At 46.7% G+C, this 144,179-nt stretch overlaps 1 protein-coding gene, 1 long non-coding RNA gene and 2 pseudogenes across 10 annotated transcripts; 1 reads left to right on the plus strand and 3 right to left on the minus strand.

Moving 5' to 3' along the window:
* Nucleotides 1-5,420: 5,420 nt before the first annotated feature.
* Nucleotides 5,421-6,044, minus strand: LOC310657709 (large ribosomal subunit protein eL18-like; annotated as a pseudogene). Its single transcript has one exon. The product of its transcript is annotated as a large ribosomal subunit protein eL18-like (transcript).
* Nucleotides 6,045-11,572: 5,528 nt separating this feature from the next.
* RNF24 (ring finger protein 24) lies at nucleotides 11,573-89,060 on the minus strand. Of its 7 annotated transcripts, XM_083398820.1 has the most exons (7): nucleotides 88,920-89,018; nucleotides 42,773-42,901; nucleotides 24,575-24,724; nucleotides 18,774-18,816; nucleotides 18,084-18,125; nucleotides 15,262-15,341; nucleotides 11,573-13,905 (listed from the first exon to the last, which is right to left on the minus strand). In XM_083398820.1, exons 2-7 carry the CDS (start codon nucleotides 42,847-42,849, stop codon nucleotides 13,764-13,766), a joined length of 534 nt encoding a protein of 177 aa, XP_083254946.1. In that variant the 5' UTR covers nucleotides 42,850-42,901; nucleotides 88,920-89,018; the 3' UTR covers nucleotides 11,573-13,763. The 7 variants fall into 7 exon arrangements, with proteins under 7 accessions (XP_083254946.1, XP_083254950.1, XP_083254945.1 ...); XM_083398824.1 differs by lacking the exon at nucleotides 42,773-42,901 and having other exon boundaries at nucleotides 88,920-89,060; XM_083398819.1 differs by lacking the exons at nucleotides 42,773-42,901; nucleotides 88,920-89,018 and adding an exon at nucleotides 75,469-75,809.
* Nucleotides 82,988-83,751, minus strand: LOC310657466 (transmembrane protein 106C-like; annotated as a pseudogene). The gene has a single exon. The product of its transcript is annotated as a transmembrane protein 106C-like (transcript).
* Nucleotides 89,061-120,488: 31,428 nt separating the features above from the next.
* On the plus strand, nucleotides 120,489-140,861 carry LOC310657807. The gene is made up of 3 exons (XR_014501955.1): nucleotides 120,489-121,136; nucleotides 133,000-133,090; nucleotides 139,956-140,861. It is a non-coding gene; the product is annotated as an uncharacterized lncRNA (long non-coding RNA).
* The last annotated feature ends 3,318 nt before the right edge of the window (nucleotides 140,862-144,179 follow it).

Below are 144,179 nucleotides of genomic sequence, written 5' to 3' on the forward strand. Positions count from 1 at the left end.
TTCCATGTGACAGCCCTTGAGATATTTGAAGACGGCTATCATAGCTTCTCTCAGCTACAAATCCACATTTTACCAGCTTCTCTTTATTATTATACATTTTTATTGATTTTTTTAACATCTCAGTTCCAACAGTCATACAACATATCTTCTCATACAATGTTTTAGACTTCCGTCAACACCTCTGATGATTTTCCGTTTTTTATCACTTCTTCTGCATTTCTTAATTTCTATATTGCATTTAATTGTCCATAACTAATAATTATTTTCATAGTCTTTCTTGTAATATTTCAGATAATCCACCTTACAAAACTTCTTGCAGCCCTACTAGCGTAATCTGTTCATCACATTTTACCAGCTTCTCAAGAATATCATGGGGGTACTTTGGCAGTATCGTACTGCTTTAAAGACATGGCGTTCCCTCATGAGAATCCTGGGAACTGCAAGGGTGCCCTATTATACTCATGAAGCTAAAATTCCCAGGGTTCCCTGGGTAGAGGGATTAATGATTAAACTGCTCTGAGAGAGGAGCAGGGGTCTCTTAACAACTCTCAGCAGTTTTCCTTTTTGTTTTGTTTTTTTACATAATTTTATTAATCTAGATTTTCAAGATAGCCTACAAAAGAGAACCATAGAACAGATAAAAAACATCAGAAACAAAAGCAACAGTAAAAATACAAAAAGCAGTAGATATAAAATCAGTTAAAATCCTGGGCCACCTTACTGTTTTTGAGAATGTCTTAAGACGTGGCTCTGCAGGCAACCCAGTCCGGTGGCAGCTTATAAATAATAGTAATTATCATTAAGAAAACCTAGAGAGTGGCAGGGATATTTAGAGGACCTCTGGTGCCAGACTTAAGAAACAGGTTCTTTTTTAAATGAAAAGAAAGATAAGGTGTTGATTTTTGTGTGTTGTGTGGGTTTTTTTTATAGCTTTTGTGTTGTGTGGAAAATACTAATAAAATTTATTAAAAAAAGAAAAAGAAAAGAAAGATAACATTTTCAATGAATATACCATATTTTTTGCTCTATAAGACTCACTTTCCCCCTCCTAAAAAGTAAGGGGAAATGTGTGCGCATCTTATGGAGCGAATGCAGGCTGCGCAGCTATCTCAGAAGCCAGAGCAGCAAGAGGGATTGCTGCTTTCACTGCGCAGCGATCCCTCTTGCTGTTCTGCCTTCTGAGATTCAGAATATTTTTTTTCTTGTTTTCCTCCTCCAAAAACTAGGTGCGTCTTGTGGTCTGGTGTGTCTTATAGAGCGAAAAATACGGTATGTCCCCTTCACAGATACCTCTGTGATGGCATTAAAATATCCTGTTCTTCAATAAAATGGAAACCAGAATGTATCATTTTGGGGGATGCCCTTAATTAGTCTCCAATGGTACATCAGCACTGTTAATAAACTACAGTTCCCAGGATTCCTCAGAGGGAAGCCATGACTGTTTATAAAGTGGTATAGATTTATGGATTTGTAACTGGCTGACTGACTGGTTCCTCTTCATCCTGGAGAAGAGTGACTAGTGGGGTGCCACAGGGTTCTGTCTTGGGCACGGTCTTATTCAACATCTTTATCAACGACTTGGATGATGGACTCAAGGGTATCCTGATCAAATTTGCAGATGACACCAAACTGGGAGGGGTGGCTAACACCCCAGAGGACAGGATCACACTTCAAAATGACCTTGACAGATTAGAGAACTGGGCCAAAACAAACAAGATGAATTTTAACAGGGAGAAATGTAAAGTATTGCACTTGGGCAAAAAAAATGAGAGGCACAAATACAAGATGGGTGACACCTGGCTTGAGAGCAGTACATGTGAAAAGGATCTAGGAGTCTTGGTTGACCACAAACTTGACATGAGGCAACAGTGTGACGCGGCAGCTAAAAAAGCCAATGCAATTCTGGGCTGCATCAATAGGAGTATAGCATCTAGATCAAGGGAAGTAATAGTGCCACTGTATTCTGCTCTGGTCAGACCTCACCTGGAGTACTGTATCCAGTTCTGGACACCACAGTTCAAGAAGGACACTGACAAACTGGAACGTGTCCAGAGGAGGGCAACCAAAATGGTCAAAGGCCTGGAAAAGATGCCTTATGAGGAACGGCTAAGAGAGCTGGGCATGTTTAGCCTGGAGAAGAGGAGGTTAAGGGGTGATATGATAGCCATGTTCAAATATATAAAAGGATGTCACATAGAGGAGGGAGAAAGGTTGTTTTCTGCTGCTCCAGAGAAGCGGACGCGGAGCAATGGATCCAAACTACAAGAAAGAAGATTCCACCTAAACATTAGGAAGAACTTCCTGACAGTAAGAGCTGTTTGACAGTGGAATTTGCTGCCAAGGAGTGTGGTGGAGTCTCCTTTGGAGGTCTTTAAGCAGAGGCTTGACAACCATATGTCAGGAGTGCTCTGATGGTGTTTCCTGCTTGGCAGGGGGTTGGACTCGATGGCCCTTGTGGTCTCTTCCAACTCTATGATTCTATGATTCTATTCCATTTCCCCAGGGCAAAAAAACACTAGAGCAGCTGGGCCTGAGGTGGTGACAGTCCTGGCAAATGCCCAGCTCAGTTCTCTTCCCCGATTCATTTGGCAAATGAAATAAAAATGAATTATCTCTGTATGGATGGTTAAAAACACCCTTTTCGAAAGAGCTGGGGTCTTGAGAGAAGTCAGCCGTCCTACCGCGGCGATACATTTCTGGCAAACGCGAAGTGGGTCAAGGGGAGCTTAAGCGCTTAAATGACTTTGTTCCCCATGTTTTGTCATTAGTAAATAGTGCATCCCATTTGAAGAGAGCAATTATTGAAGAAGGAGGGCAGTTGATTGGTGGGAGAGGGCTGGGTAGAGCATTAGAAAAATGTGGGGATGTGGGAAGAAAGAGTGTTGCATTTTGGCTGGAAACTCCCGGGGGGGGGGGGGAGGGTTGGAGATATGGGGAGGGAAGTGATCTGGCACAAGGAAAGGGTAGAATCATAGAATTGTAGAGCTGGAAGGGACAGGTTATCTAGTCCAGCCCTCTGCAGTACACAGCAGACTCTTTTATACTGAAGGACAATGGTGACTTTTTAAATACAGCCATACCTCGGGTTGAAGTAGCTTTGGGTTGAGCGTTTTCAGGGTACGCTCCGTGGCAACCCGGAAGTAACAGAACGCGTTACTTCCGGGTTTCGCCACTCGCGCATGCGCAGACGCTCAAAATGACATCATGCATGCGCGGAAGCAGCGAATCACGGCATGCGTAGACACGGGTTGCATTTGCTTCAGGATGCAAACAGGGCTCCGGAACGAATCTCATTCGCATCTAGAGGTACCACTGTACAGTCATACCTCATGTTACGTTTGCTTCATGTTACGTTCTTTACATCCTGCGGCGACCCGGAAGTACCGGAAAGGGTTACTTCCAGGTTTCGCCGCTCAGGCATGTGCAGACGCGCAAAATGACGTCACGTGCATGCACAGAAGTGGCGAATCGCCACCCGCGTGCGTAGATATGCCGCTGTGGGTTGTGCTCTTTTCATGTTGCGAACAGGCCTCCGGAACGGATCCCGTTCGCAACCAGAGGTACCACTGTATTTAACACACCAGCCCCATACCTCATAATGTCTTAGGGTAGATGAGAGCTGAAAAGGCAGCATTCAGAAGCAGCCTACTGTGTCCAGTTCTGGGCATGCCAATTTAAGAAGGATGTTGACAAGCTGGAAGGTGTGCAGAGGAGGGTGACCAAGATGATCAGGGGTCTGGAAACCAAGCCTTATGAGGAACAGTTGAAGGAGCTGGGGATGTTTGGCCTGGGAAAGTGAAGACAGAGGAGATGTGATAGCCATCTTTAAATATCTCGAGGCCTGTCACGTGGAAGGTGGAGCAAGCTTGTTTTCTCTCGCTCTTGGTAGGTAGGCACCTGAACCAAAGGCTTCCAAGGTACAAGAAAGGAGATTCCGACTTAACATCTTGAATACTTTTCTGGCAGTGGGAGCTGTTTGACTGTGGAATGGACTCTCTTGGGAGATGGTGAATTGTTCTTCCTTGGAGGTTTTTAAGCAGAGGTTGGACGGCTCTCTGTCATGATCTAGTTGATATTCCCGCGTTGTAGGGGGTTGGACTAGATTCCCCTGGGGATTACTTTGAACCCTACAATTCTATGATTCTTTTTTTAAAAAAAATAAATTTTATTAAGAATTTCAACATAACAAATTATCAAAACATATCATCTTCATCCCCCCATTCTTTCCCTCCCCAAGAAGAACCCCCCCAAGACTTCCCTCAGCTCCTCTCTCCGATTTTTCAACACATGTTATTCTCTGCATATTGTAAACTTGTAAAGATCCTTATCTGTCTATTATGTTAACAATCAATCAATTTGTGCCAAGGAGTCCAATTCATTTTGTTGTTTTTTTAAGTAGTTTGTAAAAAGTTCCCATTCTTCTTTAAAGTCACATTTGTCTTTGTCTCACAGTTTGTATGTCAATTTCACCAATTCTGCATAATCCATCAATTTCTCTTGCCGCAGAAAGAAAGAAAAAAAACCCCACAGTTCTATGATTCTAACAAAGGTGTACCTTTTGGACCAATTAGGTAACACGCTTCAGAAACATGGTTTAAAGAGAGAATGTTTTCAAAGCTGGGCTTTTGCTGACAAAGGCTCACTCTGCATGGTTTGCAGGGGATGTGGTCCTATCTTTTGAAACCTGTTCAAAAAAACCCCCGATGAGGCTTGTTTAAAAATCGGCCAGCATGTGCTCACCTGTCACGGGGGTGGCAAGAGAAAGCCATTCCTTTCAAAGCTTTGCTTGTTACTCATCGGAGTCACTGGAGGGCAGCACAGATCCACCCAATAACACTTGCTGAGAAAAAAGGCCTTCGCTGCGGTTCTTTTCGAAAAGAGCATGCGAAAGTGACGAATGCAGCCTTCAACGTGAATTGAGGAGTGATGCCTGGCAATGGAACCACCTTCTCATTTATTTATATTTATTTTATTAAGGTTATCTATAGACCTCTGTGTGGGACGCGGGTGGCGCTGTGGGTAAAACCTCAGCGCCTAGGACTTGCCGATCGCATGGTCGGCGGTTCGAATCCCAGCGGCGGGGTGCGCTCCCATCGTTCGGTCCCAGCGCCTGCCAACCTAGCAGTTTGAAAGCACCCCCGGGTGCAAGTAGATAAATAGGGACCGCTTACCAGCGGGAAGGTAAACGGCATTCCGTGTGCTGCGCTGGCTCGCCAGATGCAGCTTGTCACACTGGCCACGTGACCCGGAAGTGTCTGCGGACAGCGCTGGCTCCCGGCCTATAGAGTGAGATGAGCGCACAACCCTAGAGTCTGGCAAGACTGGCCCGTACAGGCAGGGGTACCTTTACCTTTTAATAGACCGCTGTTCTGGCGAGACGGTGGTCCAAAATGTGGTTGATTGCTTCAAAGTTTTAGCAAATTGAATCCAGCGCATCACAGCCTTCAAATATTTCAAGACCCAATCTAGTTTTTGTAGCCTCGACTGGCACGGCAACCTCGAGCCCGCTCAAACTTGCGGCCCATGGATCTGATGTATGGCTTAGTGTGGCTGTGTGAGGTTCCAGGGGCCTTGCCGAAATGCCTGTAAACTTCGCGAGCCTTCCTGGGTCCAGGAAGTTCCTTGGCCCTTGGAGGCAGCCATGGCCAACTGGTCAAAAGTCATGATCTGGCCATCAGCTTTCAGGATGTGGGTATGGGCTCCTCGGGTCATGCTCAGGGCACAAACCTTAAGTTTGGGGATTTCCTGGATGTGAACATCATCAGTCGCTGTACCCACCACAACACCAGTTATGTTCTGCTGCCCTGGGAGCTTCATCTTACGGATCATGCGGGAAACTGTCAGCGGAGGCCTGTTGGTGCGGCTCATAAAGAGCCGTTTCAGAATCACCTTGTTGAATTTTGCATTGGTCTGTTGAGCAAGAAATCTGTAGAGCTTGACCAGGAGGCGAATAAGAGCCAGATATCCTGACTCTTAGGCTCTTTGCGTCAAGCTTTCCGGTCCTTGTTGTGGCATATGTCGACTCCCATGGCAGCACCAGCGGTGCCTGGAAAAAACATGTTTCAAAGTTTTGTCACTGGGTGTGTGGCAGACTCACTGAATGGGGTAGCTGAGTGTCACGGACTGGTAGGATCAGAGGGAGGAACCAGCTGGCGAACCCCCAGGGAAGAAGGCTCAGAGCCCGGGGTGGAGGTGGGACAACAAGGAGTCGTCAAAGGGAGAAGACTCAGAGGAGGTGTCAGAAGCTGAAGAGGCAACAGGGCTTAGTGAGCTGGGAGAGTCTGTGGCAGAAAGAAGTCCAGAATTGGAGGCAGAAGCTGAATCAGGAGAGGAGGAATGCCCAGAGGCAGAGATGAGTCTGGCTGGTGAAGAAGTCCGGAGGTCTTCTCCTCCTGACAAGCTCTCCTCCCCCTGGTCAAAGGCCTGGAAACGATGCCTTATGAGGAACGGCTAAGGGAGCTGGGCATGTTTAGCCTGGAGAAGAGGAGGTTAAGGGGGTGATATGATAGCCATGTTCAAATATATAAAAGGATGTCACATACAGGAGGGAGAAAGGTTGTTTTCTGCTGCTCCAGACAAGCGGACACGGAGCAATGGATCCAAACTACAAGAAAGAAGATTCCACCTAAACATTAGGAAGAACTTCCTGACAGTGGGAGCTGTTCGACAGTGGAATTTGCTGCCAAGGAGTGTGGTGGAGTCTCCTTCTTTGGAGGTCTTCAAGCAGAGGCTTGACAACCATATGTCAGGAGTGCTCTGATGGTGTTTCCTGCTTGGCAGGGGGTTGGACTCGATGGCCCTTGTGGTCTATTCCAACTCTGTGATTCTATGTTTCTATGGTCTCCCAGAACCACCAGCAGAGGCCTAAAATGGGCAGAGGAGAGATTGCCTGTACACAAGCGCAGTCTCAGATTGCTTGGGGGGAAATCCTGGAGACAAGGCGCCTTGCACAGCCGTGGGAAGGCAGGGACCTTCTGTCTTGGCCACTGATTCTAGCAGGGATGAGTTGCTGTGCTCAGGAGGCCTGACACTCAACCAAGTCTGTGCAGATTGTGATTTTGCTAATAAAGAGTTAACTCCAACTTGTGTGGTGTGATTTACTGCTGGCTCGCTCCTGACACTGAGTTTGCACATCAGTCTTCTCACTTTTGGAAAACTGGAAGACCCAGGAGGACAGCAGCTGATGTCTACCTACCCAGAAGTGCAACTGATCAGCTCTTTGAGGAGGCAAAGGCAGCCTTTGTGCTGGGAACCTTTTTATGTAGGAACAGGTTTCGCTGATAAGACAAAATAAACGACTCTGGGTTTTTTAAAAAAACCAAACAAGCACCGATAAGGCTGGGAATACCTGCTGAAAACATCAGGCCTCTCTCACCTGGTTCTGCTCACTCTGCCCGTTGAGAACTGCAAAGGCTGTCTCTAGAAAACTGGTGCGGGTTAGGAGCAGAAGAAGAGCTTTCTGGGTCAGGTCCAATGCCATCTTGTTGAGCATCCTGTTCTCACTGTGGCCACCCAGATGCTTGCGCAAGCTGGACCCGAGCACAAGAGCTGTGAGAGGCTGGTGTAGAGTCATACCCAGTGAGCACCATGGGCGAGCGGAGATTTTAACCCTGGTCTCCCAGGTCCTATTCCAACACTGCAGCCACTGTGCCACACTGGCTGTAAACACTGGAATAGCGACTCACATTGGAAAAGCAACTTTTAAAAGGCTGGTGTGCGGAAAAGCCAGAGAAGCACAGTATTCAGAGAAAACAAAGCACGCATCCCTTGGGCCTGCTAGTCTTCCCCAAAGTGTTGTTACAAGACATAAGAAATTGCCAAGGGGCCTTTTGTTTTTGTGTGTGGAACACACAGGAGGTTTCCTGCAGAGAGAGAGAGAGAGAGAGAGAGAGAGAGAGAGAGAGAGAGAGAGAGAGAGGAGAGGCTGACATTACCTTCTAGGTGGTTCTGATCTTAGGGTGATTTCAGAAGAGGACTTACCCTTTCAAGGAGGTTGCTGAGATAGATCACAAATGGGTCATGGGCAGTGTTTGTTTTTAAATTTGCTAAATTTCCCTTAGAAATGGTCAATCTGGATTTAATGGTGGAGGGGCGGGGAACAGGCGGGTATTAGGGATGGGGCGTAATTTGATTCCGTTTGCATTTAAAGGCAAAACCACCTAATTTGCACTTTCTGAAACAATATGAGAACTGAGATGTAGCCATCCTTTGAAATTTACACTTCTCTTAATTTTGGGAATGCAGCATCACAAACAACTAACCAACTGTCTGACAAAAAATTACATATGATCGGGACAAGTATACAGTGGTACCTCGGGTTAATAACTTAATTCGTTCTGGAGGTCTGTTCTTAACCTGAGGTACCACCTTACCTAATGGGGCCTCCCACTGCCGTCGCACGGCCGCCACGCGATTTCTGTTCTCATCCTGAAGCAAAGTTCTTAACCCGAGTTACTATTTCTGGGTTAGCGGAGTCTGTAACCTGAAGTGTCTGTAACCCGAGGTACCACTGTACATAAAAATGAATACATTAGTGAAAACAGCACTTGTAATGCATTTGATTATAATCACATGCCTAAAAAATTTGTGCTATTAGGAGAAAGTCACGCCAAAATATTGGTGAGTTTTTATTAGGTTTTTAATTTTTTTATTGTTATTAACAAAAACCCTGCAAATTGCACAAATGTTGCATTATTTATAAACTGTTTAAATGGTTTCAGAATATTGTACTTCTGTTTTTTGTTTTAAAATTGTCCATCTGGTGCTCTGGGCTCCTTTGAGGAGGAAGGGTGGAGTATATATATTCAGTAAATAAATAAATATTGCAAAATATACACGTTTTAATGCATACTTTCCCCCAGCAAGGCCAAACACAGCAGCTTTTCTTTAAAATATGCAGCACCACAAAAAAAGATACGCTGCACTTTCCGGGGACAGATTTCCCGTATCTGTGCCTCGCATGCACCACATTTATTTGTTTTTAAAATCTCTGTTTGAGCACCTGCAGCGAACAGCTCTCGCTGCCAACCACATTTGGCACCCGTCGGATATTCTGGAAGGTGGCCAGGTACCTGGCAGACTCCCCCTCCAGCTTGTTCATGATGTACCCAGCTAGCATCACGCTTGAGCTGCTGTCACCCGCAGCCAAGAGCTGCTTTCTATCAATGCTCAGCTGACAGACCCTGAACAGTGGGAGCGGTGCATTAGCAAAAGATCAAACGCAGCTCAGGAAAGGGGAACCCAAATGCCCAAGCAACGAGGGAGAAGCAGCTGCCGTTTGTCTCCCCCTTGCCACCTGGGGATGCTGTCTGCAGTTCTCAACCCAGTTCAAAAGAAGCATCTTGGACTTGGAAAAGCTTCAGGGGAAAAAAAGGCAAACGACATGATCAATGGGATGGAGCAACTCACTTCTTAGGCAAGTTTGCAGGGGCTTTTGTGTTTAGGTGAGTGAGAGGAGACACGATAAAGGGGTATAAAATTACCAAAAAGTGTGCATGTGTGCAGAGAGGAATTCTGTCTGCCTTGCAACAGTAGAAATTGAGAACGTCCAAGAAGCTGAATGATGGAAGATCTGGGAGATGCAAAAGAATTGTATGCACACTGAGCATCATTAAACTATGGACTTTACTATTGCAAGGGGGAAGTGATGGCCACCAATTTGGGTGGCTTTGAAAGAGGATGAGATACATAAATGGCTCCAAGCTGCAATGTGACAAAGCTTGACAGTATCTTAAAAAGCAGAGACATCACCTTGCCAACAAAGGTCCGCATAGTTAAAGCTATGGTTTCCCCAGTAGTGATGTATGGAAGTGAGAGCTGGACCATAAAGAAGGCTGATCGCGGAAGAATTGATGCTTTTGAATTATGGTGCTGGAGGAGACTCTTGAGAGTCCCATGGACTGCAAGAAGATCAAACCGATCCATTCTGAAGGAAATCAGCCCTGAGTGCTCACTGGAAGGACAGATCCTGAAGCTGAGGCTCCAATACTTTGGCCACCTCCTGAGAAGAGAAGACTCCCTGGAAAAGACCCTGATGTTAGGAAAGATGGAGGGCACAAGGAGAAGGGGACGACAGAGGGCGAGATGGTTGGATAGTGTTCTCAAAGCTACCAGCATGAGTTTGACCAAACTGCGGGAGGCAGTGGAAGACAGGCGTGCCTGGCATGCTCTGGTCCATGGGGTCATGAAGAGTCGGACACGACTAAACGACAAACAAAGCTGGAATGTCTTTGTTCTCCCATTTACTGTGGTGAAGATGCTGTTGCACTCGGGTTCTGCCAGGGTCATCTGATTGGCCTCTGCAAGAACAGGATGCTGGGGGTGTTTGTGAGAATATCGGTTGTTGCAGCACTTGTTTCAGAAGACACTTCACAGAAGTAATAGATGTGCAGACCTACATAAATTCACGGGTGTGTTTTGTGCATGGAGCTTTATGTTCCATCTGTATCGCCTTCATAGTTTCTCTCTCTCTCTCTCTCTCTCTCTCTCTCTCTCTCTCTCTCACACACACACACACACACACAAATGTGCAATGGACTGGTTGGATGCAAAGTAGTGGGGGGAGGAAACAGCTGGGGAACCCCAAAGAGAAGAAAGCTCAGAGCCCAGGGGTTGGTGGTGAGACGACAATGAGTGGTCAGAGGCAGAGGACTGGGAAGAGGAGGTGTTGAAAACTGAAGAGGTAACAGGGCTTAGTGAGCGGGGAGAGTCTGTGGCAGACAGAAGTCCAGAATCAGAGGCAGAAGCAGAAGGAGAGGAAGGCCCAGAGGCAGTGATGAGTCCGGCTGGTGCAGAGTCATGGGTGTCTCCCTCTCCTGCTGTGAACATCTCCCCCACCCAATGTCTCACAGAACCAGAAGAGGCATGAAAAGAGCGGAGGAGAGGTTGGCTGCACACAGGCACAGTCTCTGATTGTTTGCGAAAAACCCTGGAGAGGAGGGGACGTAGACGGCCGTGGGGAGGTGGGGATTTTCAGCCTCGGCAATTGACCCACGGGGCAAGACCTACCGGGGATGAAGTGCTCTGCTCATTAGGCCTGACAGTCATCCAAGTCTCTGCAGATCGTATTCTTGCAAATGAAAAGTTAAGTCCCAACTTTCATGGTGTGATTTACTGCCTGCTCACTCCTGGCAATGGGCAAACATTTATGGTAATGTTGCCTACTGCATCCCTTCCCACCAAACGTATACTCCGCTCCTGCAATAAGCTCTTTTTCAAAACTTCCAGGCAGCTAAGAATGTTCATAAACATTCCACGGCTCCTTGGCGAACTCATTTCAATATACTGAAACCAGAGTTCTTACAGAAAAGAGCTATGGGGGTTTGTGAAAACTGCAATCTGCATGTGTTCTCCTCAGGTTTCCTCTATCCCATTTGTTGTTGCTGAATTTGTTTTTTCCAAAGTAAAACAGCAAACACTTTCCCCCCTCAGTGTCTTAGGATGCCCTGTGCTCTGCCCCCTTAGTGGCTCTGCAACCATAGTTCAGATTATCCCTTAAGAGATTACCCAAAGCTGGCTTTGACTTTCCAAATGGATATATAGATAAGCAGCCACAGATTCCACCACTCGGCTGTTATTTCCAAAATCTGCCTTTATTTACAGTTCAAGTCAAATCACATGCAAACGTTCCCCTCCCCCCACCCTCCCCGCATTTAAGAATAGCGATTAGCAAAAAAGATGCATTAGAATTTTAAAATAGCAATTAAATATACAAAAATATAGTTTACAAAATAAAAACCCAGCATGTTTTCTTTGTGTCTTTTCTCTTTAAAAAAAAAAAAAATTCTGCTGCAGAATTTTATTTATTTATTTTAGTGTACAAATGTCTCCTCCAGGAGGACTTCTAAGGTTCATAAACTCTCTCTCGAGTCACACGCTATTTACAAAAAGAAGACCGCGTCAGGTGGGGCAGGAAGAGATCAGGCTGAACCCGGATGGACGAAAACAGTAAAAGGCTACTGAAAGTCATGCCATACTAAGAACCGGCTATTGGAAATTTGCCCCTATTATGGAAGGACCGGGAAGAACAGTCTGTGCCATTTTATGTTATTTTTAGCAAAAAGGGAACCTCACGCTGTACAACGTAATACTGCAAAATCCCTTCCCTGTGTCTTTTGAACAACTGCGGACACAGAAACAAAACACACTGCCCAAAAGGGGGTTTGGGGATAGCATCCTGCCTCCTTAGCAGACCCCGAAATAATCTGCGCAGGTAATCTTGGAAATGGACCTCTCCACCGTCAGAACTTTCTCGGGCCAGAAATTTGCTTAAAAAAATATATATATGTATATTTCACAAATCAATAATGGAACATGAATTGGACTCCAACCTGCACTGACAGGTTATCTAGTGGAACCCAAAACAATTACTTTTAACAAATCCAATGAATTTTCTATGTTTGGGTACATCGAACTATATTCACTCGGTGCCTTAGCGGTTGACAAAGTTTAGATTTGGGCTGATGGAATTGAAACACCGGTTGGAAAACGGAGACTCATCAATGGCTACTGGCCATGATGGGAGACCCTGTGGGTCGAGAGGCAGGAGGCCCTCTAAGGCTCCCCAGTTGCTCGTGAATGGCAATGGGAGAGAGGCTTATCACCCTTACGGATCCCCAGAGGCTTCTGGGGGGGGGGGGCTGCTGTGGGACACTGGAAGCTGAACTAGAAGGGTCTTTGGTCTGATCTAGCAGGCCTCTTTTTCAGATGATTCCCCACCCCGCCAAAAGTCTGCGCTCAACTCTATGCAAAGCTGCTAAGAAGCTTGCAGAGTCCAGGGTTCATAATAGTTGTCATTTCTATTTTGAATTCCAATCGGGTCTAGCTTCTGCGCAGGCCCTTCTGCACTCAAACCCGGTTAAAAATGGGATTTGCCACATTGTGGGATTTAAAAAAGGGACGCCCTCCCCGTTGCCAAATCCAAAAGGCTGCTAAGCTGCCTCCTCTGTGGGATGCTGGCTTTTCCTTGGCTTCAGAGTTGTCCATTAACGTGGCAGGAATCTGCGTGGTTTGCTCCCCCCCCCCGCCTCCCTCCCGGGGCACTTAAGGAATCATTTTCTGAGGCAGGAATCAAGCCAGTGTGGATCTCAAGCGCCTAGCAGGACCCTGGTGGACATTAGCCTGACTGGTAACCAAATAATCTTCTGTGCGTCACCGCTAGGCCTCTAGGCACCCACTCTTCCTTTGGAGAGCTGGGCTCTGCTCTCGCTCTCCGTCCCACAGCGTACGAGAGAGTCACACGGACTGCTGCTGCGGATCGTTCTGCAAACAGGCCGGGCCCTTGCCTTGTTCTGTTCTGGAAGCCACAGGCAATTCGGTATGAGGTAACCACTGAGCGGCAGAATCTCAGGGCACGGTTCCCATTCCACCCGCAGAAAAAGGGCCACGCGGGGTCTCTTCGATCCTGAGGCGCAAAGGGTGCGCCTCACATCCCTCTCTCCGGCACATGTGCATCTCAGTCCAAAAGCAGGCGCCGGACCTGCGCGTGTCCTTCGTAAAGTGCTCTTACGGAAAGAAAAAGGGGGTCAGAAGGAAGAAAGGAAAAGGCCGAGCCCGTTATGGCCTCTTCTCGTCGCTCCGGCGGTGGTCTCGGCGCTGAGGGTGTTTCTGCGGCCCAAGCACCTTCCCCCTCCTTCAAGTGTGTCCTGGCAGCTCCTCGCGAGGTGGAAGAAGCCCCGGCGAAGACCCCGAGGCCGTAAGCAGCAGGTTCAGAGAGCGGGACGTCTCTGGGCGGCAGGCTGCGCCCCAGAGAGGCTCGCGGTGAGCTATACGATGTTGGCCGCCCCTGGGAGGGGCTCTTGGGGGAGTCCGTGGGCATCCGGCTTGCTGTGGAGTTGTGCCAGCTGCAGGACGGCCATGTTGCAGAGCGGGCAGACTTTGCGCACCTCCAACCATTTGATGAGGCACCTGTGGCGGGGAAAGAAAGCAGCCCCTTCAGTATAGGCAGACTTCAAGCTAGGAATATAGCAGAATAGAACAGAATAGAATTTATTATTTATACTCCACCCATCTGGCTGGGTTTCCCCAGCCACACTGGGCGGCTTCCAACAGAGTATTAAAATACAGTGGCCTGTTAAACATTAAAAGCTTCCCTAAACAGGGCTGCCTTCAGATGTCTTCTAAAAGTCTGGTAGTTGTTTTTCTCTTTGACATCTGGTGGGAGGGCGTTCCACAGGGCGGGTGCCACCACCGAGAAGGCCCTCTGCCTGGTTCCCTGTGACTTGGCTTCTCTCAGTGAAGGAACCGTCAGAAGGCCCTCGGAGCTGGACCTCAGAGTCCGGGCTGAATGATGGGGGTGGAGACGCTCCTTCAGATATACTGGACTGAGGCCATTTAGTGCTTTCAACATACTGTTTGGAAACGTACTGGGAGCCAATGTAGTAACCCAAATAAAGCAGTGGTTTTCTACCAGTATGCCACAGCAACCTGGGGTGCCATGAATGATGGTCAGGGGTGCTGCGGGCAACACTGGTCTCCGTCCCTCTTTCCTTCCCTCCCTCCTCTGATGCCCTCTCGCATTTCTGCCTCCCAAAGGCTTCTGGGGCTGTTTGTTGCAGCAGCCCTGGCTGCAAGCGCCCTAGGCGAATGGTGCCTCTGGGGCTGGGCAGGGGGTGTTGGTTGCCAGGAGCTGAGGTGCCCTCAGAGTAGGCAAGCAAGCGGACACGGGAGTCGAGCCTGCCAGTCTGCCAGCCCTTGCTGTTGGTAATGGACAGACAAGTCCCAGGGCCCTGTGGGGCAGTGTGAAGAGGCTCTTCTCTTTGGGGGCAGCTCAGAGACCAGGGATGGTAGCAGTGGCTGCCCAGAGGACTCCCAAGGAGAGGGTAGAGGAGAGGAGGCTGAGGAAACACTCCACAAGGGCAAAGATCTTTTTTGGTAAGTTGCTTTGTGTTGCCTGTGGCAAAAAGAAAAACCCTAATATATTTAATAATCACAAACCCACCCCGCTTGCATTTGAAACTGCCTTATACTGCATCGGACTGCCAGCCTCTTGGCTCAGTTGTCTTTCTTTCTGAGCTCTGGCACCCGCAATGCTTTGGACTGGCGTTGCCAGGGAAAGGAGCCTGGCACTTTCCGCAGGCAGCGCTGACGGGGCCTGGCTCTGTTTATCGTACATGACAAGGGATGCGCCTAATGGATCTGCAGGGATGCTCCCTTCGGCCGCTCCCCCAAAATTTACAGGCTGCCCGCAGCCCCAGGGGTTTCCAAGAGAGGCCAGAGGCCTTTGCAAACATTTCTCCCCGAACCCTTTTTCTGCGCACTTACTTTCTGTGGAAGGCGTGTTTGCACGGGCAGATTCCCAGCTCATCTTTGGGCTTGAACTCCTCCAAACAAACAGCACAGATCTGAAAGGAGAGGGTGGGAGGGAAAGGAACAAGGGGAGGAAGAAGAAAGGTCAGTTAGACGGCAGGGAAAAGAAGTATTTTGCATTCAGAACCATGGAGTTGGAAGGGACCTGAGGATCTAGTCCAAGCCCCTGCAATGGTAATCCAGCCAGATGGGTGGGGAATAATAATAATAATAATAATAATAATAATAATAATAATAATTCAAATTCCTGCACTGCAGGGGGTTGGATTAGATGATCCTCAAAGTACTTTCCAGCTCTACAATTTGATGATTCTAACCTTGGCATTATCAGCAGCACACTCTGGCCAACTGAGCTATCCAGGGATAACAACAACAACAACAACAACAAATTTTATTTATTCCCTGCTCTCCCCGGCCACAGCTGGGCTCAGGGCGGCTAACACAAATAAAATCACAGTAAAAACATAAGGGGGGGGGACACAAAAAGCAAACAAAACGAATTTAAAATACAGGTTAAAACGCGATTTAAAATGCAGCCTCATTTTAAAAGTAGCCCACAGATCAAAACCATAAGGGGAGGGAAACATAAGGGTCAGACTGAGTCCAAACCAAAGGCCAGGGGGAATAGCTCTGTCTTGCAGGCCCAGATGTCAAGTCCCGCAGGGCCCCAGTCTCTTGTGACAAGAGTGTTCCACCAAATCGGGGCCAGTACTGAAAAGGCCCTGGTCCTCATTGAGACCAATCTTGAGACTTGGGACCTCCAAAGTGTTGTCATTTGTGGACTTTAAGGTCCTCCACGGGGCATACCAGGATGATGGACTCAGATAGATTTCAAAAGAAGAAAATGATGTTATGTGCACAGGAACAGCCCTACTGGCTGCAGCTAATATATTCTGGTTTCCCACAGACAACGTTGAGAACAGGGTGTTGGACAAGATGAGCCGCTGGCCGGATCCTGCAGGCTGTTCTTAAAAATATGTGTTTGAATTGCTATTGCTGCATTGGAAGAAGAGTTTTGATGCTACAAAGCGAGAATGTTTTCGATTGGATTAAAAGATAAGGACGCCGGGGACTGTGTGGGAGATAATTCTGGTAAAATAAAAATAAGTGAAATAGTTTTGAAGGCACCCATAACTGTGCTGGCTCCTGGACTGTCCTGACTTATTCAAGCTGAAATTTACCAGAAATGAGAACAATCCCAGTTCAGAAAAAAACACCTTTGTCTCCAGTATCTGAGATTCCTGCATTGTGGAGAGGGGGTTGGAATAGAGGACCTTTAGGGACCCCTAATTCTTTAGGGACTCTGCAATTCTACAAAAAGGACTGGAGGGAAATGTGCCCGAGTCAGAGCCAATTCTTTTGAGAAAGCTACAGAACTTTCCAGCCTCCTCTAAGGCCTGCTGGGACTCTCCACCCAGCAGTAAGGATTTATAGCCTATAAAAATAACCTCTCCGGCTGTGTGGCAACTGGCAGTTGCATAACCAAACTTGCTTTTTTTTCTTTTTTGGCTTTTATTTCCTCCGAGCAGAGCGATAACGGTGTCAGGTTTGTGCTGCTGAAAGTCCGGCCTTCTGAGCACGTATACCAGGGGGCCCAGCACACTCCCCACGTCCCTCCAAAATTTAAATTTAGAGCCCCGTAACTCATTCCGTCAGCGCCGATGGCGCCACAGTAACTGAGGAGGCTTTCGACTTCTCTTCCCCTCCTCGGCTCGATGTCTCTTCCCACCTTGCCAGATTTCAAGAGTTACAAGAGATTGAAAACATCCTTGCTGAGCTCAGGAAAAGGTCGAAAGGAAGGTAACCCAAGTGGTGCCTAATTTCACCGTCAAAGGAAGGAGGCAAGATTCCAGACTTCACAAGGCTCTTCTTATTTTTGGAGAAGGCTCTACATTATTCACAAGGGACAATATGTGACAGAGTTCTGGAAATTAGGTGGGTTTCATGTCTTTGTTGGCACTAAGTTGGTTCTGATTACAGTCGTACCTCGGAAGTCGAACGGAATCCGTTCCGGAATTTCGTTTGACTTCCGAAATGTTCAGAAACCAAGGCGTGGCTTCCCAATGGTTTCCGGTTGTGCAGGCGCGCCAGAAATAATAGTGGAAGCCGCGCTGGATGTTCAGCTTCAAAAAAAAGTTCGAAAACCAGAACACTCACTTCTGGTTTCTGATTGTTTGGGAGCTGAATGGTTTGACTCCTAAGGCATTTGGGTGCCGGTAAGACTGTATATTTAGTGTACTATATTTTATATATATATATATATATTACTTTCTTTACATTTGCACTTTTCACTTTAGTTTTTATAACTGAAATTATTTCTTTTCTTTTTTGTTTAACTTTTTCTTTATACTTTTCATTTTACAACACAAAACAAAGATTTAAATCATTCCATATTGTTCAGGATGATGTAACTGAAATGTTCTTAATCAAATATTATTAATGATAAAGTTAGTTCTATATCTATTTAACTGCCATGACTCCTCTTCAACGCCCCCCCCCCCCCCAAATATATCCTGGAATCTGGAGTGGTTGTTTAGAATTCTTTGATGGGAGAGAGCCAATCTCTCACAGAACTACAGTTCCCAGAGCTTCTTGGAGGGGCGGAATCAAGATTAAGGCAAACTGGGGCTGTGCTATAGATCTGCCTGGTGGCTAGTGAAGGGCAAATCTGTCCATTTCATTTATCTCAATTTCTCATTCCCCCCCCAACCTTAAATTCAGTTCTCCTTGTTTCCACATCAGTTTGATTTTCTTCGTGGGTGGCAAAGCCAACTTACCTCATGTAGGTTGAGTTCTTTAACTTTTTCCTTTAGGATAACCTGCAAGGGGGAAAAGGAGAGAGAGAGAGAGGGGTGTGTATGTTAGAAAACGGAGGTGCCTGTACTTGTGCAACCCCCCCCCCAACGAAAACAAACATTGCAAAACAGGGGTTGAATTCTTGTAAGATGCACGCAAGCCGGACGACACAGCAGACCTTTGCTCCCAAAGCCTTGACTTGCAAAGGTTGTAAAGCAGTATCAGAATGAAACCTGCCCCACTGGGCATGCTAAAAAGGCCCCCACAGTTACGTCCAAACTCAGGCTCTTGCTTTACGTCAAACTACAGTTTACAGAACAAACCTCGGCTACAGTTTGTGGTTTGGGAAGGGAAGGATAAATCAGGTACGGGTGTGTCAGAGTCACTCCTAGTTAGCCCCGCCTACATCGGGGTTTTTTTCCTTGGTGGTGAATTCTAATTTGGAAGCTCCCTGGGGCAGGGCTCAAATCTTATTGCTGGTTTGTCTGCAAAGGGCTGAGAGCACCTGAGATGTTTTGCTCACTTGCCTGCAGCCTGAAAACAATTTTGCCTTTTAGTTGCAAGTGAAAGCTCAGGGAAGCTTTTCAACTATGCCCTGATTTGAAATTTGTCAGGGTGACCGGGTGGTAGCGACATCGGGCGCCAGGGGACAAAGAGAAAGAAAAGCTTACCTGTTTGTAGGCATAAAGCTCTTTGTGGGCTTGGTGCCGAAGCCTAGAAAACAAAGAAGAAAAAGAAGATTGAATATGAAGAAGGTACAGTAGATAGAAACACAAAATGGAACAACAATTCTTGCACTGCAGAGGGTTGGACTCTACAATTCTATGACTCTAACAGCACATCAGAATCACAACTCTCGGGAACAGATCACACCAGACTGTTCCTTTTAAGCCTGCTCTGCCCAAATGAAAACTGAATAGTGAAAGGCTTACTGGACTCTGCCACTCGTACGCAGGAAACGGAACACTTTGCAAGTTCCAACGCTATCCAAAAACGCAAAGGAAAAATGAATAACGTTTTTGTAGATTTGCCTCCATTAATAGCACGCTCAACCCTTTCTGAGTTCAAAGGCAGAGATCTGTAAGCAAACAGGCAGCACAGTTTGGAAGGAAAGGAAGCTCATAGGAACCTGACAGTTTGCAACAGGGGTGCGTTTAAAGAGGCAGTATGTCTCTGTGCACCTAATACACACACAACACCCCAGGGTGGAAATGCCAGCTCAGTGCCCCTTCTCTTTACCACCTTGTAAAGGTGGTAAAAAGAAACGAAAAGATAAACATCTGCCTGGTATAATTATCCTCTCTGCTTCTTATTCCATGGGCTCTTGAATTCTTAAGAATACCGCAAACAAGTTTTAAGACCAGGAACTTGTTTTTCCTGCTATAAATACTCTTGGGTGGTTGTTTCGATTGTGGTTTTTTTTAATAACTAATGGGGGGAAAAGACCTATGCAGATTGATGTTCAAATTGGTACTTCTATTTTCTTTTTCTTTTTTTAAAAACCGTTTTTGCTTCTGCCCTCACTTTGACACAAAAGAGGAACCCGCTGTCTTTCCACCCCACCAGATCCCAGTGGCGCTCATCACAGGGGCCTGAGATTCCCACGCACAGATCCTGCCCCGCGGGATATTCTCTTTGGGACCAGCTGAAATAAGGTTGGGAGGACCCTTAGCCACCCCAGATGTGCCAGACTCCGAATCCCATCAGCTACAACCCAGTGTGGTCCATGGTCAGGGATGATGTGAGCTGGGCTTCTTTTTAAACCACATCTGGAAGGCTGCAAGTCATCCATCCCTGATGCTAAAGGACCCAAGCGGCCTCCTTTATCCCAAATCCTGCTGGCACTCATGATTGACAGCTCTGGCTTAGAGTCAAAACAGTTTAGGGCATGCACAGGTCGAGATCATCATAGGATAACAACAACAACAACAACAGTAATAATAATAATAGTAGTAGTAGTAGTAGTAATAATAATAATAATACTATCCTGCCCATTTGACTGGGTTTCCCCAGAGGATGGCACCTCTGCAGTAGACACAGAGGAATAATCCATGCTACTACAGTGGTACCTCGGGTTAAGTACTTAATTTGTTCCGGAGGTCTGTTCTTAACCTGAAGCACCACTTTAGCTAATGGGGCCTCCCACTGCCGCTGCGCCGTCGGAGCACAATTTCTGTTCTCATCCTGAAGCAAAGTTCTTAGCCCGAGGTACTATTTCTGGGTTAGCGGAGTCTGTAACCTGAAGTGTCTGTAACCTGAAGCATACGTAACCCGAGGTACCACTGTACATATCAAAATCTTCCTCTGTGTGAAACAACCAGTCCAGCCTTCTTGCTGACGTGCTAGCTTTCTAATGCAGGGGGTTTTAGACAAAAGGAAGCAAGCCTCCCGGTACATGATGTGGTGGAGCCATCTCACGAAGTCCGTGCCATGCATTGCCCCTCAATGTCTCCAAAAAGCCCATTCACAACCCACGGTGGCAATCGACGGACAAATCTGCAGCCCGAAAGGAAGAATGGAGATCTGTGCAGTGCTTTCAGATACGATGCTCTTTTTCTATACGAACGAGCAGAATGCAATCTTTGTAGACGGAAGTCGCCCGAGCCTCGTTGCCGCGACAGCGCATAATTATGTATAAATAACTAGATTTAACAGGGAAATAGAAACGGCATCTATGTACATCGTGGGACGAAGAGATACCGCAAGAGGAACAACAAACGACTTGTTGGATCTGAGCTGAAAACAAAGACACTCACCCAATAGTTTTGTGTTCTAAAATGCCGTTGTTGGTTATGCTTTGGCCAAAAAGGCATTAGCTGCAACATGCGAATGTCACAGAGCTGGAAGAGAGCATTGCCACTGGGGTGGCGGCGCAAATTCAAAATCAGCCCAAGACCCCCTGAGTGGAGCAGTTAGGACCTCATAACAGTGCCCTTCTTCAAGGGAAAATTGGATGTTAAATGTCTCTACTTGACAACGCTTACAACAATTAGTTGGTTCGCTTAATCGTTCTAAAAACCTTTTCATCAGCTAGAAAGGTGCTGCAATTAATTACATTGCTTTTTTAAAAAAAGAAATAGTAATAGAAAACTATACTTAGGTCTATTTTAAGAGGCTTCTTCCCCCAATCAACCTGGCCTCCAAATGGGAAGAAAACCCACTTCTAAGGTGATGACGACTGCGACCAACCGGTGCAAAATCTAAAAACCAAAGGAAGAATGACTTTTGTTTTAGAACTATCGTTTTCCCCCTCATGTGTACTTTTAAGTGACAAGAGCCAGTGTGGGGTCGCTGTTAAGAGTGTCACACTAGGGTGGCACTCTGTTCAATTCCTCCCTCGGCCATGAAATTTAGTGGGTGACCTTGGGCCAGATGCAAACAACCTTGGAAAGTTGTTGTGAGAATAAAAGGGCTGTGGGAAGAACTCAAGCACACCGCCATAAGCTCCCTGGAAGAATCGCTAACTAAATTAAAAACCCACACAACCAACTGACTAAGATTTGTTTAAATCAGCCAACACAGCTACATGAAGGAACCTGCACCCAGGAAATACTGGGAAATACAATTAGTTAGGTGGAGGGAATCTCTGGCTCTCCAGATGCTGCTAGACTACAACTCCCATCTCCCCCGGCCACTGGCCATGCTTGCTGGGGCTGATGGGAGTTGTAGTTCAGCTGGAGGGCTAAAGATCCCGCATACACAGCTGTCCATGGAGGCACAGGTCAATTCTGTGTCCAGGGCAGCTGTTTATCAGCTCCATCTGGTACACAGGCTGAGACCCTCCCTGCCTGCAGACTGTCTGGCCAGAGTGGTGCATGCTCTGGTTATCTCCCGCTTGGACTACTGCAATGCGCTCTATGTGGGGCTACCTTTGAAGGTGACCTGGAACTACAACTAATCCAGAATGCGGCAGCTAGACTCGTGACTGGGAGTGGCTGCCGAGACCATATAACACCGGTCCTGAAAGGCTTACACTGGCTCCAAGTACGTTTCCAAGCACAATTCAAAGTGTTGGTGCTGATCTTCAAAGCCCTAAACGGCCTCAGTCCAGTATACCTGAAGGAACGTCTCCACCCCCATTTTTCTGCCTGGACACTGAGGTCCACTATATATCTGAAGGAGCATCTCCACCCCCATCGTTCTGCCCGGACTCTGAGGTCCAGTGCCGAGCGCCTTCTGGTGCTTCCCTCACTGCGAGAAGCCAAGGTACAGGGAACCAGGCAGAGGGCCTTCTCAGTAGTGGCACCTGCCCTGTGAACACCCTCCCACCAGATGTCAAAGAGAAAAACAACTACCAGACTTTTAGAAGACATCTGAAGGCAGCCGTGTTTAGGGAAGCTTTTAATGTTTAATGGGTTATTGTATTTTAATATTCTGTTGGAAGCTGCCCAGAGTGGCTGGGGAAACCCAGCCAGATGGGTGGGATATAAATAATAAAATTATTATTATTATTTTATACTTGCATGCTCTTTTGGGTTTCTCAAGCCTACTCTCAATCCTGTATCAAAAGGTGCCAGAACCAAGTTCCAGTGAGTTCTGAAGCTTTCACTTCCAATTAGCCACAGATTAATCTTTGTTCCAACACCTCGGCTACAACAAATGTTAACTGTCGTTCCTTTAAACGACTCAGCTTTAAAGCCCATCGTTCCAAGTTAACTATGGTTTGTTTGAAAGATCAACCACAGTTTCTGGGCCATCTCTGGTGGCTCAGAGATGGAAAGAAGATAAAGTCCCTACCAGGGAAGAATGGCAGATGAAGTTGATGGACTATCCTGAAATGGCTAAAATGACCGGAAGAATCAGAAATCAGGAAGACCAAAATTTTAATAAGGAATGGGGGAAATTTATAGCTTATTCTAAAGACCATTGTGAACAGCAGGATTGGAATATCACTTGTAGTTTAATGGTGAATTTTGGATACAATGGAAAGATAAAAGGTTTGGATTACTATAAAAGACGCAGGAGGAAATGATTAACAATAGGACCCACAAAGGGGAGGAGGGAAGTCCAGGAGATTCCTTGGAATCTTGTTTTTATGTTGTATGTTGGACAATTTTAATTTGAAAAACCAAATATATAATTATTATTTTTTAAAGGATCAACCACAGTTTACCGGTTTGTATCACAACAGTACGATTCAACAAGAATGGAAGTACAAACTCCTCCTTGTGGCCACGAAGGAGCGAGGGAGACATGGTGGGGTGTGAAAAAGTCACGCGTTAGTGTGACTCAGTCTCGTCACACTAAACTGTAGCTTGGAGCCAAATAGTGTCTTTCTCTCTGATGGGTGCAAAACATACAGTCCATCACTGCTGAGCTGATAGTTTAGAAAACCAATCTTTGTGCAAGATGTGTCACAATAGGAGCTAATCCCGCACAATAAAATCCCTTTGTTCCTGACTGCCGCCAAGAGCCAGAATATTGTCCGTTGAATGAATACCCGCCGGACTTAGCCTGCTGTTTTGGTGGCCAGCATGCAGACTTTCTTAAAGCTAAACACACACCCTGCAAATAGCCTACTCCAACCTGTTTGGTCTGCGCCACTGAATATTCAAACTTCCCAAGTGGCAATTGGTTTGGAAAGGGCTGCCTTTTCCCACTTGGTTCAGATTAACCAGCTGAGCCTGTTTCATCGACTAACCTGCGAACCGCGCTGCTGGGAGAGCAGCTGGCATGCAAGACACTTTGGAGAGGTGGGTGGGGAAAAAATATACAGACAATTTCTTAACCACAAGTATGCAAGTTATTCGCAGGAGAGGGAGAGAGAAAGAGAGAGAGAGATGCCCTGAAGTGTTAGAAAGAGCAAATTCCTTGAAAAGCTCGCTTCCGCATCCCGACAGCTGTGAAAGGGAGACGGCAGGTTAACGTGCGAATCGCCAAATGGAAACAATTTCCCCTGCGCACCAGGAAAAGACACAAAAAACGAAGCCTCTCGAAAACCGGAAAATTGCTTTTCTGTACCAGGATCCTCAGGACTGCTTAGAACAGAGGTAGACAACGTGGTCCCCTCTGAGACTCCAGATCCCATCAGTCTCAGTCAGCCCCGGAGTGATGGGAACTGGAGTCTGTCAACATTAGGATGGCACAATGTGAGCTGCGTACATCAAAGGAAGGCTTCCACTCTGCCGGTGGAAACCCCAGAGCAAAGTTCTCCTAAGCAAGGGAGTTGGGAGACAAAAATCGCCTGCTCTCTCTAAAGGGAGCAGGATTTGGGGAAGACTGGGGGAGACTAAAAGGAACCCCCTGGCAAGAAGCCAGCCTCAGAGAGTGGGTGCCTTACACACAGGAATCTGAGACATTTCCTTGCATCTGCCGAGCTGAACACAACCTCCATCTTTCCGAATGGCGAATGGCCGGCCTCTGCCACCAAGGTGGGTGTCCTCTGGCCTTTGGCACCTCCCGCCACACAGTCCCCAAGGCAGCCTGGAAATAAAGCGGCCTTTGCCCACCTGTAGCTGTTCTATGTCCTTACCTGATCAAATAGCAGCAGAAGAGTAAGCTCAGAATGAAGACAAAGATGGCCGTGCCAAAGACCACAATGTATATGTTGAGAGGCAGGTTCTGAAATCCAATGTTTGGCATCCTGAAACTGTAATGCTGGAAATCTGAGCTCATGGATGGTCTGGCAAGAAAAACGAAACAAAAAACAAGGCGGTGAGAATTCTGATTTATTGTTTCCTGGAAACAATATACCTTTGATTTCAACGAATCCCAAAGCGGATTACAACAATGTTTTTTTAAAAATGACCGAGAAACGCAATGAAAAGTGTGGGATGGGCAATTAGCAAGAAGATGCCCTCTGTAGTATCACACCAAGCAAGCAAATCATCATAAATGCTCATTGTCGTATAACTGTCTCATCACTGTATAACCTCTCTGCAAACAAATCAGAGCGAATGCTCAATAAAGACCAGCTATAGTCTAACCCAAGGTTTCCCAAACTTGGGTCTTCAGCTGTTTCTTGGACTACAGTTCCCATCATCCCCATCCCAGACTGGGAGAGGCTGCTGAGACCATATAACACCGGTCTTAAAGGATCTACAGGATGTTTCTGAGCACAATTCAAAGTGCCGGTGCTGAGCTTTAAAGCCCTAAATGGCCTCAGCCCAGTATAACTGAAGGAGTGTCTCCACCCCCATTGTTCAGCCCGGACACTGAGGTCCAGTGCCAAGGGCTTCTGGCGGTTCCCTCACTGCGAGGAGTGAGGTTACAGGGAACCAGGCAGAGGACCTCCTTGGTAGTGGCGCCCACCCTGTGGAACACCCTCCCTTCAGTTGTCAAGGAAATAAACAACTATCTGACTTTTAGAAGACATCTGAGGGCAGCCCTGTTTAGGGAAGTTTTTAATGCTTTGTTGTGTTTTTAATATTCTCTTGGCAGCCGCCCACAGAGGCTGGCGCAACCCAGTTTAGATGAGCGGCATACAAATAAAACAACAACAACAACAACAATTCAGGACCCATAACAGTGTTCCGCTGTTGTTGTTCCTAGAGATAAGCTAGGTTTGAACACGTGGAGTATATAGCTGCATACAGTGCTTCTTTTGGGGGGGGGGTTTCGCAGGGGTACGCATACCCCTAAACATTTTGTGAATCTAAGTTTGGCCTCATTTAGGGGCAGTATTTCAATATGAGTAGGAAAATGAGAGTACCCCTAAACATTCTTAAAGAAAAAAAGCACTGGCTGTATAACTGTCCCGCAGTCATACTGGAACAAATGCTCAATAAAGTCCGTATGTAGTCTAACAGAGCAAGCAAAGCAAATCAGGACAAAAGCTCAATAAACAGAGAATAAGCCTGGAGGAGCCCAGAGAGAGAAATAAGGCAGTTTACAAGCTACCTTCGCCATAACTTTGCCACAAGGCGGAGTTAACCAAGACCCTCCCTTCCTCAGCCTGCCCCCCACTCCCAAAAAAGAGACAACATGGAGGTTTGTGTAGATCAGGGATCAGCAAACTTTTTCAGCAGGGGGCCAGTCCACTGTCCCTCAGACCTTGTGGGGGGCCGGACTATATTTTGGGGGGGAAATGAACGAATTCCTATGCCCCACAAATAACCCAGAGGTGCATTTTAAATAAAAGCACACATTCCACTCATGTAAAAACACCAGGCAGGCCCCTTGAGGCTTGGGACCTCCAAAGTGTTGCTAAATGCAAAGTGAGTTTGTCAACCTTGAGAAAGGCTCACGACTCCAGGGCCCAGCACCGCGGAGGCAACACTGACCAAACAAAGCAGAGTGGCAAAACTTCTGCCACCTTCTTTTTTATTTGATCTTCTCAATTCTGCCTTCCCCTCCCCAGACATTCACCCAAGCAGCCCTCCTAAGAGGCTCTTCGGACAATTCCGGCACAATTAGGACTCACATGCTGTGCGGCATCGGAGCGGCGGGTCGGACACGAAAGCAAAATGGTTAAAAAACGGACGGGGAGAAAGTTTCCTTCTAAGCGGCTCCTGGCTTAAGATGAATAATGCTTTTTGGCAGCCCCGAGAAACAGCCCTCTCATACGGCAGAAATTCCCTCTTGGAAGATCCAGCCTCCGCAGCTCAACTTGGCAGATCTCCAAGGCTCTGAGCTGATCCCTGCCTTGGCTTGGTCCCGCAGAGTGATCCTATAGGCAGAGAGCAGTTTCCCCTTTTGGTTTCCAGGCGTGGCTTCCCTATCGTGGCTTTTATTATGTTTGGCTTTCAAGGGGAGGAGATTTCCATTGAGCATGTGGCAGGGAGAGAGGAAAATTACAAGCGTCACAAGAATGGGGTTTTTGCAATTTTCACACGGCGCTCTTCGCCCCCCCCCCCCGGACACCCCAGTGCGGACGCTGCACAGCTGCTTGGCAGCTTTCAAGCTCTTTTATTAAAAAAACTTGCAAAAGAGGGAGAGGTATCTTTTCAATATGAGCACAAGAACATCAAGGGGTAGTGAAGACAATTGTAGTTATGATCCAAAACAGAGATTTCCAACTCTGACAGATGTGAAAGATCAGAAAGCAGAAAGGCTTGTGTTGATGACGAGAGATTTGTCTCAAATTAGACGTAACTTAATAATAATAATAATAATAATAATAATAACAACAACATTAATAAATTTTATTTATACCCCGCCCTCTCTGGCCAGAGCCAGGCTCAGGGCGGCTAATACCAGTAAAATTACAGTAAAAACATAATAGGGGAAAAACAACAACCCCAATTTAAAATACAGGTTAAAATGCAATTTAAAATGCAGCCTCATTTTAAAAGTAGCCCATAGATCAAGACCATAAGGGTCAGACTGAGTCCAAACCAAAGGCCAGGCTGAACAGCTCTGTCTTGCAGGCCCTGCGGAAAGATGTCAAGTCCCGCAGGGCCCTGGTCTCTTGTGACACAATGTTCCACCAAGTCGGGGCCAGTGCTGAAAAGGACCTGGCCCTAGTTGAGACCAATCTAACCACCTTGCGGCTTGGGACCTCCAAAGTGTTGTCATTTGTGGACCTTAAAGTCCTCTGCGGGGCATACCAGGAGAGGCGGTCCCGTACGTACGAGGGTCCTAGGCCGCGTAGGGCTTTAAAGGTCAAAACCAGCCCCTTAAACCTGACCCTGTACTCCACCGGGAGCCAGTACAGTCGGTAAAGCACTGGATAAACGAGATTACCCGGCAAAAGCAAACTCCCACTTCTCATGGAGTTATACATGCTTAATGTACATATGTAAGAGGCTCATTTATAATTATATTTTGGGAACGATTCATGTTATTTTTTTAGCGGGATTGTTTTCTACGTTCTGGATGTCGCACGATCGTATCCTAAAGCAGTTGTGTTCTGTGTCCTAAATCAGGCACTGCTAGGAATTGGTTCTCCCCACCCAAATGTATTTCTTATCAATAAAAAAAACTGGAGTGGCGTGAGCAAATTTTCATTCTGAAAGCGTGGCCCAGAGAAACATGTTTGAGAACTGTTGGATTAGAGCAGGCATAGACAAACTCGGCCCTCCAGATGTTTTTGGCCTACAACTCCCATGCACCCTAGCTAACAGGACCAGTGGTCAGGGATGATGGGAATTGTAGTCCCAAAACATCTGGAGGGCTGAGTTTGCCTATGCCTGGGTTAGAGTGTCAGATGAGGACTGGGAGACCAGGGTTCAAACCCTCGTGCAACAGAAGAGCTGCTGGGCATGTTGCAAAGCTCAGAGCTTGCGAGACCCCTGCCTCGCCCTGACTTAGCTTGCATTTATACACATAAACCAATGTGCACAGATTTTACGCAAAATCTGTGCCATGGACGGCTTTGTGACTTTAAGAACTGTTCCTTGAGATGGAGGGTGGCTCAGTCGTGGGACACCTGTCCTGAATGCAGAAGAACCCAGGTTCAATCTCTGCAGGAGAACCTTGTTTCGACTCCTGGAGAGCTGCTGGAAGAAATGAACAACATCCTGAGCTCCAGACCACATTCATTGGCTCCCAAACAGACCACTCTGCCCACATGTCAGCATGGAGTAATGGTTAGTGTGTTGGACTACGACCCCGGCGACCAGGGTTCGAATCCCCACTCAGCCATGAAGCTGACCTTCAGACCATCTCTTGGCCTAACCTACTCCACAGGGCTGCTGTGAGGATGAGCAGCAAGAGGCGAGAACGATGTGCCCCTCCTTAAGGTCCTTGCAAGAGAAAGGTGATGGTATATACAGTGATCCGTGCGGGGTGCATGTTCGCAACCCGCATCTGCGCACATGCGGGTTGCGATTTGGCGTTTCTGCGTATGTGCAACTGCCGAAACCCGGAAGTAACCTGTTCCGGTACTTCCGCATTTCGGTGGTCCATAACCCAAAAATACGCAACCTGAAGCGTCTGTTACCTGAGCTTTGACTGTAAATGTAATTGTCAACAAATAAAAAAAGCGGCTGGTCACCAAGTGATGTGCGCAGAGGCAGTGAGGTGTAGTGGTTAGAGCGAGAGCTCCAGGTGTGGTCATAGAATTACAGAACTGTAGAATTGGAAGGGACCCTGAGGTCATCCAGTCCAATGCAGGAATATGCAGGTGTCCCATATGGGGATCGAACCTGCAACCTTGGCGTTATCAGCACCACGCTCTAAGCAATGGAGCTACCCAGGTCTGACCAAGGCAGAATGCAGTGGGAATATTACTTCTCTTGATGCAGCCTAGAATAGGCTTATTGGTCACTGACCTTTGGGAGCCTTTTCAGTCAAGGAGTGGGCTGAAAAGGCTTTCAGCTGCACAGACCTGCATGCCCCCAGCAAAAAAGGAGGAAACGTTTTACCTGGCAGCCAACAAAACAGCCTGTATAATGGAATTCTATTTTTATTCCTGAAGCTTATTCACACGCCCACTGCATTTGTACGAACGAGCCTTTCCTGAATTTCCTGAAATTCAGCACGCAAACATGCCCCTAGCCGTTCATGCCCAATTCCGGGACTTCACCTGCTAAGGTTTCTGCAAGTTCATGGTCGAAGGGACTCTACCAGGGAAAAGCTGGTGACTTTATCTGTAGGCCAATTTGCGCAAAAGAGAAAGAAAGGAGAAGAGGTAGATGTTTAACGCGCCAATTTGATTTTCAGGTAGGTAAAGGAGGAAATAAGACCCTAAGCATGTTTGGAATATTTTTTTTTTTTAATAGTATCTGATTGGCTGCGTGGGGTATTCCTGTGCAAGGAGGGTTCAAGCATCAAATAGGACGTTGCTAAGCTGCTACTCGGTCAATCATTTGACTGCGTGATGAACTCACGCGGAAAGGTTTGCTTATTCAAGCTGTGTTGAGAAAGCTGTCGGCACAGGGAGGCATTTTTCTACACAGCTGAAAGCAGGTTCATTGAGACAATTACTCAACATAAAGGGTTTTAAAAAATGTTGCTGAACAATGCCCTGGTATTTTGCAAGGAGGCGGCATAGAAATACTTTTTATTATAAATACAACAAAGAATCCCTTGTTTATTTACTTATTGCATCTATGTCACCTTTTCCTCCTGGCTCTCCCTATGGTATTCTCACAACAACCCTGTGAGGTAGGTTGTGGGGGGGGGGGGGAGAGAAAAAGAGAGAGAGAGAGAGAGAGAGAGAGAGAGAGAGAGAGAGAGGCAGCGACGGGCCCAAGATTGCCCAGCGAACTTCATGGCTGAGCGGGGTTTCGAACCCTGGTCTCTCACTGCCATAGTCCGACACTCTAACTGTTACACCACACTGCCACTCCTGCTTAACGCTGGGGATTCAGATGCTATCGCAAGACAGTGTTAGGCGAGTGCTACCTTCCCTGGAGACTTGAAACAGGGTCATTTGCTGAGGGGCAAGTGAGATTTCTGCCATCCTGATTACAAACTCAGCATGGGCTATGGAGATAGGGCTATTGCAAGCACCTATTGGACAGTTCCAGTGACGCCATTAGTGGAAAGCCATTAGTGGATGTGGGTGGTGCTGTGGGTTAAACCACAGAGCCTAGGGCTTGCCAATCAGAAGGTTGGCGGTTCGAGTCCCTGCTCCTGCCAACATAGCAGTTTGAAAGCACGTCAAAGTGCAAGTAGATAAATAGGTACCGCTCCAGCGGGAAGGTAAACGGCGTTTCCGTGTGCTGCTCTGGTTCGCCAGAAGCGGCTTAGTCATGCTGGCCACATGACCAGCTGTACGCCGGCTCCCTCGGCCAGTAAAGTGAGATGAGCGCCGCAACCCCAGAGTCGGACACGACTGGACCTAATGGTCAGGGGTCCCTTTACCTTTACCTATTGGACAGCGCCAGTGACGCCATTAGTGGAAAGGGTCTCGCCTGCCCCTCACACCGTTCTGCAGCCACCAGGGATCCTGGCCCATTCCCCCTGCAACAAGGATAGTGTGCTGCTAGAATACAAAAAAGGGAGGTGTGAGGAGGTCAATGAAACAAGTAAATGAAAGGTAAAGATATGGAAATATTGGATGTGTTTTTAAATGTTTTTGTTTTTCTTGTTGTTTTGCTGTTTTGTTTTTATTTTTGATGTATTGTAAGGTATTGTTTTGTTCTGTTAAATTTTTTCATTGTTTTTTTCCCCTTCTTTTTTCTGTAACTATTAAACCTCTAATAAATATTATTTAAAAAAAAATAGTGTGCTGCTGCTGCTGCTACTGGATGAGAATAAAGGTGTGGAATAGAGTTACGGGACTGTTTGGGTTAAGGCCACAGTGCTTCAGTGGACCTTTTTTTTACATGTTTGCTTCACTTGAGTTTTACCAAGAGAAAAACTAGGTCACTAGCACTGCTGCCTGAATTCCCTGCACTTTATAAACAGTAATGAAAAGGTTGTGGTGTGGGTTAACTGATAGGGATGATTAATTAATTGGGCAAACAAAGATACGGGCAAGCACAACTCTCTCTCGCGCACACACCTCTCGCACAAAACAAACTGTGGCGGGTAATACTTCTCTGGGGAGAGCCTTTCCATGTGCTGCGGGGGGTGGACTAGATGACCCATGGGGTCCCTTCCAATTCTACGAAGCCGCCAAACAGTTGATCCCAAAGGTGTGCCACCAGCTTCGTTATCTGTCTTACGTTTATTACGCAGGTATTCAGAATATCCCACGCTCCCCTCAACGCCCCCTCGCTGCAGCCTGCATGTCAAAGTATCTTCTCCCAACTTTGTACAGTGATGCCTCGCAAGACGAAATTAATCTGTTCCGCGAGTCTCTTCGTCTTGCGGTTTTTTCGTCTTGCAAAGCATGGCTATTAGCGGCTTAGCGGCTATTAACAGCTTAGCGGCTTAGCGGCTTTTAACGGCTTAGCGGCTTTAAGAAAAAGGAAAAAAAACTCGCAAGAATTCGCAAGACGTTTCGTCTTGCGAAGCAAGCCCATAGGAAAATTCGTCTTGCGGAACGACTAAAAAAACGGAAAACTCTTTCGTTTAGCGAGTTTTTCATCTTGTGAGGCGTTCGTCTTGCGGGGTACCACTGTATTTCAAAATATTATTATTATTATTATGCTGCCAACTGGAGAGGTCCACCTGAAAAGAAGTATATAAATACTTAAAATCAATCTATCTGTCTCAGGACAGGGAACTCCTACAGGAATGATAGGGCAGAAGGTGTCTGGGAACAAGCAGGCCGCAGTATTAGGTCTGGACTTGGAGGAAACCCAATTTCAGAGCCTAGCTCCTTTGTCACAATTGGGCAAGTTGCTGTGTCCTGACTTCACTTAAGTTCCTTAGGAGGATGAATGAGGTAAACATTATAAATGCAGCTTGGTTAACAAATAATTAGCTGCACGCCCCGTGCGAGGGAATGCGCACGTATGTGTTTTTTGGGTGGAACCAACAGGCAAATTTTAGGAGTCCCCAAGCAAAATATCTCTCGCCAGAGCTGTTCTGCAGCTTCCCAACCTCCTGGAATAAAGTTGACCGGTGAAAAAAGGGGAGGAAGGGGGGGTTTCTGTGTCTACTGACACAGGAATACGCACCCTACTTGGCATGCATTCAACTCACAGTAAGACAACATGTCCTTCCTCAACCTCGGCCCTCTAGATGTTTTGAGACTACAATTCCCATAATCCCTGACCACTGGTCCTGTTAGCTAGGGATTATGGGAGTTGAAGGCCAAAACCATCTGGAGGGCCGAGGTTGAGGAAGCCTGTCCTAGAATCATGGAACTGGAGGGGACCCCAGGGTCATCTAGTCCAACCCGACTGCAATGCAAAAATTTGAGCAGGAAGTGGGGGCCTCCCAAGCAGACTTTACCCCTGCAATGTGGGAATCCCTTGCAGATGGCCACAGTGCCTAGAGACAAGCAGTTAAGTTATGCATCGACAGCAGTGGCCAGAGGAGGAATGACCGGTGGGAGGAGTGCAGAGAGAATGAACTCCCTGGTGCATCTGCCCCAGCTGCAACAAAACATGTCTCTCCTGTATCGGTCTCTGCAGCCACAGCAGGCACTGAAAGTTCCAAAGCTTGACTTCACCCGCAAAAGCGCACTCCTCCGTTGTCTCACAAGACGGACGGATGCAAACAAGAAGTTGCCAGGTGTTGAGTGCAGTGCCAAGTTAAAGAGGAGGGTGGGAAACCCGGCCGAGGCCTCCGTGGCGGGTCATACCTTGGCACTTGGCTGTGTGTCGACAGAATGCCTGGTCTAGTGAGGTGCCCTCATGGGATGCCCGCAAGGTCACGCAAGGGCCAAAACATTCTCCCTAGAAGTTAGTATTCAGAGGCGGGACGCAGAGGCAGGTTTAGGGGTGTGTAACTGGTTCGGTTGACCTGGGCACAGAGCCTCAGGGATGTCGTCGGGGCAGTGGCGTAGCGTGGGTTGTCAGCACCCGGGGCAAGGCAAGTAATTTGCGCCCCCTAACCCGTGGATTGCGCCCCCTAACCCGTGGATTTGCGCCCCTAACCCTAACCCGCAGATGTTGTGCCCGGTGCGGCCGGCCCCCCCTGCACCCCCCACGCTACGACACTGCGTTGGGGACGCCACAGGTATGATTTAGAATCGGGGTGGATTTGATTTAAACCAAATCAATTTAAATCACAATTTAAATCACTAGTCAGTAAGACTGCTCTGCCTCCTTTCTTTTAGCAAATGTTTTGTGCCACTGGGGAAGTGGTAATTCTGTATTGATTTGTTTTGGATGTTGTATGTGATGCCAATAAAGGTTTTACAATACGATTTAAATCTTTTTTCTTTCTTTCTTTTACAGAAAGAGTCATTCTTGCTGGTATAATCTTAATATTTACAACCAGATGAAGGTTTCAATTTTGGAATAATAAATTTTCAGAGTAGTTTTTGCAGTTCTATCAAAAATTACTGATTTGGTTACGCTATTAGAAACACACAGACAGATAATTATGAAATTATTGTGAGGCTTAATAAGTTAACTGTTAATATATGGACAACTTTTCTGCTGTACTTTATTGGAAGGGAAAAAAATAATCACTTACTTAATAACAATTTAAACAATTTACCGTATTTTCTGCCCCATAGGGCACACCGGCCCATAGGGCGCACCTAGTTTTTTTTTGGGGGGGGGGGAATCAAGGAAAAATTTTTATCCCCCCCCCCCCAGCTGCGGGACTGGGGCGGGGGAAGCCCGAGCTTTTAAAAACGCACCTACCGTAGTTTTGCTTCGGGATCAGCAAAAGGGGACCTTCAGGGACAGCCTCCCTAGCCTCCATGGGGCAGCGGCTTGCGGATATCTGCCCGAAGCAGGCTGCTATCCGCTAGCCTAGGGAGCCCGCGGGAAGTCGTGCCGGGAAGTCACTCCACCTCCCCTCTGTCCCCCGAGCTTGTGGGGCTGGCGGTGGGGAGAAGCGCACTTCTCCCCACTGCCAGCCTCCAAACCAGGTCGGGGAATAGCGGGATGGCGGCGCTCCGCCTCTCCACTGTCCCCCGAGCTTGTGGGGCTGTCCGATATCTGCACGAAGCCCGGGGCGTGCTGTGCAGCGTGCCCAGGCTTCGGGATGCAGGCTGCTATCCACAAGCCTTCTGAGCGCGGTGGGCACTCCGAAGTCTTGCGGATAGCTTCCTGAAGCCTGGAGAGCGAGAGGGGTTTGTGCGCACCGACCCCTCTTGCTCTCCAGGCTTCAGCGAAAACCTGCAGTCGCCCCATAGGACGCACACAGATTTCCCCTTCATTTTTGGAGGGGGGAAAGTGTGTCCTATAGGGCGAAAAATACGGTATTTAACTAAAACAATAACGTTATAGCATATGTATCCACGTTTGTTAACTGATGTGGTTAAACATTTTTTTAAAAAAACAACAACCTTAAGACTGAGTTTTAGCAACACGAAGAACTTAAAACAAATCCTTATTTCCTGATGAATAGCCTTTGCACTATAATGTAACTTAACAAGGAAACTATCTTTAGAAAGATTTTTCCTCCAAAAGCATTTTATTTTAAAAATCCAATTTAAATTAAAAAAAAACTGATTTAAAAAAAAAAAATCCAATTTAATTTTTCTAAAAAAACTGGATATTTTTTATTTTGTTAAAAAATAATAATTGATTTTTTTATCCACCCTGTTTAGAATGGTGTACGAGAGGGAGGGGGGTGCTGAACTTTGGCGTCGCACAAGGCGCCACTGAAATTTGGACCCTCGGGGTCCCCTACTGTAGCAGGGCGGCTCTGATCTTGGAAGGAGCACAAAGCCATTGCGATGACTACTAGCCATTGACAGCTGTATCTCCCCCTGAATTGGGCTAATCCTCCTTTGAAGGCAGCCAGGAGGAGACAAAACGGGATTCTCTTTTCTGCATTTTGCATCTGTTGGAAGTTGCAGGAGAACAAGGAAAAAAACTGAAAGGAAGGGAAACTTGGCACGAAAACCGCAGACACGAAGAATGGAAGATTGCCTGCTGTGGGTCTGAAGGGCCATGCCCTTGCCTCTCTCCACCTGGCTTGGGGTGGGCTCCTCTTTTAAATTGTTTTTAATTTTTATCTGTGTTGTTTTAAATGAGACCATCTCGGCTGTGAGCCCTGTGCCTTGCCTGGCTGGCCCTTTCCCATCTGGCCTGGAAGAGTGGAGTGCGGACTGACTCCAGCTACAAAAGCTGCGGCTGTCGAACAGATTCTTGGGCTGGAGCATTGTTTATGGGGGGTTGAGAGAGCTTGTTGCTGTTACTGATATTATTGACAGCCAAATTTATCTGTTGATGGACGACCGCCCTGACTCGGCCCCGGACACACTGACCAGATGCTTGGAAGCTGTGGCGTGGGAGCTGGTTCCTTCGAAGACAGAGGTCCTCTGGCTGGGTCGCGATAACATGGGGTTGGGGGGCCAACTCCCATCTCTTGCAGGGGCTCAATTAGTGACAGCACCTTCTGTCAAGAGCTTGGGTGCAACCTTTGACGCCTCCTTTTTCATGGAGGCGCAGGTTGCAGCCACAGCAAAGGTGGCATTTTTCCATCTCTGCCGTATTAAGCAGTTGGTCCCTTACCTTTCTCACCCTGTCCTGGCCAGAGAGATCCACGGTCACCTCCAGGCTTGACTATTGTAAATCGCTCTACGCGGGGCTGCCCTTGAAGCTGACCCAGAAACTCCAGCGGGTGCAGAATGCCGCGGTGAGGCTCCTTACGGGGTCTTTGCCGCGGGATCACATTCATCCAGTGCTTTACCAACTGCACTGGCTCCGGGTGTAGTACAGGTTTAAGGTGCTGTTTTTGACTTTTGAAGCCCTATGTGACTTGGACCCACATACCTACAGGACTACGTCTCCTGGTATAACCCCCGGGGGACCTTAAGGTCCACAAACGACAACACCTTGGAGGTCCCAAGTCGCAAGGTGGTTAGATTGGTCTCATCTCGGGCCAAGGCCTTTTCAGTACTGGCCCCAACTTGGTGGAACGCTCTGTCACGGGAGACCAGGGCCCTGTGGGACATCTTTCCGCAGGGCCTGCAAGACAGAGCTGTTCCGCCTGGCCTTTGGTTTGGACTCAGTCTGACCCTTATGTTTCCCTCCCCTTATGGTTTTCATCTATGGGCTACTATGAAAATGAGGCTGCATTTTAAATTATATTTTAACCTGTATTTTAAATTGGTTTTTAATTTTTTTTTAATTGTAATTTTACTGGTGTTAGCTGCCCTGAGCCCGGCTCTGGCCGGGGAGGGCGGGGTATAAATAAAAAATTATTGTTATTATTTATTATTATATTTATAATCTTAGATCTTATTTACGTGGAAATTGTTTCCATTTGCTTGTGTACGTTTTGATGTGCTTTATTTATTGTTTATGACTTCTGCTATGTTTGTAATTATGTAAATTTTGTCGTGTTTTAAGCCACCTTGAGCATAGTTTCAAGTATGGAAAGGCGGCAAACAAAACGATGATGATGATGATAATGAAGACTGAAACAGCTACGTTTTAAAAACGAAAAGCCAAATCGAGACTGCAAATAACCCAGATTTGTGGCATGCTTCTGAGAGGCTCCTCAATAATTCTGAGGAATAAGCAGCTGCGGAGGATCGGGGCTGAGGCCGGGGGTGCGAGAACACTTTGCTCAAGGTGGGGCAAAGGTGTGTTTTGTGTGCGCTCGGCCTGGTGTTTGCTCGCCTCAGTTGCCTAATCTTCCACATAATACATCCCTGCAGCCTTATCACTGCTCTTTTATGAAGTGGGCTGTGCCGGATTTATGTATAAGCCAAACAAGCTATAGCTTAGGGCCCCACTCTCTTGGGGGCCCCCAAAAAATGTAAAGGAAAAAAACCTGGATGTACATTTCCAAAATATAAGATAAAAAGCCAATAAAATAAAACCTACATACAGCAACAGTGTTTTGTGTTGTGTTGGCTCCTATATGATGTACATATTTCACTTCTCCTACCTAGGCAGTTATCTTTCCATAAGGCTCAACATTGATGCTTTATTGATGCGACAAAAAACAGCATAAAATACAGTATAAAATGTGAATAACAATAAATTCAGAATTCAAAAATCAATTTAGGGGGAAAATCCATCCAATAAACATTAGATGATCACCAGGGCTAGCTGGCTAAATTAGTCCTATTTGGGCCAGTGAGGAGACCAGGGGAGAATTAGCTGTGGGATCCCAGAGCGGGTAATCTTCATAAAAAGGGGAGGGGGAGGGAAGGAAGGGGAACAAAAGATCAGACTAAGTTCAAATTGAAAGCCAGGTGGAATAGCTCCGTCTTACAGGCCCAGCGGAAGGAGGTTAAATCCTGCAGGGCCCTGGTCTCATGGGACAGAGCATTCCACCAGGTTGGAGCCATCACTGAGAAGGCTCTGGCCCTGGTGGAAGATAATCTGACTTCCTTAGGGCCCAGGACCTCTAAACTATGATTATTCATGGACCTTAAGGTCCTCTGTTTCAGGTTCCAGACAACCAGCACATCCCACTTTGCCACCACAACCTTCATGTTCCAGCAAACAACCCCTGTTTCTTTCCTTTAGATCGTGAGACAAACATGCTTGACGGCTTTCCCTGGGAGGGACACCCACTCTCTGCCGCTGAATCTGAGCAAACGTCAGCCGGGTTTTCCGCAAGGGGACATTTGTTCCAATTCCGCACTAAAGAGCAGGTTTTCTCGGGGAAAGCACCGAGAGGCAACTGGAAAAAAGGTCTCAAGACACAGATCTCGGACACATGCTTTCTAGGCACGGAACAAGCGGGAGTGCCGGCGAGCCCTCGGTGCTAGACGGGCCACGTGTTTCTGTCGTCAGCCAAACACCACGCAAAGGAAGACAGAGAAATCAAGAAGCACAACTCTGTCTGCAATTATGCAAAGGCTCCATTTAAAGACACGGACACTAGGTGGAATGTAGATGTCTCATTTTGTCATTGGGAAGCTCGATATAATTGCCTCCAGAGTTGTGTGAGATGCGTTTATGTTGCAGCACAGAGCTCCATCCTCGGGCAAGGTGTCCCACCCCCTACAAGACCTCTGGGTATAGGGAAGCAAATCCCATAAATAATAACAATAAAACGAAACAGGGACGATAATACCACTACTAAACTACATCGCTGGCCTGTCGTGAGGATTACCTAAAAGTGATGTTATGTACGGCACTCTGGAGTGCTCCATAAACACTAAGAATTATGATGGAGAAGTCAGAAAAATTTAGGTTTTGCAAAATCTAAATGAAAATATACTTGCGACATGCCCAGACATTGTTCACGAGGCACAAATACTGCCTATACCCAGGAAATATCTAGGCATTAACGGCAAACAAAGTAAAGCGTCTTTAATAACCGAATCCATTCAGCTGTTCTATGAACAGCAGGGATTTCCAGAGTCTGAGCAGATGAAGGAGTGACTTGAACACAAAACAAGGCAGAATTCTCACTAGGAGACATTAACCCTTGGCAGTGTCCGTCCGCTCCCCTCAAAAAATAAACACCCTGCCCGATTATCGTCTTCTAACACAGGCCGTCAGGAGTTCTTCCCAAGAGAGCCCCTGCCCCACCTTCTGAAACATGTTTTCTTTTCCCTTTTTTTAAAAAAAAGCTTCTTAAAATATGCTTTAAAAAGCCGAGAATGAAAGAAACATTCGGAAATGTACTCCGTTGCGACCTGCGGGATCGTTCTCTTCTGAGTCACATTCTTCAATATGCTCTTTAGGAGATAACGTTTAAATAAAGAGTGCCAAAATGCCCCGGGAGAAAGACCAGCCAAATATTTCTGCGACCATTTCAGAGATAATTTTGCCTTTGGCCAGAGGCAAGAGATTAAGAGGCTTTTTAAAAAACAACAACAACTAGATACCGACAAGAAAGCATATTTCCACGCATTACTGGCTGAAGAGTCAAAACTTTTCCAAGTTTTTCCTCTGCAAGGCAGCTGTTGAGAAAGGAGAGATTTAAAGTGGAAGGGGCTATATTCTTGACGGTTAATAGTTTAGCGGAAGAAAATGAATGACTGGAGGGTGGAATTTTGCCCTCTCTTATGCTGGCTGCGGCTGATCCAAAATATTTGGGAAGCAGCAGGCCAGAGAAGGCTGCCCTAATGCCAAGAGGCTGTGCAATAGCCCAGCCCACTTTTGCCATAAGCACCGCCTATACAGCGTGATGTCATCACCACACCCACACTCTGATGTCATGCTCTGATGTCATCACCAACACCACACAGGGAAAGGCGGCTTCTGTTTATTACGAAGTTGTAAATCGTCTTAACAAGTCCTCCGACATCTCAACAACAAACCGATAATTGAAGACTGAGCAACAGGAAAACAAATGTAATCCAATTGTCAGAAGGTCGGTGTTTCAATCCATCAACAGTTTAAATCAATAGTTCAATACTTGGTACCAGTGCAAGCACAGCTCCCCTTCGCACTTTTCACAGAATGAACGTGTTGGAAATACTGTATAAAGAGGCTCAAAGTTAAACCCTGATTTGAGGACTGAACTCACATTGCATAAGGTCTCAAGATGCTGATTCGAACCCCAAACTGCTTTTATAGATCAGATCAAGACCCATAGGAGACCAGTATCCTGCCTCCAACAGTGGTCAGCCATTGACATACTCAATAAGTCTCTTTTTCCCTTCCTTGCCTCCTGTCCTGTCATCTGTCCCCCCACCCTGCAAATTGCCTCCATTCTTTTTCCTTGGCTCCCCTCAGCTTTGTATGTCAGCAAAAGCTTCAGCAAATGACTATTGGGGTGGGTGGGGCAAAAGTCAGCAGTCACAGAATCGCAGAGTTGGAAGGGTCATCTATTCCAGCCCCCTGCAATGCAGAAATCTCAACTAAAGCATTCATGACAGGTGGCCATCTAAACTCTGCTGAGAAACCTCCACGGTTCAGAATCTGTTTCAGGGGAGGTTAACACACCTCTGCAGGAAAGACAGGACTGCTGGCCCATGAGGAAGATCAAAAGGAGAGGGAGAAAGAAACCAAAACAGCTCAACAGCGGCAGAGAGGAAAATTACAGCAAGGTGGAAGGCTGCAAGAAGTAAGAAATACTGAAAGCCATATTGCTTGAACCACAACACAGGGAGACAACAACAGAGTCGGGGATGCCCGAGGCGAATGTTTGGGATATACACAGCCCTAACATTGATTTCCTGCTTTCAAAAACCTTGAGGTTCCATTGTGGTCAGCGTCGAACTCTGGAAATGTAGCTTATTACACTAAAAAGACACCTGACAACTGAGTGTCAGCCTCCTTCTGATTGGCATCTGTCTGTCTTGGGAGACAACAGAGGAGTGTGCCTTTGGGGGTGAAGTCAAACTGTTGGAACTTGCAGCGCCTGCTGTGGCTGTAGAGAACAATACAGGAGAGACATGTTTTGTTGCAGCTGGGGCAGACGAAGGGGACCGGTTGTGTTGCTGCAGATGCGCCAGGGAGTTCATTCTCTCTGCACTCCTCCCTGCGGTCATTCCTCCTCCGGTCACTGCCCGACTTGACTCTCTGCCTCCAGGCACCGCACAAGGGATTCCCACATGGCTGATGTTGCCAGCCTTGTTGTCATGTTTGCAGACGTCTTTGAAACGCAGAGTTGGTCTGCCAACAGGCCTGGTCCCTGAAGCCAGCTCCCCATAAGAGCCCATCCTTGGGGATCTTGCCATCTTCCATTCTGAGAACATGACCAAGCCAGCGCAGATGTCGCTGAGACAGAAGTGTGAACATGCTGGGCTTGGGAGAGCACGTCTGTCCTGCCATGTGCTGCTCCTGGTGGTTCTAATCTGCCCACAACTCACTTCCATAAAGCTGCGTGCTCAACACGTAAACCTGGTAGACCTTCATCTTGGACGTTAGCATCGCATTCTCCCATGCCCTTTTGGAGATGCGAGCTGTCGCTGCCTTGCCAATCTGCTTGCCCAGCTCAGCATCCATGGAGAGGAAGAGAAAATCATTGACCACCTCAAGCGTGTGGTCAACAATGCTGATGCGTGGAAGGCTGGAAATGTCCTGAGGTAGGTCTTTGTCAGGCTGATGGTGGGGCCAAATTCTCTGCAGGCTTGGGCAAAACACCTTCTGTATTTCAAAATTCACATGCATCTGCTTAGCCCAAACCAGAGGAACTGGTACCTTCCTGGGAAAGGAGGCAACATCAACCTCAGAACCTAGCGGTTTGATCAAAACGCTTGAAAAGACCTGTTAGGGTCCGCATGCCTGTTTCTCTGCCATTTAGTATCCCATGTTAGATCTGCATGAGGGGTGGACAACTTGACGCTCATCAATATCTAGTTGGGCTACAACTCCCATCATCCCCAACCATTGGCCACACTGGATGATGGGAGTTGGGATCCCAGCGTTGGTCTGGCTCTGGCTACTGTAGGACCACCAGAGAGCCAGTGTAGTGTAGTGGTTAAGAGCAGTAGTCTTGTAATCTGGTGAACTGCTTTCGATTCCCCGCTCCTCCACATGTGGCCACCTTGGGCTAGTCATACTTCTTTGAAGTCTCTCAGCCCCACTCACTTCACAGAGTGTTTGTTGTGGGGGAGGAAGGGAAAGGAGATTGTTAGCCGCTTTGAGACTCCTTAGGGTAGTGATAAAGCAGGATATCAAATCCAAACTCTTCTTCTTCTCCTCCAGAAGAAAAAGCACAAGTGAATTAAATACATGCAAAAGCAAGCCTGTCCACCTGAAGGAAAGCAAATCACGGACACAAAGGAAAGAAAACCACTTTGCCACAAAAAAAAATCCCCAGCCAAATTCCAACCACATTTCCCATTCTTAGCCCTGGGGGAGAGTAAAGACAGCCCCTACCTTTGGCTAAAACATTAAAAATAACATTCCTCGCTGAATATAGAAACCTGCAAATGAAGGAGGGACGTTTCTTTGAGGAGGCAAGAATCTACTCCAGAAAAACTGAAGGCGTAACAAATTAATCTTTAAAAGTGGTGCAGGACTCTGGGTTTGTTTCGCTGTCACAGATTAACATGGCTATCCCTTTGGAAAACAAAACGACGACGCAGGATTGGTGCAGTGACCCATCTTCAGCAAAGTGCCCTCCCTAGCTGCCTAAACAGTTTGGGTGGTACTTGACTACATTTTTAGAATTCGGAATAGGCCCATTGAAATGAATGAACAAGTTAGGTCCATTGACTTCAATGGGTCTTCTCTGAATACAAGTTAGCTGAATACCACCCTTTGTTTTTTAAAGGTTTGCAGAAAACTGGAAAGGAACAGCTGTTACACACAGGGAAATACAGTTTTCCATGTAGGATTTCCTCAGATTTTTAGCACCGGGCAGAAAGAGTGTCTCAAAACCCAAAAGAATTACGGGAGAAGGAAAAGATAAGAAACAAAATAAGGAAAGTCTAAGGAAAATCAGAGATGAAATGTACCTCATTTGAACCGGCTTGAGACTTGTAATGTGAGGGTCATGGGTTCGAGTCTCACCTAGGTCAAAAGATTCTTGCATTGCAGGGGGGTTGGACTAGATGACCCTCGCGGTCCCTTCCAACTCTACAATTCTGTGAAAAGGAAATAATTGTGCATGTGTTGTGTGTCGGTGTGCGACAGAGAGAGAGAGGTGGAGAGAGAGAGAGAGAGAGAGAGAGAGAGAGAGACTTGTTGGTTCCAAGAAATGTCAAAACGCTGGCCAAGAATACACCACAAACGTTATTTAAAGAAGAAGGGGAAAGTTCAGAGAGGCTTAGCTCCAGCTGGTAGCAATTTCTAAGTAACTATTTTTTAACTTGAGCAAAAGGGGCGTATGGGAGAAGAGGCAGCAGAGAGGCTTTAAGTCGGCTCACGTCCTAGGATATAATTTTTAGGTTTTCAATGGGGGTTCGGGAGACTCCCCGGTTAAAAAGGCAACACGGCAACAACATGAGGTTTCAACATGGGGTGCATGTATGGGATTTCTGCCAGGGCGAAGCGGCTGCCCAGAACAGAGCTAATAATATCTAATCCTTGATCATCCCAAAATGCTACGTTATGTTCCCACTGGTCGATGCCAAGACCCAGATCCTATTCTGACCCCCAGGAGGGAAGCAAGAGGAGAGATTCTCAGCGTGGTTTTGCAAAACGCAGTGCCGGCAAGAACCGAGGGAAACGACGGAAGACGGACAAAGGGAGAGCTTCTTCACTCAGTGTCCAGTTAAACGAATTTCCGGAAGCCAAAAGCCACGCAGAATGAAAAATACAACTTGAGATCTGCCTGGCCCCCAAATGGCGACTAGGCGTTCCGTTTTGGTGACTGTAAGCCTGGTTTAAAGATTTGTTTAGCACCTAGCTTATTCAGCTGAGTTAATAATAATAATAATAATAATAATAATAATAATAATAATAATTTATATCTTGCCCTCCCCAGCCGAAGCCGGGCTCAGAGCGGCTAACTACAATAAAATTAACACAGCATTCTAAAATCAATTCATTCTAAAATCAATTCAGAATCAAATTAATGGCAACCATTGGGCTAGAGTTCTATGAGAATTGCCAAGGGAGGGGGTCAGACTGTGCCTTGGCCAAAGGCCTGGTGGAACAGCTCTGTCTTGCAGGCCCTGTGGAAAGATGTCAAATCCCGCAGGGCCCTAGTCTCTTGTGACAGAGCGTTCCACCAGATCGGGGCCATAGCCGAAAAAGCCCTGGCTCTGGTTGAGGCCAGCCTAACCTCCCTGTGGCCCAGGACCTCCAAGATGTTTTTCTTTGAAGACCGTAAGGTCCTCCGTGGGACATACCAGGAGAGGCGGTCCCGTAGGTACAAGGGTCCTAGGCCGTACAGTGGTATCTCGGGTTAAGAACTTAATTCATTCCAGAGGTCCTGAAACTGTTCTTAACCTGAGACACCACTTTAGCTAATGGGGCCTCCTGCTGCCTCTGCGCCGCTGGAGCACAATTTCTGCTCTCATCCTGAAGCAAAGTTCTTAACCCGAGGTAATATTTCTGGGTTAGCAGAGTCTGTAACCAGAAGCGTCTGTAACCTGAGGCGTCTGTAACCTGAGGTACCACTGTATAGGGCTTTAAAGGTTAAAACCAGCACCTTAAACCTGATCCTGTACTCCACCGGGAGCCAGTGCAGCTGGTATAGCACCGGGTGAATGTGATCCCGCGGCGAGGACCCCGTAAGGAGTCTTGCCGCGGCATTCTGCACCCGCTGGAGTTTCTGGGTTAGTCTCAAGGGCAGCCCCACGTAGAGTGAGTTACAATAATCAAGTCTGGAGGTGACCGTCGCGTGGATCACAGTGGCCAGGTCAGGGTAAGAGAGGTAAGGAGTCAACTGCTTAGCCAACTGCTTTCAAACACACTTGGCCTGTGTGTGGTCCTTCTTTGCCCCCCTCCCGCCCCCCTTCCTGCCTTGACCACTTATGATCAGGAGGAGAGACTATGCAACCAGGACAGAAAAGTTACCCATTTATCAGCTGCCGATTTGGAAACGGAGTTGCAACACCGTCCGGCCGCACTGACGAAATGCAAATAGCGAGGGGGAGAGAGGAGGAGGGAGGGAGGGGACGCATTGACCAATGTCCTGCGCAGCCAGGGCACGACCGTCTCCACCCCAAACCTCCGAAAGGCTATCTCCAGGGCAACTTTGGCCCTGTTGGAAGCTGGGTTTGCATCACGCTCTGCGTTTGCGTTCCTCCACCTCCAACACCCCCCAAAATGCACGCGCAGCAAACCCAACAGCTGATCAATTTAAGGCCACAGTCATGCGGTGCATTTAAAGCACTATGATGTCACTATAACAACAACAACAATAATATATTGCTTCTCGCAGGGAGGGAACCGCCAGAAGACCCTCGGAGCTGGACCTCAGTATCCGGGCTGAATGATGGGGGTGGAGACACACCTTCAGGTATACTGGATCGAGGCCATTTAGGGCTTTAAAGGTCAGCACCAACACTTTGAATTGTGCTCGGAAACGTACTGGGAGCCAATGTAGGACCGGTGCTATATGGTCTCAGCGGCAGAGAAGCGAAGTTACAGGGAACCAGGCAGAGGGCCTTCTCGGTAGTGGCGCCCGCACTGTGGAATGTCCTCCCATTAGGTGTCAAAGAAATAAACAACTATCTGACATTTAGAAGACATCTGAAGGCAACCCTGTTTAGGGAAGTTTTTAATGTTTGATGTTTTATTGTGTTCTTAATATTCTGTTGAGCTGCCCAAAGTGGCTGCGGAAACACAGCCAGATGGGTGGGGTATAAATAATAATAATAATAATAATAATAATAATCCAAACGCAGTTGTAAAAGGCAGCTTTTGGAGTGTAGGTCTAGATCTGGAAAAGCCTTTTTATAAAAAGCGTATAGGAGTCACCAAAATAAAGGAAATGTTTGTGCTTTGCAGGATATTTGTGTCATGGATTTTGTTGGAAAGTTACAAACAGCTCTTAATTAATCATAAATAAATAAAAAATACTGAGTAAGATATGGAACAGAGCCAGGCTTCACTGGCTTTTTTTGGCACATTAGTATTAGACATTTTGGAAAGCTATTTCCATGCTGAGAGGTGCAATCCCAGACCCACTTCTATGGGAGTAAGCCCCACTGAATTCAGTAAGACTTAACTTCTGAGAAGACCAAGTTAGGGTTGCGTTGCTTATCTCTGTGCAACGAGCCTTAATGGTTCAAAAGTTTCAATATTTCAGACATTACAAAAAGACCCTTCTGAAACAGAGACTACACACTTTAATCTCCCCTTTCCCCCAGGGATACAGCACATTTCCCCATTTATTCTTACAACAACCCCGCTGAGATACGTTAGAATGAGAGATAGTCTTTGGCCCACGATCGCCCAGTGAGATCACGGCAGGGTAAGGATTTGAACCCGAGTCTCCCTGGTCCTAGTCTGATACTCTAACCACTGCAGCACACTGCCTCACTTCCATGGGATAGAAATGCTGAAACATCTGGGCCAGGAATACCCACACTGTTTCCACATGCTTCATGGTTGAAAACGGCACATCCATTGCAACAAATATTCACATTGTTAGGGGTAGTTTTACTGCTCCTCTTTGTTCTTAAAACTGTATTTTATCGTATTACAATCTGAATTCTGTGGAAGTTGAATGCTAATGCAATATATAATAAAAGAAACAGAAATACAATTAAAAATCCCACAGCACCTAGAACAGCGGTGCATTACAAAAAGATCCCTTTAAGTGGTCCACTGAGACCCTTAGCAATTTTTGAGTGGTCCATGGAGGAAAAAAGTTTGGGTACTAGTGATGGAATACCTCTTCCTTGAACAGCTCTATACATGCTTTATCTACGAATAAATTCCTACTTGATTTATTTTCTCAGGCAACGCAAGCTGAAGAGCCGGTGATGAAAATAAAATTGACCATTCGAGGACAATTGACCGCATGGCAAGAGGTCAGCTTCACCGTGGCAGTGAAAAAACATAGAGATGCACTTTCCAGGAAGAAAATAAGAGTTAATTTGAATATGTTTGTCTGTTTAAACAGCCTGTGACCCAAGTCCGATTGCAATGGCCATTATTTACACAATAAACTAATATTGATCTTGAAAATCAAAGAGGTGTAACATTTAACCGTGGTTTGTTTTCCGTAACGGTTGAGGGCTGTGCCTGAATACCTAAACCGGGGATGGAGAGCCCTTTTCAGTTAGAATCATAGAACTGGAAGGGACCCCAAGAGGCATCTAGTCCAACCCCCTGCAATGTCCATGGGCCACATTCCCTTTCTGGGTAATTCTCTGGGGGCCGCATGTCAAGAGTGGGTGGGGCCAGAGGAAAAGTGGGTGGAGGTGTTAATTTTACCTTTGTACAGCAGGCTACTGTACAGTGGGGAATAAAGGGTGTTAGAGGAGGGGTCACAACTCTGGTGTTGGGCACATCATGCGCCTTCTGGGGTAGTTTATCTAACTTTGATGCCTACCCTGCACTCAGGTCTCACCTGTGGCTCCTGGAAGCTGTCAGCATGAGACACCAACCACACCTAGGGAATGGCTTTGACTGGCCGGCTAAACCAGGTGAGGGTACCCCCAGGTGAGGGTAGCTGATGGGTCTCAAACCCTGGGTGAGCTAGGGAATTCACCTGCATGCAAAGACAGGGTCCTGGAGGATTGACCAGATGAGACCAAGAATGGGTCCAATGGTCAAGAAGGTGGTTTCTGCGTGTCCCATAGATGGAAGTGAGGGGCAGGTGAGGAACGATCAACCTGGGGAGGTAGCCCATCTAGGTGAAGGAAAACTCTCACCCTAAACCTCCACTGCCTTGAAGGACATCTTCAGGAGAAGGAAAGGCTGAGGAGTAAACTCTACACAAATCTGGAGTTCCTAAGGCGGTTGGATGGTGCCTTGTACGTCTCCTTCCAGCAACTCCTGGTGTCAAATGCATTGCTCTGCTTTCCTTTGGACCCCGTCAGTGAGGCTGAGAGGAGGCCTTGTCTTCTGGGCAGCCCAGGACTTCCATGTACACTGCCCAGGCTTGCACCCCGGGGAAGTCACTTCAGTGCTGTTAATGCAGTATAGCCATACCTCGGGTTGAATATGCTTCAAGATGAGCGCTTTTGGGTTGCGCTCCACAGCGACCCAGAAGTAACGGAGCGCGTTACTTCCGGGTTTCACCGCTCGCGCATGTGCAGACGGTCAAAATGATGTCACGCGCATGCGCAGAAGCGGCAAATCGCGACCCGCGCAGTTGTGGGTTGTGTTCGCTTCAGGATGCGAACGGGGCTTCACAACCCACAGCGCCGCGTCTGTGCATGCACGGGCAGCGATTCAGCACTTCTGCGAATGCACAAAGCGTGATTTAGTTTATCTGCTCATGTGCAAGCGCCGAAACCCAGAAGTAACCCATTCCGATACTTCCGGGTTTCGGTGGGTCCATAAGCCAAAAAAATGCAACCTGAAGCGTCTGTAACCTGAGGTATGATTGTAGTTTGATTTCACCCCTGGAAGCTCACTCTGCTGTCTCTTGAGATGGATGGATGCCCACCACAGCAGTAGGCTAGTTCCTATAAACACCCCTCTCCACACAAGGAATCATAGAATTGTAAAGTTGAAGGGGCCACAAGGGTCACCCAATGTGGGTCTCGAATCCATGACCCTTAGGATAAGAGTCTTGTGCTCTTCCATTAGTAAGTTTGAAGGCACGTTCCAGACAGGAAAAAGAAACTCAAGAGTGAGAGGCAGGCCTGGTGAAGGGTGTGGCCTGCACAGAGCCCTGGGGGCCAGATGGGAATGCCTGGAGGGCCACAGTTGGCCCACGAACCACCCAGAATCTGAACCATAGTTCAGAATTGGTCAGAAAGCAGGATTTGAAGGCATGGTCTGCCATTAGCAAGGGTAAACATTCCATCTGCCCAGGAAAAGGTATTTAATCATGCATTCTAGCTTAGCAGTGCGGAGCGGAATCAACAAACTCTGACTCTCCCACTCTGTCCCTTGAAAGTTTCACTTTTCCATTTCTTCGTTTTCTGGCGATTGGTGGGAAAGGAAGAGATCGAACAGTCATATCCAGCGTTTTGCTTTCATTTCTCGCAGGCCTGCCGGGGAACGGCACCGCTTGTGCCATTCAGAAGAAGTCAGGATTGACAGGAATACTTAATAACGGGCAAGGAAAACTTCTCGCTTGCTCTGCGTGATCAGCAGAAGGTCACCACTCTTGCAAGCTGGGGGCTTACATAACTTGCAATTTCTTTGGTACACCCTCTTCGGTGTGGGAGGAACCGAAGAAATTAATTTGGGTCTCTTCGTACAAAAGGGATGGGAGTATTGATTTTAAACTGCTAGAATCACTTCTGCTCATCCTTGGAACTGACAGGAGATTATATAACATACAGGAAGGCGAATGAAACCAAGAAGACTTATTGTTCTTTCTACAGGGTCTACAGTGTAAGGGGGAACGGTATGCAGTAACCTCATCCGAGAGAGGGGGACTGGTCTTTGTCCTCGAAAGACCCTGCAGTCTAAAAATGGCCTGGTTTATTAAACAATGGCTTGGTGTTATGAGAAAACCCTCCCCAGTGGCTGAACCAGGAACCTTGGCTAGTTTTAACTATGGCTTGGCGTCATGTGCGCACACAGCTTCCTTCCTTAACTATGGTCTGCTTGGCTAACCCAAGCTTGGATGCTCTATTGACTACAAAGGCACAAGCAGCAACAAAACAAAACAAAACTTTGGAGAAGGTGAGCCATGGTTTATTTGATCATCTGTAGGACAATTGTTGGGACGTGGGTGGCGCTGTGGGTTAAACCACAGAGCCTAGGACTTGCCGATCAGAAGGTGGGCGGTTCGAATCCCCGCGATGGGGTGAGCTCCCGTTGCTCAGACCCAGCTCCTGCCAACCTAGCAGTTCGAAAGCACGTCAAAGTGCAAGTAGATAAATAGGTACCGCTCCGGCGGGAAGGTAAACGGCGTTTCCGTGTGCTGTTCTGGTTCGCCAGAAGCGGCTTAGTCATGCTGGCCACATGAACTGGAAGCTGTCTGTGGACAAACGCCGGCTCCCTCGGCCTGTAGAGCGAGATGAGCGCGCAACCCCAGAGTCGGTCACGACTGGACCTAATGGTCAGGGGTCCCTTTACCTTTACCTTTAGGACAATTGGTGGTTTACGTGATGGTCTGTTAAACAAACCATGGATTAGAGTTACAGTCAAACCTCGGCTCCCGAGCACCTCTGTTTTGGCACGTTTCGGCTACTGAATGCCGAAAACCCATAAGTAAATGCTCCGGTTTTCAGAAGCCAAATGTGTGACGCGGCTTCCGCTTGAGCACAGGAAGCTCCTGCAGCCAATCGGAAGCCACGCCTCGGTTGTCAAACATTTTGGAAGCCGAACGGGCTTCTGGAACGCATTACGTCCGACAACCGCAGTTTGACTGTATGTGTTGAGCAGGCCAACATGCTAGACCAGGGTGTCTCAAACTTGGGTCTGTTTTTGGACTACAACTCCCATCATCCCTGACCATCCCTGGTCCTGCTAGCTAGGGATGATGGGAGTTGTAGTCCAAAAACAGCTGGAGACCCAAGTTTGGGAAAGCCCCGGGTGAGACAGCAAGGAGAGGGGAAAATAAATGCCGCAAGGATTGAATGTACACAAATGCATGCTTTTTATTCTGATTATAGTTGGGAGAAAGGACGAAATGGCTGTGCCAGGGATGGGGAGGTAGTGACCTTCCACAAAATCTTGGACTCTGACACCCATCAGGGGTGATGGGAACTATAGCGTGGCAACATCTGGAAAACCTCTGGGTTATGCCACTGATGACACAGGAAAGGTGGATACTGTTGAGGGAACTAAAATAAGAGAGAGAGAGATGGTCCCTCAAGCAAGCAAAACTGACCCACAGTCCAAACATTAACTCCTCTTTTCAAGTAACTAGATTATGTTTCACGTCAATGTTTTTCCTCCTTGTCCCACCTCATTTTAGACACTACGAATGTTGACCCAAGGAGAAAAATATTAACTTGCACAGGAAACAAACTGGCAGCCTTTCCAGCTTAGATATGCACGTAGGAAGATGTTTGGATTTGCTTCTACAACAAACACGCATTAAAAACAGCTGGCTTACCTTCCCATTCCCCCCCCCCCTTTTAAAAATATTCACCTGTATTTTAAAGAGAACAAAAAACCAGAGAAGTAGAAGCCGCTGCAGCTGACAGGGCAGATACAGAGTGGAAGGCAAGTTGGTGCCACATGAAAAAATCAACTGCTACAGCTGACTGGGAAAATAGAAGTACTTTCCCCTGAAATGAAGATGTAGTCTGCAACACTGCAACTTGTGGGGATCCAAGGTTCGGGAGGTTCCGGATGGAGAAAAGAAAATACTTCACACGGTATATGGTTAAACTAATAATAATAATAATACATTTATTTATTTATTTATACTCCGCCCTTCCCAGTTCAGAAAACCGGGCTCAAGGCGGCTAACAACAAATTTAAAACACTTTAATTGATGTGACAAAAAACAGCATAAAATACAGTATAAAAGCGTGAATAACAATAAAATCACAATTCAAAAATCAATTTAGGGGGGAAATCCACCCAATAAACATTGGATGATCACCAGGGCTAGCTGGCTGAATTAGTCCTATTTGGGCCAGCGAGGAGACCAGGGCCCTGTGGAAGGAGGTTAAATCCTGCAGGGCCCTGGTCTCATGGGACAGAGCATTCCACCAGGTTGGAGCCACCACTGAGAAGGCCCTGGCCCTGGTGGAGGATAGTCTGATTTCCTTAGGGCCCAGGACCTCTAAACTATGATTATTCATGGACCTTAAGGTCCTCTGCGGGGCATACCAGGAGAGGAGGTCCCGTAAATACTAAGGAACTCCCTGCAGCAGGAGGCAGCGATGGCCAACAACTGGGATGGCTTTAAAAGAGGATTGGACAATTTAATGGAGACGGGGATGGCTACCAATGGCTCCTGGCCAAGTGGCTACGCTCTGCCATTGCGATCAGAGGCAGAAATGCTTCTGAATATCACTTTCTGGGAACCACAGGGAGAGAGAGCCACAGGCCTGATTCAGCGAGCTCTTCTGATGTCCTTACGTTTAAGGGCTTGTGGCATCAGCCCTCCCTTTTCTGAGACTGTATCTGAGCAGCTGTTCCCTCTAATGTAGAATGCAAAGAAGAAGAGGAAAGCAAAAGAGGAAATCTGCCCCAACCACTAAGCGCTGTGCCCATTACAGCGAAGGAAGCCCAGATGTGTCCCCAGAGGTGTGTTGCGATTCCGAGGAACTGCAGAAAGAACACCGAAGGCTTTGTGACGCACAAAAAGACGGCTTCCTGGCAACCCTGCTTTGTTTCAAATAGGAAGTCCCTAACTCTTACGGTAGCCAGATAACGTATGAAGAATGCGTGGGGAATGTCCGGTGCAATTTAAGAAGCAGCTGGTGACTTTTAGAGGTCGGGAGCGAGATGCCAGCACCTTCCAGAGCATTTTGCCGTGACTAAACAAAGCCATCAAAAAACGAAGATCATGGCCACTGGTCCCATCATCTCCTGGCAAATAGAAGGGGAAGAAATGGAGGCAGTGAGAGATTTTACTTTCTTGGGCTCCAAGATCACTTCAGATGGTGACAGCAGCCACGAAATTAAAAGACACCTGCTTCTTGGGAGGAAAGCAATGACAAACCTAGATAGCATCTTAAAAAGCAGAGACATCACCTTGCCAACAAAGGTCCGTTAAAGCTATGGTTTTCCCAGTAGTGATGTATGGAAGTGAGAGCTGGACCATAAAGAAGGCTGATCACCGAAGAATTGATGCTTTAGAATTATGGTGCTGGAGGAGACTCTTGAGAGTCCTTTAATTTTTTTTTTTAAAACCCTGATTTAAACTTTTAAAAATCCATTTTTTAAAAAAACACAACACATTGATTTTTATCCACCCTGGCCGCACCCCAAAGTCAAGTTTGATTGGACTTAACCATCCAGGGGTCCTTTACCTATATCATTCTGTTAGATAGACAAGTGTTGTTGGAATATATTTGCTATTCTCATAATCTTGTTTTTATTTACTGTTAATATCATTTAAACCATTTGCATTATCTATTGGGCCTTCTCTTTTGTTGTAATAACAGTTTGACAGACTTGTACTTTAATTTGACGGGAATACTGAGAAGATGATGGACAGAAATCAACGCCGCTGAAAAAATGCCTTGCCACAAGTCTTGGCGTCCCCCACTTCCCAGGCTGACAACACTCAATGAGGACAGAAATGGGGGCCAGCCCTCGGAGTCAATTAGCGATCGCTCTCAGGTGACAAGCCCACCCCTGGACCTCGCGCTGCTGTGTGTATTTCGGAAAACGAAGCAGCATCAAAACAATTAATAAACACCGAGTTCTAAGAGGGAGAGCGCGCCGACTGAATTATTACTCTCTGGCGCTGAAGGTCTCGAGTTACATGCAAGGTTCTGGGACACAGCCAGCCTTTATATTTTCAGAAACGGGGATCAGCCATTGCTTCTTGATCCAAGAATTCTAGGTGCAACCTGATCCTTGCAGCATCGGCCAGAGGCCTAATTCTGCCTGCAGTCTCCAACTTGGAGAAGAATCTACATGGAGACTTCACGCCTGCAATGTCCAGTCTAATTTTTGCACTTTTCTTTTTTCTTTTTAATGTTGTGCTTAATGTTTTATTTTCTCATATAAGCTCCAATGAAGGTCCATCTACTGTGGAACAGTTCTTTACTGTAACGGTCAAACTTTAGAGAGGAACCCCGTTGTAGTTGAGATTACTGCATTGCAGGGGGTTGGACTAGATGACTCTAGGAGTCCTTTTCCAACTACACAATTCTATGATTCTGCGATTCTATTCTGTGACTTTTTGCTTGGACAGGTGCTGCCCAACCATAATGATAATAATAATATTATTATAATAATTTATTATTTGTACCCCGCCCATCTGTCTGGGTTTCCCCAGCCACTCTTGGCAGCTTCCAACAGAGATTAAAAATACATTAAAATGTCACACATTATAAACTTCCCTAAACAGGGCTGCCTTCAGATGGCTTCTAAATGTTAGGTAGTTGTTTTTCTCTTTGACATCTGGTGGGAGGGCGTTCCACAGGGCGGGTGCCACTACCGAGAAGGCCCTCTGCCTGGTTCCCTGTAGCTTTGCTTCCCGCAGTGAGGGAACAGCCAGAAGGCCCGGCACTGGACCTCAGTGTCCAGGCTGAACAATGTGAGTGGAGACACTCCTTCAGGTATACTGGACCGAGGCCATTTAGGGCTTTAAAGGTCAGCACCAACACTTTGAATTGTGCTCGGAAACGTACTGGGAGCCAATGTAGGTCTTTCAGGACCGATGGATTTGGGAGTTTCCTTTTTCTTTTATGAAGAAGCCTAGCTACTTTTACTATAAGGTAAAGGTAAAGGTAAGTTAAGTCTAGTTAAGTCCAGTCCAGTTAAGTCCAGTTGCGAAGAACTCTGGGATTGCGGCGCTCATCTCGCTTTACTGGCCGAGGGAGCCGACGTTTGTCCGCAGACAGTTTTTCTGGGTCATGCGGCCAGCATGACTAAGCCACTTCTGGTGAAAGCAGAGCAGCGCATGGAAACGCCGTTTACCTTCCCACCGAAGCAGTACCTATTTATCTACTTGCACTGGCATGCTTTCAAACTGCTTGTTTGGCAGGAGCAGGGACCGAGCAACGGGAGCTCACCCCGTCGCGGGGATTCAAACCACCGACCTTCCGATCGGCAAGCCCTAGGCTCTGTGGTTTAGAACACAGCGCCACCCGCACCCCCACTTTTATTATAGATATATAAATAACAAAAGAGTTGCCTTGAATCAGAGAGGCATCTCAGCTTCAGCAAGACTGACATGTTTGACATTGTAAACCGAACTCGTGGAACAAGCTTGCTAAAAATACTGTCACGGTAGCTATTGTTGGCAGGGTTACAGATGACTTTGCACAAGCCTGTCTACAAAAGGGAACACTGCATGTTTGAAAACGTGACTCCTTCATTGTTACGTATCATTTCGAAAACCCCACACGCCACATGCCTAGAAAATCCTGGGCAGCAGGAATGGTTTTCCTTCCTCTGCCAATGAGAAACACCTAGCTGCGGAGTCAGAGCCAAGATTACGACACTCAGAATAAAAATCAAACAAGACAGGCAGGTTTGATTCCCGCCTCCCCCCCCCCTTCGCTAGTCAGCAAGATTCTGCATTTTGATGGGGATGTTTAGGAGAGTACACACAATCTCCACAATAATCTTCGCTTTTACACGTTCACGCCCTAGGCGGCTGTGGGCACCAGAGCAGCTTTTGCCATCCTGGAGATGTTTCTGGCTACAACTGCTGGCTGGTGGGAATTACAGTGCAAAACAAGGGTGCCAGGAGAGACTGCCGCCAGAGATCAGTGGTAAACACAGGAAAGTTGTCTTATTCCACAGCAGACCAATGGCACAACTAGTTCTGCACTGGCTACACCAGGGATGGTTCAACATGGCACCCTCCAGTTCTTGTGGGGCTACAACTTCCTTCATCTGTGACTGCTTGTCATGCTGGCTAGGGGGCGATGGGATGTAATGGATGAGTTGGATGCAGAGGAGTGGTGTCCCCCCATCCTGCTGCAACTAGCTCCCTTCCCCACTTCTCTCCCAGAACCAGAAGAGGCATGAAAAGGGCGGAGGAGAGGTTGTCTGCATGAAGGCGCAGTCTCCGATTGCTTGGGGAAAGCTCTGGAGAGGACGGGACAGCTGTGAGCAGGGGCCAAAGGTGGTGAGGAGGCACAGCTGTCTCCCCATCCTGGCGCAACAAGGTCTCCTCTTCCCCTGGTTTCCAAGAACCTGAAGAGGCATGAAATGGGAGCAGCAAAAGCTCTACCTCTCTTTTAAATCAGAACCAGTGAGGGCAGTGAAGGTCCTGTGTGAGTGTCTGGAGGCAGGTGGAGGATGGATGGTGGCTAACAGATTAAGGTTGAATCCTGACAAAACAGAAGGACTGTTCTTAGGGGACAGGGGGAGGGCTGGTATGGAGGACTCCCTGGTCCTGAATGGGGTAACTGTGCTCCTGAAGGACCAGGTGCGCCGCCTGGGAGTCATTCTGGACTCACAGCTGTCCATGGAGGCACAGGTCCATTCTGTGTCCAGGGCAGCTGTTTACCAGCTCCATCTGGTACGCAGGATGAGACCCTACCTGCCCGCAGACTGTCTGGCCAAAGTGGTGCATGCTCTGGTTATCTCCCGCTTGGACTATCTTACTTTCAAAAGACATCTGAAGGCAGCCTTGTTTAGGGAAGTTTTTAATGTTGAATGTTGTATTGTGTTTTTAATATTCGGTTGGAAGCTGCCCAGAGTGGCTGGGTAAACCCAGCCAGATGGGTGGGGTATAAATAAATAAATTACTACTACTACTAGTAGTAGTAGTAGTAGTAGTAATTTATTTATTTATACCCCGCCCAGAAGAGGAAGAGGCATAGCCAGCTCTGGGGAGGTGGATAGCTTCAGGGAAGACCTACTGAAAAAGAGTTTTGCAACGGTTAGTATCCTCATGTGCGGTCACTGAACACACACATGAACTTTCCCTTTTACTCTCTCCCTGCTCAGGATGCCCTTTGTAGTAAACCACAGGAGATCTCCATTCTGGGCGCAATGCAGTCCAGCTTCTGCCTTTTGTGACATGCATACAAGTCATGCTTCTCAAAGAGGAACACAAAATCTTGATTGAGAAATCCTTTTCCAGCAGTGAATGAGATGTCAGGCAACTTCTGTCCTTTTCCTTTTAAAAGGAAGAGTAATTTAATTTGATGTGTACATTAAAGCTGGGGGGGGGGGCTGTTATCGTGATTAATTTTATGTTTTATGTTTTTATTTTTTTGCTCCGTTAAATGTGTTCTTAATGTTGTACACCACCCTGGGACCTTTTGATAAAGGGTGGTATAATAATAATAATAATTTCTCCCCTTTAACTGCTGTTAACTATTGCTTCTTAGGGTTCTTCCAAGTGCTCTCACATAGCTGTTTTGATGGCCTATAACAGAATACAATAAACTTTAGCCTGCTATCTGGATTATGCTTTGATATTTCATTAACTACCTTTGATGACCTGTGCCACAAAAGAGATTTAATGAACACTCATATCAGAGAGCTCTGTGAATTGATAGCCATAGCCTTTTATATACTAACCTTTTATGCTCTTCCATATTCTCCGTTTAATGCTCCTAACCCTTCTTTTAGATTCTTTTATATATACCTTCTGTTTTAATAATTTTAGCTTTCCAAAACGTTTTACAGATTTTAAATGATTGCGCTACACTCTACTTATGCTGGTCTATGACCGTAATAAAGATTTGATTGATTGATCGCTAACTACCTTAAGAGACCGGTACTGTCAGAAAAGTGACATATAAACTTTACAGGAGAACAAAAGCCACGCCCCCGTTAAAGGCTTGCAACTTTCTGTGCCTCCCTTAAAGAGCCTGTGCTGCGTTTACACAATTCAGTGACAACATAAGTTTGCTTCCTGTGCAGTTGCAACAGAGAAGAGCTTGCAGTTTGCAGTCCATGATGCATCCAGGAAGAATGGAGGAGACTGCACACAGCCTGGCTTCCAAACCCTTTCCAAAGCAAAGCCCTGGGCAGGGTTGGAGGATGGATGACGGCTAATGGATTGAGGTTGAATCCTGACAAGACAGAAGTACTGTTCTTGGGGGACAGGAGGCGGGTAGCTGTGGAGGACTCCCTGGTCCTGAATGGGGTAACTGTGCCCCTGAAGGACCAGGCGTGCAGCCTGGGAGTCATTCTGGACTCACAGCTGCCCATGGAGGCGCAGGTCAATTCTGTGTCCAGGGCAGCTGTCTACCAGCTCCACCTGGCATGCAGGATGAGACCGTACCTGCCCGCAAACTGTCTCACCAGAGTGGTGCATACTCTGGTTATGTCCCGCTTGGACTACTGCTATGCGCTCTATGTGGGCCTACCTTTGAAGGTGACCTGGAAACTACAACTAATCCAGAATGCGGCAGCTAGACTGGTGACTGGGAGCAGCGAGCCCTAAACGGCCTCAGTCCAGTATATCTGAAGGAGCGTCTCCACCCCCATTGTTCTGCCCGGACACTGAGGTCCAGCGCTGAGGGCCTTCTGGCAGTTCCCTCATTGCGAGAAGCAAAGCTACAGGGAACCAGGCATAGGGCCTTCTCGGTAGTGGCGCCCTCCCTGTGGAACGCCCTCCCATCAGATGTCGAAGAGATAAACAACTACCTGACATTTAGAAGACATCTCAAGGCAGCACTGTTCAGGAAAGTTTTTAATGTGTGACATTTTAATGTATTTTCCATCTTTGCTGGAAGCCGCCCAGAGTGGCTGGGGAAACCCAGACGGGGTACAAAAAATATGGGGGGGGGGGGTACAAGATGGGCAGGGTACAAAAAATAAATTATTATTATTATAATTGTTGTTGTTATTCGCAGCACCAGAGGACTTCGCATCCTTCTGCAGCATAAAACTGAGTGGGTGGAGTTTACCATGACCATTTGCTATTTTCCGCTCACTGGTTGAGGGTGGGGGAACCACCTCACTGCCGGTGAGCAGAATTTGCAAGACGTGATTTTTGTCTGCATGGACACCCCTGCACTGTCATATTTGACAAGGGAGGGGGCAAGGGGACTAAGATAATCTCCACAATTTTCTAAGCATTTTAAGCCATTAAGCCCTTGATCTCATTATAAGGAATTAGAGGCCTTCATTTTTCTGCCAGCATTTTTTTTTAAAAAAGAGGACTTTGCAGCCAAAAAGCAAAACAACACACACACCCTGCTAGCCTGCCACACACAAACGTTCCCATGATCAACGGCGCCAAAAGGATCCTACTGCGTAACAATCCACAGCTAAAGAATTATCCTTTCGCCACCCTGCAGGGCTCCTTCTATGGGACGTTGGACTCCAAAGTCCATCAACAGGAACATACAAAGTGGTCTTAATACTATCTTGGTGCATTGTATGTACTGACTCGCAAGGGATTTCAGACAGGCTTCTCTCTTAACTTTGCACCTGGGAGGGCTGCAGTAGTCTGTGGGAAGCTGCAATAATCTCTACCTCGTATTTACGGGACTGTCTCTCCTGGTCTGCCCCGCAGAGGACCTTAAGGTCCATGAACAACCATAGTTTAGAGGTCCCGGACCCGAAGGACTATCCTCCACCAGGGCCAGGGCCTTTTCAGTGATGGCTCCGACCTGGTGGAATGCTCTGTCCCATGAGACTAGGGCCCTGCAGGATTTAACCTCCTTCTGTCGGGCCTGTAAGACAAAGCTATTCCACCTGGCCTTAAATTTGAATTCAGCCTGATCTTTTATTTCCCTTCTCTTCCCTCCAGCTTCCCTTTTATGAAGATTACCCGCTCTGAGACCCCACAGCTAATTCTCCCCTGGCCTCCTCACTGGCCCAAGTAGGACAAATTCAGCCAGCTAGCCCTGGGGATTATCTAATGCTTATTAGATGGATTTCCCCTAAATTGATTTCTGAACTTTGAATTTTATTGTTATTCATGTTTTTATACTGCATTTTATGCTGCTTTTACAATTGTGTTTTAAATTTGTTGTTAGCTGCCCTAAGCCTGGTTTTTGTACCAGGAAGGGCGGGGTATAAATAAATATTTATTATTATTTATTATTATCTGGATGTTTATACAGTGGTACCTTGGTTCTTGAACTTAATCAATTCTGGGAGTCTGTTCAACTCCTGGAACTGTTTGAAAACCAAGGCGTGGCTTCCAATTGGCTGCAGGAGCTTCTTGCACTCAATCATAAGCCGCGTTGGACGTTCGGCTTCCAAAAAAATATTCACAAACCAGAACACTTACTTCCAGGTTTGCGGTGTTCAGGAGCCAATTTGTTTGGGAGCCAAGCCATTTGACAAGCAAGGTACCACTGTATACGGAAGAGGAGATGTTGTGGGCAAAAGATCGTTGTGAAATGTGTGTGTAGACCTCAGGCAACGCACAGACACTGTGACTGCTTATTTTGAGGAAATCAGATGAGACCCAAGACATATAGCATTCAGTTAGGGGAGTGAATGACCTATTGCACTGCTTTGAAATTACTGGCAACAAACACACACCGCGGTATAGCTTCTGGGATCCCCATGCAGCTGCCTGGCTTAAATAAATGAGGAAGGCAGGGGAAGAAGAGGAGATGTGCAAGCATGCGCCCAAGGTGAATTCCTGCCATAGTATGGGGTAGCTTGAGAACCTCACCAGCGTCATAGAGGCGAGTGCTTAGGAGAAAACATGCCAGGAGAACGTTCTGGGCGCCTGGCAACACAGCAGGGACTCGGCATTCCATGACGATCCGGTTGCAAGTCTACAGCCCGAAGGCACCCAGGTCTGGGATCTTGCTCAGCGCCTGTGTGGGAGGCCACCCAATATCTTCCATGCATGCTGTCTCGAGAGGTATGGGAGAAGAGGCAGGAGAGAGTCGCGATTAAATGATTCCGGGTTTTCAGCCCCAACGAAAACGGGGTGTTGCTTCACTCGCAGATCTGCAAGCTTGGCAGGACTTAAGAAGGGCCCTGCTGCATCAGACCCAAGGTTTGATCCTGCTTGCACCGTGAGCAGAGATGCTGTTGGGAAGCCCCTGAGAGAGGCATGAAGGCAACAGCTCTCTGCCACAGGTGTTCTCCAGTGGCTGGCATTCTTTCTGACAATGGAGATCCCAGGTAGCCGTTGTGCCATCAGATCCAGGCAGTTCAGAAACCATTCAAAGGTGGCAGCAATGCGAACCCCCCGGGAAGCTCTGCTGGGCTGTCTTCCCCAAGCATCCGTCATTCTGAGAAGGGACTTTTAATGATGCGGCTAGAAGGCTGATCGCCGAAGAATTGAGGCTTTTGAATTACAGTGCTGGAGGAGACTCTTGAGAGTCTCATGGACTGCAAGAAGATCAGACCTATCCATTCTTAAGGAAATCAGCCCTGAGTGCTCACTGGAAGGACAGATCATGAAGCTGAGGCTCCAATACTTTGGCCATCTCCTGAGAAGAGAATACTCCCTGGAAAAGACCCTGATGCTGGGAAAGATGGAGGGCACAAGGAGAAGGGGACGACAGAGGATGAGATGGTCGGACAGTGTTCTTGAAGCTACCAGCATGAGTTTGACCAAGCTGCGGGAGGCCGTGAAAGACAGGAGTGCCTGGTGTGCTCTGGTCCATGGGGTCATGAAGAGTCGGACACAACTAAACGACTAAACAACAGCCTAGGGTTTTACAAACTCTGCAAACTGCATGGGGAATTTCTCCCACAGCTCCAGTCTCCCACTCCCTAGCTTGACCTACAACTCACCTTAATGCTTTATACAGGTACCAAGGACACACACACTGAATGAATGCACACAGAGGAGACTGGCTGTTGCGTCTCTGCATGAGTTCCTGCCCTGGGTTTGCCTTGTTCTAAGCAGCAGGGATATCCACATCAATGATTCGTGCAGAAATTTGGAGACGCCACAGTTCTGTGGAACAGCATGGACGTGGCATGCTGAGAGCTCCAGGTTCGTTCCCCGACACCCCCAATTAAAAGAGACCTGGTGGCCGATGTTGGAAAGAGTTCTCTGCCTGAGGCTGTGGACAGCCTCTGCCATTCATCGGAGACTAGTAATGAGCAGCTGCATACTCCTTTTCTAAGACAGAGGATGCTCCAAGGGCCAAGTGTTACACATTTTAAAAAAACAACAACTTTTGCCTGCAAGGAGTGATGTTTTCATCCAGCAGTGCAGAGGATTGTGCTTCAGCTATCAGACGTTTTGGAAACAGCTGCTTTATAAGCCATCAAGACATAAACCACAAGAGGATAGATAAAAGACTTAGGCCGTTCACGGAAAACAGCTCATAGCAAGCGCTTTTTCACTTCCAAGTTATCTCTCTCAGCAGTTAATTCCAAAAAGAGCCTTGAAAGTTGTCTGCGTGCTTCCAGATTTCTCTCTCGGTACCGTTACACATGAGTGGAGCAGGAGTACCGAAACAAATTACAACCGTGCTTTGCAGGTGCAACACTGCGGCTCTGAGGAGCTGCCATCATCAAAGCACCAAGTTCTGCCGTGCAATTTAGCTACCACTGTACTTGGATCGCTTTACAGAATTTTGCTCCAACCTTCACTCGAATTCATCCCCAAGTTTGCAAGTCTCGATAGGACCTTCTAGGCCAGCCACAAAGATTCAATATGGAAGTATTCATTCAGTTCCAGCTCAGAAGGACCTCAGCCAAAAACAGTTTTGGCTTCAAAAATCAGGAGAGTTTAGTGTGGCTCTGGATGACTGGGAGGGAAAAAACCCATGCATTTCCCCCGCAAAAGTGCTACAATAAAGTTAGCAATAGTTGTATGTCCCTTACCAACCCACACTCCCAGTGTTTGAAATTACCTGGGCACCAGGCTACACCTGGCTTTCAAGGAGGGTGTCTGAAATCTCAAACATCTGGGGACCCTTGGATCTGGACTATTTTCACACACTAACACCCCATCCTGTAAAATCCCACCCATTATATTTTATCTGCACAACTGGAATGAATTTTTGGAGCCAAACTGCTTTTTCTGTGCAGCCTGAGCAGGAGCAGTGAACAATGGTATAGTTCATTGCTGTAGCTCCTCTAGGACACTTGCCCCACTGCCCTGCTCACAGTTGTGAAGAATATTCTTACGTTATGAATGATCCGTGTCACCTTTAAGAAAAAGTGGTCGGAATGGGCCAATATATACGTAGACTGTCCCTGGTTTAGGTGGCTTTTCTTCAAGTTCTCAAAGCTCTTAACCCGGCTCAAGGTTGTCATCTGAACTAGCCAGATGTTCAACTGAGAATCAATCACAGCCAGTCTATCATTTGAAAAAGAAGACTTGAGATCCGTCTTGCCCCAAAATTTCAACTAGACATTTCGTTTTGGTGGCTGCAACCTTGGTTTAAGGTACCATTTGGCACCTAGCTTATATATCTGAATTTCTAACCAGTCCAGCATCAAACATTTAGACTGCAAGCTCTGTGGGACGTGAAACTCAGGCTCCTCAATCTTGAGTCTAGTGTTCGTAATAATAATTTAATAATATTTTAAAGATTATTTATACCTCACCCATCTGGCTGGGTTTCTCCAGCCACTCTGGGCAGCTCCCAACAGAATATTAAAAACACCAAACATTAAAAACTTCCCTAAACAGGGCTGCTTTCAAATGTCTTCTAAAAGTCAGATAGTTGTTTATTTCCTTGGCATTTGATGGCATCAAATAAATAAGAAGGGTGAAAGGGTAATCCTTTGGCATAGAAGAGTGAGTGTCCAAAATGCACACAGGTTAATGCTGTTGCAAAAAAAGTATTCACTGTTGACTCCCCCCCCCCCCCAAGACAAGCATCAATTAAATTCCATTTGCACACAGTAGTTCTGCCAAACCCGCCCCCCACCCCATGGAAAGAAACACCGTAATAATAATGAGATGTGTGACCAAATCAAACATAAACAAAGACGCCATTGCAACACAACATCCGCTTACTTTCTCGTTGCATCGTACCGAATTACATAACCGACCTGAGCACGTGGAATCGACAAGTCAAAACGTTTATACGCAAGAATCCTGGCTACAACAATTGGTTTCACTTCCCAAACACTTACAGACTTGCACCCTGTCGAACTTCCAACTGTAGGTGGATGTGGCGATTTCAGAAGCAGCCTTTCATGAGCCGAAAAGCACCCACGCAAACCAGGTGGCATGGGAGCAATAGTCGCAGCTGGCCAGGTTACACACCAACGCAAAAACAGAGGCTCCAAAATAAACATACATTTATTCGTACGTTAGCTCAAAACCTGAACACTCGCGAGCCAAGGCCACAGTCTACAGGTTGGGGATAAGGGTGGATAAATCTGTTTCAGTTTCTTCCCCTTTGCAATCATACTCAGTCACCACATTCCTGCCATTTCTTTAAGGTCTTTATTTTACTCTTTAAAAAGTCACAAGTTTAGTGTGCTTTCCCTCAAATTTATATGCTTTTGTATGCAATTTTGCCTACGACACACATTTTCCCCAAGCAATCTCTCCTGGCATAATGAATTCCATGTTATTATTAATTTTTTAGTAACTTATACATTTATATGTAGCCTTCCTCCTTATACAAAGGTTTTCCCGCTGAATAAATTATGATTTTTTTTTGCAAAATTCAGAGAAGCGTGATATTTTAGAAGATTGCTTCACTTTGATTTGCATATTATTTATGGAAGTGTGAATGAGGAAGGTTCTTTTGAAAATGAGAATTAAGCTCTCCCATCGATAGTCAGGGATACCCCGGCCAAAATTCCATCATCAATGGGGGCGGACGGCGGTCTTTTGCAAGCGTTCGCCAAAAAATCATTGCCTGATCCAGCAAACATGAAAACCCTGCAATTTTTATAACCCCGAAAGCCTCCACTTGCAAGAGGATAGTGCCAGATGAAAACAGATACACCAGCTTTCTGTTACGCAACCTAGGGCGTCATGATGTGCAGAGCAAGCCAACCCAACACATCTCTTGTTGCAGATTTGGCAACAGAACCCTCCTGGAGATAAATGGGGGGAAATCAACCTAGAATTCAGAGTTACCGTATTTTTCGCTCTATAAGACGCACCAGACCATAAGACGCACCCAGTTTTTGGAGGAGGAAAACAAGAAAAAAATTATTCTGAATCTCAGAAGACAGAACAACAAGAGGGATTGCTGTGCAGCGAAAGCGGCGATCCCTCTTGCTGTTCTGGCTTCTGGGATAGCTGCGCAACCTGCATTCACTCCATAAGACGCACACACATTTCCCCTAACTTTTTAGGAGGGAAAAAGTGAGTCTTATAGAGCAAAAAATACGGTACCTATAAAATGGAAAGCACTCCATTAAGAAGGTCAGCAGACTAGTTTTCTCTTCCTTTTAAAAAAAATCTAAGAGTTTAAATTCAATCTGTTTGATATACCTTAAGAAGTTCTAAGTGTAGACTTTTAATGTGTTTGGCTGTATCCAAATAACTCATACTCTGAGTAGATCCTTTAAGTCAGTCAATTCCACTGATTTCAAAAGCTCAGTTCTTAGTATGACTTAGCTAAATAAATCCAGATTTCATTTTAAACCTGCTTTTTTTTTTACCCACACCTAGTCCATTTTTTTAAATATTTCAGCTCACACCAGTTATGACAGGCGACCCTGATCTCAAGATATGCAATACTGAGCCAGCCAAATTAAATACAAGTAGCAGGAAAAGGCTAGCATTGGATATGGTACGAAAAAGCACCTGAAACATATATTGTATCTACATATCTATATAAGAAGACAGGCACTGCGCTTTCTAAATAAATAGGTACAAGTGGAAATGCAGTTATAAAGAGAACAACATTTCAAGAATTCACCACTCTGTGAAAAAGTCAGTAGCACCACCAAGTTAAACCTGACCCACAAAAACGCACCCCCCCTTTTTTGCACGTAAAACCAAACGTGGTTTGCAGTTAAAATAAACCTGGCAGAGCCTGTGTTTTTAAAGTCGACCACTTCAAATCCAGACAGCCAACCAAGCCTTGATTCTATCAGAATTAGGAAACTTCTCGACCCCCAAACACAATTCCTTCAATCTCTTCCGTTGGCCCTCCCTGCCTTTGGTTAAAGATCCGACTTACAGAAAGCTGGACATCTGAATGGAGGAGGACATTGAGACAGCGTTTCGAAAACAAAATAAAAACAGAACGACGGCTCAAAGATAAAGCGCAAAACAACAGAAGCGGCGAAAGAGAGAGAGAGAGCTCCACTAACCCCGAATCCCACTGGCCGCGAAAGGCTGGGCAGCTGCGACGAGGCTGGAAATTAATACAGAACGCAAGAGCCCTGACGAAGCAAGAAGGGGCTGTTGACTGACAAGCACATCTGCTCCAAACCAGGGTCATTGCTGTCTAAATGGACACAGGATGCAGTGCGACTTGCATCAGCCTCTGATCAATCAGGAAAGATATATAGTGGTACCTTGAGTTACAAACGCCTCAGGTTACAAAGGCTTCAGGTTACAAACTCCGCTAACCTGGAAGAGTTACCTCGAGTTGAGAACTTTGCCCCAGGATGAGAACAGAAATCGTGTGCCGGTGGTGCAGAGGCAGCAAGAGGCCCCACTAGTGAAAACACGCCTCTAATAACAGTTTCAGGTTAAGAATGGACCTCCAGAACGAATTAAGTTAGTAACTAGAGGTACCACTGTACCAAGTTGGGTACAGAGCCAGGCTGGAGGCCCTTAGGTCCAGCTGCCTTAGGTACCACCTAACCCTTCTATCGGGATGCGGGTGGCGCTGTGGGTTAAACCACAGAGCCTAGGACTTGCCGATCAGAAGGTTGGCAGTTCGAATCCCTGCGACGGGGTGAGCTCCCGTTGCTCGGTCCCTGCTCCTGCCAACCTAGCAGTTTGAAAGCATGTCAGAGTGCAAGTAGATAAATAGGTACCACTCCGGCGGGAAGGTAAATGGCATTTCTGTGCGCTGCTCTGGTTTGCCGGAAGCGGCTGTCATGCTGGCCACATGACCTGGAAAAACTGTCTGCGGACAAACGCCGGCTCCCTTGGCCTGTAAAACGAGATGAGCGCCGCAACCCCAGAGTCATCTGCAACTGGACTTAACTGTCAGGGGTCCTTTACCTTTACCATTTCTATCCTAGCTGAATCCCCAAGACCTTCTGCAGGATCGTCGCTGCTTGTCCATGCTCCCTAAGCTGGTGTGGCTCATTTGACAGTGACATGAAGCATTCTTGCCCAGTGCAATGATCCTCCAACAGAGATTTCAGCAGGCGCCTTCTAATATAAAGGAAGAGAGACTCACAGGATCAGGCAAGCGGTCTACCTGCTCCAGCATCCTGCAGTGGCCAACCAGCACTCTCCCCTCCTGCAGTTTCCAGAAACTGGGATTCAGGTGCATAATATACAGCAGGACACTCTATTATTAACCTGTGCACATTTGCTGAAAACCTTTCGGGCTTACGCAGACAATCAATCACCAGTTAGCTGGTTATCTGCAATATTAAATTTTGTGTGTGTGTGTGTATGTGTGTGTGAAATTATACCTGTTGTAAACGGATTTGATTTTTTAAAATGAAATTGAAGTACAGTTGTACCTTGGAAGTCGAATGGAATCCATTCTGGAAGTCCATTTGACTTCCAAAATGTTCGAAAACCAAATTGCGGCTCCTGCAGCCAATCAGAAGCCCTGGAAGCCCCGTCAGACGTTCGGGTTCTGAAAGAACGTTTGCAAACCAGAACAATCACTTATAAATAAAACAAATACCACCATCCGAACAAAGGTCGCTTGCAAGCAATGAAAATATTGGCTATTGCTTTCTCCTCATCTCCGTAACCTGCCTAGGGTAAGTAGCAAATGGGTCAGCGAGGACCTGGTTTGCCACCCAATCCTTGCTGTTCTTGTTTTGTCATTTTTATGGGAGAAATAATGTCCGCAGTCAGGTACACTTGCCCCGGGCCTCGGAGATCTAAGCTGGCTGGGTGCCCCGCCAGGGGCCTGCTGGACTTACGATGTTGTGCCAAGATTTCCCCCCGCCTCCCAGCTGACCGGGGTCTTAATGGGCGAAATGCCCTGTCTGTCTGTATGCACTGCAAGGCTCTGATGGTAAAATCTGCAGCTGCATTACTGCATACTAGTGTGTTGCGTCAGATCAGGCAAAGGCTTTTTCCATCCGCCCTCCAGCCTGAGGAACCTTCAGAATGGAGCTGCCGCCACAAGCATTTAGGCGCATGGGTCTTTTAATGAACTGGTGTGTAAGATTATGAGTCATGGGGGTGGGAAGGCTGAGTGTACGATTTCGGCAACGCTTGGTTTATTTTTGGTTGCTGGCTTCCTAAAGTTGCTAATATTGCTTTGCAGATTATGAATGATGCAGTGCTTTGTGAAACTAGCAATACGAACTTCTGCTGTAACATGTACTCTTCAGCTTGTGATTTTAGTAGTTTTGTGAATAGTATTCCCCCCCCCCCAAATCAGAATCGTAGAGTTGGAAGGAACCCTGAGGTCATCGGGGCTGACCCCTTGCAATGCAGGAACATGCAACTGCCCCATATGGGGATCAAACCTGCAACCTTGGCATTATCAGCCCCACGCTCTAACCAACTGAGCTACTGATGACTTATTATTCTATGTGATTCAAGTTGCATTTGTGATGCTCTATTATGTGTTTGTCGTTTGTGAGCTGCTCTGCGATTTGTGTGAATGAGAAGCTAATTAATAATAATAAAAGATGATGATGATGATAGATAATAAATGAAATTAAACCAGATTAGGGGCCGCTGCTGAGGTGGCATGTCTCAAGGACTGCGAGTCGGTTGGAGCAGGTCGCCAGGTACAGTTGATTGCTAACTTTTGAGCTTCTTGTGTATAAACAGCTATGTAAAGGATATTGCGGTGGAGATGTTGCAAAATAAACTGGTTTATCCGAGCTCCCTTGCCCTCTTATGTAACCGGAACGGCTGCTTTTCTGTTTGAGTTTACAATTTTATTGCAACAAGACTCCCATCTCTGGCCTCAGACAAGCTCTGCAAGGGCCTGCCTGGGGGAAATTCTTAAGCAGGGCCCAAGCACAACTCTTCTACAAAACTGTGTGTCTGGGGGCAAAATAAACAACAACAAAAACACTTTGTTCATCTGACTGGGTTGCCCCAGCCACTCTGGGCGACTTCCAGCATATACAAAAACATAATAAAACATTAAACATTAAAACCTTCTCTATACAGGGCTGCCTTCAGGTGTCCTCTAAAAGTTGTATAGTTATTTATCTCCTTGACATCTGATGGGAGGGCGTTCCACAGGGTGGGCGCCACCACTGAGAAGGCCCTCTGCCTGGTTCCCTGTAACTTCACTTTGCACAATGAGGCAACCGTCAGAAGACCCTCAGAGGAGGACCTCAGTGTCTGGGCTGAACGATGGGGATGGAGACACTCCTTTAGAGGCTGTTTAGGTACACCCAAATGCCTTAGGACCACAGGAAGCTGACAAGCCAAGCCATTGTCCCATCATTCTAACCCAATGCAACCAGGAGTAGCAAAAATGGCACCCTCCCCAAGATGCTAATGAACTATAATTTCCATCAGCCTCAGGCAGAATGACCAGCGGCTGGGGGTGATGGGAGCTAGAGTCAACAACATCTAGAGCAGTGGTCCCAATTGGTGGACATAACTCACTCAGGGGGTCCCTCTACCATAGATATCAACATTTTCCAAAGTAGGGGGCCCATGGCTTGGCTTTTGAAAAGTGGGTGGTCTGCAGTACTTAGTTGGGAACCACTGACCTAGAGGATACTGGCCTAGTCTGACTGTCAGCCGATCCCCACACCCTTGGGACACAGGTGTTTGGCATCGCCTGCCAGAAGGATCAGGTAGCAGGAGATGCCAGGAACTGAACCCGGGACATGCCACCTGCAGAACGTGGAATGCACATTCCGCATGTACATTCCACTAAGCCATAGTCCATCCTATTTTTAACAAAGGAAGCTGCTGTGCAGGATATTTTAGAGGCCATAATGACCATTAGACATGACTGACCCAGTTTCCAACTCCACATTTAAGCATTAAGATACATGACTAGAGGCAAGCAGCCAAAGATTACGTTGCCTGTTTCTGAATCGATGCAAGATTTCCTCGCCTCCGCTAGTTCCTTCCCTGTATTTACTTCTCCCCCAGGTTTGTTAACATCCGTCTAAGTAGTACTATTCAGAAGTGCAGTATAGGCTCACAGTTAGTTGCTTCTTCACACACATTCCATGCAAATAGAAAGAGAGCCTGTCAGGGCTCTTTCTCCATGATGTGCTACTTGTCTGCATGCAATGTTTTTGCTTATATGGCAGAGAAGTCCAACATGCAAGCTCCTAAGTGCAGCCTGAGCGGGTACAGCAACTAGGCTAAAGCCTCCTCTCATCTGCCCTTCTCTTCCTCAGAAGCTGATGCCTTGTCTCTCTTTGCTCTGCCCTCTTCATTCCTCTCCGTGTCCTGGGACACCAGGGGGAGGGAAGTTGGTTGCAGCAGGAGGGGGAGAGTCCCTGGATTCATCTTCAGCAGCCTGACTCATCTCTGCCTCTTGATTCCCTGCCTCCTCTCCAGCCTCTGCTTCTGTCTCTGGACTGCTGTCTGGCACAGCCTCTTCCTGCTCACTAAACCCTGTTGCCTCTTCCGACACCTTCTCTTTCCAGTCTGCTCCCTCTTCTCCCTCTGACCACTCATTGTCATCCCACCAGCAATCCCCGGGCTCTGAGCCTTTTTCTGTTGGGGTTCCCCACCACCACCATTCTTCTGCATCCAGCCAGTCCATAACAGCAGGCCAGCCTCGTGCAACCTGCTGCCCTCCAGGTATTTTGGGGCTGCAATTCTCACCAACAAAACTGGCCACAAGGCTGAAGCTAAGGAAGCTTCTCTATACAGTTGTACCTTGGAAGTCGAATAATAATAATAATAATAATAATAATAATAATAATAATAATAATTTATTATTTATACCCCGCCCATCTGGCTGGGTTTCCCCAGCCACTCTGGGCGGCTTCCAAAAGAATATTAAAATACAATAATCCATTAAACATTAAAAGCTTCCTTAAACAGGGCTGCCTTCAGATGTCGTTCGACTTCCAAAACGTTTGAAAACCAAATCACGGCTTCTGATTGGCTGCAGGAAGCTCCTGCAGCCAATCAGAAGCTGCGAAAGCCCACTGGACGTTCGGGTTCCAAAAGAACGTTCGCAAACAGGAACAATCACTTCTGGGTTTGCGACGCTTGAGAGCCAAAACGTCCGAGTTCCAGGGTATTCGGGATCCACGGTGCGACTGTATCATGAACTGGATCTGATGAACCATGCAACCACATCCAAGGGAGGCCGGGCTTGCAGTTCTTTGAAAAGGAGGTGCCCGTGCCAGATGGCAAGTGGCATTTGAAATTGGAGGGAGTCCCATAAGCAGTTTGTGATAAGGGTTGGGCGTCTACCGCTCCAGAAAGGGGAAAATTGAGAGCCAAGACTGGGCACACCTGGAAGAAACTCCTTTGGAGGCTGGCCAATAAGCTCAGCCATAAATAGAACAATGAATGGCTTTTATTATTATTATTATCATCATGGCTTAGAGTAGAAAGAATGGGAGGCAAGACAAAACGGAATTTACCTACGTTGGAGAGCAAGCTGCAAAATCTTGGAACCGGAAAAGGGTTTGTTGACACACTAGGCCTCAATGAAATGCGCGGCGGTTTCTAAAAGCTCTGCCAACATATAATGCGGTTTTTATCACCGCATAACTTATTATGTACATAAGAGCAGAAAAGAGAATTCAGTGCACTAGTTATGTGGAGAAGGCAGCTAGAGAATAGCGTCTTCCCCTTCTTCCATAAAACTGGAACTCATGGATGTCCAATGAAGCTAAGCGTCGGAAGATTCAGGAGAGGCGAAAGAGAAAGCACTTCCTCCAAAAAGTGTGCAGAGGCTCTCCAAAAACTTCCCTCCCTCTCTCATAACACTAGGACTGGTGGAGATCCCATGAAGCTGAATGTTGGAAGATCTGGCACATAGAAAAGAAATGACTTATTCATACAGCCAAACTATGCTCACCAATTTCGTTACAGCAGTCACGAAATTAAGAGACTCCTGCTTCTTGGGAGGGAAGCAATGACAAACCTAGACAGCATCTTAAAAAGCAGAGACATCACCTTGCCAACAAAGGTCTGTATAGTGAAAGCTATGGTTTTCCCAGTAGTGATGGATGGAAGTGAGAGCTGGACCATAAAGAAGGCTGATCGCCGAAGAATGGATGCTTTTGAATTCTGGTGCTGGAGGAGACTCTTGAGAGTCCCATGGACTGCAAGAAGATCAAACCTCTCCATTCTGAAGGAGATCAGCCCTGAGTGCTCACTGGAAGGACAGATCGCGAAGCTGAGGCTCCAATACTTTGGCCCCCTCATGAGAAGAGAAGACTCTCTGGAAAAGACCCTGATGCTGGGAAAGATGGAGGGCACAAGGAGAAGGGGACAACAGAGGACGAGATGGTTGGACAGTGTTCTCAAAGCTACCAGCATGAGTTTGACCAAATTGCGGGAGGCAGTGGAAGACAGGAGTGCCTGGTGTGCTCTGGTCCAGGGGGTCACGAAGAGTCGAACACGACTAAACAACAATGCTCACCAACCTAAAAAAGGTAAAGGGACCCCTGAAAATTAGGTCCAGTTGTGACCGACTCTGGGGTTGCAGCGCTCATCTCGCTTTATTGTCCGAGGGAGCCGGCGTACAGATTCCGGGTCATGTGGCCAGCATGACTAAGCCACTTCTGGCGAACCAGAGCAGCACACGGAAACCATTTACCTTCCCGCTGGGGCGGTACCTATTTATCTACTTGCACTTTGACGTGCTTTTGAACTGCTAGGTTGGCAGGAGCAGGGATGGAAAAACCGGAGGTCATGGGGATTCCAACCTCTGGCCTTCAGATCGGCAAGTCCTAGGCTCTGTGGTTTAACCCACAGAGCCACCCGTGTCCCACTCACCAACCTAGATGGCTTTAAAAGGGGAAATGGCTTAGACTTTGGCCCATCAAACCAGTCCCATCTACTCAGGTAAGGGCACCCCAAAGTTTCAGAAAGTGGGCTCTTTACCCAAGATCTCAAGGGCTGAACGTGCGGCATTGTGCCCAAGGTGTGCGCCAAGCCGCCAACTACATCCCTCCGAGATGCTTCTGTTGTTAGCAGAGAGAGGCTGGGCAATTTCATGACAGTTGGGCCATCTGCTTCCATGGCTTACCTGGCAAAAAAACAGACGGGTCATCTATCCCAGATCCCAGCTGCGTGTTCCAAGCAGCAATCGCACCTGCTCTGTTGATATTTAATCTCTACTTGTAGGGATAATTAGAGGTGGATTTGCTCATGGAATTGAAAACCAAAGCAGCCACCCTCCTCGCCTTTGCAACCAAAGGGACCGTAGCTGGTTAGAGGGGTGAGTTCCCAGATTGGATCCATCAAGGTTTCACTCACTCAGTTTTGCAAACTCTTTTGAGTGAAGACGTCTGCCCAAACCCCACATCCACCCTGGCGACACGACACCTATCTCAGTCCCCGGAGAGCATTGATGCAAGCCTGACTCTTGAACGCTGTTTGAGGAAGCTTAGGGGGTTTTCCTTGGATTTATTTCAGCTGAATCTGGCCAGGCGCAGAGATCCATTCTGTTGGATTCCTTGTCCCAAGGTGAACTGCCAAGGCTGATGCACGTGTTATATAACCAGCGACCCACAGCCAAAGGCACTTCGAAGAATTGTTATTAATATAAACAAGAGAGCCTTGTTGCGTCTTAAACACTAACCACTCTATTGTGGCATCAGCTTTCACAGATATTATATTAATATGTGAAATGTAATTCGCTCTGCTTCTTTAAACCCGGGGCTCTCCAGTCCAAAAGATCCCATTCAAAGCATCTTTGTTGCTCTACACATTGCAGAGATGCCTTCTTGTTCCCAGGCACTGTTTCAGCGAATTCTCTCACACACACACCTGGGGTCCCTTAGAATCTACTTGATCCTCTTCCTACTTTATTCCCCGACCACCAGCACCTCTGCCACTGTCCTCACTTTACAGCCACCAGCCCATCTTCCATCTCCAGGTCTTGCCCATTTCATTTGGGTCTGCTTTTAAGATTTCTGTGGCTGACGCTGTTCCCTTTCATCTGGGATATTGGTGAACATTCCATGACATCACAGAAGCTCAAGCCAACACAGCAGCGCTGGGAGCCTAGGAAGTCGCCTTATACAAAGCCAGTACAATGGTCCGTGTAGCTCGGAGCAGGATCTCTCCCAGCGCTGCCTAGAGATGCTGGGATTTGAACCCGGGACTCTGTGTTGCGTGCGTAGCTGAGTCACAAGAGGCCAGAGTGTGAGCCTACTCTTTATAAGACAGGGATGGGGAACCTGTGACTCTCTAAGTCAGCATTTCCCAAACTTGGGTCTCCAACTGTTTTGGACTACAATTCCCATCATCCCTGACCACTGGTCCTGCTAGCTAGGGATGATGGGAGTCGTAGTCCCAAAAATAGCTTGGATACCCAAATTTGGCCCTGCTCTAGTTGTTGGATTACCAACTTCCATCAGCCCTAGCCAGACAGCTCAGCCATTGGGCAGGGATGATGGTAGCTGCAGTCCCAAAAGCATTTGTATGGCCACGGGGTCCCTTTGCTGTGATCCAGTGGTTCTCCAAGGGTGTGGCACGCCACACTGGTGCGTCAGGAGAGGATGGCAAGTGTGGCAGGAAGATTCAAGGACAATCAAAGAGACATTTAAACATTTCAGTGTAGCATCAAAATAATATTTTTTTTATTTGCAGAATATGGGTAGATACCTTTTCAAAATGAGAGCAAGACCATCAAAGAATACCAAGGAAATTGAGAAAAGGGATTTTCAACTCTGACAAACATGAAAGATCTGAAATGTTCAGGTCTCAAATTAGACCTAGCCTAAGTTTAATTTGTCCTATATTGATCTAATTAGACCCAATACAGAGGTTACCTGGCAAAAGCAAGCTCACACCTCTCACTGTGTTTTCTATACATACCTAAGGTATGTATGCAAGAGGCTTATTTATAATTATATTCTGGGAATGATTCATGTTCTTTTTTTAGCTGTGTTGTTTTGTACTTTCTGGATGTCCCTTAATAAGTAATAATAATAATAATAATAATTTATTTATAGCCCGCCCATCCGGCTGGGTTTCCCCAGCCACTCTGGGCGGCTTCCAAGAAAAGATTAAAAATACATTAAGACATCAGTCATTAGAAACTTCCCTAAACTGGACTGCCTTCAGGGCTGTCCCATGATCATATTATAAAGCAGTTCCCTGTTAGAAATCAAGCACGGCTAGGAGTTGCTTCTTTTTGTTTTCCGACGCATTTCTTATCCATAAAAACTTTGATGTGGTGCAAGCACATTTTGATTCTGAAAGTGTGGCCAAGGCTAAAGGCCAAGACTGAAAAGTCTGAGAACCACGGCCTTAAGGCATTATGTAATTAGAAAAACGAACCTTTCAGATTAGCCAACGGCCGGGCTAAACCAGATATGTTTTTAACTGCATGGTTTCTATTTATCAGTGCCTCATCTGTAGCTTGCAAAGCCCCAGCCTCACATGCAGGGAGATTGGATGAACTAATCTGAGTCCATCTTTGTTTCCGCTCCTTGTTTCTGTTTTCTCAGTGTATGTCTTAGTTTATTGAACAAATTGCAAGAGAGCTGCAATTGCTTTGCTGCCATTGTTACTCTTGATTGTACTGTTTAGATTGTTCAAAACTCAATAAAATAACATCTTTTTTTAGAAAAAAAACCTCTCCCCTGAGGTTTATGCCTTCCAACTTCTCTTTCAAGATTTTTGCGCACAATCTGCCAAGTAGCCGATTTTCCATAAACCGCGCTCTCCTTCCTCTGCACCGCTGAAGGGAAAGGGTTAACTTTTATATACAACAGAATAGCTTTTATAATAACAGCACCTGCCGCAGAATCTTTTTGTCAACAAAGAAGAAAGATAAAGTCGAGCTGGTTCATTTGTGTGAATTTTATGATGTGCCTGCATTTAATATATCCCCAACAGGATACAATTTCCATTTACTGCTGTCAATACGTCGCTGACAGCGGAAAGCGGATCAATGGACTGGATTAATCAATGCGCCACTTCCCTTCCAACATGTACCTTTCGCACGGGATGCGCAGGTGCTGAGGACAAGGAGCAGCTGGAAGCACACCTGGAAAGTCCTTCAGCAAAAGGACTTCCATGCGAAAGGACCGGCAATGAGGCGGTTTTTGATCCCTGCATTTCACACTCCTCCGATCACGAGGAAGTTGCAAGGATAGCTTTGTACGTAAGCTGAGTCCATTTCCCACTGAGGAAAGAATACTGGAGAGAAATACTGGTTGTCAAACGTAATCCGTTCCGGAAGCCCGTTTGGCGTCCAAAATGTTCGACAACCAAGGAGCGGCTTCCGATTGGCTGCAGGAGCTTCCTGTCCTCAAACGGAAGCCACGTCGAACGTTCAGCTTCCGAAAAACGTTCGAAAACAGGAACACTTGCTTCCAGGTTTTTGGTATTCGAAGCGTTTGGGAACCAAGGTTTGACTGTACCTGTTTATTTCCACTTGCACATGGCAGGACAGAGTCTCAAACTGAGTCACGCTCCCCCAAACTCGCATTCCCAGCACGTCTGCATTCCCATCTCAGCGACATCTATGCTGGCCTGGTCATGCACACAGAATGGAAGATGTCAGGATTCCCAAGGATATGTTTTATGGGGAGCTGGTTTCAGGCACCAACTCTGCGTTACAAAGATGCCTGCAAACGTGACATGAAGTCTGGCAATGTCAACCCCTTGCAGGCGACCGCAGGGCCTGGAGGCAGATCGTCAGGTCATCCACGCACAGCAGTGACCAGAGGAGGAACGAGCACTCGGAGGAGCATAGAGAGAAGAAATGTCACAGCGCATCTGCAGCAGCACAACCGGACACCTTCTTCTGCCCCAGCTGCAACAAAACATGTCTCTCGGTCTCCGCAGCCACAGCAGGCGCTGCAAGTTCCAACTGTTTGACTTCACCCCCAAAGGTAAAAACATATAAAGATTTGAAGAAATTGTGGGAAATAATTGTTGTTAAAAAACCCCTGAAGTTATGATTTTGAGATGTACAGGACTTGATGCCTGGAAACGATGCCTTATGAGGAACGGCTAAGGGAGCTGGGCATGTTTAGCCTGGAGAAGAGGAGGTTAAGGGGTGATATGATAGCCATGTTCAAATATATAAAAGGATGTCATATAGAGGAGGGAGAAAGGTTGTTTTCTGCTGCTCCAGAGAAGTGGACACGAAGCAATGGATCCAAACTACAAGAAAGAAGATTCCACCTAAACATTAGGAAGAACTTCCTGACAGTAAGAGCTGTTCGACAGTGGAATTTGCTGCCAAGGAGTGTGGTGGAGTCTCCTTCTTTGGAGGTCTTTAAGCAGAGGCTTGACAACCATATGTCAGGAGTGCTCTGATGGTGTTTCCTGCTTGGCAGGGGGTTGGACTCGATGGCCCTTGTGGTCTCTTCCAACTCTATGATTCTATGATGGATTGTTTGAATGAAAGACTTTGTTCCGATATGTGAGATTGGATTCCAGGCCAAGACCAGCCAAGATGAAGAAGGTTTTAAAATTGGATTGTTAACTATATAAGGTTTTATGGATGTGCATAAACAAGTACCGTATTTTTCGCTCAATAAGACGTACCCGACCATAAGACGCACCTAGTTTTTGGAGGAGGGAAACAAGAAAAAAAAATATTCTGAATCCCAGAAGCCAGAACAGCAATCTCTCTTGCTGCGCAGTGATCCCTCTTGCTGTTCCGGCTTCAGCGATAGCTGTGCAGCCTGCATTCGCTCCATAAGATGCACACACATTTCCCCATACTTTTTAGGAGGGGGAAAGTGTGTCTTATAGAGCGAAAAATACGGTATATTATAATGGAACCAAGAGGGGGAGTGGATGGAAGTCAACCAAAATTTATGGTTTAATTTGGTTATGATTTTTCTTCCTTTTTTGGGGGGGGGGGATCTATATCTATATCTATCTATCTATCTATCTATCTATCTATCTATCTTTCATCTATCTATCTATCTATATCTATCTATTCACCTCCAAAGGTGCACTCCTCCATTGTCTCCTGAGACAGACGGATGTCAACAACCAGCCGAGCAGTGAAAAACAGGTAAACACACAGTGCTTACCTACTAAGGCGACACCATTTGCACAAACGCAACAGGAAACATCCACCTCCTTCCATCGGGGTCCCTAATTTCCACATGGGCAGCCATGTTACTCCTCTACAGGAAAAACAACAGAGATTCCCATAACACCCTTAAACATTGTTGGTCTCCAAACTCCCATCGGCCCCAGCCAGCATGGCCAGTGGTCAAGGATGGCGGGAGTCGCAGTCTGAACGATCTGAAAGGCGCCGCCCTTAAGCTGCGAGACAATAGTTTGTTGCCAAACTTTCCCTCCAGTCCGCGCACAAGCAGGTGGGGTCTTTGTGACGCCTAGCAGCCACAAGTCACCAACGTCTAACAATACAGTGGTACCTTGGTTCTCAAATGCCTTGGTACTCAAACAACTTGGAACCCAAACCCGGAAGTAAGTGTTCCGGTTTGCGAACTTTTTTTGGAAGCCGAATGTGCTTCGTTTTGAGTGTTGCGCTTCCGTTTTGAGTGCCACACTTCCATTTTGAATGTTACGCGGAGATCTGTCTGTTTTTGCTATTTATTTTGCATTTTTGTTTTTGCAGCTCTCTCTTTTTGTTTTCGCGACTGTGTGGAAGAACCCAGTTCAGCTACTGACTGATTGATTGTGTGACTGCAGTACACTCTTTATAGCTTTCATTTTATGGATCAATGGTCTCGTTAGAGAGTAAATTTAGTTTTAAATTGCTGTTTTAACGGTTGTTTTTAGAAGTCTGGAACGGATTAATCCATTTTGCATTACTTGCTATGGGAAGGCACGCCTTGGTTTTGGAACGCTGTGGTTTTGGAACGGACTTCCGGAACGGATTAAGTTTGAGAACCAAAGTACCACTCTACAAGAAACCTATCTAGCTATCAGACACTGAGAGATTGTAGGACTGGAGAGGGCTAAGGTCCTGCTTGCAAGAACAGGATGTCGGATTATATGGGGCACTGCCCCATCTGTGACCTCGCTGCTGAAAAGCAGGGAAAGATCACAGGGCCTGGTGTTACACCAGCGCGCAGCAAATGTTAATCCGATCCGCTGATTTGCACCTGAGCCACCAACATAATTCAAAACACACAAATGTGGACAGAGCAAGGTGTCAAATGCGAGGCAAACCTTAGTCAACCTCACCCCGCTACTAAACCAAAGCATGATCTCTGCCGGTGTGAAATCAGACATGTATTATGACATCTCTTCGTAAGGGTTGTGACTGCGTGAGAAAGGTGAGGATGCGGCAAAAGAAGCCGTCTAAGCGCCAGTTCCGGAATAGATTCCAAAGTCCTGCAAGTAATCTGAGATACAAGGGAATGAATGGAAGTGATCGCCAGTGGAACAGTACTTGAAAGAGTTACAGAAGCCACGTGGAGGAGCATTTTAAGAAAGCACTGCAGATAAATCAACACACAATGGCCACGTGTCAACTCTCCTGCCAGAACAGGTTTGGCAAAAGGAAGTAAAAACCAGGGAACCATCTGCTCCTCAGAGCTCTCTCTTCCCTCTCCCATCATGTTTACAATTATATTACCTTATTAGTATCAATATGTTAATATTAGGCAGCTGCCTTCTCTGTTTTGTTCGATGCCTGCCAAAAACTTGTTGTTGTTGTAGTTTAAGCAATCCAAACATTATTTATGGACATTAAAAAAAATCTAATCATTTTATCTTCGTTTTGAAATTTTATTTTTACAATTCTATTTGTTTTTAAAGTCCACCTTTGCTGCTGTTTTAAATATCTGTTTCACAGCATTTTATGCAAACGGCTTGGAGGTGTTTTGTCGGTTGAGCAGCAGGTGCATTTTGCCAAAAATGAAATTAATAATGAACATGGGATGGGGAAGCTGCCATATAGGGAATCAAATGAGTGATGTGTCTAGTCCAGGACTGCCTGGGAAGGGCCGTAGCTCAGTGGAAGAGCTTCTGCCTCGCAAGCAGAAGATCGCAGGTTCGATCCCCGTCATCTCTGGGTAGGGCTGGGAGAGAGACCACTTTCTGAAATCCTGCAGAGATGCAATGACAAAAAGCAAGTGCAGTTGCTTCCAATTGGAAAACTGTGCTTTCTTTAAGTACAGTGGTACCTTGGTTTAAGAACAGCTGAGTTTATGAAAAACTTGGATGAAGAACGCTTCAAACCCGGAAGTAGGTGTTTTGGTTTGTGAACTTTGCCTTGGAAGCAGAACATGTTTTGCTTCCTGTTGAGTGATAGATAGATAGATAGGTAATTTATTACGGTCGGACACCAGCTTATCCTGTTGAGTGTGTTCCATTTGGAAATTGAGTCCCCCGCTGCTATGGGGAAGCACACCTTGGTTTAAAAACGCTTTGGTTTAAGAACGGACTTCCGGAACGGATTAAGTTCGTAAACCAAGGTACCTCTGTAGAAATCTCCGTGGCACCATGTCCGTTAAAGGCCATATCTGCTAGAAAACAAAACCATGGTTACTTGCATGCTGGCGCGTGTGCCAATTCCACTGCAATAGTAGAAAGAAGAAATTTCTTTGGCACTTTTGAGACGGTTAAAGCAGCGCTAGGAGAGATGACCAGTGGAGTTTGTGCCGACTCCAGCAAAGGATTGATGCCTTATGTGGAATCAGACCACTGGAGCAATCCAAGTTAGTTTTGTCTTCACTAACAGCCAGCAGCTCTGGGGTTTTATGTGAGATTGAACATTGGAATTTTCGCATGTTTCCTAGCACTCAGTTACAGATGTCCCCAGCACATCTCCTTGGAAGCAAGCCACATAGAGGCCAATGAAAATTACCATGTTTGTGGGCTAAGGTGCACAGCCTAAGATTTCCATAACCCAGGTGTGTTGGGGTTTGCACAGAGCTGAGCTGGTGTCCAAACACGCAATATATATCTCACTCATAGCAAAGGGGTAGCAAATTCTTGTATACACAAAGGAAACAAGACACCAAACACCTCTTGCATTCCAAAACAAGGTCTCAGAGCACGTTTTATAACTTTGTTTTCAATGGTGCAAGGATGCTCGCAGCCTTAGTTAATCTTTAATACACGTTCGAACCAGTGATGCAAGTTGTCAAGGAATCCACTGGTACAACGGCAGGGAAGCCTTTGTTTCCTTCAGTCATGTCGCAGAAAAAGAGCAAGTTGTGATGGTCTTCACATCAAGCCTAAAGCAGCAATGGCATGGTCCATGAGAGGGATGAGTGGAATGCTCTCAGCTCGAACTGGAATTAATTCCCAAGTGGCACAGGGGGAAGATGCCAGCGCCCATGTCCCAGGGAACCCTAATGAAGCATCAAAGCAATCTACAGTGGAACCTCTACTTACAACCATAATCTGTTCCAGAGGTCCGGTCATAACTAGAAACATACATACCGTAATTTTTGCTCTATAAGACTCACTTTTCCCCTCCTAAAAAGTAAGGGGAAATGTGTGTGCGTCTTATGGAGCGAATGCAGGCTGCGCAGCTATCCCAGAAGCCGGAACAGCAAGAGGGATTGCTGCTTTCACTGCACAGTGATCCCTCTTGCTGTTCTGGCTTCTGAGATTCAGAATATTTTTTTCCTTGTTTTCCTCCTCCAAAAACTAGGTGCGTCTTGTGGTCTGGTGCATCTTATAGAGCGAAAAATACGGTAGTTAGAGGTGCACTTTTCCGTAGAAAGAAACGGAAAAGTGAATTGATGATGAAAAACACCTCCTAAAACAGCAATTTAACATGGATTTTACTGTCTAAAAAGACCATAGACCCATAAAATGAAGGCAATAATCAATATAAAGGTAAAGGGACCCCTGACCAGTCGTGGACGACTCTGGGGTTGCGGCGCTCATCTCGCTTTACTGGCCGAGGGAGCCGGCGTACAGCTTCTGGGTCATGTGGCCAGCATGACTAAGCCGCTTCTGGCGAACCAGAGCAGCGCATGGAAACGCCGTGTACCTTCCCGCCGGAGCGGTACCTATTTATCTACTTGTACTTTGAAGTGCTTTCGAACTGCTAGGTTGGCAGGAGCAGGGACTGAGCAACAGAAGTTCACCGCGGGGATTCCAACCTCCGACCTTCTGATCGGCAAGCCCTAGGCTCTGTGCTTAGACCACAGCGCCACCTGTGTCCCTATAATCAATGTACTGTACTATAAAATAAATAAGACAGTATTGCAGATGAAAAAAATTAACTTTTTCTTCTTCTTACATGCACTGAGGGTGGGTGGGCCAACCTGGCTACAAGCTGGGGGAGGGGCAAGGGTCAGTAAATAGCTGATTCACTTCAGCCAGGGTCACTTTTTTCCTTGCCAGGCCAGGTTCTTCTCTGGACTTCCTCAGGTTAGTTCCTCGGCGGGTTTGGGGCTGCAGTGCGCCCTGCTGTGCCTCTTGTAGGCGGCACCTCTTCCACAGCTTCGGGGGTGCGATGGGGGCCCTCTCCCTGGCAGCAGAGGCCCCAGTGCTGCCCCGAACCACCTACTGAAGGTCATAACTGGAATCGTACGTAAGTCGAGGTTCCACTGTATCCTGCTCCATGTCTCTTTGCGTTACTTCCGGAAGACTCTACTTGCAGCCTGGATGGCCTCAGCAGCATAGCATTAGGATATACATTGCATTCTGCAAAACTGGGATGCATGGGAACTGAAATCTCCCATGGCTCCCTGAAGGTCCAAAGGGCCAAGACGCTGTGCTGCATCCTTTAGGACAGTGGGTGGGGAACCTGCAGCATTCCAGATGTTGCTGCGCTACAGCTCCCATTATCCCTTATCACCAACCACGCTGATGGGAGCTTGTTGTTGTTTAGTCGTTCAGTCGTGTCCGACTCTTCGTGACCCCATGGACCAGAGCACACCAGGCACTCCTGTCTTCCACTGCCTCCCGCAGTTTGGTCAGATTCATGTTTGTAGCTTCGAGAACACTGTCTAACCATCTCATCCTCTGTTGTCCTCTTCTCCTTGTGCCCTCCATCTTTCCCAACATCAGGGTCTTTTCCAGTGAGTCTTCTCTTCTCATGGGGTGGCCAAAGTATTGGAGCCTCAGCTTCACGATCTGTCCTTCCAGTGAGCACTCAGGGCTGATTTCCTTAAGAATGGATGCGTTTGATCTTCTTGCAGTCCATGGGACTCTCAAGAGTTTCCTCCAGCACCATAATTCAAAAGTGTCAATTCTTCGGAGATCAGCCTTCTTTATGGTCCAGCTCTCACTTCCATACATCACTACTGGGAAAACCATAGCTTTAACTATCCAGACTTTTGTTGGCAAGGTGATGTCTCTACTTTTTAAAATGCTGTCTAGGTTTGTCATTGCTTTCCTCCCAAGAAGCAGGCGTCTCTTAATTTTGTGGCTGCTGTCACCATCTGCAGTGATCGCTGATGGGAGCTACAATACAGCAACATCTGGAGGACACAGGTTCCCCTCCCCACCACTCCTTAGGGGACAGAATGGAGGCTACCTATTTCTTCTATATGCTAGTACAAAGTATACTAATGCAAAGCGTGTGTATTGAGGGTATAGTGTTAGAAACTCAGGTATGTAAGCTAGGTGCCCAATGGCTCCTTAAACTTGGGTTACAGTCGCCAAAACGGAATGTCCACTTGCCATTCTTGGGCCAGGCGGCTCGGAAGTCGTGTTTTTCAATATGATTTTTTGGTTCCTGAAATTCATTCTGCCGAGTCCCAACCACAGTATTCCTGTACTGCACCTGGCTGGCCAAGCTGGTTACTGCTACCGAGTAGAAATTGGAGTTTCTGATCCAGAGAGTGGCCGTGATGGCAAGGACCACAAGGGAGTTTTTCTCGTCAAACCAGACCGTAACCACTTTGATGCCATTGTCATCCACAAGGACTGAATGAGGAAAGAGAAAGAAGACCACCAGCCCCGACACCAGGAGGCAGAGCAGCACTGACACCAAAACATAGAGTTTCGTCCTTTGAGGTTTTAACCTCTGGTCATGGTATGGTATTAGAGCTACCAATTCGTTGACTTGCTCTGTTGGGATGCAGCCAGTGCCTTGGCAGGAGGGGCAGGTGATGCTGTCTCGCCCAGTGAATTCAACATATGGAAACTTAGCAATGTCTTCCTCCCGATCCTTGTTGTCTAGCAAATCGTTGCCCTCTTCTCTCTGTCGTCACCTGGAGGAGTAGGAGCTGGTGCCGACAGATTGCGAAGACCCCATTGCATCAGGTTTTTTCGGGAAGGAGGGGGTTCCTAATGTGTCCTCCGGGCTGAAGGCGGCCCAGCTCCGTCCTCACCGGCGGCTCCTCGCCATCTGCTGAAGCCGCTTAGCGTCGCTACCGAAATTCATTCTGATTGTGCAGATAAAATATCACAGACAGAATTCTACTGGGTGTGCTGCTACTGCGTGAAAATGATCAAGATCCAAGGATCCCCAGGCATGCGCCTCCAGATGGTGGAGCAGGCACCTTCACTTGGTTGCAAATGGGCGATAGTCTGGTGCAAAACGCGCCTGGCTCCTGGCGAATTTTGAACGCTGGTTGGGGGTGAATAGTTGTAGCCCCTTGCAACTCTGGACCTCCAATCTGGAATCTAGCCCATCTTTACACTACATGCTGCAGGTCGGGGGGGGGGGTGTATTTATGTCTGAATGGCTCCTCTAGTCACATTCACAGCATGCCAGGTAGAAGGCTAGGCTAGAACGCCTCTCCCTGACACTTAGTTTTCTATGTGCAGGGAGTATATATGTATTTTAATGGAGCAGAATGCTCCCACAGTCCTGCAGCTTGAAGTTGTACAGTCCAGGAACACCTCTGCCATGTGATCATCTGTTTGTGTAGAATATAGCAGCTGAAATTAAACTCATGTCCAGTAATCAGACGGCTGAAAGGGGAGGCAAGCTCGGCTTACCTAGCCTTCAACTCCGAGGGAGGATTCCCTGCAACCAAACATTCCTAATTTATTAGCCACCGTCATGCAGATTGCAGCGTGCCAAGAGCAGAAGAGGACCGGGACAGAGCATGTCAGCTGTTCTGTCTGGCAGGGAAATAAATGCAAGCTGGAGAGACACTGGACGTGCAACTACTGCCGTAGGGACAGAGCTGCACAAATGTGACCTGGAAGAATATCCCTTTGCAAGGCCAGATATGGACACCAAGCATCGCTTGAGCAGTGGCTGGGCTGCCGGATCTTAGGCAAATAACCAAAGTGGTATCTGCAGTGAAAAGCCACGCACAACTCCAGACAGGGGTTTTGTACACAATCACTGCTGCATTCCCCCAACCCTCATGCTTTGCCACCTGCCATGTGGACGGCACATTGGCACAAAGAAAGTCATCTGGATGTTCTTACAAAGCGCACAGGTGTAAAAGACAACCCAACGGAGCAATTAATGTTCCAATTACACAGAAAAGGTCTCACTCCTGATTCTGTCGTGTTGTGGGAGCATGAGCCCCATTTGGAAGACTGTCCGATCTTCCACCCTGGTTCTTCTATGCTAAGGGTCAGAGTGAATCGTAGAATTGGAAGGGACCCTGAGGGTCATCTAGTCCAACCCCCTTGCGACGCAGGAATAAGCAGCTGACCCATATGGGGATCGGACCTGCAACCTTGGCATTATCAGCAGCACGCTCTAACCAACCTATCCAGGCTCTCTAATCTGGCAGAACTTAAAATGCAAGCTGTTCCTCCCATTTGTCTTGAGACATTCCAGTATTTTGCTGCACTGATGTGGTCCTCTGGTTCCCAATGCAAATATTAAGCAAATAAAAAGGTAAAGGTAAGGGACCCCTGACAGTAAAGTCCAGTCGCAGATGACTCTGGGCTTGCGGTGCTCATCTTGCTTTACAGGCCGAGGGAGCTGGCGTTTGTCTGCAGACAGTTTTTGCAGGTCATGTGGCCAGCATGACTAAACCGCTTCTGGCGAAACCAGAGCAGCACACGGAAATGCCATTTACCTTCCTGCTGGAGTGGTACCTATTTATCTACTTGCACTTTTGGGGGGGTGCTTTCGAACTGCTAGGTTGGCAGGAGTGGGGACCGAGCAATGGGAGCTCACCCCGTTGCGGGGATTTGAACCGCCGACCTTCTGATCGGCAAGCCCAAGAGGCTCAGTAGTTTAGACCACTGCGCCACCCATGTCGGTTTGTAGATCCAAGCACACAGAACTGTTTGCTTCTCTACCTTTTTCAATAATCCAAGTTTCCTTTAGATCAGAACAACCATGTTGGCGATAATGTCTAACACCTGTAGAGTGTTTTCAAGGTGTTCAATGGATTTCACATGCATCATCTAGTTGTGATGCTACATCATCCCTGTCAGGTAAGCTAGCATTCTTTATTTAAATGACTACTTGTAAACCACCTTCCACCTTTGAGTCACAAAAATTTTGAGTGTACAAAAATATTGTTTCCCATTTTCCAGGTGGGGGGACTGAGGCAGAGAGAGCACGGTTCTCTTAAGACCACCAAGTGAGTTCATGGCAGAGAAGAGAGAAGTGTCAGCTCAGCCTCTTAACCTCTAGGCCACACCATCTCTCCAGAACCTCTCAGTTCCACAGAAGTCTACCATAAAAACATCCAACGATTCACACCGACCCTTATAAAAACAAAAACAACAACCCCAGAGTGTGGCTGGTGTTTGAAAATTAACTCGCCGCTCTGTTAAAACAGCTACACATCTACTCCACATACTATGTATTAATGTTTAATTTCACCAAAACATCTAGTCTCAAATTAACACCATGTGGCTACATGCAGAGAAGACAGCTATCATCAAAGAGAAAAGGAAAAGAGGTCTCAGACGGTAACACCGAGAATTTTTTGCACAACTCCCCCAGAGAAAACCACAAGCCTGTTTTGTTGTTGTTAGAATGACGTTATTTCTTTAAAAGCTGGAAATTTTCAGCAATGTACACCTACTGGACTTCGAGAGAGCAGAACAGAACTTGCAGAAGAAGTGCAGAGGTACACAGGCAACTTAGCAAAAAGGAGGAATCTGTGGGAATCGCAGACACCCAAAATCAAGGATAATAAGACAGTAGGAAGCGCACTCTGCATTTCGAAGGAGTCCTGCAAGCAAGCAGAGCCACTAAGCCAGCTTTCCGTGTTGCTAAGCACGTTGCAGGCACGATCAGGAACTACAGATGAAAAAGGGAAGGCCGGAGAGAAGCAATATGCAATCGAAATGCATTGCCAAAGTTTCTTTAGAAATACACACACACACGCAGGAAATCTTTGGCATCTCCTGTGATATTTGCAAAAGGGAGTGGCTGAGGCCAGCTTCAGGGGGCCAGAGAACTACATTGGCTCCTCAAGCTATCAAAACCAGCTGCTCTGCAAACTCTTACGCTTTGCCTATGGCAGCAGTTGGTCTCTTAACGTTGGCTGAGCCCTGCAGATGTTGATGGGGGGCTCCAATTCCCCGCCACCCTTGGCGTTTAACCATGCAAACATCTGGAGAGCACCACTTTGGCAATCTCTGCGTTCTGGTGCTTAACCCCCCCCCCCAGCCCGCTACTCCCCACAACCTAAGCTCTGTGCTTTCAGACTCTCTCCTACTCAGCGTTAGGAATTTCCTGTGCTTTGCTGGCTCACTCTATAATCAAAGGCTATTTTGCAAAGGAGGGGAGTCGCTGAGAACTGCTGCAACTTCCTCTCCAGACATATAAAAGACACTCTTATAATCTTGTCTGATCTGCCTTTAAACAAGCCAGGGAACTTGCCCTCCTGTCAACTTTGGAAAGACGGGAGGCTGGATGGTTCGCATTTAAAAGAGGAGCTGGACCAGCTTAAAGTGGACGCGCATCCACAGATATCTGGGCCTGCGCTCAGCACAGAGGAAGAGTCATCCAGGACCCGGAGGGGGAAATCCATGCAGCCACTCAGTGGGCATAACCCAGTTCAATACAGACTAGCAGAGAGACTGGGCATTGCAACCTGGCGAGGCCAGCCAAACAAAACGGCAACAACTGAATTAGAAACTGGGGCAGGGCCTTGGGGACCTAGCCTTTCCCCCATAGCCAAGGTGGGTGGAACAGATCCAGCCCTTTCGGGACGCACATTAATATATATATATATCCACCACTGTGACGCTGCCAAGATGTTCTGGCATCTCCCCTAAGGGATACCACATTATTTCCAAACGCACCTGCCCACGCTTTCTCGGCTCCACAGAACAACACCCCACAGCAGCCTCGAACTGCGGCGCACGTGTCAAATAACCCCTTAGGGAACGACACACCCCACACACCCCACAACCTGACAGGAAAGGAACCCACGACACAGCCACCTCCCAGTTCCCAGGAACAACCCAGACATCATCCAGCATCACATGCTTCCGCAGAAGCGATGGCAATACAGGTGTGCTGTGCAGAACGGCTGCCCCGTTTCTGGAAGGCCCCATAGAAAACACCTTCTTGGCTCCAAGGGGATGGCAAGCCCCACAGCTGCTCTGGGGGCGATATGCCTCCTCAGCCCCACAGAAGCCCCATACAGACTCCAAGTCTAGCTACGTTCCCCCTCACCTTAGCCCCATACAGAGAATGAAAAGGGCACAGTTTCAGGGAGCATATGAGGTCAGGGCCCCCATCCCACCCCCCAAGTTCCAGATACCACCCCCCCACCACCAAATGTCTTCCCTACAGCTCCCAGCCCCACAGATGAGACAAGATTCCTTCCCCATGGCTCTACAGCGCCCCCTGGCAAGAGCCGTATGCACCACCCCACCGACTGCCCCGTTGCATCTTCTCACAGCCCTATAGACGGGACCCCCAACCGTAGCCCAAGACCCAGCTACCCCCTCCTCATCGCCCCAGGGAAGGCCATCTTCACAGAGACCTCCGGCCCATTTCAGCCCCCATAAGAAGACAGAGAGCAGGGAGCGCGCAGAGAGGACCACACAGAATCTCTGGAGAAAGGCCGCCCCACTCGGACGCCCCACAGAGACCCACAAGGGCAGACCACTCGCCTCTCTCCCAACCAGTGGCTGGAGCCAAAGGCATCCCAGACCGACGCTTTTTTCCTTGGGGAACTGGGGGTAAAGAGGGAAGAGAGAAAGGACAGGCGGGTGGCCCCCCACCTCCTCCCTTCCTAGTCTCTCCCCACACCCCAAATCCCCCATAGATGCTGCCACTGGGAAGGGGAAAGGCAGCGCAGACAGCAACCCCTCTCCCAACGCGCATCTCTCCTCTCTTTGTTGTAAGTCACAGACAGGACTGCCCTCTCTCCGTGCAGCCAAGCAGGCAGGCAGGGGCAAAGAGAAACACCTCAGAGCACCCCCCAAAATTTTGTTTTTTATTGCACGAGATACAGAAAGCTACAAAACCCCATTTTTTTTTGCACGGAAGGCTGGAGACCTTAAGGAAAAAATACCCAGACACCTCATTTTTGCATGGCAGGCTGGAAACGACCCCGACCCACACACTCCAACCTCAGCCTGAATGGAGAAGAGGGGTGAGGTTTTTTTGGGGGGTGGGCAATGCACACGCAGGACTAGCTACTCACCCAGAGGAGATGCTGCTGCCTGCGCGCCGGCGGAAGAGTCTGCTCTGCTCCGAACGTTGGCAGCCGCTTCACAGGCACAGGCGCCGCTCAATGCCAGGCACACAACAGCGGGAAAGGGACCCGGATGCTGGAACACTCCGCCCCGCGCGCGTCTCCCTTCACCCTCCGCCCCGCCCCGTTTCTCAGGCCCCGCCCACAGGCTTTGCCCGTCGAAGGGCAAGGAAAAAGCGCCCCGTGGCGCGGCTTCCCGCTCCGTAGTGCGCAGGCGCAATTTTGCTGCCTTTTTTTTTTAGCTGGCTTCGCATAGGGAGACAGTGGGAACTCAATATAATATTGTAATATATTATATTAGTGGGGTGCCACAGGGTTCTGTCTTGGGCCCGGTCTTATTCAACATCTTTATCAACGACTTGGATGATGGACTCAAGGGCATCCTGATCAAATTTGCAGATGACACCAAACTGGGAGGGGTGGCTAACACCCCAGAGGACAGGATCACACTTCAAAACGACCTTGACAGATTAGAGAACTGGGCCAAAACAAACAAGATGAATTTTAACAGGGAGAAATGTAAAGTATTGCACTTGGGCAAAAAAAATGAGAGGCACAAATACAAGATGGGTGACACCTGGCTTGAGAGCAGTACATGTGAAAAGGATCTAGGAGTCTTGGTTGACCACAAACTTGACATGAGCCAACAGTGTGACGCGGCAGCTAAAAAAGCCAATGCAATTCTGGGCTGCATCAATAGGAGTATAGCATCTAGATCAAGGGAAGTAATAGTGCCACTGTATTCTGCTCTGGTCAGACCTCACCTGGAGTACTGTGTCCAGTTCTGGGCACCACAGTTCAAGAAGGACACTGACAAACTGGAACGTGTCCAGAGGAGGGCAACCAAAATGGTCAAAGGCCTGGAAACGATGCCTTATGAGGAACGGCTAAGGGAGCTGGGCATGTTTAACCTGGAGAAGAGGAGGTTAAGGGGTGATATGATAGCCATGTTCAAATATATAAAAGGATGTCACATAGAGGAGGGAGAAAGGTTGTTTTCTGCTGCTCCTGAGAAGCGGACGCGGAGCAATGGATCCAAACTAGAAGAAAGAAGATTCCACCTAAACATTAGGAAGAACTTCCTGACAGTAAGAGCTGTTCGACAGTGGAATTTGCTGCCAAGGAGTGTGGTGGAGTCTCCTTCTTTGGAGGTTTTTAAGCAGAGGCTTGACAACCATATGTCAGGAGTGCTCTGATGGTGTTTCCTGCTTGGCAGGGGGTTGGACTCGATGGCCCTTGTGGTCTCTTCCAACTCTATGATTCTATGATTATAATGTAATGTAATGTAATGTAATGTAAATGTTGTGCTATTTTTAATCACAGCCAATATAATATAATTTTAATAAATAATCATCAAGAACAAAATAAATGCAGTTATTAAGAATAGCATAAAACAATGCAAACAGCAAATTATTAGTCTCGCAGTGGTGCAGCAATAAAACTGCTAGCACATTTGCAAAGATAAGCCAGGGTCTGGAGGGGTTTCCCACACCCTCCAACAATTCTCTGATGAAACTAGGGACTAGTGTCCTAATGCTTCTTGGCTGCCTGGATGGGGGACGATGAAAGGTGTGTGAGTCTCAGCTGCCTCTGACAAAAGTCAGAAACATTTCCATTTTTACATGGGTGGAGCAAGACATGCACCCATCACTATCACCTCTGCTCTTTTTTTCTTTTTCTTTTTTTGGAAATCATTTTTATTTGATTTTTCCAATACAAAGTTTTAAAAATCCAAATATATATCCATATACAGTGGTACCTCAGGTTAAGAACTTAATGCTTCCCTGAGGTCCGATCTTAACCTGAAACTGTTCTTAACCTGAAGCACCACTTTAGCTAATGGGGCCTCCCGCTGCTGCCGCCACACCACCGCTGCACGATTTCTGTTCTCATTCTGAAGCAAAGTTATTAACCCGAGGTACTATTTCTGGGTTAGCGGAGTCTGTAACCTGAAGCGCCTGTCACCTGAAGCATCTGTAACCTGAGGTACCACTGTACAGAGATTTCTCCAAATCCCAGGACTTCCCCTCCCCCTCCATAGAGTCCCATTTTAAACATTTTAAACTGCATCTTCTTCCAAACTCTAACTTTTGTATCAATCCATATTGTCCATGGTAATTGTTATACGACAAGTGGAATCAGAATCCTGCCATTGTTTCCATTTGCTTACAATGGTCTCTTCGATAACTCATACGTTTTCCCCAGTACCTGTAATTCCTAATAAAAAAGCTTCTGTCTTTTTAAAACAAAAGTTATTTTAAACACTTTTTTCAATTCATTATATATCATCTCCCAGAAAGCTTACAGGTCCACCACATATGATAAAAGGTACCTTCTTTTTCTTTAAATTTCCAGCAGATATTTGCACTTCTCCTATCGCCTCTGCTCCTGCTCACCTCTGGCGTCTGGCCCTCAGAAGTGTACCAGTGGGGGAATGTGGCCCGTGGACTGCCTTGCCAGAGTGGTGCATGCTCTGGTTATCTTCCGCTTGGACTACTGCAATGCGCTCTACGTGTGGCTACCTTTGAAGTTGACCCAGAAAGTACAACTAATCCAGAATGCGGCAGCTAGACTGGTGACTGAGAGCGGCCGCCAAGACCACATAACACTGGTCTTGAAGGACCTACATTTACGAGCACAATTCAAAGAGTTGGTGCTGACCTTTAAAGCCCTAAATGGCCTCGGTCCGGTATATCTGAAGGAGTGTCTCCACCCCCATCGTCCAGCCCGGACACTGAGGTCCAGTGTCGAGGGCCTTCTGACGGCTCCCTCACTGTGAGAAGCCAAGTTACAGGGAACCAGGTGGAGGGCCTTCTCGGTAGTGGCACCCACCCTGTGGAACGCCCTCCCACCAGATGTCAAAGAGAAAAACAACTACCAGACTATTAGAAGACATCTGAAGGCAGCCCTGTTAAGGGAAGCTTTTAATGTTTGATGCATTACTGTATTTTAATATTGTGTTGGAAGCTGCCCAGAATGGCTGGGGGAACCTCTCTGCAAATGGCGGGTGCCCGTCATTTTCCTTGCCCCAGATATTTCAGGATGATGATGTAGCAGAGCGTCAGGAGCAGGAGTCAGAAATAGGTCAGCAATAAATCAACCGGTGTCAGTGAAACTAACTCTTTATTCAAGGAAACATGATTGACTCAGGAGGTGCAGGACCTTGTCCCGGTAGATCTTGCAGTTGTGGGGACTGAAGGTCCCCAGCTTCCTACAGTTGGCTACGTAAGTCTCCTCATCCCCCGGGTCCTTCCCAAGGAGGGTTGCCATCTTTGTTTTGGCAAAATGTGGGGTGGGGTGGTTGGGGGCCATTCAAAGCAATCCATTGCAATCTATTGCAGCCTAACAGGTTGGCCCCTCTGGAATTTTGTCACACACACAAATTTGTAAATCTGTTTGTGCTTGGCTACCCAGAGCTTAAATACATGGCCTTTCATGTGCCCTTTCAAACACATGCATTTGTAGGGAATCCCTAACTTGGCAGAGAGAGAGAGAGAAGACCTGAAATACAGGACAAAACTCTATATGACGAAGCATTTTGCATTGAAATATGGGGCAATCCTGTATTATACAGGTGGCAACCCTATTCCCAAGCAACCTGAGGCTTTGCCTACGTGCCTTGCCTTTGCTCTGCCCTCTTCAATCCTCTTCTGGCCCTGGGGGACCAGTGGGGGGGGGGGAGTGGGTTGCAGCAGGAGGGGGAGACTCCCTGGCTTCTTCAGAAGCCTGACTCATCTCTGCCTCTTGACCAACCTCCTCTCCAGCCTCTGATTCTGAACTGCTCTCTGCCACAGCCTCGTCCTTCTCACCAAACCCTGTTCCCTCCTCAGCTTCTGATGCCTCCTCCTCCCATTCTTCTCCCTCTTCTCCCTCTGACCACATATTGTTGTCCCACCACCAATCCCTGGGCTCTGAGCCTTCTCCCCCTGGGGGTTCCCTTGGGGGTCCCCCAGCTGCTGCCTCCCACCATTCCTTTGTATCCAGACAGACCATGGCACAGAGTGATGTTTTGGAAGGCAAGGGGGTTGTGTCTGCCAGGAGATGGCCTCCTGCGGAGGGGACTTCCCCTGAATTTCCCCCAAAAAAACTTGGTGAGGAATTTTGCTGCTGCTTTCATGCTCGCAGATCCAAGCCGAAAGTTCTGCAGCAAATGTTGTTCAAGATATTTGCTCTGTGGACTCCTGACTTTACACATTGTGACGTGCGTTGGCTTCCAGAGGTAGTTCAAGGTAGCCTGGCTTGTGTGAGTGAATAGGGTTGCATCACAGGCTTGAACTCCATGCCTGCCAACTCCCGTGATTTATGCAAGCCATTGCATAATGGCGGAAGCCCATGTCTGCTCTTCAAAACAAACCTTTCTAGTCAACTTCTGCAATACCCGGGGGCTGGATCCAGGGTTCTGGAGGTCAAAGGCAGTGATTCATTGGGTAGAGCTTTGGGGAATGAAGAACTAAACGAAGAACATCTCTGGAAACACGCAAAAGGTAAGCCCAGTTCCACAACTGGTGGAAATGTTTCCTTTTTTTAAAAAAAAAGTTTTTATTTATACTTTTCAAGTTTATACATTTCAGCAAGAGTTTTGATCGCAGCAAAATGGAAGAGTAATGAAATCCCCTCTATTCAAGATTGGATCCAAAAGCTGACACAATATGCTGAATTAGATGGTTTATCAGAAAAAATAAAGAATAAATCAAAACAGGAATTTGTTTCTAAATGGGAGGTTTTCAAAGAATATCTGAAAAATAAATATAGTAGTTTAAATTCTGTTGCAGCATTTGAGGAACTTCAGTAATAGTTGTAAGGTAGATATAAGAAATTAGATTTAATGAGAATAATTTTAATTATATATATTAAAAAAGTGTATTGGCAATAAGTAATATGAATTTGAAGTATGGAATAGACGGGAGGTTGGGTCTTTAGTGTTAAGACCAATAGATGTTTTATTGTTTGCTAAGAATATTATGTGTCTATGGTTATTTTTGTAATTTGTGTATAATTTGGTATTTGTGTTTTTTGTTTGTTTGTTTTTCTTGTTGTACAAATAAAAAACATTAAAAAAAATAACATTTCAAAATTTGACTTGCATCCTCCTCTTTCTGCGGTTCCTTAAATTTGTTTTTAATATCTTCTGCATATCCAAATTGACCTAATTTGCTCATTTATTCATCTGCTTTAAATATATACTCTTATAGAACTGCAGATTATTACAATAATCCTGCCAATGTTTCTGTCTGTTTATAATTCATCTGTAAATATCCAATAAACCATTTCCATTCTTCTATAAAAAGTTTGTTACAGTATCTTGATTTCTTATTCTTCCAGTAAGTTTTGCCATTTCTGCATCTTCCATAAGTTTTTGTATCCATTCTTCCTTTGCTGGGGACTTCTGCTTCTTTCCACTTTGGGGCAAGTAGCATTCTTGCTGCTCTAGCAGCGTACATAAATAAATTTCTATTCAATATAGGTAGTCCCTATAATTCCAATCTCCCTTTAGCGAAGAGGTGGGGAGCTTCTTCTCTGTTGAGTGTTACATGTCTTAAGGGATGACCTGCAGTGGGTGGGGCCACAGCCAGCAGTGGGTGGGGCTAGAGCCAATAATGGGCGGGGCAAGCTGCTGGATGAGGAAGCGATTGCAGAGGGCTTCTCCTCATCTTCCATTGCTCTATATTTTAAGCATTCCTTACACTTCCCCTTCCTTCTCTCTTGTTTGCTCCCAGTTCTGCATGAAACTCATTCTACGGCTACTGGTAGCCCACATCTGCTTTGGGACATGTGAGCAGGTGGCTCTTGGTGACATAAGGAGTGAGACAAGCTATGTACAATACACAAATACATAAAATACATGTGCAACACTGGATTTATATAACTGAGTGGATATTGGCCCCCTGCCAATCCAGGAAACCCACTACAGTCATACCTTGGAAGTCGAACGGAATCTGTTCCGGAAGTCCATTCGACTTCCAAAGCGTTCGAAAACCAAAGTGCAGCTTCTGATTGGCTGCAGGAAGCTCTTGCAGCCAATTGGAAACGGTAAAAACCCTGCTGGACGTTCGCCTTCCAAAAGGACATTCGAAAACCGGAACAGTCACTTCCTGGTTTCAATCGTTCGGGAGCCAAAACGTTCAAGAACTAGGCTGTTTGAAAACCAAGGTACGACTGTACTACAGTGGTACCTCGGGTTACATACGCTTCAGGTTACATCCACTTCAGGTTACAGACCCCGCTAACCCAGAAATAGTACCTTGGGTTAAGAACTTTGCTTCAGGATGAGAACAGAAATCGCGCGGTGGCAGCGGGAGCAGTGGCGTAGCGTGGGGGGTGCAGGGGGGGCCGGTCGCACCGGGTGCAACATCTGGGGGGGGCGCTCGCACTCGCAGCTCTCTGCCCCCTGCTAAAATCCACGGGTTAGGGGGCGCAAATTACTTGCCTTGCCCCGGGTGCTGACAACCCACGCTACGCCACTGAGCGGGAGGCCCCATTAGCTAAAGTGGTGCTTCAGGTTAAGAACAGTTTCAGGTTAAGAACGGACCTCCTGAACGAATTAAGTACTTAACCAGAGGTACCACTGTTTAGTATTCCTGTTAGGAATATTGAGAGCTGTTCGGCAGTGGAACAGATTTCCTTAGGAGGCAGTGGACTCTCCTTCTTTGGAGGTTTATAAGCAGAGGTTGGAGGACCAACTGTCAAGGATGCTTCAGTTGAGATTCCTGCGTTGGAATAGATGACCTTTGGGGGTCCCTTCCAACTCTGCAATTCTATGATTCTACGAGGGGCACCAGCAAGTGAGTTTAAAAACAAACACATCCCCAGCTCTAGCCTGGGACTTTCTTCATGCAAAGCAATTGCTGTACCTCTGAGTTATGGCCTTAGCTGCCACTGCAAGGAACACAGAAAAAATGTGGCCCATCCCTGTTCTCAGACATCATTTGACAGGGATACGGGCAGCAGTTCCCACCGCTGTCACAGATCCAGGGTAGCTTTCTGCTGCCAAAAGTTTTGCAAGCCCTTCTTAGAGGTGTGCGAAATCAGCACCTGGGCTTGCTGTGTAATTCTCAGCCTTTCAGCCACCATCATTTTAATCTGGGATGACGGGAAAGCCCTCCGTGCCAGGAAAATAAAACCCCGTGCATTGTTGTGTAATAAGCGACTGGGAGAGCTCGCAAATTCTCCCTGAGATTTTGACACAGGTAAGCTGACGGCACTTGGCCTAAGCCCAGGGAATCTGCAGGATTTCGGAGAGCGCCGTTCTTAAGGGTTCAGCTTAACTGGTCTCTGTGAACGACGCAAGCAGCTTTCCCCCTTATTGCTGTATTTTGGAAACGGGGCTTTTCTGGCCAGAGGGACGTGTGAGCGATATGAGACAGGGCCAAACAGCCAGGCAGCCTGGTCCTAATGAGAACCTTATTACTCCTGTGGGAATCCCCTGCCCAGAAAGGAGAGGGGTTTCCCCAAAGGCTATTTTCATGAACAGTCGTCTGTGGTCAATTCCAGCAGTAGCTCGACTCTGGATGCTTCCCAACATGGCTGGTTTAGAGTGGGGAGGTAGGGGAAGACACAAGAATTACCCACTCTCGAAGAATGGCAGATGAAGGTGATGGACTATATGGAATTGGCGTAAATGACCGGCAGAATCCGAGACCAGGGAGAAGAGTCAGTGGAAGAAGATTGGAAGAAATTTAAAGACTACTTACAGAAACACTGTAAAATTAATGAATGTTAGAATGATGCTGGATTGAAGTTAAGTGGGATTTTTTTAGCAGCAATGTTAAGGAGTATGTAAAAATGGATTGTTAACAGGTGATAATTTAAAGCTATAATATATTAAGATAAAAGATTAAGATAAAATTAAAGAGGGAAAGGATTTGCTGAATTAACCGATTGAACTGGAATGCAAGAAAGGGAGGTGTGAGGAGGTCAGGGAAATAAGTAAATGAAAGATAAGATATGGAAAGACTGATTTGTTTTTAACTGTTTCTATTTTGTATTTTCTTTTTCTTTTTATTCTTCTTTATTCTTTCTAATTTTTGTAATATATTGAAAACTTTAATAAATATCTTTTTTTAAAAAAATAGAGTGGGGAGGTAGGAACCTCTTTTTTAGCCTAGGGGCCACATTCTCTCCTAGGCCAACTTCCAGGGGCCACGTCCCAGTGGTGGGCAGAATCAGGAGCAAAAGTGGGCAGAGCAAGAAATGTTAATTTAATCACACACCCCTCTCTGCTGTCAGGAGGGAGCTGGCAGTAAATCACCTTGTGCAAGTTGGGGGTTAACGCTTTGTGAGCAAAAATGTGATCTGCACAGACTTGCTGGAGTGTCAGGCCCAGTGCTTTTTTTCTAGAAAAAAGGTGCAGGAACTCTGCCCTGTCCCTCCTGCAAGCCGGAGAGGCAGGACTGTTAAGTTGTGGGTGATCATATCAGACGACACAGCGATTCTTCAAACAGCTCTTGTTTATTCACAGGCCAGAACAGAACTGAACTGAAGGGTTCAGTCAGCCTGCTTATATAGAGCTCCAGTACAATGTAACTGTAACAATTTTCTAAAACTATCCAATCACTGAACGTCACTTTCAATCCCTTATTTGCATAACTGTCTACAGTATCCCCCTGCTGGCCCAGGGTGAGAACTTCAGAACATGACAAGGGCAGCTTGCAGAACTGAGGCACAGGAAAGTCTTCTTCCCGCACATCAGTTGGGAGGCTGAAGAGCCTCATTAAATCCCCACAGTGCTTCTGGTTCATGAGCATACCCTCTCCAAGATGTCCTCCTTGCACTCTAGGGAGAGTTTTATTGTGAGTCAGAGGCGTGGTGTGGGACGAGGTGTTGGAACTGTGTTCTGGTGCGTTCCGGCTGGTCATGCCTCTTGAGCATAGCAGCTCATCTACAGCAGGTTTTGACCCCATAATGCAGTTGCTGAGACTGAAGGTCCACAGCTGCCTAAGTCCCCTCCTCTCCAGGGTTTCCCCCAAGCAATCTGAGACTGTGTGAAGCTAATTTCTCTGCCCTCTTCATGCCTCTTCTGGTTCTGGGAGACCAGTGGGGAGGGGAACTTGTCGCAGCAGCAGGAGGAGACACTCGTGACTCCTCACCAACCAGACTCATCTCTGCCTCTGGGCCTTCCTCCTCTCCTGCTTCAGCTTCTGCCTCTGATTCTGGACTGCTGTCTGCCACAGACTCTCCCAACTCACTGAGTCCTGTTACCTCTTCAGCTTCTGACACCTCCTATTCTGCTTCTTCTTCCTCTTCCCACTCATTGTTGTCCCATCACCACTCCCCGGGCTCTTTGATGCTGCTAATGCAGTGGTTTGACTTCACCCCTGGAGACAGACAGATGCCTGCAGCACCTCCCAGGAGCCCCAGACAGCATGAACAATGGCCATGGATGCTCGGAGTTGCACTTCAGAAACATTAGGAGGGCCACAGGTTTCCCACGTCCAATGTAGCACGGTTCATTTCCCCCCATGTGGTTTGAAACAAAACCAAGTGGTCAAATGCATTGAGCCCAAAAATGTCAGACTTCAGGGAATTGACTTCCTCCCCTGTGGCAGTAGATAAGCAGAACAAAGGAAAAGGAGTCTTCTTACCAGTTAGAAACTTTAATAACCACAGTGAGAGAACAAAGAACACATCTTCTAGTAATGGTGGTGCTCCCAATTAAGGATTCCACCCCCTTCTGCCCCTGCTAATCTACATCACTTCTACATCTTGTAATCTGAGCTTGTACCCCAGGCATGGGCAAACTCCGGCCCTCCAGATGTTTGGGACTACAATTCCCATCATCTCTGACCACTGGTCCTGTTAGCTAGGGATGATGGGAATTGTAATCCCAAACATCTGGAGGGCCAGAGTTTGCCTATGCCTGTTGTACCCTCTGTGCTTTCTGTCCTGCCACTTTCTGAGCTCTCCATGGCCTTGGAGAAGGTGGGCGAATGCTGCCCAGAGGCTGTGAATCTGCTAACCCTCTCTCTTCCAGTGTTTCTTCTCCTAGTTATTCCCCATCCAGTATTTCCCAGCTTCTGCATTTCTGAACTATGTCCCTCTGCAAGCCACTGTTCCAAATCTATAGTGTCCTCCTGTTCCTGGTCCCCAACAACAAAGCTCCTTCTGCAGTGCTCCATGAGACCCGACAGTCAATTTGATGTTGGGTCTTGCAGAATGCATTCCAATGGACTTTCCATGGCCCAACATCTGGACAGAGGACCAACACGTCCCGTCCTTCAGGAGGGCTGCACCAGCTGATATTCCCTACTCTGCACCCTTAATCGAAGTGCAGGGAGTGGGGGCTTTAGTTCTTATGTTATAGCCCAAAAGATTGTCGGCTGCTCTTGCTCTGGCCTCTCTCCACATGTGAGATTTCAGGGGACGGAGTCAGCAGTTTGGGGGCCCCCCGAGCTACAGGCAGGACGTCGTCTCTTGCCTGTGGTGTTGCTATCGGCCTTTCCACATATATTTGCGGTGACAGAATGGGCCAGATTGCTGACGCAGCCCACCGAGGACAATGTGTTCTGCAGGAGCATGCTGTTCCTTTGTTGTTTCGTAGCTAGCACAGAAGCCAAACTATTGCATAGCCTCCAGGATTTCTCCGATGAAAATAGCAACGTCCTATTCCACATTAGGAAGCTGCTCCCATGTTTGATCTCTCGCTGCACGCATAGATGTCATGTAAACATCGACGTCGGTCACTTTGAGCCAATTGCAACCTCTCTGCCCCATCTACCTCGCAGGGTTGTTGCAAAGAAAAAAACATGTGAGGGAAGGGCAACACCTTCAACAGATAAATGGAATGAAATAAAATTGCAGCTGTAAGTTGCCCTGAGTCCCTGCCATGGAAAAAGGCAGGAGATGTTGTTGTTGTTTTTGATGATGATGATGGAAACTGTGAGAATGATCATGAACATGTTGTTGTGGTGTAGGGGGGCAGTGTGGTGTAGTGGTTAAGTGTGGTAGACTCGTAATCTGGTGAACTGGGTTTGATTCCCCGCTCCTCCACATGCAGCTGCTGGGTGACCTTGGGCCAGTCACACTTCTGTGAAGTCTCTCAGCCCCACTCACCTCACAGAGTGTTTGTTGTGGGGGAGGAAGGGAAAGGAGAATGTTAGCCGCTTTGAGACTCCTGAAGGGGAGTGAAAGGCGGGATATCAAATCCAAACTCTTCTTCTCTTCTTCTTGTTTAGTCGTTTAGTCGTGTCCGACTCTTCGTGACCCCATGGACCAGAGCACGCCAGGCACTCCTGTCTTCCCCTGCCTCCCGCAGTTTGGTCAGACTCATGCTTGTAGCTTCAAGAACACTGTCCAACCATCTCGTCCTCTGTCGTCCCCTTCTCCTTGTGCCCTCAATCTTTCCCAACATCAGGGTCTTTTCCAGGGAGTCTTCTCTTCTCATGAGGTGGCCAAAGTCTTGAAGCCTCAGCTCCATGGCTTTAACCATGGCTTTAACTATACGGACCTTTGTTGGCAAGGTGGTGTCTCTGCTTTTTAAGATCATGAACATACCAGACAGTAAATGCTATTGAACAGTGGGACTTAGTTCTGAGTAAAAACGCTTTGGATTGCAGTGTAAGGCTGCACAGTCTTTACCCAGTTACCTTGAATACAGTGGAACTTACTTCTGAGTAGACATACATAAGGCTTCGTCTACAGCAAAGGAATCAACACTCCCTGCATTTTCCTAAGAAGGGGCTGGTCGCGGAAGCATTGCAATTAAAGAATTTAAAGTGGATTGGTGACCTTTTCCTTCAAAATTATAGGAAGGGCTTTGTATGCCAACTTCACAGTTTCCTTAATTTGGTGCAGTAATTTTATTTTCCATAGAAGCAGGACTCCGTTTTTGCACCCACACACGCCACTTTTAATGGTTCTTCAATATGTGGAGGGGAGGAAAAAGGAAAAGCGGGACATTCCAGGATCAAATCAGTAACTGGGATGGTTTCTGTAATTACAGGACTGTCCCTGGAAAATTGGGACAGTTGGAGGGTCTGCTCCCTTATGAAGCCTCCCAGAAGTGGGGCAATGCAGGTGGGGAAACAAACCACAATTTTTCCAATCTCTGGGCCCTTAGTTTTAAGTCTTTTACTGCCCAGCACTTCCCAATAGCTTCTCAGCCCTCATCTTTCTCCCGCTGTCCTCCTTTCCTGAAAAAAGCATGGCCTTTTTGTGGACTTTCTGTGCCAAAACCAAACGTGAGCTGCGTCCAAGACATACTGACCTTTCGTTCCTGTTGCTGATGCTGTGCCCTTTGTCTGCGCTCCATCTCTGGGCAGTAAGGACGTTGGCAAACTTTCCATGGCATCACAGCAGCTTAGCCAACAGCTGGATCTCTTGAGTCTATAGCTGGCAGTAGGACTGCGTGGTATATCAATATATAGGCGTACCTTGGTTTTTTAACAGCTTAGTTCTTGAATGTTTTGGCTCTCGAATGCCACAAACCCAGAATTGATTGTTCCAGTTTGCAAACTATTTTTGGAAGCCGAGGGGGCTTCTGTGGCTTCTTGTTGGCTGCAGGAGTTTTCTGCAGCCAATCAGAAGCTGCGCTTTGGTTTCCAAATGTTTTGGAAGTCGAACAGACTTCCGGAATGGATTCAGTTCAACTTCTGAGGTACGAATGTATTATCCAAAACCAGTTTGAAGTTCACATTGTGATAATTGGTTCATAATATCTGAGCTGGCAATATATCGTGAATCACAATGTGTGTAAGGGCTAGGCGATATCTGATTTTCAACATCACAATAACTCACCAGCCAGATATCGTTGTAGTGTTATCAGCAGCTAAACATTGCAACCTACCACGATGTCTGAAATAAGGATGGAACTATACAGAGGCAAACAGGACAACGTCCTGGCAACTGCTACTACTTAGGGGTCCAAAATAATAAATGACAATATTATCAATCATCACAAACTCCGTTTCATCAGCAGGTAAGCCAAAAGGCATCCAAATGAAACTTTTTGGCTTGTCTACCAAATGATGGCGTTCAGGACAGTCCAAAGTATGGCAATGAGGCATAGTGAATACAAACAATCTGGGACTGCTACTGAAAGTGACCATGAGATGATTGATAATATCATCATTTATCAGTTTTTAGAACCTTAAGTAGTATGAGTTGCCAGGTCACTGTCCTGTTTGGCTCTGTATAGTTCCTTCCTTATTTCAGATATCGTGATATATTGAGACATTGTGGCGTTTAGCTAGTGATATATCACGATACTGAAATCCAGTTATCGCCCAGCCCTCCGTTTTGTCCATAATATTTGCTACATTACAAGTGCTATTATAACCGTGCTAATGTTTTCATCTGCTTACAGATAACTTATACATTTTCCCCATTCCTTATTAAAGTTTTGGTCTTCTTGGTTCCTGAGCTTTCCAGTCAGTTTTGCCATTTTGGCATAGTCCAGAATCTTAGTTTGCCATTCTTCTCTGGTAGGGCCTTTTTTCCATCTCTGGGCTAGTAGCATCCGTGCGGCTGTAGTCACATACATAAAAAGTCTTTTCTGCTCCTTTGGAATATCGGTAACCACAATTCCTAATTTAATAGATCCTTTTAACAATCTTGTTTCAATTCTGATTCTGTCTTCTACCCCTCCCACTTTGGTGTCACCTGCAAATTTGATGAGCATCTCCTCAATTCCTACATCCAAGTTGTTTATGAAGACCTTGAACAACAACACTTGTCACTCCACAAACATAGTCGCCTCTGGTGACCAGAGACTCTTCCAGGCGACCGTGTTTGTGAATGATAGAGCATGAAACCGGAGACCCCCTGAAAGTCATTTGCCCTTGTATGGGATAACAAAATATGCAGAACTTTGGCTGACCTCTCCAGTGCCGGGAATAGCTCTCTCGGGTTTCAGTAGATGGATTTGCAGGTCCCTGCTTGAGTGGAGAGGTCCAGCTCACCCAAACCCAACCTGATCTGTAATTTCTGGTGCTTGGCGGTGAGTCAGATTGCTTTAATTAGCTTCTGCTGCGGCTGTGTTTAACCTGTCACCCTCTTAATCCTGCCTTTCAGCAGAAGGGATCATTTCAACGGTCTCCCCACCCATTTCCTGACTTGCCAGGATCACCGGTGGTTCATCTTCATATCCTGCTAGGCCGAAGAAGCGCAGGAAGAGTCTGACTCCCACCGTAATCCGCAATCCACTTAAACCAGCCTCCCTGCGCTTGGCGTCAGTGGAGCTAATCTGGTTGATGCAGAAGCAGCATCAGCGATGGGCTGTGGGTTTGCCTCATGGGAAGTGGGACTGCATTGCCGACAGAGCACTTTGTGGGGGGCTTATGGGCTGAAACTCAAAAGTGGCTGGGTGCATGGAAACAGCATATCCTCGATTTAACCCATGAGATTTCCGGCATGTTGGTCACACTAGCGTAGTTATCAGGGCCGGATTTAGGTTTGATGAGGCCCTAAGCTACTAAGGGTGGCACTGTGGGTTAAACCACAGAGCCTAGGGCTTGCCGATCAGAAGGTCGGTGGTTCGAATCTGCGCTCCCATTCCTTGGTCCCAGTTTCTGCCAACCTAGCAGTTCGAAAGCATGAAGTGCAAGTAGATAAATAGGTACCGTTCCGGCAGGAAGGTAAACGGCGTTTCCGTGCGCTGCTATGGTTCACCAGAAGCGGCTTAGTCATGCTGGCCACATGACCCGGAAGCTGTACACCGGCTCCCTCAGCTAGTAAAGTGAGATGAGTGCTGCAACCCCAGAGTCGTCAGCGACTGGACCTAATGGTCAGGGGTCCCTTTACCTTTACCTTTTAAGCTACTGAAGTTAATGGGGCCCCTTATATGTCTAGCTGTCCTTTGTCAACAACGAACTGTCGCTGGTTTTTTGTTGAATATATGCTATATGGCAGGGGTCAGCAACCTTTTTCAGCCATGGGCCAGTCCACCATCCCTCAGACCATGTGGTGGGCCAGACTATATATTTTTTTTTTTGGGGGGGGGGGATGAACAAATTCCTATGCCCCACAAATAACCCAGACATGCATTTTAAATAAAAGCACACATTCTACACATGTAAAAAGACCAGGCAGGCCCCACAAATAACCCAGAGATGCATTTTAAATAAAAGGACATATTCTACTTGTGTAAAAACATGATGATTCCCGGACCGTCCGCGGGCCGGATTGAGAAGGCGATTGGGCCTGCGGGCCTTAGGTTGCCTACCTCTGCCATATAGTAATTTATGGATCAAATAAATATCTAAAGCCATTTGCACATAACAAAATATGTTATCAGTCTACAAGCACTCTTTAATATTAGATAACAGGTACAACAGCTTGACCTACATTCAACTGTGCTGCACTGTAGTCTGTAGCTGCATGCTACGTGTTGCCATACAACCAGTTCATGCAGAATGTAGGCACCCTATATATAGAAATGAGCAAACCAGTGATATTTTAGGGCACAGGCTAGCAGGCGGAGTTCATTACTTACATCATAGCAGCCTACACAACACGAACCAAAACACTGTTGCTGTTTGTAGGTTTTATTTTATTTGTTTTTTAACTTATATTTTGGAAATGTGTTGTTGTTGTTTAGTCGTTTAGTCGTGTCCGATGCTTTGTGACCCCCTGGACCAGAGCACGCCAGGCACTCCTGTCTTCCACTGCCCCCCCCCCCCCCAGTTTGGTCAGACTCATGCTTGTAGCTTCAAGAGCACTGTCTAACCATCTCATCCTCTGTCGTCCCTTTCTCCTTGTGCCCTCCATCTTTCCCAACATCAGGGTCTTTTCCAGTGAGTCTTCTCTTCTCATGAGATGGCCAAAGTATTGGAGCCTCAGCTTCACGATCTGTCCTTCCAGTGAGCACTCAGGGCTGATTTCCTTCAGAATGGAGAGGTTTGATCTTCTTGCAGTCCATGGGACTCTCAAGAGTCTCCTCCAGCACCATAATTCAAAAACATCAACTCTTCGGCCATCAGCCTTCTTTATGGTCCAGCTCTCACTTCCATACATCACTATTTGGAAATGTACATCCAGGTTTTTTTTGGGGGGGGCCCAAGAGAGTGGGGCCCAAAGCTATAGCTTGCTTAGCTTATACATAAATCCGGCACTGGTAGTGATCCTATGCATTTTTTAAATAAATAAATATAATGTTAATTATATTTTCTGTTTTACAATTTCAAACAAACATGTTACATACTTAAGATATCAATGACTTCCCTTCTTCTCTTTCCATGGTTCATTTTACCATGGAATGGTATCCCTGCACAGTGTTTTTTTTTTCTAAAAAAATGTTTAGGGGTACTCTCATTTTCCTACTCATATTGAAATACTGCCCCTCAATGAGGCCAAACTTAGATTCACAAAAATGTATAGGGGTATGCGTACTCCTGCGGACTCTCAGAGAAAAGCACTGTCCCTGCATATTTTACAAAAACTATACCAATCAGTTTTCCATTATTGCGGCCATCAAAACTTATTCACACTGTTGAATGGAGGACCCAACCAAAGAAGAATGGCAGCTTAAGATGGCAGAATATGCACAACTTGCGGACTTAACATACAGAATAAGAGAACAAGAAGAGCATATGTTTAAAGAAGATTGGGAAACGTTTATTGAATATATGGAAAATAATTGTATACAGCTGAAAACTCTGGCAGCCTGAAGATAAATTCAACAGTGATTCTATGCATTGTTACTTGGAAGCAAGTCCCATTGAATTCAGTGGGACCTGCGCCAAAGTAAATGTGTACACACTGGGATTTCAATACGTCTACTTTAAGCATGACTAAGTTGGGATCTAGGGACATGGGTTAGAATCATAGAATCATAGAATCATAGAGTTGGAAGAGACCACAATGGCCATCGAGTCCAACCCCCTGCCAAGCAGGAAACACCATCAGAGCACTCCTGACATATGGTTGTCAAGCCTCTGCTTAAAGACCTCCAAAGAAGGAGACTCCACCACACTCCTTGGCAGCAAATTCCACTGTCGAACAGCTCTTACTGTCAGGAAGTTCTTCCTAATGTTTAGGTGGAATCTTCTTTCTTGTAGTTTGGATCCATTGCTCCGTGTCCGCTTCTCTGGAGCAGCAGAAAACAACCTTTCTCCCTCCTCTATGTGACATCCTTTTATATATTTGGGCCCGGTCTTATTCAACATCTTTATCAATGACTTGGATGATGGACTCAAGGGCATCCTGATCAAATTTGCAGATGACACCAAACTGGGAGGGGTGGCTAACACCCCAGAGAACAGGATCACACTTCAAAACGACCTTGACAGATTAGAGAACTGGGCCAAAACAAACAAGATGAATTTTAACAGGGAGAAATGTAAAGTATTGCACTTGGGCAAAAAAAATGAGAGGCACAAATACAAGATGGGTGACACCTGGCTTGAGAGCAGTACATGTGAAAAGGATCTAGGAGTCTTGGTTGACCACAAACTTGACATGAGCCAACAGTGTGACGCGGCAGCTAAAAAAGCCAATGCAATTCTGGGCTGCATCAATAGGAGTATAGCATCTAGATCAAGGGAAGTAATCGTGCCACTGTATTCTGCTCTGGTCAGACCTCACCTGGAGTACTGTGTCCAGTTCTGGGCACCACAGTTCAAAAAGGACACTGACAAACTGGAACGGGTCCAGAGGAGGGCAACCAAAATGGTCAAAGGCCTGGAAACGATGCCTTATGAGGAACGGCTAAGGGAGCTGGGCATGTTTAGCCTGGAGAAGAGGAGGTTAAGGGGTGATATGATAGCCATGTTCAAATATATAAAAGGATGTCACATAGAGGAGGGAGAAAGGTTGTTTTCTGCTGCTCCAGAGAAGCGGACACGGAGCAATGGATCCAAACTACAAGAAAGAAGATTCCACCTAAACATTAGGAAGAACTTCCTGACAGTAAGAGCTGTTCGACAGTGGAATTTGCTGCCAAGGAGTGTGGTGGAGTCTCCTTCTTTGGAGGTCTTTAAGCAGAGGCTTGACAACCATATGTCAGGAGTGCTCTGATGGTGTTTCCTGCTTGGCAGGGGGTTGGACTCGATGGCCCTTGTGGTCTCTTCCAACTCTATGATTCTATGATTCTATGAAAAAGAGAATGTGCTTGTATACATAGCAATACAACAGGAGAACTGCCATGCACTATAGTAGATAGATGATTAGATAGATAGATAGATAGATAGATAGAGATGATAGATAGATAATTTATTATGGTCGGAGACCAGCTTATAAAACACACTTGGGGTACAATCCCAGAAAGAAAGCAAACAGTTAAAACAATGTACAACAATAGATTTAAAATTTATAAATGTGATAAGCATATAGACACTTAAAACTTTAAGATAAGCTACCACATAGATATGACCCAGAGTCACCCATGGAACCGAGTTTGGGGATTTTCTTCACGAACTAGTTTGAGTCGGGGGATGGTCTGCACCTACAGACCTGTACACAGAATCTGGCGACCACCTGGGTCGTCTTATGATCCTTGCTTAAAAGGAAAAGGTCGATTTTTTGCTTTTCTGGGAGGTCAGCGAGCCTCATCAGTAGGGGATCAATGGTCTTACTACATGATGTACTATAGTATTTTATTTATTCCTTCATTTATTCCATGCATATCCCACTTTCCTTCATGGAACTCAAAGTGGCACACACAATTCTCTCTCTGCCCGTATTATTCTCACAACACTGCGAGGTAGGTTATGCTGAGAGACAGTGACGGGCTCAAGTTCACTTGGGGAGCTTCAGGACTGTATGGGGATCAGAACTCCCATCTCTCAGGTCTCAGCTTGTAGTACCAGAGTCCAGGACCCTAAACCTGAGAAATCAGGAGCCTCTGACACTACCTCAGCAATTCAACAATGCGGGGAGGTCAGGGAGCAAAGGAGCAGCAGGTATCTTCAAGCCAAAATGTTGGCCCTCATAAGGGTCTGCAGCTGTCTAGCAAAGGAGTACAGCAGAGGTGGGCTCAACCTGGAGCTCTCCGTGGTGCTGAAAGATGCTAACTTGGATCTCTCCGTGGTGCTGCAATAACCAGCTAACCTTATTGCGTCCTAATGGGCTTTTCATTAGAACCAAAACAGGAAACTATGACGAAACTATACATCAAATTAAATTTGTGGTAAAACAATTAATTGTTAAAAAAGAAACAGCGATAGGAGGGGGACTGATTTGGACTGTGGCACATAGGGAGGGTTATTTAACCCTTGCTGTCCATGCCACAGTCCTGGTGACATCCCCCACTCCCAGAAGCAGCTGTTTACTGTGAGGAGAAATCTGTTGTTTACCCCACTCCAGCAAATTGCAATTTTGGCAGTGGCTTGGAAAGTGTTTATGATTGATTGATTGTTTGAATTTACACCCCACCTTTTTCTCCAAAGAGCTCAAGGTGGCGCTGGACCGCAGTGTCCGGGCAGAACGATGGGGGTGGAGACGCTCCTTCGGGTATACAGGACCAAGGCCGTTTAGGGCTTTAAAGGTCAGCAACAACACTTTGAATTGTGCTCAGAAACGTACTGGGAGCCAATGCAGATCTCTCAGAACCGGTGTTATGTGGTCTCGGCGGCCACTCCCAGTCACCAGTCCAGCTGCCGCGTTCTGGATTAATTGCAGTTTCTGGGTCACCTTCAAAGGTAGCCCCACGTAGAGCGCATTGCAGTAGTCCAAGCGGGAGATAACTAGAGCATGCACCACTCTGGCCAGACAGTCCGCGGGCAGGGAGGGTCTCATACTGCGTACCAGATGGAGCTGGTAGACATCTGCCCTGGACACAGAATTAACCAGCGCCTCCATGGACAGCTGTGAGTCCAAAATGACTCCCAGGCTGCGCACCTGGTCCTTCAGGGGCACCGTTACCCCATTCAGGACCAGGGAATCCCCCGATAATCTCTGCTTTCCCAAATTTCGAGACGGAATCAAGCCAGCATCTTTTGCTAATTCCCAAGCTGCCGGCCAGGGCTCCTACTTCTTGAGAGAGACCTGCGCTCTATGACCTGAATATGTTACTATAGTCAATGCTCCCTTTGTGGCAACACTGAAAAACTATGGAAGGCTATTAATATCTCAATGGCCGAGAGAAAAGAAGAAGGATGTGTGACTACTTCCTTCCACTCTGACCTAAAGAATGAGCCTCTGGGTCATGTCCGCAGTTTGTTTTTGTTCGAAGGGGAAGTCCTTTCGCCCTGGATGAATGGGTACTTTTGAAAGAGGTGACCGTGAGTGATGTAATAAGCACTGGAGTATTAACAAAGCTCCCCATGTATTTGGCTAATAGGCCCGGATTCCCTAAAGCACATAAATCAGGCAAAACAAATAAGCCATCCTAGCTTGTGTAAACATATCCTGTAGGTCGCGATTCTTCTTTTTTTTAAAAGGAACTGAAAGACCTCACATAATCCATTCTTAACCCAAATGTGACTAGTGTGCAAACATGTTAACAAGGACGATTAAGAAAATAAGAAGAAGATCGACTGAAATGACAGATCTGGTGGCTGGGCTGAAACCACAAGATAAATTCTACTTTTTTGAAATAGAAAATCTTGATGCTAAGCAGCAGACTTCTCTGGGGAAATCTGTTAAGACTTTTGAACCCGATCTGGTTCAGTTGCCATTAATCATTTTGCTTTAATCAGTTGTTTGCAAATAGCTCCTTTGCTCCCGTATTGTTCACTCACTGGATCATGGGTTTTGTAGTCATTGCATTGCGCAAATAATTAGATTTTCTTAGGAGGCATTAGAATTCCATGAGGGTGAAAAACCTAGGGCACATCATGGAAGAATGAACAAATATATATGTATAGCAGATTCTATTGAAAAACACAAACCACTTTGGATTGGGGTTGGCCAGCCAGCTGTTTTTGGAATGATATTTGAATGATATTTGTTATTACGCTGACTATTTTATTATTAGGCTGCCTGTCAGTCTGCTTTTTATTATGTTTTTACCATTGTTGTTCTGTAATGTGCTTTTAATGTTGTACACTGCCCTGGGATCTTTTGATAAAGGGTGATATATAAATTGAATTAATAATAATAATAATAATAATAATAATAATAATTAATAATAATTACTGGAAAGGTAAATTTTAAGTTGAATTCTGATTTAAGAGGATTTCAGACTCTCCCCCCAAGTCTCCCTGTATTTCCCCTTTAAGCTTCCAAAATCAGGGACTTAAAGGGGGAGGGGGGAAAGCTTGCAAAATACTTTAAAACAGCCCCCACACTCTTAAACCCTTTGCAACAACCTACTAGAAGTAGCTCCAGTAATTTCAGCGGATGGGTGGGTGAGTGCAGTATGAGGGAAATGGCCTAGTGGGAAAAGATTGGCCTGTGGTCTGGCTGCTCCCTCCTCCTGCTCTAGAACCTAGACCCATGGGCCAGTGTGGTGTAGTGGTTAAGAGCGGTAGTCTCGTAATCTGGGGAACCGGGTTCGCGTCTCCGCTCCTCCACCTGCAGCTGCTGGGTGACCTTGGGCCAGTCACACTTCTTTGAAGTCTCTCAGCCTCACTCACCTCACGGAGTGTTTGTTGTGGGGGAGGAAGGGAAAGGAGAATGTTAGCCGCTTTGAGACTCCTTAAAGGGAGTGAAAGGCGGGATATCAAATCCAAACTCTTCTTCTTCTTCTTCTTCAGATCCACCCACTACAGGTTTTTAACGGCCTTGCAAGACTCCCAACAATTAGAAGGGTGACATTTTATAAAACATCAAACTGTTCTCTGTTGTGGTGTGTCCTGCCCTTCTGTGGGGTATTTTGGGGAGATACTTTGCCTATCGTGTCTGTGGCATATTTGCTCAAAGTGCCAGGTGAGCTGCTTCCACAGTGGTGTAGTGTTAGGGCAGTGGGCACAGGGGCAATTGCCCCGGGTGCAAAATAGTTAGGGGTACAAAATTTCAACACCCAGCGCTTCCGTAGCTGGGCTCCATTGAAAATGACTTCTCCATGCGAACCAGGAAGTAACCTCTCCAGAAAACGGAACAACCCTATTTTTCTTATCTCTGCGGCTGTGATCTCCTGGGTGATGTGAATGCCCCGGACACACATAACCCATGCTACACCACTGCACAGCGGTGGTTAATCTTTGCGCTAGTGCTTCTCAGGAGGCCTGGACCATAATCCCACTCCCCAAAGAGCAAACCAAGCATGCTTAGACTTTTGGCAATTAATTATATTCGCACGCGCCATTTGGCTGGATTGTTGCCCAAAGGCACTAATTCAGGCAATTGAACAGAGACAGGACCCACCCCTGATGGTGCTTGTGGAGTTTTCGCAATGTTGATGCCCTGGGTCTTTGCTCAGGTTGACCTGGATGACATTGGCTCATCTGAGGGAGGCACAAATGTTTACCGCTTCCTGATTTCATGAATGAGAACGAGAGAATGGTTGTCAAGTGACGAGAAAATGAGCCTTGGATTATGGTCACTGGATCCTTCATGCTTTGTTTCAAAGGAATAAGTTGGCACTGGTGCAAGCAAAGCTCCACCTCATACTTTTTTTACGCATGGTTCCAGATCTCTTTTTTCGCCTTCAAAATTTTTATTAATTTTCCAAATTTATAACAAACATATCAACAGATACAAAAGTAAAACAGAAAACAAACAAGCAAGCAAACATAGATCCTAACAGTAATAGTTCCACTTTTGTTTACATTGTTGGATGACTTCCTTGAATCCCCCTGGCTGGGTTTCCATATATATCATTGTAGCAGTTTTCCAAAACTATTTTCACATAAAATTTACTTAGTCAATTAACCTCTTTCTTTCTTTTCATTTTAACTTTAAACATATTATTCTATAACATCCCATATTTAAATCCTAGGCCAATCTGATACTAGCAAGTAATTCTAATTAAGTTATCTTAACATATTTAGCTAAATAGTTTTTAAATTTCTTCCATTCCTTTTGGTACTCCTCCCCCTTCTGGTCGTGGTCTCTTCTGGTCAGGTCGGCTAGCTCCGAAAAGTCCATCATCTTCATCTGCCATTCCTCCGCCGTTGGTACTTCTTGTAATTTCCAATTTTTGGCCAACAAAATTCTAGCTGCAGTTGTGGCATACAAAAACAATCTGACATCTTTCTTGGGCAATCCCAAACCTGTTATTCCAAGTGGAAAAGTTTCTGGTTTCTTGATAAATGTATATTTCAACATTTTTTTCAATTCATTATAAATCTTTTCCCAGAAGTCTTTCACCTTGGGACATGTCCACCACATATGATAAAAGGTACCTTCTTCTTCTTTGCATTTCCAACATAGATTATCACTCTTATGGTAAATCTTTTATATGCCTGTTGTCTTTGTCCATGGAGTTTTAAATCTTTGATCACTGCAGATGGTGACAGCAGCCACGAAATTAAAAGACGCCTGCTTCTTGGGAGAAAAGCAATGACACACCTAGACAGCACCTTAAAAAGTAGAGACATCACCTTGCCAACAAAGGTCCATATAGTAAAAGCTATGGTTTCCCCAGTAGTGATGTATGGAAGTGAAAGTTGGACCATAAAGAAGGCTGATCGCTGAAGAATTGATGCTTTTGAATTATGGTGCTGGAGGAGACTCTTGAGAGTCCCATGGACTGCAAGAAGATCAAATCTCTCCATTCTGAAGGAAATCAGCCCTGAGTGCTCACTGGAAGGACAGATCCTGAAGCTGAGGCTCCAAGACTTTGGCCACCTCATGAGAAGAGAAGACTCCCTGGAAAAGACCCTGATGTTGGGAAAGATGGAGGGCACAAGGAGAAGGGGACGACAGAGGACGAGATGGATGGACAGTGTTCTCGAAGCTACCAGCATGAGTTTGACCAAACTGTGGGAGGCAGTGGAAGACAGAAGTGCCTGGCGTGCTTTGGTCCATGGAGTCACGAAGAGGCGGACACGACTAAACGACAAAACAACAACATGGTAAATCTTTGCTAATTTTACAGGGGTTAAGTACCATCTATACATCATTTTCATAACATTTTCCTTTAACACTGTACATGCAGTGAACTTGACCCCTTTCCTCCACAACCTTTCCCAGTCTTCAAACATTATGTTATGTCCAACATCTCTTGCCCAATCTATCATCACAGATTTAACTTGTTCGTCCTTTATATGCCACTCCAACAATAAAGCATGGTTCCAGATCTCAAGGTGAGCCTAGTTTATCAGCCACATGCCTCATCAGTTTGCTTCCTCATTATTCCTCTCTCCTCCCCATGACTAATACAGGGAACACCATTCATGCCGATAAATCATCTGCTCTCTGCAAGATTTTCCAGAATTAACTAGACTCCCTTCCTTCAGAGATTCCATTGGTGCAATGTCTCTGAAGAAATTTAGGCATGCAAAGCGCAACGCAGGGTTGCCAAACTGCCCAATCGGCAGGGTTTCGGCTAGATTCTGACTACGCTGCATTCTTTCTCGTGGCCGTATGCTTGCATTCATTCTTCTTCATCATCATCATTGGCACATTCATTTGGTTCCCTCTTCCTTGGAATGAAGCGTGTCGGTTGTTTGGCATGCAAATAGGTCTGAGAAGAGGCTAGGGATTGGGTGTATGGCTGCTGGCATCACAGTGACCCAAATGCCTACCAGAACACTGCTCTTCTCCTCTGCAGTCCCCTGAAAGGGGAACACATGAAACTGCTGGATAACGGATCAGGCCAATGCTCCATGTAGCTCAGTAGTGGCTTTTCAGGGTCTGCTGTGGAGGTCTCACTCATCAACTGCTGCTTGAACCCTTAACTGGAGATTCTGGGGTGAGCTGCATACCAACTGTCAATGTCACCCATTCCCTACCCTTCCCTCTCAGATTTCACTCAACAATAACCCTGGAAGGTAGGTTAAGCCAAGAGGCAGTGACTGTCCCAGGGAACTTTGTTTCTGAGTGGAGATTTGAACCCAGCGTCCCAAGATCCTAGTCCAATACGCTAACCACTGCACCACACTGTCTTTATGTGAAATGCATGATTGGATCATCTAGTCCTGCTCTAAGCTGGCAGTGCCTGCCACATCTTGTGGCAGGGAGTTCCGTAAGTTAAGCCGCAAACCTTAACGCTGCTTACCTTAGAGTGCACTCATGAGAAATTGCTTCTGCATCGATGTGGTTAGGAACGTGCTTTCGATTGTGTATTTGAATTATCTCCTTTTGTTCTCTTCCCCCCTCCAAGTTGTCATTATATATTTTTTTTAATAAGTCCTAGCCAAGAGCAAGACTTTCCCTATTAGTGCTTGCAAATAAACAAAGGGCCGGTAGGTGGATGCCTCTGGGAAGCCCAAGCCCCGGCAAATAAAACAGAAAAGAAACACAACAACCCTCTGTCCGACTCAGAACATCGTGTCCTTTAAAAAGATTTCCTTTCCCCTCCTAAAAAAACACACAGAAGAATGTTGCAAAATTCCTGAACTGGAGGCTAATTGCCGTATTTGATATCCTGGGAATGGACTCCAGATCTCGGTGACTAATTGGCGCAAAGGGTGAGACATGGATTTTCCTGGTGACTGCAGTCGAAACGCAATGACGTGGCTGCGCTGCGCTTGCGGTGATTCATCCTGCAACCGCCCCAGGTGTGCTTGACCTTCCTCCGTGATGTCTCCCTTTCCCCCAAGAGAGGCTGGCTGTATCCCTGCCATTCATCAAAAGGCCAAAGAAGCATCTCTCATTCATTCATTCATTCATTCATTCATTCATTCATTGCATTGTGGAGAGAGGTGTGGCCGATATGAATAAGAAATGATAACAACCAAGGCTGAAATGTTTGTTTCATTTCACTGATTGCATTTGTAGCACACCTTTCTAGCTCAAGGTGGCATCCCTGGTCCTCCGTCTCATTTAATCCACACAACAACCCTGTGAGGTAGGTGAGGCTGAGAGTGAGTGAGGGGGCCCAAGGTCACCCAGCGAGCTTCCTGGATGAGTGAGGATTGGAACGCAGATCCTAATATTCAACAAGCCAACCCAGTGGTTCTCAAAGTTTGTGGTGCGCCAGGAGAGGAAGGCAAGTGTGGCGGATTGATTCAAGGACAGCCAAAGAAAAATCTAAACATGTCACTATCGTATAGTATAAAAATAATACGTTGATTTGCTGAATATCTTTTAGAAATGAGATGAAGAGCATCAAGTGAAACTGTGGACAATCCTAGTTGTCGTTTAAAAAAATATTTTGGGGACGATTTGTGTTCTTATGTAGCTGCGCTGTTCTATACTGTGTTCCACGTTATAAATCAAGTTGTTCCTTTTCCTTTTCCAATGTATTTGTTGTCCATTTTTTAAAAACTGATGTGGTGTGAGCAATTTTCTATTCAGAAAGTGTGGCCTGGAGGAAAAACAGTCTGAGAATCAGTGTCCTGGGCAGTGCAGGATCCTCAGGCTCTAGCTTGGCCCCGATCCTTGATGAAAACTATATTTCTCTGCATGCAGACAGGACAGTGCCCTGCCTGCCTCTGCCGCTGCTGCCACTAGAGCCATGCAGTGGCAGCTTCCAGCGAGCTCTCAATTAATAATAATAATAATAATAATAATAATAATAATAATAATAATAATAATTTATTATTTATAACCCGCCCATCTGGCTGAGTTTCCCCAGCCACTTTGGGCGGCTCCCAATCAAGTGTTAAAAACAGTACAGTGTTAAATATTAGGAACTTTCCTGAACAGGGCTGCCTTCAGGTGTCTTTTAAAGATAGGATAGCTGCTTATTTCCTTCACATCTGAAGGGAGGGTGTTCCACAGGGTGGGTGCCACTACCGACAAGGCCCTCTGTCTGGTTCCCCATAACCTCACTTCTTGCAATGACGGAACTGTTAGAAGGCCCTCGGTGCTGAATCTCAGTGCCCGGGCTGAACGATGGGAGTGGAGACTCTCGCAAGATCTCTCAGGACTCCTTCAAAAGCTCTGCAAGACCTTGCGAGGGTCCCCCAGGTTTTTGCCAGAAGCTGCTACCATGTGACCCTGGTAAGCGACGCTGCAGTGGAGGGGCGAAGGAGGGAACGGCGGTATTTTTCCATCTCGCCTCAGGTGGCCAAATGAGACGGGCCACTCCTGGCACACCAAGACTGAGTGTTGAGCAGTCCCAAGCAGGAAGTGAGATTAAGCCTTCCTGTTTCAAGTGGGACAGAGGTGAGGAACATGGCCACCCCATTCTCTCAATCTGGCCCTCTGAACTCTACCCAGGACTCGCCCCTCCCTGGCAACGCACTCTGAGTGTTTCGGTCTGTCTGGAGCGAGTCCTTGCACTCTGATCATGCCTCTTGCTTGCATAGATGCAGTTTACAGAAGCAAGTGTGTGTAGACAAACTAACCTAGTGCCTCTCTTGGTAACATTTTGGAGGTCCCAAGTCGCAAAGGTGGTTAGATTGAGCTCAACTAGGGCCAGGGCCTTTTCAGTACTGGCCCCAACTGTCAGGAGTGCATGCAGGAGCCAGGCCCTGTGACCAGTAGGGCTTCGCAGGACTGGGGCCTTCCTAAGTTTGTTCTGGAGAGGCAAGGCTGCACAGGTGAGGCCGCTTGGTAACTCACTGCACCTGGTGGCAAGAGCTGGGAAGGGATATAAGGTCAGCATTTCCCTTCGGCTCTTTGCCACAGCAACACGTTTCCTGCCTTGCTGTGTTTTGCTTCGTGCTTCCTGACCCTCGGACCTCGGCTTCTTGACTTCTTGCTTCTCGACCCTCGGACCCTTGACTTTGTGACACCCTGCTTCCTGACCCTCAGACCCCTGGCTTCTGGACTCTCATTCCTGTTCCCACCCCACCATCTTGCCCCTGGTCCCGATGTCCTCAGCCGGGACTTCAATCGCCCGTAGACAGGACCATGACACCGACTTGGTGGAACGCTCTGTCACAAGAGACCAGGGCCCTGCAGGACTTGACATCTTTCCGCAGGGCCTGCAAGACAGAGCTGTTCCGCCAGGCCTTTGGTTTGGACTCAGTCTGACCCTTATGTTTCCCTTCCCTTATGGTTTTGATCTATGGGCTACTATTAAAATGAGGCTGCATTTTAAATTGTATTTTTAACCTGTATTTTAAATTCCCCCCCTCCCCTATTATGTTTTTATTATAATTTTACTGGTGTTAGCTGCCCTGAGCCCGGCTCTGAATGGGGAGGGCAGGGTATAAACAATTTATTATTATTATTATTATTATTATTATTATTATTGCAATTGTTGCATGGTATTCTCTTCAACCAGTTAGGACATCTTGTACACCTCCTTCCAGCAACTTGTGCAGCCAAGCTGGTGCCAAACATATTGCTCTACTTTCCTTTGGACCACCTCAGCCAGGCTATATATAATTTTTATTTAGTTTACAAATAAAACAAATTAATACAATTCATACATTTTTTACATCCAATCTCTTTTTTTTTTTACTTCCCTCAACTTGGCTGGTACTCCTTCCCTTCTTGATTTCTTACACATTTCCAAAATCTCACCTATTATTTGTAATTTTAAATCTTATTCACTCACATTCTCGCATTTTATTTTTTACAGAGCTTCATTAAAGCTTACAAGCGTTATCTGTTTATCACTTAAGTTATGCATATACTCTGTAAACTTTTCCCAATCTTCTGTGAATCTCTGATCTCGTCGATTTCGAATTCTTCCTGTCAATTTGTCAAGTTCTGCAAAGTCCATCATCTTCATTCTCCATTCTTCCAATGTTGGTAACTCTTCTTGCTTCCATTTCTGAGCCATCAATATTCTCGCTGCTGTCACTGCATATAAAAATAACTTCCTATCTTTCTTATTTATCTCATTCCCTATAATACCAAGTAAGAGTGCTTCTGGTTTCTTAACAAAGGTATATCTAAACATTTTTTTCAATTCGTTATATATCATTTCCCAATAATTTTTTACTTTCTTGCACTCCCACCACATATGGTAAAATGTACCTTCTTTTTCTTTACATTTCCAACATTTATTACATCACTTGTACATCTTTGGTAACTTCACCGGTGTTAAATACCATCGATACATCATTTTCATCACATTTTCTTTTATAGTTATACATGCAGTAAATCACCTCAGCCAGGCTAAGAGGGGGGTCTTGTTGTCTGGGCAGCCCAGGACCTCCATCCACGCTGCCCAGGCTGGCGCCACGGAGAGGTCACTTTGGTGCAAAAACAACATGGGAAGCAGCAGTTACGAGTTACTGGTCTCTGCAGCCACAACAGGCGCTGTGATTCTCGCTGGTTTGGAGGTGTGCTCCATTGCCAACACTGACTTCACCGACAGACAGTAGTCCTCCAGGATTTCAGGCAGGGCTGTCTCTAATTCCTGCTTGAAATTGCTGCCAGGAATTGAATCTGAGATTTTCTGCATGCAAAACAGATGCTCTCACACTGAACTGTGGCCCTTCACCCAGATCGGCTGCAAGAATCAGATGGGCCTCAGAGACCAATTCCTCACCTCCCCCACCCCTGTAAGTTTTGGCCACATGGCAAAAACCTTTGGGAACTCTTACGGTATATTTGCACCTGAACAGGCTTGAGTGAAGAAATCTTATCTTAACAGGTCTCTGGGGGATACAAAATATTAGACTGCATTATGGAGCCAAGGGACGCAGGTGGCGCTGTGGTCTAAACCACTGAGCCTAGGGCTCGCCAATCAGAAGGTCAGCAGTTTGAACCCCCATGACGGGGTGAGCTCCCATTGCCCTGTCCCTGCTCCTGCCCACCTAGCAGTTCGAAAGCACGTCAAAGTGCAAGTAGATAAATAGGTACCGCTCTGGTGGGAAGGTAAATTGCATTTCTGTGCGCTGCTCTGGTTTGCCAGAAGCGGCTTAGTCCTGCTGGCCACAGACCCCGAAAAACTGTCTGCAGACAAATGCTGGCTCCTTCGGCCAGTAGAGCGAGATGAGCATCGCAACCCCAGAGTCGTTCACAACTGGACTTAACTGTCAGGGGTCTCTTTCCCTTTTTATGGATCCAACCAATTAAGGCAGACTCTGTCCCAAAATACTAGAAATACAGTGAAGGTCTGTACAATATGGTAATTCTGATAGATGCTATTTCTTTCTAGAGGGTAAGCAGCTAAATAAATTTAGATTTGGCAACCAGCCCTTCTTTAAAGGTGGCCCATAAGGTGTGCAAATTGTGGATGAAAAGTTTCTTGCCTCATTATTTTGTCATCCTGCCTTTTCAAATAAGAGCAGGCTTCCATATTATCACGGCTGGAGTGGGAGCAAAAGGTCATAGCAGTGAAAAGGATCCCCCCCCCCCAATCTCTAATCCATTTTTGCAGGAGGAACCTGAAACCCTATGATGTAACTGGCAGGTCATGAAACAAATAAACCTCGTTTTTCTATCACAACAATAAATGATGCAAAAGAGAGATACCGCTGCTCTCGCAGATTGTTTGTTCAAGCATAGGATTTGACATTTAAGCTATGCAGAGTACTTTTGACCCGTGACAGTGGCAATTTATGGAGCCTAAAAGAGTGCTGTTGGGATGTATGGTGTGTTGGGGGGGGGGGTGCAGTACCGCTGGTGGGAGACACGTCATGTAGATTGTCTGGGTAGATTGTCCATCTTTGGTCCCCAACCTCCACTCAGCTCTCACACTTCCCCCTCCTCCAGTCTGGATTTTCTCATGCCAGGGATATTACAAAAAGGAGAAGGTTTGAGAATGTCAAGTTGGTGGCCATCACTGCCTCATGTGGACATGAGTTCCATAGTTTAACTATAGGTAAAAAGGTAAGGGACCCTTGGATGGTTAAGTCGAGTCAAAGGAGACTATGGGGGTTGCGGTTCTCATCTCGCTTTCAGGCCTAGGGAGTTGGCGTTTGTCTACAGATTTCCGGGTCATGTGGTCATTTTACCTTCCTGCCACCTATTTATCTACTTGCACTGGTGTGCTTCCGAAATGCTAGGTTGGCAGGAGCTGGGACCGAGGAACGGGAGGTCACTTCGTCGCCGGGATTCAATCCACGACCTTCTGATCGCAAGCTCAGTGGTTTAGACCACAGTGCCACCCGCAATGCACTGCATGGAAGACAGTAGAAAATTAATGGATGCACAGGAAGCTTAATAGTCACAGGTAGTACAGATGAGCCCATATGCACCTCTGATGGGAAAAGGCGGTCTTCTTTGAGAAGACATCCAGGGCATTCTCTTTAGCTTTGCCTGGTGGCAAACACTCAGGAAACAGCAGCCCGGAATCCATCCTTCATCCGGCTGGGTTCTGGGAAAGAACAAGCAATCCCTGTTGGGTCTCCCTGGCACTAGATCATTTATGAGCAGCGATCAGAAGAAGCAACATCTGGAGATGATTGCTCCTAAGGAGGACAGAATGCTTTCAGCTGGGAGCCATTGCAGACAAGAATTTGCACCTCCCCCCTATTTTCCAGGGGCATATGGTCTTTGTCTCACTGTGGAATTCCTTTCGGCTCAACTCATGCCTGTTTCTCGGCTGCAGGCTGGACGGCTTCCGATTTGGTTGCCAGTGCTGCCGTGGAAAAACGCCCCGGAGGGTCAACTGGAATAACTCTGGGCAAGTCATTTGAATAAGAATTCTCCGCGTAAGCAAACAGAGGATGAGCCCAGAACCTTCCTTGCAGCTTAATGTTTATACTGTATGTGATGTGTATACATTACACACACACGTTTATAAGTGGTCCATGTTTCATAAGCATACAGTAAGGTTGGTAGTACAATAGCTTTGTAAACAAGCATTTTGGTTTCCCTGTGAATGTCCCGGTCCTCAAGCACTCTGCACTTCAATCGGGAGAAAGCTATGGTTTTATGATTCTATGGTTGGTGAGTAGATTGGTGCACCAATATATCAGTGGAACTCCGCTGCCCACGGGTTCCCCATTCAAAAAGGAAAGTATCCAACATTTCCTCTCTGAGGGGACCTTTCCATAACCGGTTGCAAATAAACCCGGAAAACAAGTGTCAGTTTTATGCAATGGCAGAAACCAAAACAGAATGCGTGCGCAAGCCTCTTTGTCTGACTCAGCACAAGTTCAGACATGCTATCCATCAGCACATTCCATCCTGGGCCCAAATTGTTCTGCCTTGCAACAGGCGTGGCGTTTTTTTCAGCTCTGCAGAGAAGAATTTCCACCACCAAAGAGCTCCGTATCTCCTCGCGGAATCACCTCTGACATTTCCCAATTCCCTTTCGAGAGGATGAATGCATTACATAATCCACGTGGATCTGGCGTCACGTTGCGGGGAAGCAAAGTGAAGTAACAAAGGCTTGATAGCATCAGGCGGGTTCACCCCGTAGCTGGGAGAAATAACCGCTCCCATTTCCAGGTTGGTTGGTTAGAGAGTTGTGTGGGAGCCCAGGTCATTAAGGACTGGGAAAATATAAATTTGTTGTTTATGTGTGTTGTTGTTTAGTCATTTAGTCGTGTCCAACTCTTTGTGACCCAACGGACCAAAGCACACCAGGCACTCCTGTCTTCCACTGCCTCCCACAGTTTGGTCAAGCTCACACTGTCCAACCATCTCGTTCTCTGTCGTCCCTTCTCCTTGTGCCCTCCATCTTTCCCAGCATCAGGGTCTTTTCCTGGGAGTCTTCTCTTCTCATGAGGTGGCCAAAGTATTGGAGCCTCAGCTTCAGGATCTGTCTTTCCAGTGAGCACTCAGGGCTGATTTCCTTAAGAATGGATCGGTTTGTTTATGTGTAGTTCATGTAAATAAAGGGGATCACTCTCTCAGCCCATCTTCTTCGTATGATGGGACATGGAGAGGTCAAGCACTGCAAGGGCACTCAAAACGAAGCAATTCACATATTTTTATAGCATCATGATTTATGCAGGAATTCTGTAACTGGGTTGGCTATGTACCACTGTTTGTACATGTTCTGCAGACTGTCTTGCCACAGTGGTGCATGCTCTGCTTATCTCCCGCTTGGACTACTGCAATGCACTCTACGTGGGACTACCTTTGAAGGTGACCCAGAAACTACAATTAATCTAGAATGCGGCGGCTAGACTGGTGACTGGGGGCGGCCGCCGAGACCATATTCATTGGCTCCCAGGACATTTCTGAGCACAATTCAAAGTGTTTGTGTTGACCTTTAAAGCCCTAAACGGCCTCGGCCCAGTATGCCTGAAGGAGCGTCTCCACCCCTATTGTTCAACTCGGACACTGAGGTCCAGCTCCGAGGGCCTTCTGGCGGTTCCCTCCCTGTGAGAAGCCAAGTTACAGGGAACCAGGCACAGGGCCTTCTCGGTGGTGGCGCCCGCCCTGTGGAACGCCCTCCCATCAGATGTCAAGGAAATAAACAACTATCTGACTTTTAGAAGACATCTGTTCAGGGAAGCATTTAATATTTGAAGGACTATTGTATTTTAATATTTTGTTGGAAGCTGCCCAGAGTAGCTGGAGAAATCCAGCGCGTATAAATAATAAATTATTATTATTATTATTATCTGACGCAGCCCTGTTTAGGGAAGTTTTTAATGTTTGATGTTTTATTGTGTCTTTAATATTCTGTTGGGAGTCGCCCAGAGTAAAAACGCAGCCAGATGGGCGGAGTATTATTATTATGAATAATAATAATCTTGAAGTCAAAACAATACAGATCTTATTGAAAAAGAAATATGAGTGTTTCTCGACCTCTTGTTGTTTGGCTCCCCAGTATCTGGTCCCCACGAGGTACACTGGTTTTGGAAATGGAGGCTCTATTTTTGAATGCGACGACTATCAGGCACCGGCAGCCCTGCCTCCTATCAGTCTTGTTAACACTCTTTAAAAACCCAGCTGATCTGCTTGCAAGCGGCAAGACTCCAACAGTGGCTTGGTTGGTTCTTGGTTGAAATTCAAAGCCATTATATAATAAGGGCGTCGACGTGCTGCAGGTTACGTGCTTTCTTCCACTGTTCTGCTGGGAGCTGGCAGAGGAGCGAGGAGCGACGCGAAGGCAAGCTGCGTTTGAGCACTCAGCCAGGCTTTCGCCGATAGATGGCACAGGGGCTGCCAACTCCTGACTGCGAAGCCAAGCGACGGAATGAGGAAAGGTGCCTCCATCTAGGGAGGGGGAAAGCTCAGTGGAGATCACAGAGGCAGCGTGGTGTAGTGGTTAGAGTATTGCATGGGGACCTGGGAGGCCAGGGTTCAAATCCCACCTTGGCCATGAAGCTTGCTAATTCGGGTTCCTCGCCCGGAGAAGATCAGATAGGACGTACCCAAAGCTGTCAACGTAGCATTGCCAAAATAAGCAACAGCGCTGTCTGCTTCTGCCCTTCAAAGATGCTCTGCTACAACGGCTGCCTGAGGCAGTCGCCTCCCTCTGCCCTCTGCTTGTGCCGGCCCTGTCAAACATCCACAGTCCACGAGAGACAGTTTGCTTGTTATGTACTGAGTTGAATAGGATCCAAAACGCAGCAGTCTGATTGGTCCTAGAACAATAGGATTCAGAATGCAGCAGTCTGATTGGTCCTAGAACAATAGGCTCTAGAATGCAGCAGTCTGATTGGTCCGCAGGAGCCACCCAATCCAACTCCTGATGGAAGTGAATCCGCAACCTGATTGGCCTACAGGAGAACCCCAGAATTAGCCAATCACGTGGGGCCTATTGTGTAAAGGATGTATATAAAGCAGACATTTCGGGGGAACTTCCATTCCTCCTCACTACTCTGAGCTGAATAAAGAGCATGAAATCCACACTCAACTCCGAGTATATTTCATTGCTCTTCCTGTTCTTCGGAATGTGCCCCCTTGAACGTGCCCCACAGTTCATTGGATGCCAAGACTGGATTGCCCAGCCTCTTTGCCTGTCCTGAGCTTCTCCCTGCGAAAGATCCCAGGGCAATAAAGAAATGTTGGAGGCTGAAGGCTTGAGCAGGGTTGCCAACTTTTTCTTCCCAGAAGGGCTCCAGTGCTGCTTAACAGCAGCTGCTCCACATAGTAGTACGACTCATGCAACATGTTGGCGACTAATATACACACAATAATTACCAAAATACATTCTTTATCAATCTTCTGAGAAAAATACAAAACTTTACGCAAAGCCACAGAGACTTACGAACCACCCAACCTAAGATGAACTTATAATGTCTGATTTCAATAGATTTTTCAAGTGCTTAACTCAGTCTTTTGTTTTCTTTATCTTTTTAGGTAAGTTCATGGAAATATTAACAAGTTCGGAGTTGTTCACAATACTGAGAGATGCTAGTAAAGTTGTAGATGGATGTTAATGAAGTTGTAGACAGGCGTTTTGCACTGTTAAAAGTGCAGGAGCCCTGCCAGGGGGGAAAGTTGGCAACCTCAGAGACAAGGTATCCAGCAACCCCTTTCTCTGTCCCCCTCCCTTAATTCATTTCTCTCGGTTACCTAAGCCAGTCTGACCTACCCCACCTTGCTATCTGCAACTTGAAACATTTGAATTTATCTGTTACATAATGTAACCGATCCGACTTGTGAAAAAGTGATGGCGAGTGGGTGGGGAGACAGGCATTACACTTATGTAAGAAGCTGGTGTCATGCATGCAACTGAAGAGATGGCTGTCTGGAGAGCGCAGGATCCATCCCAGAGCCCTGTTGCCACCTGCTGGCCATGGTGGGGCACAGCAGGTTCCTTGCCCACTATACTTTCCTCTTTAAGCACAAGATACTGCCTCTTAGCATCTCTCTAGCAAAGGACTGCATGGCAGCAGCTCTTTGGGGACTTGCGCAGAGATATTTCCCATCCCCTGCTCCAGCTGGGCTTAACCTCTGCTTTTGCCTTGCATTCCCCCCCCCCTTTATTCTTCTTCTTTAAAAATATACTTTCATTCATGACATTCAGACATACAGCATGCAAAAATTACACAAAATGAGAGTTAAAATAAATCAACACTCAGATAAGTGTTTCTGAAGATATTAACAAAGTCGTGTTAAAGTTTATATATCATAGCTATTGGGGATATGAAATGATAAGAAGGTGTATGCTCAGATTGCTAACCATTAGTAAAAGGTCTTTTGTATCAATAACAATTTTAATCTATAGGGAGCAAGGGAGAAAATGAAAAATGAAAACCTATACTTCACGCATGCCAAACTGTCCTGTGAATTATAGGTCCTGTTCCACCGTATGCCACATTATTTGTATAACCAATAAGATAAAGGACCCCTGGATTTTTAAGTCCAGTCAAAGGTGACTATGGGGGTGCTATGGTCTAAGCCACTGAGCCTCTTTGGCTTGCCGATCAGAAGGTCGGTGGTTTGAATCCCGGTGACGGGGTGAGCTCCCGTTGCTCAGTCCTGCCAACCTAGCAGTTCGAAAGCACACCAGTGCAAGTAGACAAATAGGTATCGCTGTAGCGGGAAGGTAAACAGCGTTTCTGTGTGCTCTGGCTTCTGTCACGGGGTTCTGTTGTGCCAGAAGCGGTTTAGTCCTGCTGGCCACATGACCTGGAAAGCCGTCTGTGGACAAACTCCGGCTCCCTCAGCCTGAAAGCGAGATGAGCGCCGCAACCCCGTAGTCACCTTTGCCTGGACTTAACCGTGCCAGGGGTCCTTTACCTTTTTACCTTTATGATCAATAAAATCACACCAAACTGCATTAAAATGGTTGTGTTTCTTTTGGCCTCTTGCTACTTTTCAGTTTTGCAACCGTTTTTTCCAATAACACTGTTTGCCAGATTGCACGATACCATGACCCCATTGCCCTTTATCTTGCATTTTGTTGCTGTGAACCGCCTTGAGATCTCCAGGGTTTTAGGCAAGAGAGGTTTGCTATTGAGCCTGAGACCGTCTGCAAGCCAAGCAGATGTTCTGCCACAGAGCTACGTCTCTCCCCTGGCCTTCATCTGGCGTAGGGCTCAGCTCTGACGGTATAGCTGTTCACTGTGAAGTGCAATAGGAATTTTGCACAAGGCTGTGCAGTGGGGGAATCCTTTTTTGCTAATAGTAGTAGTAGTAGTAGTAGTAGTAATAATAATAATAATAATATATATTTATACCATGCCCATCTGGCTGGGTTTCCCCAGTCACTCTGGGCGGCTGAAAATTTGGAGGGGGCTCTGCAGAGAGAAAAGATCCAGTTATTTTTCTGGAGGCCTTGAGGCAGGGAGGTCTCTCTCCCAGTCTTTTTCCGCTCTGATGTTATTGAGGAATGTAGGAAATTCCATCTTGAGCTGCTTTAAGAAATGACTCGGCAGAAAAGACGTGAGATGTTCAGTCAGGCAGATCAGAGAAACATTCACGTCTTGCTCCTAGAAGGCTTCTTCAGCCCCATCACAGGAGAAACCTCTTGAGAGTAGCTCTTCTAGTGAGCCAAAGGGGTGGGGGAAGGAATATTCTGGGATTTTGTTTACTTGCAGGGGGGGGGGAGGAAGCAAAAAAGCATAGTGAACTTTCATAAACTGCCTTTGTTGTTATTGTTTAGTCGTTTAGTTGTGTCCGACTCTTCGTGACCCCGTGGACCAGAGCACGCCAGGCACTCCTGTCTTCCACTGCCTCCCACAGTTTGGTCAAACTCATGTGTCCAGTTCTGGGTACCACAGTTCAAGAAGGACACTGACAAACTGGAACGTGTCCAGAGGAGGGCAACCAAAATGGTCAAAGGCCTGGAAACGATGCCTTATGAGGAACGGCTAAGGGAGCTGGGCATGTTTAGCCTGGAGAAGAGGAGGTTAAGGGGTGATATGATAGCCATGTTCAAATATATAAAAGGATGTCACATAGAGGATGGAGAAAGGTTGTTTTCTGCTGCTCCAGAGAAGCGGACACGGAGCAATGGATCCAAACTACAAGAAAGAAGATTGCACCTAAACATTAGGAAGAACTTCCTGACAGTAAGAGCTGTTCGACAGTGGAATTTGCTGCCAAGGGGTGTGGTGGAGTCTCCTTCTTTGGAGGTCTTTAAGCAGAGGCTTGACAACCATATGTCAGGAGTGCTCTGATGGTGTTTCCTGCTTGGCAGGGGGTTGGACTCGATGGCCCTTGTGGTCTATTCCAACTCTTCTATGATTCTATGATTCTATTGAGGCATCTGATCAAAGATCTGTATTTTAAAATAAGCTTAAAAATATATTTGTAGATGCTTGCTCCAAATGCTTGCTCCAGGCCAGGCAGAAACCAGCTGGCTGAGAGCTTTTTGTTTATTCTCCTGAACAAGGGCCCCTCATTGATTTGTTGCAGTACCTCAAAGTTGTAAAAAAAGGAGCAAAAGCTGGGAGCAAAAGGTCATACGAATTACAGAATACAATCCAAGCTGCAAAAACACTAATTAGAGTTGGTAAATAGTGCCTCCCATCAAACGTGGTTTAAGGTATCCTGAGAAGGTTAAAAGGCAAAGAGCTAAAAACAACAGCTGCAGCCTGGTGAGGAAGAGAAACTGCTCTGAGGTTGTTTTTGGTCACTTTAGAAACTTGATTTTTAATAAGTTCTTCCCTTCTAAAAATCAATCTATATATATGTACTGACTTTAATGTAACTATACAAAAGAATGTAGAAAGTAAGAAATGTTAGATTCTTATGTTAGATTCTTATTTCATTGATGGTGTGTGAGAAGGTGAACCCAAGACCTCTGTTTATATGACAAAATTTGAAACCATGAGCCATCTGTTTTAGCCATTTGCCCCTGTTGCCAGAAGGGCAGAAGAGCAAAGAGCAGAAGAGCAAAGAGCAAAGGGTAATCTGATAATTAAGATGCCTTTTCAAGACAAATGTAAGATATATGATAGAAGGAAATATAGCTCTTTGTCTCCCATAAAAGGTAATAGGAAATGGGTGTATCTTTTATGATTGGTTCTAGCAAACAGCCAATAGGAATTTCAACCAGGCTGATTGGACAGAGGCAGCCAAAGGAGGAGTAAGGAGGCTGGGCTGAGGGAATATAAGTGCTGGTCACCAGGGCTGGGGTGTGCAGAGCTTTTGGTAAATATACCACTGTGCCAATCATTTATTTGTCTGACAAATAAATCATTATTTTAATTTCTCTATTGCTGCGTTGAATATTTCATTCCAGCTAAGCGTTAACCACAAGCAGGGTGCTACACTATGATTCTATGTTTCTATGATTCTATGTTCATAGCTTCGAGAACACTGTCCAACCATCTCGTCCTTTGTCGTCCCCTTCTCCTTGTGCCCTCCATCTTTCTCTTCTCTTCTCTTCTCTTCTCATGAGGTGGCCAAAGTCTTGGAGCCTCAGCTTCAGGATCTGTCCTTCCAGTGAGCACTCAGGGCTGATTTCCTTCAGAATGGATATGTTTGATCTTCTTGCAGTCCATGGGACTCTCAAGAGTCTCCTCCAGCATCATAATTCAAAAGCACCAATTCTTCAGCGATCAGCCTTCTTTATGGTCCAGCTCTCGCTTCCATACATCACTACTGGGAAAACCATAGCTTTAAGTATACGGACCTTATAAAGACCAATACTGTATCTGCTCAGGATTACTGGCACTGATTTTCAGCGCCCCTCAAGGGCTGGATCTAGACACATCAAAGAAGCGTTTCACTTAAACCTGGTGTAAATTTAAACAGAGAAATCCAGTAGGGAGGAAAACGGGACTCTGCAGCACCATCTGGCGGCACAGTGTTATATCGCATATAAAGGTAAAGGGACCCCTGACTGTTAGGTCCAGTCGCGGACGACTCTGGGGTTGCGGTGCTCATCTCGCTTTATTGGCTGAGGGACCCGGCGTACAGCTTCTGGGTCATGTGGCCAGCATGACTAAGCTGCTTCTTGTGAACCAGAGCAGCGCATGGAAACACCGTTTACCTTCCCGCCCGAGCAGTACCTATTTATCTACTTGCACTTTGACGTGCTTTCGAACTGCTAGGTTGGCAGGAGCTGGGACAGGGCAACGGGCGCTCACACCGTCTTGGGGATTCAAACCGCCGAGCTTCTGATTGGCAAGCCCTAGGCTCTGTGCTTTAGACCACAGCGCCACTCACATATAAAGGTAAAGGTAAAGGTACCCCTGCCCATACGGGCCAGTCTTGACAGACTCTAGGGTTGTGCGCCCATCTCACTCAAGGAGGCAGGGGGCCAGCGCTGTCCGAAGACACTTCCGGGTCACGTGGCCAGCGTGACATCGCTGCTCTGGTGAGCCAGAGCCGCACACGGAAACGCCGTTTACCTTCCCGCTAGTAAGCGGTCCCTATTTATCTACTTGCACCCGGGAGTGCTTTCGAACTGCTAGGTTGGCAGGCGCTGGGACCGAACAACGGGAGCGCACCCCGCCGCGGGGATTCGAACCGCCGACCTTTCGATCGGCAAGCCCTAGGCACTGAGGCTTTAACCCACAGCGCCACCCGCGTCCCCACTCACATATACAAGACATATAAATCACTTTTTCTTTTCCAGTCTAGCCGAGTCCCAGGATTCCAGATGGGGGATATATTCGCAGGCCTACCTGGGATCTTTTGCACCCAAGGGAGATGCTCTATGCGTGAGCTATGGCCCTCCCCCTAACAGGAAGATGAACCAGAAAAGGTTGGGGAAAGATCTTCTTTCTGAAGGAGGGAGGTTTCTTCCCTGAGGTTGCCACATACGGTTCCTGGTCTACACAGTGTACTTCAGTAATGCATTCCCCAATATTCTCTGCTTACCAGATGGCTTAAATCTAAGGTTGCCATATTTCAAAAGGTAAAAATCCAGAAAATATGCCACCGAGCCCAAGAACCACCCATGCACAAAATAAATAAATGCATAAATAAACAAAACATTTCAGGACATTTGAAATAAACAAAACAATCCAGGACATTTGCTTTAAAATATAAAATTCCCCCTGGAAAAGCATGCAGGACCCCCCAAAAGAGGACATGTCCAGGAATTCCCAGATGTATGACAACCCTGTTTAAATCTCCACCATGGGGCAGTTCTAAATGTACTTTTTACTGAGTCTTGGTGCCTACTTTTCAAGAGAGCCATGTGGGCTCTAGATGAGTGTATTAAATATTAAGTCTCTTCTCTCTCTTTGGTGATCACTCGTATCCGAGTAAGATTGCCTTCCATAAACACGGTTTTAAAAGTGAGTCTGTAAGTGATTGTGGAGGCCAATTCTGGATCCACACGTCCTTCCACAATGGGGACATTGGTTTCCGGGTGGGAGTTGATCATGGTGTGGATTTGCCAAGCGTGTCCTCCTCTTAGCACATTTCTCCCTTGTGTCCTGAGTTCGAGTGTCTTCAAAACCCATAACACTTTTGGTAAAGGCTGTTCTCCAATTGGAGCGCTCGTAGGCCAGTGTTTCCCAATTGTTGGTGTTTATGCTACATTTAGATTTAGATTTGCCTTGAGAGAGTCTTTAAACCTCTTTTGCATTAAGCTTTCCATTTTTAAGTTTGGAATAGAGTAGTTGCTTTGGAAGACAATAATCAGGCATCCAAACAACATGACCAGTCCAACGAAGTTGATGTTGAAGGATCATTAGTAATAATAATAATAATAAACAGAGCATTCCCAATATTAGGTTGCTCTGGACTTTCTTTGTTACCACTATATGCATGTGAAGATAGGCCATGGTGATGGTCCCATCTTAAGCCTCAGAGCATCAAGCATGTATAGCCCAGCCTTGAAAATATGATGGCCTGAGTGTTGAGAGCTAGTTTTCTGGAGGCAAGCAGAAGGACTCTGGAAAGCAATGGGTTAAGCTCCTCCTACTCAGGGGGTGACAGGTGAGTTGAAACTGAGTCCTGGGCAGCTGCAGGGCACTTCTGCTCCATAAGTCTTCAGTCATCGGGTTCACCATACCCCACCCAGTTACATTATTATGCAGACAATGCCAGTGGACTACCTTACAGAGCCGTCGCTTTGCAAAGCCAAGTGCGTGAATGCGAAAGGTGCTAAATGAAAAAGTGGTGCTTGGCTGTCCTCTGGTGGTCAGCCGAGGAATTTAGTTCATCCGAAGCAGGAAAAGTCAACGGTATCGGGGAGATCTGCAACATGCCCACTTGCTACATTTGTTCTTTTAAAATAATAATAATAGTAGTAGTAGTAGTAGTAGTAGTAGTAGTAATAGTGTTTTTGCATATTATTCAAAAAGGACTTGTAAAGAAAGAAATTGCAAAAAGATAAGGACAAAAAGCAAAACGCACAAGGACTTGCCTTCCTCTCCTTCCTGGTTTCTTTTATTTTCCCTCTCTTCGGCGTATTCTAAGTTACCAAATTCTTCTTTTCTTACTCTTTGTCACCTACTGCTGAATTTATTCAAGTCCTGTTAATCTGTTCACTTGTTTATGCTGATTCCTAAAATACTTTACAAGCATTTTTGTGTTCTTGATCATCTTGTTCTCTTGTCTTACTAGTCAGACCCGCTAACTCCACACATTCCAACATCTTGAAAGGCCGTTCTCCATTTTTGTGCAAGCAGAAGTTTGGGCTGCCCTAGTAGTGGCAGTAGTGGCCCTAGTAGTAGAGACATCACCTTGCCAACAAAGGTCCGTATAGTAAAAGCCATGGTTTTCCCAATAGTGATGTATGGAAGTGAGAGCTGGACCATAAAGAAGGCTGATTGCCAAAGAATTGACGCTTTTGAATTATGGTGTTGGAGGAGACTCTTGAGAGTCCCATGGACTGCAAGAAGATCAAACACATCCATTCTTAAGGAAATCAGCCCTGAGTGCTCACTGGAAGGACAGATTGTGAAGTTGAGACTCCAATACTTTGGCCACCTCATGAGAAGAGAAGACTCCCTAGAAAAGACCCTGATCCTGGGAAAGATGGAGGGCACAAGGAGAAGGGGACGACAGAGGACGAGATGGTTGGACAGTGTTCTCAAAGCTACAAACATGAGTCTGACCAAACTGCGGGTGGCAGTGGAAGACAGGAGTGCCTGGCGTGCTTTGGTCCATGGGGTCACGAAGAGTCGGACATGACTGAACGACTAAACAACAACAACAAAGTAGTGGCATACACAAACAGAGTCTTTCTTTTATTTGGGGGGGGGGACTTCTGTTGTTACCATTTCACGTGCCACATTTCTGTGCCGCCCGAGTCCTGGCCAATGTAAGGGCCGGCACCTTGTCCTGCAGTCATGAGCAACTTTAAGGTAATGGGGTTTGCAACTCTCTTCGGTTTCTCCCCAAGGCTGTGGGTCAAAACCAGCAGGGCTGTTCTTACATTCAAGAAACAACATGGAGGTGGAACGTTCACCAGCACCTTTAGTGGGGTGGGAACAGGGCTGGATTTTGGTTTGATGAGGTCCCAAGCTACTGAAGGCAATGGGGCCCTTTATATGTCCAGCTGTCCTTTGTCAACAACAAATTGTTGTTTTTTGTGTGTTGAATATATGCTATATGCTAATTTATGGACCTAATAGGTATCTAAAGCCATTTGCACATGTGGCCATGCAACCAGTCCATGCAGAATTTGTTGTTGTTGTTTAGTCATTTAGTCGTGTCCAACTCTTTGTGACCCCCTGGACCAGAGCACGCCAGGCCCCCTTGTCTTCCACTGCCTCCTGCAGTTTGGTCAAACTCATGTTTGTAGCTTCGAGAACACTGTCCAACCATCTCGTCCTCTGTCATCCCCTTCTCCTTGTGCCCTCCATCTTTCCCAACATCAGGGTCTTTTCCAGGGAGTCTTCTCTTCTCATGAGGTGGCCAAAGTATTGGAGCCTCAGCTTCAGGATCTGTCCTTCCAGTGAGCACTCAGGGCTGATTTCCTTCAGAATGGATACGTTTGACCTTCTTGCAGTCCATGGGACTCTCAAGAGTCTCCTCCAGCACCATAATTCAAAAGCATCAATTCTTCGGCGATCAGCCTTCTTTATGGTCCAGCTCTCATTTCTATACATACATGAATACATACATATATTCTGCATACATGCAGAATTTAGGTACCCTATATATAGAAATGAGCAAACCAGTGATATTTTAGGGAGCAGGCTAGCAGGCGGGGCCCATTACTTACATCATAGGAGCCTACACAACACAAAACACTGTTGCTGTATGTAGGTTTTATTTTATTTGGTGGTTTTTTTTTATCTTATATTTTCGAAATGTACATCCAGGTTTTTTCCCTTTAATTTTTTTTGGGGCCCCCAAGAGAGTGGGGCCCTAAGCTACAACTTGTTTCGCTTATACGTAAATCCGGCACTGGGTGGGAGCCAAGAAAGGGAATGGAGGGGGGAGCCTTTATGTTTCCCCAGCTCCTACTAAAGAATCAAATCCCATGGGATGTTTTAGTTTTGGAATACAATCACTGTCCTCCTTCCTCTGTTCTCCTCTCTTTGCACAGACATCGTCTTTTCTCTCAGGACAGGATATCCTAGAACAACGGCAGCAGCTGCCTCAACAACAACAACAACAGCCGCTGCCGCCAAGCCAAGGTTTGTGCAGGAGAGTGACAAAGAGACACCTTAATGCCCAGGTGGCAGGGTGCATATAAAGTCTGCATATAAATGCAATATTTGTGCAAACCCCCAGATGGAAACCCAGTATATTTGGCAAAATTGCGTCAAAAATGTGTGTGCTAGGAGAAATTCGCAGTAAAGTGCTGGCGCGTTTTCGTTCAGAATTGAAAAATTCGCAAACAAGTGTGGAAATGTGGGGAACTGAATGCTCGGGCAGGAAACGAAAAAAGGAGAGAAACTGAAATTGGCCGATCGGCCGATTCTCACTCTGCATCTACAGAAGAGTGGGGAATACAGTGGTACCTCTGGTTGCGAATGGGAGCCGTTCCGGAGGCCCCTTCGCAATATGAAAAGCCCACAACCTGAAGCGCTGTATCTGCGCAGGTGCACGGCACGATTTGGTGCTTGTGCGCATGCGCGAAGCGCGGTTTAGCACTTGTGCGCATGCACGACCGGCGAAACCCGGATGTAACCCTTTCTGGTACTTCCGGGTCGCCACAGGACGCAACCTGAAAAAACGTAACATGAAGCAAATGTAACATGAGGTATGACTGTACTGTTAACAGAGATAGATGAGCTGATAGTGGGGACCCCAAGGACCCCCCCCAATATGATGAAACCACACAGCACAGGCTGCCAGCCAGATACTTTAAAAGCTTCCCTAAACAAGGCTGCCTTCAGATGTCTTCTAAAAGTCTGGTACAGTGGTACCCCGGGTTAAGTACTTAATTTGTTCCGGAGGTCCGTTCTTAACCTGAAACTGTTCTTAACCTGAAGCACCACTTTAGCTAATGGGGCCTCCTCTGCCACTATGTTGCTAGAGCACGATTTCTGTTCTCATCCTGAAGCAAAGTTCTTAACCTGAGGTACTATTTCTGGGTTAGCGAACTCTGTAACCTGAAGTGTATGTAACCTGAAGCGTATGTACCACTGTAGTTGTTTTTGACATCTGGTGGGTGGGCGTTCCACAGGGCGGGTGCCACTACCGAGAAGGCCCTCTGCCTAAGGAGAGTTGGATGCTGGATCAGACCCAAGACCCACCTAGTCCAGCATCCTGTCCTCTCAGTGACCAGCTAGAAGCCGGGGTGATCTTCAGCCCTCACTTAACAGCTGCAGTAGGAAGATCTGAGGTTGTGAATCAGGATATTTTTCTGATCTCTGCCCAACGATCTCCTCCCTCCTTGCAGAGGGTTATATTTATTCTCCACATCACATTTACAAAACCCCTACATCAACTATGGAAACGTTTCCATCCTCTGCGTTGTCCGATCCACCCCTAACGCTGATTCTTTAGATCTCAGAGGGAGCAGCCAAGAAACTTGAACCCGGGTCATGGGATGTAAGGCGAGACCGCGACGACTTAAGAGATGGAAGGCGGTCCGCTTGTTGTGACCAGCCTGCGGGTGTTCTGTCAAGATGGCTCAAAATATACTTGCAAAAAGAAGCTTGATTTACTCTTATGGTGCGTATCTCTTCATGCAAATGCATTTTCAACCGAGAACTTTTTAAGAGCAGAATTTATACAATTGCAGTGTCGTGATGTTCTGGAGAGGATTCCCAATTTCATAATAGTGGCAATCTTCTCTTCAGACTTACAAAACCCAGCTGCTCAAAGATACGACCAAAAGGGGAAAGGTTTTCCTGGATGTTCTGGGGGGATAAAAACAGTAGACACCAAGGTGGTTCCTGACCTTTTGCTTTTGAATCAGACCATGCTGCTTTCATGTTTAAATCAGAAGTGTGCGGGGAGGAGGGGGTTAAGCTCAAGGAAGTGTGTAGGGGATTGTGGTGTCGGCTGTATTCAGGCTTTGCGGATCTGAGAACCTGGGGAACCTCATCAGCCTGAAATCCTAGCTTCTCTTTACCTCAGGCTCATGAAATCCACAGCCTGCTAAGCCAAGCACACCCACCATGTATGCCGATGGGGGAATCAAAACACCTCTCGCATTTGCTCTCTGTTGGTGCTGACCTTTAAAGTCCTAAATGGCCTTGGCCCAGTGTACCTGAAGGAGTGTCTCCACCCCCATTGTTCTGCCCGGACACTGAGGTCCAGCTCCGAGGGCCTTCTGGAGGTTCCCTCCCTGCGAGAAGTGAGGTTACAGGGAACCAGGCACAGGGCCTTCTCGGTAGTGGAGCCTGCCCTGTGGAACGCCCTCCCATCAGATGTCAAGGAAACAAACAACTGCAGTCCTACCTCTAGTTGCGTTAGGTTCATGTTGCGTTTTTTTCTGGTTGTGAATGTGGCAAACCCGGAAGTGTTTACTTCTGGGTTTGCCGCTTCATGCATGCGCATGTGCGCTCTCTATTGCATCACACGCATGCACAGAAGCGGCGCTCTACTTATGGACTTTTCAGGGTGCGAATGGAAACCCAGAACGGATTGCGTCCATAAGTAGCGGTACCACTGTACCTGACTTTTAGAAGACATCTGAAGGCAGCCCTGTTTAGGGAAGTTTTAAATGTTTGATTCTATATTTAATTTTCTCTTGGGAGCTGCTCAGAGTGGATGGGGGAAATCAGCCAGATGGGCGGGCTATAAAGAATTGATCATCATCATCATCATCATCATCATAGAATCATAGAGTTGGAAGAGACCACAAGGGCCTCCAAAGAAGGAGACTCCACCACACTCCTTGGCAGCAAAGTGCCTCTCATTTTTTTTGCCCAAGTGCAATACTTTACATTTCTCCCTGTTAAAATTCATCTTGTTTGTTTTGGCTAATCTGTCAAGGTCGTTTTGAAGTGTGATCCTGTCCTCTGGGGTGTTAGCCACCCCTCCCAGTTTGGTGTCATCTGCAAATTTGATCAGGATGCCCTTGAGTCCATCATCCAAGTCGTTGATAAAGATGTTGAATAAGACCGGGCCCAAGACAGAACCCTGTGGCACCCCACTAGTCACTCTTCTCCAGGATGAAGAGGAACCATTGATGAGCACCCTTTGGGTCCGGTCAGTCAGCCAGTTACAAATCCACTGAGTGGTAGCATAGTCAAGACCGCATTTTACCAGCTTCTTTACAAGAATATCATGGGGCACCTTGTCAAATGCCTTGCTGAAATCAAGGTAGGCTACATCCACTGCGTTCCCTTCATCTACCAGGCTTGTAATTCTGTCAAAAAATGAGATCAGGTTAGTCTGACATGACTTATTTTTCAGAAATCCATGCTGGCTATTGGTGATCACAGCATTCCTTTCTAGGTGCTCACAGACTGTTCATCATCATCATCATCATCATCATCATCATCATCTCTGGGGCTGGAGAAACAGCAGGATGTCAAGCCCCTAACAGTGGAGTCTGTTCTGTTCTGTCCCAGTCTCAGACCCGCCTCACTCATGACAAGGCGGAAAAGTGGTGTTGAAATCTTGTGGGAGCTCATGGAGCGCATGATGCTGGCGCTGTTTCTCCAGCGACAGTGGTGGGGCAGCAGCAGGATGGCAGCCCTCAGGCGGCAGAATGGGGTCTGCCAACCCTGCTGGGTCTGCCCTCCGCCAGTTGTCACCTTCCTGCTGTCTTACTTCCAAGTACCCCAGGGAGTGGCGGTGGCTGTCAGCTTCCGACTCCGCCATCCCTGTAGAACTCAAAAGGATGGGGACAAATCTAGAATTAGTTGCCTCTGCCTATTATAGCCTCTGGCTCCCCCTACTGTTGGCCTCCTTAAGTGCGGCTATGCCACTCTCAATGGGCAGCAGCCACAATAGGGCCTTACAGGCCAAGATTAGCACCTTGAACTTGACCCCATAGCAAATCAGGAGCGAGCCAGCAAAATTTAAGCCCAGAGACTCCTATGTGTCAGAATGAATGAGGTTTTAACGAAATGCTTAGTTATTGCCACTAGGGGTCAGGATTAGATATGCGGTTGCTAGCCCTTGCAAATAAATGAGTGAAACTTTTAAGAGATTACCTTCTAAGTCCAGAAATGGATTCCTCGCACCCTCACCCCGAAAGTTCAACATCTTTTAATGTTGTTTTTGTTAGCTCATAAAGTTCATTTAAGGTATATAACAGGGACTTCCTTTTTCTTTCTTTTACATATGTATTCTTTGCTGTTTAAACTGGAGACCATCTAAAGTTACACTCATGTGGCCTGGCAGCATGCTGAGCAAACAAATTACCAGCTGATTTAGTTACTGTCTGGCTAGGATTTCCAAAGGATCTGGCTTCGAGATCTGTGACGCAGCAGAGCGTGGAAGATTACTGAGGTGCCAGAAAAGGAAAAAAAAATCATAGAATCATAGAATTGGAAGGGACCTTAAGGGTCATCTAGTCTAACCCTCTGCAACGCAGGAATCTCAGCTAGAGCATCCCTCACAGATGGCTATGCAACCTCTGCTGAAAAAATTCCAAGGAAGGAGAGTCCACCACCTTCCGTCCCTCGGTCGAACAGCTCTTACTGTCAAAAAGTTCTTCCTGATGTTTAATAAGAATATCCCTTCTTGTAGCTTGAAGACATTGGTTTGAGTCCTACCCCCCAGAGCAGGAGAAAACAAGCTTGCTCCCTCTTCCATGTGACAGCCCTTGAGATATTTGAAGATGTCAATCATATCTCCTCTCAGTCTACTCTTTCCAATGCTCAACAGACTCAACTCCTTCAACCGTTCCTCATAAGGCTTGGTTTCCAGCCCCTTGATCATCTTGGTTGCCCTCCTCTGCTCACCTTTCAGCTTGTCAGCATCCTTCTGAAACTGTGGTGCCCAGAATTGGACACAGGACTCCACATATGGTCTGACCAAGGAAGAATAAGTGGGACTATTACTTCTCTTGATCTGGACACTATGCTTCTTTTGATAACGCCTAGAATAGCATTAGGGACACGGGTGGCGCTGTGGGTTAAACCACAGAGCCTAGGACTTGCCTATCAGAAGGTCGGCGGTTCGAATCTCCACGACAGGGTGAGCTTCCGTTGCTCTGTCCCTGCTCCTTCCAACCTAGCAGTTCAAAAGCACGTCAAAGTGCTAGTAGATAAACAGGTACCTTCCGGCGGGAAGGTAAAGGGCGTTTCCGTGCGCTGCTCTGGTTCGCCAGAAGCGGCTTAGTCATGCTGGCCACATGATCCGGAAGCTGTACGCCAGCTCCCTTGGCCAATAAAGCAAGATGAGCGCCGCAACCCCAGAGTCAGTCACGACTGGACCTAATGGTCAGGGCTCCCTTTACCTTTAACTAGAATAGCATTAGCTTTGTTTGTTTGTTTGTTGCTGCTTCATGACTCATCTTAAGCTTGTGGCCTACTTAGACCCCTAGATCCTTTGCGCATGTACTGCTAGTAAGCCAGGTGTCCCCCATCTTATATTTGTGCATCTGGTTCTTCCTGCCTAAGTGCAGAACGTTAACATTTGTCCCTATCAAAATTCATTTTGTTAGCTTGCGCCCAGTTCTCCAATCTGTTACAGTCATTTTAAATTCTGATTCTGTCTTCTGTGGCATTAGCTGCCCTTCCCAGTTTGATGTCATCTGGAAATTAGATGAGCGCCCCCTCAATTCCTTCATCCAGGTCATTTATAAAGACGTGGAACAACCACAGGCCCTATTTGTCACTTTTTTCCAGGATGACAAGGAACCATTAATGAATACTCTTTGGGTTCAGTCAGTCAACCAGCTACCAATCCACTTAACAGCTACCTCATTCAACCCACATTTTACCAGCTTCTTCGTGATAATATCATGGGGCATTTTGTCAGAAGCCTTACTTAAATCAAGACACACTATGTCCACAGCATTCCCCTCATCCACCAAGCTTGTAATTCCATCAAAAAAAAGAAACAAGATTCGTCTGGACTTTATTGATCACAGCACCCTTTTCTAAGTGCTCACAGAGCGAATGTTGAATTATCTGAGGTCTCTCAATGTCTAGCACTAGCCATAGGAAGTTTGGGGTGGTCAGGCTCTTTTTCAATAGCAGTACAGTGTACCTCGGGTTACAGACGCTTCAGGTTACAGACTCCACTAACCCAGAAATAGTACTTGGGTTAAGAACTTTGCTTCAAGATGAGAACAGAAATTGCATGGCAACGGCACGGCAGCAGCGGGAGGCCCCATTAGCCAAAGTGGTAACTCAGGTTAAGAACAGTTTCAGGTTAAGAACAGACCTCCAGAACGAATTAAGTTCTTAACCCGAGGTACCACTGTAATGCTCTGGTTCCTAGATGCTGAATACAAGCTGAGGAAAGGACTGTAGCTCAGTGGCATAAAACAGCTTCCTATATCTTGTAAAAATAATGCAGTCTCACAACCATCACGCCCAGTTGCCCCTGATAGCCTTGTCCTGCATGAAGTGCCCATTAGTGCGACCGAGCTACCAGTGGCGTAGCGTGGGTTGTCAGCACCCGGGGCAAGGCAAGTAATTTGCGCCCCCCGCTGCACTGTCCCTCCCCCAGATAGTCCCTCGCTCTCTCACCGCACCGCATGCCTGGCACCCCCCCTCCACAGTGGGCGGTGACCCGGCGGCTCGGATCGGATTCGCACAGCCAGCACTGCAGTGAGAGAGAGTGAGTGAGCCAGGTAGGGGCAGAGAGCTGCGAGTGCGAGCGCGCCCCCCCAGATGTTGCACCCGGTGCGCCCGGCCCCCCCTGCACCCCCCACGCTACGCCACTGCTACTTCACGTGGTCTGAGCCTGGGGTCTGGGCTGTGTGGGACTTGCTTGGGGGCGCATAAGGAGAGCCTCTGTCGCCTGGGCCAGATTTTCTGGGTAAGAAAGTCTCCTTTTGTCTCAGGGAAGGTTCTCTCCTTCGTTCCCACAAAGCAGCCTTTGTGCCTGGAAGCTGCAATGGATCCAAGGCAGTTTCTCCGGACTGTGCGAGGAGTTATTGTGCTTTCTCAGCTGTGCTTTTATTTTTAATCCAAACAGGAAGAAAGCCCAGGAAGCCGGCTGAGAGGTCGAGCATGGCAGTGCCTCGGAGGGAGTGTTTTATCAGGCCCTTGAGCCGGTTGATAAGAGACTGCCCAGGAGAGTCGCTTCGGCTGTGGAATGTCGCCCAGATAACAGAAAAGAAAGTCGAGGGAACAGTTTGTGGGTGCCGGAGATCCCTTTCGTTTATAGCTCCCCAGTTCTCAGAGTTTGGGGGAATGCCAGGGACTCCGTGTGCACACAGGGGCTGTTTCCTTTGAAATAATAAAAAAATTAAGGTCTTATATATATATATATAATAAATGTTCATAAACGTACCAAGCAAACACGTACATAAATATATAAACCACATGTCTGAAGCAGCACAGGAAAGCAGTCCTGGAGCCATTTTGGCTCCCAAACTGACCAAATGTTTAATCTGGAAAATGGAAAAGCCTCCCCATTGTCTTTTCATTCACAAAACCTGTCTTAAGGGTATATCTATGTATGAATAGGGTGAGCCTGTGACCTGGCTCAGGAACGAAGTATTTGTCACTACAAAAGACTGGCCAGGCTCCCCAGGGTATCCAATCAAGTGAGCATTAACAGGTAATCTGCCAGACAGGAGATAAACAACGACAGGAGGTAAACAACGCACTCGGATTTCTGCTGTAGACCTCCCTTTCTGTGATGTAGGTATGATATTTCTGGGGGTGGTCTTGGACTCCAGGGCGGGCAATTTAAAATGTCTACATAAGAGCGGGCACACCTTTGTTCTGGGTCCTCCTCCTTTCCTGCGTGTGGGGGGAGCACCCTGTTGCAACAGTTCAATAAAGATCAGGCTTATGAGCTGCTTTGCTTCTCAATATTCTCTGGTTGGCCTCTGTTCTTTTCTCTGACTAATGGAGAACCTACAAAGGACTCTATAAGGGCTCTTGTGTCCCCCATAAGGGAATAAGACCAGATTTTCATTTATTACACCTTCCATAGAATCATAGAACTGTATAATTGGAAGGGACCACGAGGGTCATCTAGTCCAACCCCCTCCAATGCAGGAATCTTATGCCCAGTGTGGGGCTGGAACCCATGACCCCGTGATTAAGAGTCTCCTGCTTTGTAAACAAGGCCATAGAATCGCAGCATCGTAGAATTGTAGAGTTGGAAGGGACCCCGAGGGCCATCTACTCCAACCCCCTGCGTGCTCCAATTTATTATTTATTATTTATTGAATTTATATACTGCCCTATACCCAGAGGTCTCAGGGTGGTTCGCATAAAAGGATATAAAATAAAAATAAAAACAATAACCCAAGAATAAAGGTAAAGGTACCCCTGCCCGTACGGGCCAGTCTTGACAGACTCTAGGGTTGTGCACTCATCTCACTCTAGAGGCCGGGAGCTAGCGCTGTCCGCAGACACTTCCGGGTCACGTGGCCAGCGTGACAAGCTGCATCTGGCGAACCGGCACCAGAGCAGCACACGGAAACGCTATAAAGCGGTACCTATTTATCTACTTGCACTTAAGGGTGCTTTCGAACTGCTAGGTGGGCAGGAGCTGGGACCGAACGATGGGAGCTCACCCCGCCGCGGGGATTCGAACCGCCGACCATGCGATCGGCAAGTCCTAGGCACTGAGGTTTTACCCACAGCGCCACCCAAGAATAACACCCCCCAAAAGAGCCACATTTTAAAAGGGTATGGGATGTTGATTAAGTCAACCAAAGGCCTGGTTAAAAAAGAACATTTTTGCCTGGCGCCTAAAGGTGCATAATGAAGGCGCCAGGCGAACTTCCCTGGGGAGAGCATTCCACAGATGGGGAGCCACTGCAGAGAAGGCCCTGTTCTTGTGTTGCCACCCTTCGGACCTCTCAAGGAGGGGACACACAAAGGAGGGCCTCAGAAGATGATCTCAGGATCTGGGTAGGCTCATATGGAAAGAAGCGGTCCTTGAGGTTTTGTGGTCCTGAGCCGTTTAAGGCTTTATAGGTCAAAACAGGCACTTTGAATTGGGCCTGGAAACTAATTGGTAGCCAGTGCAGTCGGACCAGGATCGGTGTAATATGCTCAAACCGTCTTGCTCTGGTGAGCAACCTGGCCGCTGAATTCTGCACCGGCTGAAGTTTCTGAACCGTCTTCAGAGGCAGCCCTATGTATAACACATTGCACTAATCTAACCTTGAGGTTACCAGAGCATAGACAACAGTAGTTAGGCTATCCTTGTTCACATAGGGGCAAAGCTTGGCCACCAGCTGAAGCTGATGGATGGCACTCCGGGCCACTGAGGCCACCTGAGCCTCAAGCAACAGCAAAGGATCCAGGGGTGCCCCCAAGCTACAAACCTGCTCCTTCAGAGGAAGTGTAACCCCATCAATAGCAGGCGATCTCCCAGCCATCTGGTCTAGGGAACCACCCACTAACAGTGTCTCAGTCTTATCCGGATTGAGCTTCAGTTTGTGGGCTCCCATCCTGTCTATTACCGAGGCAAGACACTGGTCCAGCACTTCCACTGCCTCACCTGCAGATGTAAAGGAGAAATAGAGCTGAGTGTCATCAGCATATTGCTGACAACGTACTCTGAACCTCTGGATAATCCCACCCAGCGGTTTCATGTAGATGTTAAACAATGTGGGGGTACTCTCCCACTCAGAAGAAGAAGAAGAAGAAGAAGAAGAAGAAGAAGAAGAGTTTGGATTTGACATCCCGCTTTATCACTACCCGAAGGAGTCTCAAAGCGGCTAACATTCTCCTTTCCCTTCCTCCCCCACAACAAACACTCTGTGAGGTGAGTGGGGCTGAGAGACTTCAGAGAAGTGTGACTGGCCCAAGGTCACCCAGCAGCTGCATGTGGAGGAGCAGAGACGCGAACCTGGTTCACCAGATCACAAGTCCACCACTCTGTACCACTACACCACACTGGCTCCCTGGTATTCTGGTACTACTCTGGTACTCTCGCCCACCTGGAAATTCAAACCCTCCACCTGCCACCAGATAAGACGGTATCTGCAAGAGGCCTTCCTGCAAAGTCAGCAAGTGGGACATTCACAGGGAAACCAAAATGCTTGTTTACAAAGCTATTGTACTACCAACCTTACTATATGCTTGTGAAACATGGACCACTTACAAACGCCATCTCCAACTCCTTGAAAGATTTCATCAACGGTGTCTCCAAAATTTTTTTACACGTCACTTGGGAAGACAGGCGAACCAATGACAGTGCACTGGAAGAAACAAAAATCACCAGTGTCGAAGCAATGATTCTTTTTTTTTTTTAAAAAAAAATATTTATTAGAAGTTTGATAGTTACAGGGGGAAAAAAAAAAGGAAAAAAGCAGTAAAAAAATTAACAAACAATACATCGAAAATAAAAACAAAAAACAATACATCAAAACAACAAGAAAAACAAAAACATTTAAAAACACATCCAATATTTCCATATCTTTCCCTTTCATTTACTTGTTTCATCGACCTCCTCACACCTCCCTTTTTTGTATTCTAGTTCAATTAGCTATTTCAGCAAATCCTTTCCATCTTTCTCAATTTTTTGTTCTATAATTCATCTTAACACAATCTAACCTTAAATTTTCCACTTTGGCCCATTAACAATCAGTTTTTGCTTAATTCTTTATAACATTTCTGCTAAAACCATATAACTTCATTCCAGCATTCTTCTAACATTCATTAATTTTGCAATATTTCTGTAAATATACTTTGAATTTTTTCCAATCTTCTTCCACCGACTCTTCTCCTTGGTCTCGGATTCTGCCAGTCATTTCCGCCAATTCCATGTAGTCCATCAGCTTCATCTGCCCGAAGCAAAGATTCTTCAACATCAACTTTGTTGGACTGGTCATGTTGTGTGGATGCCTGATGATCGTCTTCCAAAGCAAGTACTCTATTCTGAACTTAAAAATGGAAAGTGTAATGCTGTTGGTCAACAAAGGAGGTTTAAAGACTCTCTCAAGGCAAATCTAAAAAAAATGTACTATAAACACTGACAATTGGAAAACACTGGCCTGCGAAAGCTCCAATTGGAGAACAGCCTTTACCAAAGGTGTCATGGGCTTTGAAGACACTTGAACTCAGGACGGAAGGGAGAAATGCGCTAAAAGGAAGGCACACTTGGCAAACCCTCACCATGATCAACTCCCACCCAGAAACCTATGTCCCCACTGTGGAAGGACATGTGGCTCCAGAATTGGCCTCCACAGTCACTTACAGACTCAATGTTAAGACCGTGTTTATGGAA

The sequence above is a fragment of the Podarcis tiliguerta genome, assembly GCF_965153285.1.
Source record: "Podarcis tiliguerta genome assembly, chromosome: 9".
NCBI classification, from domain to species: Eukaryota; Metazoa; Chordata; class Lepidosauria; order Squamata; family Lacertidae; genus Podarcis; species Podarcis tiliguerta.

What these genes read in the sequence shown, in the direction of transcription:
- RNF24 (XM_083398819.1), bottom strand. Translation starts at nt 75,551, where the DNA reads ATGGAAGTCCTTTTGCTGAAGGACTTTCCAGGTGTGCTTCCAGCTGCT. An exon ending in CTGCGCATCCCGTGCGAAAG is followed by an intron (nt 24,725 to 75,468) that starts GTACATGTTGGA and finishes TTTTCTTGCCAG; the next exon opens with ACCATCCATGAGCTCAGATT. An exon ending in AAACACGCCTTCCACAGAAA is followed by an intron (nt 13,906 to 15,261) that starts GTAAGTGCGCAG and finishes TCCCCGCCACAG; the next exon opens with GTGCCTCATCAAATGGTTGG.